Source organism: Schistocerca serialis, chromosome 4, assembly GCF_023864345.2.
Source record: "Schistocerca serialis cubense isolate TAMUIC-IGC-003099 chromosome 4, iqSchSeri2.2, whole genome shotgun sequence".
NCBI classification, from domain to species: domain Eukaryota; kingdom Metazoa; phylum Arthropoda; class Insecta; order Orthoptera; family Acrididae; genus Schistocerca; species Schistocerca serialis.
This window is the reverse complement of record NC_064641.1, coordinates 388,831,441-388,975,619: the sequence shown is the minus strand read 5'-3', so window position 1 is coordinate 388,975,619 and position 144,179 is coordinate 388,831,441. Positions and strand designations below refer to the sequence as shown.

General features: G+C 42.0%; 1 protein-coding gene and 1 long non-coding RNA gene across 2 annotated transcripts in view; one reads left to right on the top strand and one right to left on the bottom strand.

Moving 5' to 3' along the window:
- Positions 1-8,837, bottom strand: part of LOC126474898 (uncharacterized) — an 11,794-nt gene extending 2,957 nt beyond the window's left edge. The window contains exon 1 of the long non-coding RNA XR_007586595.1: positions 8,601-8,837. This is a non-coding gene — a long non-coding RNA (uncharacterized LOC126474898). The remainder of the gene's footprint in view (positions 1-8,600) is intronic.
- A 44,693-nt stretch (positions 8,838-53,530) lies between these two features.
- Positions 53,531-124,832, top strand: LOC126474918 (protein MAK16 homolog). Its single transcript, XM_050102422.1, has 9 exons — positions 53,531-53,688; positions 53,791-53,837; positions 60,469-60,612; positions 60,687-60,869; positions 88,903-89,032; positions 112,302-112,400; positions 116,373-116,492; positions 124,456-124,524; positions 124,613-124,832. Exons 1-9 carry the CDS (start codon positions 53,674-53,676, stop codon positions 124,754-124,756), a joined length of 951 nt encoding a protein of 316 aa, XP_049958379.1. The 5' UTR covers positions 53,531-53,673; the 3' UTR covers positions 124,757-124,832.
- The last annotated feature ends 19,347 nt before the right edge of the window (positions 124,833-144,179 follow it).

Genomic DNA, 144,179 nt, shown 5'->3' with positions numbered 1-144,179 from the left:
ATTGTTGTTCACTTTGAAAAAAAGTCATACTTTCTGGGACGACACTTGAGTCCTGCTTCTGACAACACTCGAAAAGGAGCGCACAAACTGACAATGCGTTCCTCTGGTGTATGACCTGAGACAACAATATCATCAAGATAGTTTGAGCAAAATGGCACTTTTGCAGTCAGCTGTTCCAAGTAACATTGAAAAATGCCAGGTGCAGAAGCACTGCCGAAGGGTAAATGCAAATACTTGAACAATCCTAAATGTGTTTTTACAACAAACACTTTCTGTGATTCTTCATCCAATGGAATTTGCAAATAGATATCATGCAAATCTATCTTAGAGCAGTAACATCCTGCACCAAGCCTGTCCATGAGTTCCTTAGGGTGAGGTAATGAATAAGTGCCAACTACTGTCTGTGGGTTTTAGAATTGAGGTCAGCACAAATGCAAATGTGACCAGAATGCTTAGGCTGAATGGGAGCTATTAATCATTACCTTCTTGTCTCATAAAGCAATTTGAACAGGGTGGGCCCGAAAAAACAGGTTGTGCATTGTCTTTCAATGTAACATGTGTTACAAGTTATTAGCTTTTCCCATTCCTTTGGTAAATAGTTCAGGGAATTCTGTAAGCAAGCTATCTACATTGGCTTTTGGATCAAAAGCCCAGAAGGAAAGTACATTGTCCTGGATGCTAAGGCCAAAGAAATCAAAGGCATCTGAACCGAAAGTGTTCTCACTGTTTTTTGACTTTGACACAGTAAAATTCACTGTCCTGATGTGAGATTTGTAAGTGGCAGGCAAACTACACTGTCCAAGCACTGGAATTTCCTGTCCATTGTAAGCAGTGAGGTGTTTGCTAGATTTGTGTTTACATTTTGCAGTGTGCAGTTGCAGGTGTAACAGTTATAAAGCTAAGCACTGACAAAGTTATTTGTGCCCTGTTATCCAGTTATTAAATTTAATAGTTTTCAGCGGTGTTTCGTGCTGTTTGTGGTGAAATAACGATTCAATAAACTTTCGGGAATGTTCGCTCACTGTCACAGATTTTTTTGTGTGTTGAAGTCCTTTAGTAAATTTCGTGGTTTAGTTTTCAGCTGACATTTCTTACTGTTTATAGTGAAATGTTTCAGTAAAACTTTCATTCAGTGTTTTAACTTCATTGAGTGTTCCAGTGGCTACTTGAATTTTTGGTTTTAGCTAATAATTTTGTGATGTTTTGTTGGTATTGATATTAACTTTGGTGAAGTAGTATTAAAACAAGTAGTTGCTTTCTTAGTAGACAGAATTTTGAGACCGCTATTGTTAGTTCTATTAATAGTTCTACTGGTGTAACTGAACTCAGGTAACATAGACTTATAGTTTTTTTTTTCAGTAACTGTGAAATTTTGCCATGAGTGAGAAGTGTGGGCTCTGTCATAGGTTTGTGAGTAGTGTAATCCAGTGTGGGATTTGTTCACAGTATTTTCATTGGGGGGAATGCAGTGAGGAAGCCAGTGGGCATTCTGGTGAGATCCTCTCCTGGGAATGCAGAATCTGTAGTAGAAATAAGTTGATAGAGGAGCAGGAGCATAAGATATGTGCCCTTCAGGTGCAGTTACAATGAGCAAAGGAGGAACTAAATAGGTTGAGGAGGATGAAGGGTGGTGGGAAATGGGAACTGGCAGTTGGTAAGAAGGCAGCTAGGAGGAGGCGGTATTCAGACAGTTATACTTTCCGTACGTGCAATAGATTAGACCAACTGTCAGAGCTGAGTGGAGAGGAGCCTCTTGTAGCTGTGGATGTAGGGAACATGCAGCAGTCCTCGGCAGTTAGGAGGCCTAGCTCAGTTGCAAAGTCTAACAGAAAGAAGAAGGTTCTGCTGCTAGGTAGTTTGCATGGTACAGATGTGGGCCAGCAGTTGCAGGAAGTTTTGGGGAGTGAGTACCAGGTCACCAGCATTGTGAAGCCTAGTGCAGGGTTGGCTCAGGCAACTGACAGCGTAGGGGAGTTATGTAGGAATTTTACAGAGGAGGATAAAATAGATAGTGGGTGGAGCAGTGAACAGTGTTGATAGGAATGAGGAATATGATGTAGATGGTGACCTGGTAAAGATAGCTACTCAAACTGGTGGCACTAATGTGCATTCGTGCAACTGTATCAGCATCATGATCAGCCTCATCTTAATACAGCTGTTGGGCATGTTAACATGGGGCTGGAGAAGGCACTGGTGGCAGAGGGCATGGGTTACATTTCAGTAGTGCCAGTTGAGTTTATCAGTAGATCAAGTTTCACTAGGCATGGCCTGCACCTCAATAGTTATCAGAAGGGGAGGCTGGCAAAGCTTATAGGTGACCGTGTAGTGGGTGATGGGTGATGGTGGGATCACTCATGGAAAAATTCCTGTGGTAGTTGGTGTTCGAGCAGCAGCTTTTTTAGATTGAAGTCAGCTGATAGGTATACCTGCTTCAAGGAAGTGCCTCTAACTAACGGCTCATCTTCAGAGGACGTCATCTTTCCAAGCAGAGAAGGAATTGGCATTTTTCATGAAAATATAAGAGGTATTAGAGTTAAAGTTAGTGAACTGCTTATAGATGCTGACCCCCGAAATTATTAGTATATCGAAGCAACACTTAAATAATTTGACAATTCAGAGGCTTCCTTTACCAGGATTCAGATTAGCTGGCTGTTTCTTCAAGGAGTTCCTTGCAGGGTGGGGGAGTGGGGAGTGGTTATGCAAAAAAAAAAAAGAGGTATTCCATTTAAGTCTACAGACGTATTATGGCACTGCACTGAACATGAATGTTGTGCAGGGGCAGTTGAATTTAGTGAAACTAAACCTCTTATTGTTGTTGTTTATAGGTCCCCTAACTCTGATTTCAGAGCATTTTTACTCAAGCTAGAGAAGGTTCTTGATTCACTTTGTAGGAAGTACCAGAAACTAGTTATATGTGGTGACTTCAGTATGAATTTTATATATTACGGCACAAGAGAAAGGATGTTGGTAGTCCTCCTAAATTCATATGATCTGATGCAGATTGTGTTTTTTCCAACTAGGGTGCAGGGGAACAACAGCACATCCATAGACAATAATTTTATTCATTCTTCATTCTGTTAGTAAAATGGTGAATGGCCCTTCAGACCATGACGCACAAATATTAACACTAAAAGGCTTTTGTACTCAAACAAGTGTCACATGTAATTACAAACTATGTAGGAAAGTTAATCCAGCAGAAATAGAGAGTTTTTTAATCCTTGTCAAGGAACAAGAGTGACAGGATATTTATAGTGCCGATAAAATAGATGATAAATATAATGCTTTCCTTAACACATTTCTCATGCTCTTTGAGAGTTGCTTTCCATTAGAACATTCTAAATTGGGTACTAGCAGTAAAAGGTAGCTCGAGTGGCTGACTAGTGGGATAAGGATATCATGTAGAACAAAGCGGGAATTACATCGAAATGTTAGAAGTAGTCACAATCAAGCTACAGTAGCCCATTACAAACAGTATTGTAAGGTGCTTAAAATGTTATTAGGAAGGCAAAGAGTATGTGGTATGCAAATTGAGTAGCTAATTCCCAGGGTAAAATTAAAACCATATGGTCAGTTGCGAAGGAAGTGTCTGATCAGCAGCACAAGGTCGACGATATAAAGTCAGTTCGTAGTAAAAATATTTCTGTTACTGATAAATCAGATATATGTACAGTATTTAACAATCATTTTATGAGGATTGCTGTTGAATTAAATAAAAATTTAGTTTCTACAGAGGGTGACTGAGTCAATAATTAAATCACTGAAGACTAAGGATTCTCATGGATCTGATGGTGTCCCTAGCCGAATATTAAAGTACTGTGCTGCACATGTTAGCCCTGTATGTAGCCATATTTGTAATTTTTCTTCAGGAATGGTCAGTTTCCTGAACGATTAAAGTACTCAGTAGTACAGCCGTTTTATAAAAAGGGAGAGAAATATAATGTAGACAATTTTATACCTATTTCTATGCCACCAGTGTTTGCTAAAGTTATTGGAAAGGCTGTGTACGGAAGGATAATTGATCATATTATACCACATAATTTGTTATCAAATGTACAGTTCAGCTTTAGAAGTCACTTAACAACTGAAAATGCTGTATTCTCTTTCCTCTGTGAGGTACTGGATGGATTAAACAAAAGTTTTTGAACGCTAGACATATTTTTTGATTTAACTAAGGTGTTTGATTGTGTTACTCACAAAACATTGCTCCAGTAGTTGGACCATTACGGAATATGGGGAGTAGCTCACAATTGGTTCACCTCTTACTTTAGCAACATACTGAAAAAGGTCATTATTCATAATGTTAAGAATGGCTGTGATGTGGAGCCTGAGTGGGGTACTGTCAAGTGGGGGGGGGGGGGGGGGGGGGGGGGTGCCCCAGGGATCAGTGTTGGGGCCACTCCTGTGTATTATGGGTAACTCTAAAATATTTCTGATTGCTGATGACACTAGCTTGGTAGTAAAGGATGTGTGTGCAACACTGGCTCAGTTTCAAATAGTGCAGCTCATGACCTAAGTTCATGGCTCGTAGAAAATAAACTAAAGCTAAATCAGAATAAGACTCAGTTTTTACAGCTTCTAACACACAATTCAACAAAACCTGACATTTTAATTTCACAGAATGGGCATATGATTAGTGAAACTGAACAGTTCAAATTTCTAGGTGTTCAGATAGATAGTAAACTGTCATGGAAAGCCCATGTTCAGGACCTTGTCCAAAGACTTAATGCTGCCGTTTTTACTATTTGAACGGCATCTGAAGTGAGTGATCGTTCAACATGAAAATTAGTCTACTTTGCTTATTTTCATTCGCTTGTGCCATATGATATTATTTTTTGTGGTGATACTTCCCATTCTAAAAGGATATTTTTGGCTCAGAAATGGGCGGTTCAGGCAATAAGTGGTGTAAGTTAACGAACCTCTTGTCGACCCCTGTTCATAGGGTTGCCATAATCCAAGGAAGAATATCAAGGACAAAATTCGGTGATTATAATGGTGTGGTTGAAACACGGACCGATATGTTGTGCAAGTGACCATTGGTTTGCATTTCAGCTGAATCTTCATCATTACTTTACAGTGATAATTATGAAGACGTGGTTGAAACCTGGATCACACAATGTCCTTTCACCTTTCTGCACATCAGCCAAATCTTCAAATCTTCATAATTACCATAATTCAAACAGTAATTCTGTCAGCAAAGAAGTTGTGATTAACAAGGAAAATTAATCCAAGCATTAATGGTATCTATAAAGGAGTGGTCAATGATGAAGAAAATTGACATTAAATAAGTTTTTAATTAAAGCACTGAACACAAATTATTAACATGTACACAATCATGCTGCTACAATTGATATATATCTTTCACTTTATACTTTAAACCAGTCATATTTCTCTGAGCCCTGGACAGAAGAAAGAAACCGTTTCTGAATCAGTCTATGAAAATCTGTGCAGTTTGTGTTTTTCATGTTATATAGGATTTGGAGCATTGTACTGACTGATGTTAAAGCTAGCCTGTTTCTTTCTTCTGTCCACTGTACATTCACTACGGAAAACACTCTCTCCACATTGGCATTATGCCCTGGAATGGAGAAATAGTACTGCACAATAGCAAGCAGTTCTGAATACTGCTCTTTAGAAACACATTCCTCAAAAAATTTAACCCACTTTTTGGGTCGACAGAAGCGTCCGATCACAAGCGTCGGCTTTGACCCGTGACATAAGGGTGTTGTGGTGTGTGATGTCATAACAGCGCGGAGTTTGGTTTGTGACTGTGGCATCTTTGTAGATGTTGTCGTGTTGTGGTTTGTTGTGCCCTATGGTGGTACGTTCAGGGTTTTCGTTTGTGTGGTGTAATGGGCTGTTTGCTCTTGCTCATTATCCAGAATTGTTAGAGTGTCAGCTGTGTTTGTAGTGGAATTCGTTTCAGTGAGTTAATGATTTTGTGTGAAGGTTAATTTAGTGTTGTTCACTGTACGTCATGTGATAATTTTAGTAAAATTAATCGGTTGTTGTTTTTGTTCAGGAATGGATATGACAGATAAAATTAATAGTGCACATCTGAGGGATATGATGGGGAACACTCCTTTGGAACTGATCAAGTTTTTGCAGCTTTTCGGTTTAATTATCGAGGTTGTGAAATGCTCTATTTGTGGTGAAGAAATGAAATTGGCTAAAGTTCCGGCGTCTCGGACCAGGGATGGTTATATGTGGCGCTGTCAAAAAGACGACATTTGGCGTTCCATACGGCACAGTTCCTGGTTTGAGAAGTCTAGGTTGGGCATGCGCGAGATTGTACTGGTGACTTATTATGTTTGTTATAGATCCCCACACAGTTTTTGCACGCATGAGACTGGTGTGAGTGAGAGGAGTGTGCTCGATTGGTTTTCTTTTTGCCGTGAAGTGTGTTCCGAGTTCATTAAATACAGGGGTAAGCTGGGGGGGGGGGGCCTGTTGTTCCGGGGTGTGGGTGTTCTGAATGTGTTTTTTGGGTTCTGGAAGGGAGGTCTAAGGCGGAATTAGTGGGGTTAATTGAGGAGTACATAGAATCGGGGCCCACAGTAGTTTCAGATGCATTTTCTTCGCATAGAAATTTGGGTGTGAGGGGATTCCATCATTTAGTCGCTAACCATAGCTTACAAGAGTTCAAAAATTATGAGACGGGGGCTTGGACAAATACAATAGAGGGGATGTGGGGGGTGGGGGCTGTTAAGTCAGTTCTTGGGAGGGGGAAGAGGCTTTCTTCCAACCTTCAGTCTCATTTAGATGAGTACTGTTGGTGGAAGAGTGTCCCTGAGGGCTATTGTATTTTTCGGGTTTTCTTAAGAGCTGTTAGTAAAACATGTTGGCCGAAAGTAGTTGGTTAGGGTCGTTTGGGTATGTGGGTGGGTGGCTGCGGCTCAGGGTATGGTGGGTGGTTTTTTCCGTGTTAGAGTGTTGTGGGGGGGGGGGGGGGTGGGGTGAGAGTGTTGGTTTGTGTTTTCGTTGTGGAGGATCTGTTTTGTTAAGTTTTTGTTGAGTTGTAGTGTGTGATTGAGATTTTTTATGTTTCATTTGGTTTTTGTTTGTGGGTATTTTATTTTGGGGTGAGGGGGGAGGTTGGTAGGTTGGGGGGAGGCTGAGGTGTGGGTGGGTCAGGTCTTTCTTTTGGTTGAGTATTTTTTCGTTGGTTTGTGTGTGTGTGTGAGATTGTGGTGGCCAACCTAGTTTGTAGCACCGGGACTTTTTTGTTGTAAGTTTTTATTGTTTTCTTTTCAGTGTGTGTGTTGTGGTCTAGGGAAGTGTTTTATTGAAATGTGTGACTGTGAATGTTGGTATTGGTATCGGGAGATGTTTTTGAGCTATATAGGCCACAGGAAGTGTTTGATCCTAATTTATGAGATCGGGAGCTGCTGTTGAGCTATATAGGTCAAGGGAAGTGTTCGATCCCAATTTATGGGATCGGGAGCTGCTGTAGAGCTATATAGGTCTAGGGAAGTGTCCGATTCCAGATATTGTGTTTAGTGGTATTTGGGGAGTTTTGTGATGTCGTTTTTTTTTGTCGTTTTGTGTGTGGTTTTGTATGGGGGTGGGTGTCTAAATTTGTTTATATTTAGTTTGTCCCCACCCAAGCCCCCCCCCTTTCCGCGCTTGTGTCATTAGGCTTTTTGTGGAAAGTGTGTGTTTGTTTGTTTTCCGACGTATTTTCGTCCTCATAATGTGTACGTAACGACTTTATATGTCCCATATTGGAATCGTGGTTTATGGTCGTTTCCGCCATATTTGTGACGTCATGGGTCAAAGCAATAAATTACTTTGAACACCTTGTGTAATTTCAAAGTATTGGATCAGAACAGGGAACATTCTTGTGATTACTAGCATCTGTACTGATCCCAACATAGTTAACTTTTGACAGACTATTTTTAACATTGTCTTTCATGATATATGATATAACATTATTAACAACTGCTTCAGTTTTAGTTTTTGCACTTGAAAACTGAACTGCTACCTTTGAATCACTAAAAATTTCACTAATGATTTTTAATGTACAATACGAAGAATTGTATGAATGATGATGTTTCACAGCATGAAACGCGAATGTTGCTTCTGCTGCAGCAACCTTTTTGGTTTCTGTCTGATTAACATTAAAAAAACTGGTCAGATGTTTGGAAGTTGAAGCAGAATTCACAGCTCTTGTGTGTTTCTTGTTTGTTATATGGCCATTGATGGCTCGTTTCCCTATATTGGCGATTAAAATGTAGCAACTGTAATGAAATAATTTAGGATTAGTTGCCATTTAACCAAAAGCACGCGAATTAATATTTTAGTTTATGTAAGGTATTGCGTAAAAGTGCACAATCTATTGTGCTATGTTTCGATGTGTCACAACTACTAAATTTTTACGCCTCAGGTGTTTGACAGCTCACCCTGAAAACTAAATTTGATGGCACGGTGAAAATATTTTTTTTCAATAACTGAAAACTATCGCCAGAAAATAAAATTGCGGGAGACTTGGTTTTTAAACACTTACAGTTCTGTAATCTGATCAATTATAATACTCATTTGTATGCTTTCTACAAATGATAGGCATTGATTACTGTTACATACCTACAATGCATTGTACTTACCCACACACTTTGCAAATAGCCTCATGTTCGTTTCTTCCACGTTTAATACTTGGAAACGCATCAATATATTTCTCTCGAAAATGTGCTTTTCGTTTTGACATAAGGCGCGTTTATACTGCGTTCGCAACATCGTTCGTGCACTACCAATGTCCGCAGCACAAAATCAATAATCAATGTTCCACATTGATTTCATATTCGACGCCGTGAGCCATCTGTTGGCCGAATTTCGTACTGCACTCTGCGATTTCAGTGACAAGTCGCCGTTAGAAGTCGCAAGTGCAGTTAACAGTGCCATCTATTGGCCAAAGTTCGTACTACTCTCCTTCCCTGATTTGCTATCGAGTCCAACTGCGATTTCTGTGAAAAGTAGCAAATAATAAGCGCAGTTAACAGGGCCATCACTTGGCCAAAGTTCGTACTACGCTCATCTCTGCGATACGCTATTTGGTCCAGCTGCGATTTGCGTGACACGTCACAACTAAAAAGCGCGGTTAACAGTGTCATTTGTTGGCCAAAGTTTGTTCTACGCTCTTGCTCTGCGATTTGCTATGGAGTCCTACTGCGATTTCTGTGACAAATCGCAACTAGGAGTCGCAAGTAGCAACTGAAAAGCGCAGGTAACATACTTTTCCTAGTGCCATCTGTTGACCGACGTTCGTACTTCGTTACGAGATCCTTCTCCCTCACGAGATCGATGTCCTGTGTTGAATGTGTGTGCATATTATATGACGACATGCACATTCGGCACCATTTACGGTGTGACTCTGAATGTATTATATTAATAAATGTAACATTGCCGTTTTCTCCTGGAAATATCATTTAGAGACAAGTAACCAAAAAAATGTGTTTGATTCTGTTTCTAATATGACAGTTTTGGTTAATACTCCACATTCCTACAGGACTTTGCAATGTTGACACAGCAGAACTCAGACATCTGTAGAAGTGTAATCAAATGAAAACAGTAGTATTGAGTCATATGAATGCCTCACTCTTGTTCCGACGCAGTTCAAATCTCCGGAGAAAAGTTTTACACCTGGTGTTCTGCATTGCAACTGCACACACAAGAACTTTTTGTCGACACTACAACCACCTACACAAGTAAGCTTTTCCTGTGTTACTTTCAAGTCCTGTACTTAAATTATTCCTGATTTAACTGGAAGATATGTATTTCCCACTTTCATATCAACAGCCTCAAAATGCATGTTCTAGATCCCGGGCTATGTTACAGGTCAGTGTCACATCAAGATTGTGTGGTCGGGGGAGGGGGGGGGGGGCGGTTTCACTCACTCTCCAACGAGTGATTATCAATAAATAAGTGGCAGAAAATTTACGGGTATAGGACGGCTTAACATATGGAAAATGAGATTTTCATTATTCACTCACTGTATTTAACATTTATAATTCCTTTAAAATCACATAACAACTTCAATTAAACACAGTTTAATGCCTAATTCTGCACACTGATTTCATAATTATGGCACTTTTAAACTGCAAATCCTTAAGAGCTATCTTGAATCTTCAAGATTCTCTCTCAAGAGCTTTGTGGATAGATTCGTACAGCAATCAGTAATCTGAGTCGAAACTGCGTCTGCAAAATCACAAGGATTATTTAACATTTTTGCTGTCACTAATTACAAGCAATGTAATTGACAGAGTAGTATTGCTAATATTTGCTGTAATGAAAGCCACTCAATGGGGTATATTTCACATTTGCAAGAACGATCTCACTAATTAAGTTCATCCAAACACTTAGAAACTAACCTCTCGTCTGACGAAGACAGTCTAAAGACGAAGTGGAAATTTCTCCAGATCTGTTGACAATGATATTTTGAATTATCACTTTACTGAGTGACTGAAATATAGTTCGGGTACCTGTGAACATAACAGTATGTTAGAATTCATTTTCTAAACACTAACTATTATGGTACTGTATGGCTACTTACATATTAATTACACTATCAACATTTTCATAGTTGTTTCTTTAATACAAAAATAAAGCTAACGGAAGAACAAATGTAAAACATACTAATGACAGTTTTGTTGAGATGCAGTTTTCTGTGTGGACAAATGTAACTTTTTCATACGGTGGTAAGTCACAGAAATCGCAGGAGTCACAGAATTCGCAGAAATAGCAGTGATAGAGTGCGGAGGGATACACGACCTGGATTCCTGAACTGCGACAAATCACAGTTACGAATAACAGATACTGAAAATTAGCATTCACAGAAATCACCGATATCGGAAAATCTTAGCCCATCAATGCGTTCCTCCACTTCCACTGCTGCGTCGGTAGAGATCAAAGAAACATTGTTCGTGGCCTACTACCATTAAATTCCGCTAAGCAGCGCTAGTGTTCGTTTGCTCTGAGTGAGTGTTTTCAGTTTTGGTCTTTGTTTCCCTGGAGTGTAGTGGTGCGTTTATCTTACGTCCCTTCATTTTTAGGTGAAATGGAGTGGTCACGAGACAAAATTTTCCAATTCATATCGCTCTACGAGGCAGAGGAGTGCCTGTGGAATGTACGTTGCGCAGGTTACAAAAATACTAAAATCAAACATGATTCATTACAAAAAGTCGCTGCGGTGCTTGGCACCAGCAGCAGTGGCGTGGAAAAAAAATTAAATCTCTGTTGTCTCAGTACTGACGACAGAAAAGAAAAATAGAGGAAAACTAAAAAATCTGGATGTGATACTGACACACTTGACGAAACGAAGTGGTTTGGATTTAAATATCTATGTTTTCTGGATGATATCCAGGAACCAAAGGAGACCCGGGACACAAATGAAGAGGTAAACAAGGTTGTCAGGTTCAGCTAAACTGGTGGCTGTCCGACCTTTGCTTAACATGATTCAGAAGAATAAAGACCTTCAGTTCAGCAACAATAACGTCATTGTGAGCGCGTATCTGATGACGCCCGGCATGCATGGACTGATCGGAGTTAACAAAATTTGCTTCCGGCTTCTACAGAAGGATCCTTAATCCTGGGAAAACTTCCGTAGTTATTGGAGAGAAAACAGTACTCATTCACCCAAGCCAGGAGGCACGGAACTACTAATTAACTCAAAAAACAAGGAATAATAATAGTAAACAGAATGTATATAAAAGCTAGAAAACACAGCGCCTCTAGAGGTTGGGCGCAGAACTACACAGATGTCGTGTACAGTAATTACGACCTCGCAGCACTGCACTGACACACGCGCATCACACACACACACACACACACACACACACACACACACACACACCGGCGAGCTTGAATTAGCGCGCGGCAGCGTTGCTACATCAGCCCCCCGGGCGGAAACGGAGCGTCGGCGTCGAGATACCGCGTCGGAAAGTGCACCCGATGTCGAGAACAGGTCGTCCGCATCGGAGGAGGAGGAGGGACAACGTCAGGAGGTAGATGTTGTGCTGCGTTGGGCGGCGGATGTTGAAGAGCCGGCGCCGGAGATGTGGCGTCAGTGTCTGGAACAGCGGTAGGTGGATGCCTACGAAGAGGTGCCGCTAGTGGGGTGTCAGGAAAAACATACGCAGGTTTAACCCGATTCAACGCAACAGTTGTGGTTTTGCCATTCACTAGGACAGGGCTTCACAACATACATGCTCGCGGAGCAAGCTGTGAGCAGCAAGGCATGAGCACGAAGCAGCACAAGCAAGCTACCCCCACTACCGGACCAGAGCGGAGAGTGGGGAGAGTCACGTGGGGCACACAACAGCTGCCGCCAGTCAACGTAAAACCGTGGATACCTGCAGGGATATCACTCACGAATTATTACTGTGACAAATGAAACAAATGAAGGAGAATGTAAAAGTGCTTAGTATATGCCTCTACATTCGTATTAATTTGTGAACTGTTACACAATAAAAGGTGTCACTGAAGTGTGGGATTCTCGGTTATCTTGTACTTTTTGCCCTTTACAGTTGCGTCTGTGTTCAGAGTAATTGTTCTTGTGCATTGTAGGTGCAGCGTGCAGTTTAAATTTCGATCAGACAATGCGTTTCTCAGGCACATCTTGTTACATTTCATTGCAGAGAACTGTTGTTCACAAACATACGTGGAACCGAACATTGATATTATTGTAGCCGCCAGTTTGTGCAAACAAGGAAATCTATCCTGAGCGAAGTGTCTGTACAATTCCAAAATGTTTTTCTTGTTCTGAAATTTGTCTCTGTATTCTCTGTGACACTGCAGGTCAATAATTTCTAGTTGTGGCTCAGGACGAATCTCTTCAATATTCGCTGAATATGGAGAGGAGAACAGATCAAAACCACTGTCTAGTGCTGTCAGATCTTGAAAGCGTTGATCAAATTCTTCCTTAAGGGCAACTAAACTATGTGAATAACGTTCACAGTCTTTGTGAACATCTTGCATGGATGATAATTTACGAAAGTGAGCTAGATTTTCTGTTTCCAGCTGACTCACCCAAAGTGTCAATTTCATTTTAAAAGCTCGTATTCGATCTATGAAATGAGTAATTAGCAGATCTTTACCTTGTAGTGAAATGTTCAAAGCATTCAGATGGCTAGTTAAATCCGCTAAGAACGTGAGATCACATATCCATGAAGGCTCTTTCAATTCAGGAACACACATGTTATTTATTTCCATGAACATATTTACCTCATCTAATAGGCAAAAAAGTCGATTTAATAATTCGCCACGACTAAGCCAGCAGACCTTGCTGTAATAAGGCAGGCTACCATACTGGCTTTCTACATCCTCAAGAAAGCTTTTAAATTGCCTGCTTCCTCATATAATTGGTTGTATGAACAACAACATTCACCACATTTTTAGAGTGATACTCTTTGCACATTCATTTTCCTGGTGGATCACACAGTGAACGCCCCTTATTTCATTCGGCACGGTCAGTTTTTGCATTTTCTCCTTCAACAGCGCAACGAAACCTGATTTTTTTCCCTGTCATCGCTGGCGCACCGTCTGTAGACACTGAAACTACAGAATTCCAAGACAATCCTATATTTTCAACACTTATCGAGGAGCTCCTCCCTCACCTGAAGATCTCTATTAACACCTCTAATAAATATGGCAAGCTGCGCTGTTCCAGTAATATCAACACTTTCGTCCAGAGCTAGAGAATACGCCATAAAATCTTTACAGATATTTGCAAGCTGGCTCTGGACGTCGTCTGCCATGTCCTGTATGCGACGCATAATGGTCATGTTAGATAATGGCACAATCCGAAACTGTTCAACTTGAGATGGACAAAATATTCCGCGGCAACTACCAAATATTCTTTTATTAAATTGCCATCAGTGAAGGGGCGCAGGGATTTTGCTAAAAGCAAAGCAATTTTGTAACTCACTCTGAGAGCTGCCTCAGTTGATTTTTCTTCATCGTCCAGATTTTCTTTGGATAGCTTCCTTTTAGGTTTAATAACTTCCTGTGCACGATCTGGTCCATCACATTTTCCACTTTCGTAGTTGTTCGCGTGGTATGACATAAAATGTCGCTGCAAATTAAATTTCCTAAAAGAATTCAGCGTTTTGTGACATACTAAACATTTTGCAACACCATCTTCTTCTGTAAACAGATACAATTCCTCCCAGTGGGGGTTGAACTGCGAAAGCATGGTTGGGGTTACACAACGGCGACTTGACATGATTCTTAACCAGCAAAGTGACTGTTAGAGCTGATCGTAGTACTTTAAACGTTACAAAGTCAGCGCGAATTCAATAGGCACGCTGCAGCCCTATTCAAACGTGCGCGCGCATTTCCCCATCCTCCCCTCCCTCCCTACTCTGCAACCTTGCACCTGCTCGCGAGCACGTGCCTGAGCAGACGCGAGTACTCGCGCTTAAATCCGGCCAGTTGTTGAGCCCTGCACTAGGATATCCATCATGTGGGCACTGTGCCGTAGCACTTCATATGGACCAGAATAAGGAGCTTGTGGAGGCGGTTTAACGCCCTCAGTGTGGAGCATGACATGACGACATTGTTCCAGGTCCTGGTGCCCGAAAGTGGACGGCTTGCGATAACGTGACGACATTGTCCAGGTCCTAGTGCCCGAAAGTGGATGGCTTGCCATGACGTGTGGCTTTCGGAGGGCGAATCTTTGATACATGGTTCCTCAAGCATCGCAAGAAATCTGGCTGGCCAGTTGCAACTGTCTCTATGGCATCAGCGTCTACAAAGTCACCAGGAAGGCGCAGTGTTTCTCCATAAACCAGTTCTGCCGCTGACGACCCCAGGTCTGGTTTGAAAGTCGTCCGTAAGCCTAACAAGACCACTGCTAGTGTGGTTGTCCAGGTTTCTTCGTGGTACATCAGCACGGCCTTCAAACAACGGTGCCAGCATTTGATCATTCTGTTGCTTGCTGGGTGATAGCTTGTGGTTTTATGGTGGGTGTAACCACAGAACTTGGCCAGCTCTGAGAACAGGTCTGATTCAAATTGCCATCCGCGGTCAGTGGTAATATGTAGTGGGCACCCAAATCTTGCCAACCAAGTCAATGCAAAAGGAAGGTAATGTGTCTGCTGTGACATTATCCACCGGCACTGCCTCCGGCCATCGTGTAAAACGGTTGATCATTGTAAACAGATATCTTTGTCTGTTCGAAGGTGGAAGTGGTCCGACTACATCCAAATGAACGTGGGCAAAGCGGACGGTGGTATCAGGAAAATCGCCGATCGGTGCATGCACATGGCGGTTAATCTTGCAGCGTTGGCACTGAAGAGAAGATCGGACCCGCTCGCGGCAGTCTTTTTGTATGTCCGGCCACACGAAACGTTGCGATACTAGGCGGAATGTCGGGCGTACCCCTGGATGGCACAATCCATGTACTGTATCAAAGGCTTGTCTTCTAAAAGCCGGCGTCAGAAAGGGATGAGGTCGGCCGCGAGAAACGTCGCAGTATAGCTGTGTATCTTGCCCCGGAACATCAACGAGTTTCAGTTGCAATGTGGAAGCCGTATCTTTAACATAGGCAAGGAGTTCTTCGTCGTCTCTCTGTGCCTGTGCCAGTGCAGGAAAGTCTATGGTACTGGAAACACTGCTGATCCGTGATATGCAATCCACAACAATGTTGTCGATCCCAGAAATATGTCTAATGTCGGTAGTAAACTGGGCCACGAACTCACGGTGATGGAAGTGACGGGGGAAGCAGTTGACACTATTCTGACGGAAGGCGAACGTGAGTGGCTTGTGGTCTGTATATATCGTGAAAGTTCGCGCTTCCACTTGGGAGCTGAAATACTTCACTGCTTGGTATACCGCCAGGAGCTCACGGTCATATGTGCTCCATTTTCTCTGTGCAGGCGAAAGCTTGTGGGAATAATACGCCAGTGGCTGCCATGCGTTGTCCGACCATTGTTGTAGCGCAGCTCCGATCGCCGTCTGGCTCGCGTCTACAACAATTGCTAATGGCGCATCAAGCCATGGCTGTGCGAGAAGCGCCGCGTCGGCTATGCTCTTCTTTGTTGCCTCGAATGCAGAACACATGTCCTTTGTCCACTGTATCAGAGACTTGCTATTTACTTTAGGGCCTGATAATGCCGCCATCAAAGGTTCCTGCAGCTCCGCAGCGTGGGGAAGGTGTCGTCGATAAAAATTGAGCATCCCCAAAAAACGACATAATTCTTTGATTGTAGTTGGTTGGGGTAGCTGCAAGATAGCGTCCACCTTCTCGGACAGAGGAAGAGAGCCTTCAGCAGAAATCTTATGGCCAAGAAATGTCACCTCTGACCGCCAAAAACACAGTTGTCCACGTTCAAGATGACACTGTAACGCTCCAATCGCTCGAAAATCTCACGCAGATGTTGTCAGTGTTGTTCATGGTTAGCAGAGAACACTAACACAACGTCCAGGTAGGCGAAACAAAACGGCAGCCCCTGGAGAACCGAGTCTATAAACCTTTGCCAGGTCTGAGCGGCATTGCGTAAACCGAAAGTCATAAATTTGCTTTCAAATAAACCGAAAGGCGTTATTATTGCAGTCTTTGGAATGTCGTTATTGGCCACCGGAATCTGTGTATACGCCTTAGCACAGTCCAGAACTGTGAACACAATGGCACCATGTAAAGCGTGATTATAATCCCTCAGTAACGGAACGGGTTATCTGTCTGGCACTGTTCGCGCGTTAAGCACACGGTAGTCACCGCATGGGCGCCAAGCTCCACCCTTCTTCGGAATAAGATGTAATGCAGAGGACCACGGGCTCTTAGATGGCCGCATTATGCCCTCGCGAATCATGGCATCAAATTCTGCCTTCGCTATCGACAATCGGTCCGGAGCGAGACGCGTAGGTCGGCATGCTACTGGAGGACCATCAGTTGTTTGAATGTGATGCATCGTGTCATGTGGTATGAACCTGGGAGCACTGGGCAGCCTGGTCAAGTTCCGATAGTTAAGCAGTAATTCAGTGTACTCAGCCTCCGTAGCATGGACCAACTTGGCACCGTGCATTGCGGTGTTGCGACGGAAACCCGTGACTGCTAAGCCAGTGACGCTGTCCACCAAGCGTGCGTTCGCGACGTCCGGCAGCAGGTGGCAGTGCGCCAGGAGGTCAGCCCCGACGATCGCCTCCGTGACGTCAGCCACTGTAAAATTCCACTAGTACGGGCGACGTTGGCCGAGATTAAGCTCCGTCCTCTGTGTGCCATTTGTTGCGATGGAAGAATTGTTGGCAGCCGACAGACGGAAGGCAGTTGGCGGCCGGCAACGATGTACGGCTGTTCGTGGTATGATACTCAGGTCCGATCCAGTGACAATTAAAAACTTTACGCCGGAACTCCTATCGGTAACGAACAGGCGCTTGGAGGATAACTGGCAGTCAGTTGCCCCTATTGTCGACCGCCAGTGGTGTTTGGTTGCGAGCATGGCGATGTGCACTTCCTTGCCTGATCGCCGAATCGTCGGTGGTACCAGCACAACAGTACCTCGCCTTGCGGAGTGGTGGTGCTGCCGGAAGATCTGCTTCTCGAACGCCGCCGTCTGTATCGGCTTCCTCTCTTGTTGTCGTCATCACGTGCCAGCTGCACACTGACCTGGGTGCACAAAAGCTCAACCTTGGCCGCGAGTGAATCACGGTCGGCCTGTGCTACAGATGCGGTACTCTTTGTACTGTTGTCCAACTTTACTGCGTAGATGTCTCAGGTATTGAGAAGACTTCCTGTCGCCAATTACTTCCTGTGTCAGAACCTGACGTATCCGGTCTTCTTGTGACGCGGCCACCCATCGAATCAACTCTGATTTTAGCCTGGCATAAGCTCGAGTCTCAGGCGGTGCTGTGATTATGTCCTGCATCTCGGCTGCGTAACGTTGGTCGAGCTGGCTCACAATCAGCGCAAATTTAGTTGCTTCGGCCGTGATTCCAGCGCAGCAAAAACTTGCCTCTGCCTGCGCGAACCAGAATACCGGGTTGTCGGGCCAGAACGGCGGCAAACGGACTGCAATCCTGGAGACGGTCTGCTGTTTGGTCATTATGTGCTCGTTACTTACGTAGCTCACGCCTGCTTCTTCTTAATCACGTCGGTTTCTGCTTGGATCACGTCGGAGTCACCACTTGTCGTGTTCAGCTAAACTGGTGGCTGTCCGACCTGTGCTTAACGTGAGTTAGAAGAATAAAGACCTTCAGTTCAGCAACAATAACTTTATTGCGAGCACGTATCTGACGACGCCCGGCATGCATGGGCTGATCGGAGTTACAAAATTTGTTTCCTGCCTCTACAGAGGGATCCTTAATCCTGGGAAAACTTCCGTAGTTATTGGAGAGAAAACAGTACTCGTCCACACAAGCCGGGAGGCACGGAACTACTAATTAACTCAAAAAACAAGGAATAATAATGATAAACAGAACGTATATAAAAGCTAGAAAACACAGCGCCTCTAGAGGTTGGGCGCGGAACTACACAGATGTCGTGTACAGTAATTACGACCGCACAGCACTGCACTGACACACGCGCACACACCACACACACACACACACACACACACACACGCACCGGCGAGCTTGAATTAGCGCGCGGCAGCGTCGCTACAAGGTTATACTTGCGTATGATTAATTTTATTCACGTGTACATCAATTTTAACTGTAATTATTTTGCCATGGAACAGCTCCTTGTCGGCTCATAAAGTATCTGGCAAATTCGTCGCGAATTTCCTTGAATGTTTGAGATGTTCTCCATGGTGTATTTCAAAGTGCAGTAATAGAGGATGCATTAGCATCTCGTCTCCATGCCCCTGGAATGACTTCACCTGTTTGTGGACAAAAAGAATCGAAGCTTACTGGTGGGTTGTAATAACTTCTTGACTCCGAATTTCTTCTTAAATAATTGTGCAGACATACTGCTGTCATTGTGATGGTTTGTGCCTTTTGTGGTTGTAATAGCATCAGTTTGCCGAAGACACGAAACACTGAAGCCATAATACCAAATGTGTTTTCCACACACATCCTTTCCCTTGACAATCTGTAGCTATAGACTCTCTTTTTCCAGCCTCTGTTGTGCCTACTGGGATACGACTTCATGGTGTTTTCCTGTAATGGGAAAGCTCATCTGCCGTGAAAACGTATGGTAGTGGCTTTGTACCTCCAGGTAAACACTCGTGACGTGGCAAGTTCAGTTTGTTTTTGTGAGTTAGCTCACTTATGGAGGCATTCTTGAAAACACCTCCATCAGAAATCCTCCCTTGGCAGCCAACGTCAGCATATAAAAAGTTGTAGTTGGCGTCAACTACAGCAAGCAACACAATGATAAGCGATCCTTTATAGTTACAAAACTCGCTCCCACTAGCAACAGGGCACTGTAGAACAATGTGCTTCCCATCAATTGCTCCCACGCAATTGATGGGAACGCCATTCTTCTTCAGTAGCTGGCATCTGAAACAAGTAAATTTGGCTTCAGGTTTCGCAAGAGGTACCTCAACATGCAGCATCTGAAACAGAGGAACCTGCAGAGAAAGATGAAGAGGACAGCACACCACCTCCATAAAAACGGGCCAAGGGGGGAGGGGGGGGGGAGGGAAGAAGCGACCCCATACTTAATGCAGCAGAAATGTTGCATAATATTATGCAGCAGCAACATCAACGCCGACAACAACAGGACTCGGCAACAGATTTCGGAAAACTTGTTGTCACTAAGTTGAAAGAGCTTCCGTCCTATGAAAGGACGGTGGCTACAAAACGAATAAGTGATGTGCTGAACGAGAAAGAACTGAATGCGCTGAGGAAGCAGCAGCATACAGTAATAAGCATAGACACTGTAGGATCATCAGTGTTAACCTCAACTGCAGATTCCCCTGTCACATTGATTGGCTTCATATCTGATTTGGATTCTGAAGAAATTATATTCATGGAATGATGCAAATATGTAAATGCTAATATAAAAATAAATATCTAAACAATTAAATACGTCGCAACCTGACAAGAACAGTGACACAACTCAAAAATGCAATATTTGAGAAAATACTTTTAAAGAATTATACGAAACTTATAGTGAAGTATAACAACCTTATTTTACATTTCAAGTGAGTGTTTAACGGCATTATATTCTGTTATATTATACACAAAAGTAATACTGTAATTGTATCCATATTTTTCAGTGACATAAACTCAAAACTGCCATTTTCGAGTTGTGTCACTTTTCTTGCTGGGGTATGTGTTTCAGTGCTGCTAACGTAGCTTAATTACCTTTACATAATCCTTCAATTCTTCAACCAAAGCTTCACTAACTTCCGGAGCTATATGAGATATGGCTGGTTTTAAAATGTGGAATAAATATGAAAGGCTGTGATAGGAGTCTCTTGATGCCAGAAAACGAAGAGTAACAGCAAGTCTTTGCTTCACAGGGATTGCTTTTCTGAAATTTGTGTCTTTCTTTGAAACAACTCGTCCTGTAATATTCAACATCATTTCAAAATCTGACGGCGACATCCTAGTGAAGTTACGAAAGCCAGAACCGTCTTTCAAATTCAGCTCACAAAGCATGTCATTCCCGCCACGTCTTCTGTAGTATGTTTTTGGTCCACCAACGACGACTAAGTCGTTTTTCTTCGTCTGTTCATTTCGTTAAGTATTATTAATGCAGCACCAAATGCCATTAATTCTTCCTCTTCACTTGACATTGATTACTTTGTGTATTCACATCAGGAGATACGTTATCAGTTCGTCTTTACACGACCAAAGTACATCAGATACCGACAGCAGAGATGTTGTAAACCAACAGCGGAAAACTGAAACAATCACAAAGAATCGATTATTGCACTGCTTCCACAGTCTGTTCTGAAAATAGCCGAGCGATTCTAAAGTGACACGGAATATCAGCACAGGTTTCAACGGCTATCGTCACGTTTTCAGGAGTTATGAAACACTTGATCGGTGCCAAGTGGCAAAACTTGCGTAAAAATTTTTTTTTCCTTGCTATCCACTTTTTTCACGGACATTTTCCTCTTCGTCCAGGACACCCGTCTTTGAGCATGAAATCGCGGACTGTCCGCCAAATCCACGACGTATGGTAACCCTACCTGTTCACAAGTCTGGGTATTTTGACATTGGCCACTCAATATATATATATTCCTTACTGTCATTTCTTGTTAACAATATTCCCAAGAATAAGCAGATTTCACTCAGTTAATACCTGGCAGAAATCAAACCTGCATTTGGATCAGACTTCCTTAAATCTTGTGCAGAAAGGTGTGCGGTATCCATTTTCAATAAACTACCACTCGAATTCAAAAATTTTAGCAGTAATCCAGGCCCTTTCAAATTGAAACTGAAGAATTTCCTCATGGGTTCAAGTGGTGCAAATGGCTATGAGCACTATGGGACTTAACCTCTGAGGTCATCAGTCCCGTAGAACTTAGAACTACTTAAACCTAACTAACCTAAGGACATCACACACATCCATGCCCGAAGCAGGATTCGAACCTGCGACCGTAGTGATCGCGCTGTTCCAGACTGTAGCGCCTAGAACCGCTCGACCACCCCAGCCGGCCTTTCCTCATGGGTCACTTCTATTCTGTCGAGGAGTTCCTTCAAAACACAAGCTTATTCTTGTTCTATTGTTGATTGCGTTTACTTAACCTTATTGCTTGACTTTTTTCGGGTTCATAAAGACTTTATTTTTATCTGTTATTACTATCATGTGGTAATTTCATGTACTGACATGTTTCATGACCTTGGAGATTCGTTCCTCAATTTGGTCCTATGGAACTATGTAATGCCTCTAGCATTTCGGGGTAAATTCTAGAGACACTCGTATTTCACCGTCTCTAACACACGATATTTTAAGGATGAGTGTGTGAGAGTTGTAATGTGTCTACTGCGCCACGGTTTATGTGTGTGCAGGATGGGTGTGTGTTACGAGAAGACTTAAGTTGTGGCGGTCTATCGACGCTGACAAGTGGTGGCCACGCATGCCTTGGAAGCAGTACAAGGAGTAATCAAGGGTTACTCTTTGGCAGCGAAATATAGTGACTGTTGGGAACAAATGAAATATGTTTTATCTAGAGACTCATATACTCTGTCGTTTGACTTGCTAGGAGCAAGGACTGTTTTGACAAGTTTTATTAAAACCAAAAGAGACTGTAATGGTAATGTTAAGTACTAATGTTTTCCAGATGGGGTTGATTTGTGAGACTTGAAAGTGCATGTGAAACTTGTGTTGTTGTTTTATTGTGAAGAAGAAAATATGGCGAAATTGGTAATAAAATATTCTGAGAGTAAGAAATCATTTCAAAAGTAGAGAAGTAGTTCAGTATCATTTCCGTAACCAGTACGAAATCTTTGGAGAAGGAGCATTTTGAAGATCACATTACGTAAATCACCCATGAGAGACGTGTGAGTCTTGCACTCCAGTACCACACAGTCTCCGGTCATCCGGAAAATGTTAGAACTTGATGTGTAAATAAATAAATAAATTTAGAAAGACTTGGTGAGCCTAACTGTTCATAAATGGCACGATTAAGTAAAGTGACTGATGCACCTGTGTCTAACTGAAGGTTCACACGATGGCCAGCAATGCATAATTGGACAAATAGTTTGTTAGAATGTTGTTGCACAGCACTAGGACCACCTTAATCTTATGTTTGTAAGAACTTGTTGTATGTTTGGAAAACAGAATGTTCACTGCATGTACACGAGCCTGTTTTTTTCTGGGATTGGGCAAAATTGGTGTGTTTGTGCCATTGCAAACAAACTGTTTGGACATGGCCTTTTTTTCCACACATATAACATGTTGTGTTACGTGATGGGCAATCTTACCTTTTATCATGAGCAAAACATCTAGGGCAAGACTTCACTAAGGTCACAGGTCTGTTTACATTTTACAAGGCTGTCCACACGGCTGTGTTCGTTCTCACTGTTGTGGCTACCGGGGGCGGTTCCGAGCAAGGGGCGACTTGACCCAACAAATTGGAGCCCGATCAAATTTATTAGCCTCTATGGTACCTGAATCATATTTCTCTAAGATTCGCAACATTTGAGGAAGTGAAGGATCAGAGTATTTTAGGATCTGTTTCCCATTGGGGACACTGATTTTATAGCACCTCGAATTATGAGATCACTGTAAAAGTTGCCACAACTACACTTAAATTTACACTTCCTAGTCAGGCATGTTAATTCTGTATACCACTGACAGTGTGTCTGTTCCAGCTTTTTCTGCAAATGAAAAAAACTGGTATCTGGCTGCAGCTACTTGAACTTGCTGGTCATAGTACTTGGTTAATGCAGCAATGACTTCGTCATAACTGAGTTCGTCAGGAGATGCAATTGGGAATAGTTTTTGTACTAACCTCACACTGGTAACCCCACAATTGAAAGGAAGTATTGAAGCCTCACAGTACCTTTAATGTAATGAACTGCACAATGAACTTGGGACAGTATCAGATATTCATGCCATTCCTGTTCCGTGTCATTAAATTGCTGGAATGTAGGAATGATGATTGGTGGCACTTGTTGGGTGTGTGGTTCAGTCTGTGGGGCAGCCACCGTTGTTTGTGCAGCCAGAAGTTGTACTGTCATCAGCAAGGCAACAATTTATTGGTTCTGCAACTGAAAAGCTTGTGTTGGATCCATGACATTGGCTGTCTGTGGCTGAGGCGCAGGGGCATGGTAGCCATGGTTTACACAAATATGTTATAGCAAGAAGCAAGCAAAGTCTCTGAAAAGAGGAATTTGATTAGTTCTGCGGTCCCCATCCTGGAATACATGCAAGAACACAATAACAAATTTGCAATTAGGTACACCTGCAATCTGAAGCACAAGAGATGCAAGCAAATTTCTTCTTCACTTAAGGATTCTCATCACCTCTGTTGTATTCTCTTTAGCCACTTTCATGTCATCTCATTGTCTCTGTTGAGATGTACCATGGGAAGCAAGGAGAAGACATTGGTTGGTGGCCAGAATCCTCGATCTATAACACAAACTGCACGCAATTAATAACTGGGCTCTTTATTCATAAACAAAGAGCTACTTAACTTTAAGTTTCCATGTGCTGTGTTATAAGCTCTCTTCTGTATAGTCCTCATACCCTCAACGCTGTGAAGTAGAAGTCTGCTATGTGCACTATAAGGTTGCTATGTGCTGGCTGTCTCTGTGCTAGAGGCTAAATCTGCGGCTCTGTCTTGGTGACACGCTGGAACTCCACAGCGTACAGACTTGAACTAAGGAGCATAGCAGGATTAAAGTAACTGGCTAAACTGACTGGCTAAACTGGCCCTCTGGTCCGCAGCAGTGATCCTAAATACTGGTGGTTGAGAGGGCGTTGGCGGCGTGTTTCCAGTGAATCTTGTCATTGGCCTCTATTGATTCTCTCATAATCTCTATGCCACATGGTGTGCTGGCACCAGTGTATGCCAGCAGTGTCAATTAATACACTGCATTTTTGTGTCCTTGACTTAGTTGTAACATTCAATGAATGAAATCTTGCTATGTGTGAAGTTCATAAAATACTGCTACAAACTGTTAGTTCTTTCACAATGAAACAAATGTTAAATTTAGATAAAGAAAGATTAGGCCTTCGGGGAGAACTGTTAGAGACCCTGAAAGATGAAGAAGACAGTGCTGATGAGCAGGAAAAAGGAAACTGCAAGATGAGATGGAGGAGGGAGTGCTCAGACAAGCCATAATATGGAGCAGGGATGCACTGCCAACTTTATTGACTGTTTCTCATAAGTGGTATTTCTTAAGAATAGAATGTACTTTTTCTTGGCTCCTACTTGCCAGAACTTGTTCAAAATTACAGAGTGTACTCTTTGGCGTATTGTGCCTATATTAAAATAGGGATTTTATTATTTTGAAAATATTAAAGAAGTTAGAGTCTTACATACATAGAAAAATGTAGATTTACGTTGTTTAATATACTGAAAGTGAGGTTATAAGACACCACTTGTGACGAAAAACATCAAAGAATAGTATTGGAATTGGGGTACTAACAATAATAAATTTTATTCATAGCCAAAGGAAACTTCAGATGTTCTTGATCAATTTTATGTGCTAAATTGCTGAAAAGTGGAACAACATTTCTTCTCTAGTGAAAATATATAGGCACTGCATACAAACACATCAAACAATATTTATAAGGGAATAAGTAGAGTCTATTTACCATACCCTGTACATTTGTTCTTGCATAACTAATAACATCATAAATAACTGCATTTTTCTCCATTGTTAGAACTGGCATTTTCACTTGAAAATGTTATTTAATCAAAAATCCTTAATCAACCTTTGTTATTATTTATACACAGTGTATGTAACAGCTCTGTTCTGTTATTATAAAACTGAAACAATTTTACAAAAAATATTTGTTGCACAGATTTTGTGTCACGTTTTCATTTACATGGTGGTGTGCATTTTCGTGGGTCCTTACCAAATTTTCCGTGATACCAGCAGCTGTTTGATGCTATAGGCGAATGGTCACAACTTCTTGACAAACGTTGATGCTGTCATTGTTTGGTGATTGCTGTTTGCAATGTGGGAACTTGTGTAGTTCGTTCTGCTGACTGAGACTGCAACAATGCTAAATCACAGCTGATGTGTTATCCTGTTGCAACATCAGTGTTGCAACTCACTTTGAGGGATACTTCTGTGCTATCTTATCTGTTGTTTGTGCTAATGCATTCAGATCTCCTGGACACTCTATTAATACACTCTGTGCATCGGCAGGTAACTTCAACAACCAGATACTATGTAACACATCATCACTGGCTAGTGTGTGTAGGTGCTGTAGGAGCTACCACAGAATGCAGTCTCCTAGTTCTTCCACCCATTGAAGTTTCTCAAGATGCATTGCTTCAACAGAGACAGACATTTGATCAGAACATTCCTTATAGCAGCATACCGTTCAATTTCTGGTGATGTCATGAGGATATCTTGCACCTCAATAGCCAAGTCTTCCATTAGTGCTGCAACCATGTAATTATACTTCATTTCACTAAAATGAACTGGCTCTCTAGCTACACAGACCATAATAGTGGACTGTGCCGCCAGAAGGGCGGTGATTTTATTGTCTCTTCCAGTCGTCCTACTACTCTGGGATGCCTCATTTGCATACAAAAATAAACCCAATGCGGCTGGTACAGAAGTAACATGCTTATATGGTAGTACTAATCTATCCACATCACTTCAGGGTCACCAAATATTTGGTAGTCTGCTCAAATATAGATTTATTCCATTGGTTGAATAACTAAATACAGATTTCTGCATTATTTTGGTTAGATATAACATTATCCATTGGTTAGCTATACCATTTAGCCCATAAAACGTCATTTTATCTAGGACAATACTGTGAGTCATACAGTCAAATGCCTTACATAGACCACAGAAAATACCATCTGGCACTCTTTTTATTATTTAACGCATGTAAAATTTAATAAGTAAATGACATTCCCAGTACAGCAACTTTTCTTATATCCAAACTATGATATGCTGAGGATATTGTTGTTGAGTAGCTGAAATTCTATTTTATGATCAGGGGCAGTAAATGAAGCAAGAAAATAAGCCTGTTTGTGCAGGCTATATATGAAGTTAGTATCTGTTCCCGAAAGAACAGATACCATTGATGACCGTGCAGCTTCTCTAGAATGAGATGATAATGAAATCGACACCCTAGCTGCAAACAGGCATTGATATACATGTATATCAATCCCTGTTCGCAGCTAGGGTGTCGATTTAATTATCATATCGAAGTATTCTTTACAAAACAAAAGAATGAAATTAAAGGTTTGATTAGGAATTTTATTGCAACAACTGGGAGAGAAACTGGTCTGATGTCCTTAGCTTAGTTAGGTTTAAGTAGTTCTAAGTTCTAGGGGACTGATGACCTCAGAAGTTAAGTCCCGTAGTGCTCAGAGCCATTTGAACCATTTGAAACTGGCCTGAAGATTAAAATTCTAAGGAGTGATAATGGACTAAAGTTTATGAACTCTGGCTTAGGTACATTTTTGAGTGAAAATAGCATAACCGATCAAAGAAGCATTGTGTAAACACCACAGCAAAATGGAACAGATGAAAGGCAAGTGCACATCTCGGTTGAAGCTGCTCATTCAATGATTTCAGGAATGGACAAACATTTCTGGGCTGAAGCAGTTAACACAGCGGCTTATGTACTAAATCGTACTGGTCCAAATCCTGTAGAAGTTAAACCTCGTTTTGCAGCTTTTTACGGCAGAGAATTATCCGTAGCAGATTTGAAAATATTTGGAACTCATGTGTCTGTCCTTTTACCCAAAGAAACGAGACTGAAACTAGACCCTAAAAACAAGATCGGTTTATTTATGGTTTATGGTAATGATGTGAAGGGGAACAGAATATTTATACCTTCCATGAAGAACATTGAGGTGCATTGAGATGTATTTTTTTTGCCACCAGCAGTATCTGAAAGGAAGAAGAAAACTGATGTTCACATTAGAGAATAAAATACCATTTGTTGTGACCAAGAGAACATATATTAAGCTTCAGATTCAGAGGAACAGAAAGAAGTAACAAGGACTGAGATTGTGGAAGAAAATAAAAGTCAGCCTAGAGAAGAACAAGAAATTGATGAAGACAATTAAAACAGAGACATTTCTTTTGAAGATACAGAGGAAGATGTAGTTTTTGATGACAACAAGACATAGAATATTAGATTCTGGAGGAAAATTCAATACCCGAATTAGTTGGATGATTATGAGTTAACAGCGGTGAATGAGAAGACCCCAGCACCTACACTGAAGCAACGTTTTGTAGTTAAGCTAAAAATTAGAAAGATGCATAGCGAGGAGCTGCAAGCCCTGGAAGAACACAACACACGGGATTATGCACGCAACTCAAATGCTAATGTTATTGACACAAAGTCCAGTTTTAGGTGAAAAAGAGATGAAAAAAGTAATGCTGGTTCTTATAAAGCTCATCTTGTTAAAAAGATTTCCAACAAAGCTTGTCTTATTCAGAGATATAGACTCCAGTAGCAAAACTAATTTCCGTGAGAGTTTTTTTTTTTTTTGTAATGATAATAACTTTCCCATCCACCGACTGGTTGTTAGTAGTGCATTTCTCTATGGAGAGAAAGTTGGAGACGTTTATGTTAAATTACTTACTGGATGTTGCAGTAAAATGAATGGTTAAGTTTGCAAACTTAGAAAGGCTCTATATGGTTTAAAGGGCTCACCCAAAAATTGGATTGTTAAATTTCACACATTAATAACTGGCTTAGGATTTGTAAGAAGTGATTTTGAATGTTGCTCGTATGTAAAGAGAGAAAATAGCTGTAAAGCATACATACATGTTTACATAGATGATCTGCTGATAGCTTCAATTTCCCTGAGTGAAATTGATAATTTGAAGCTGTTATTAAGTGGTAACTTTAAAATAAAAGATTTGGGTATGGTTAGGAACTATTTGGGTATGAATACTGATGAAAATTTAAGGGAGGGTACTATTACTGTTTGCCAAAGTACCCATCTTGAAAAAAATGTTGAAAGTTTTTGGAATATTTGAATGTGTGGCGTCTCTGGCGCAGAGCGCTATACCTTTGGGAACCTTTTTATTTGGAATAGCTAGTCTGGCTTGAACTTTCTGCTCATGTAATGTGTAACAGCCATAATTGTCATATGTGCAAGTGTTCAATAACTGTATATTTCATATCGAAGTGAATTATCTCTCGACTAATCTCCCATGATAACCACAGTGGTGACCCCAACACCGTTGACGTCTCATCGACTGTTATTTGTGCTAGTTTTCGTCATTCACTCACATTGTATGCCAGACTGCATTGTTTACGCCACAATGCATCTACCTGTGGCTTTTGGTGCAAGTGAAACGGGCCCCATTAACTCTGCCGATTGTGACCATAAGTAGACAAGTGTACCTCCTTCGAACTTGGTTAAAACTGAAGAGTTATTTCTGCCCAGCCATGCCGGTGGCCACCCAACATCCACAACTTGGGGAATGTTCCAGTTAAAGACACTGCAGTCTTTTTCCTTCATGTACATCATTACCTCCGGGATGGCTTGTAGCGCCAGCAAATTTTCAGGACTGTGAGTCGAACATTACAGTGCATGGTGTAGCACATTCTCTTTAACATAGTGTCACAGCACCCTCCCCCCCCTCACTTTTGTAATTTTGTAATGGCTCCGGCCATTCCAGCCGTGCCAGTTCCTGGGTCTGCTGCCCCATGGCTCCACCACAACCCGCCCCCCCCCTCCCCCGGCCACTGTTGCAATGGCACAGGCCATTACACCACCTGCACCATGTTCTTCATCAGGTTTGCCAGCTGGACAAACCTTGCTGGCTTATATGCCTGCCGCTGCCTCCACTCCCTCCGTATCGTGTGCTGTATGCGGCCACCAACCCACCCATACCTTGGGCGATGCACCGTTCACTGCTACCGCACTTTCGGCGTCGGAGACATCCTGCTCTGCCCACACTGAAATCCAGCTGCTGGTGCAGACTCAACATGTGTTACCAGGCAGGATCCCTAAGCTACCTACATTGCGAAAAGACAACCCAAAATCTTGGTTTGCCATAGTGGACCACCTCCTGGACATCCACGGCATTTCCGACGATGGCGCCCGTTTTGTCTGCCTGGTGAGCGATCTCCACACACATACGGATCCCATTAGCGACTTGCTCCTCTCACCACTCGCCTCGCACAAATAATTGACAGCCAAATCACTGCTCATTGAGCTGTCCGCCACATTATACACAAGGAGCATCTTGATGATCCACCCCTTTGCAACTTTGGCGGCATATACTTGCCTTAATCGACAATGATGCTTTGCCTGACGCCGCAGTTTGGACGCTGTGTATGGTCAAAATGCCTTCAGATCTGCAGCTTCATCTCCTGTCTTACGCCACTGACCCACTCGAGGTGTGATTACGTATTGCGGATCAGGCTTACGCCACCATTCATCACTGACATCATCTGTCATGAACGACATCTCCACCTCCGCCTCCCACGCCCAGCTGGCAGAGGCCGGGGCGCTCGCCTCAGCTGCCTGTCAGTAGCTGCCACCTAGCAGCCTACAGGATGTCTGCCAGCGGGCTCCCGACACCCACCGACCTCATCCGAGCAGCGGCTCGATTGGCTACTGGCCCCACCGCAGTCATCCACTACTCCTGCCCATACCACGCCGGCCCATCACCCGGCCTACCCACTGTGCTGGTTCCACACTACTTACGGTGACACCGCCCACAACTGCCGCATGCCATACGCCTACCCAAATGAGACTGGCGGGTATGTTTTGGTGCCCAGTCCCACCTTCATGGCGCCTATCTGCCGACACTGCACCACCTGCTTCAGCGACACGATGCTTCTATGCCATAGATATCTCGACTGGCATCTGCTTTCTCATTGACACTGACGCCGATGTTAGTATCATCCTGGCCAAGCACGCTGTCGACGTGGTATCCCCCACTACCCTCTCCTTGATCGCTGCCAACCAGTCTCCCGTCGCAGTCCACGGCTCCGTCAAGACGTCACTTCACCTCTCACCAGTTCACACCTTCCCTTGAACCTTCCATGCTGCCGACGTGGATGAACCTGTGATTGGGTTGGATTTTCCACATCATAATGATATTTCACCAGAATTGCAGGCCGCTGTGCTCCACCAAGCGTCTGGCTCTACAGTTCCATGCACACCCTTGTTCGGCACCACTCCACTCTCTGCCTCCTTGGCTGCGCTTTTCCACATGTGCTTCCTTGGTCGAGTGCATAACCTCATGGCTCTCTGATCTGTGAAACATGTCCTCTCAGACCGATGAACCCCGCACTCTGAATGATGACTTACACACATGCATTGCCCCTACCTCCGCAGAATTGTCACATGCACAGTGTACCGTACATCGCCTATCTGCAGCCCACAGCCAGGCAGCCCAGCACTCGTCCCTGCAGTCTTCTCACCATCTTACTTCAGTGTTGAGCGTCCCACCGCCTGCTTTGTTTTTTTACATTACTGTGGACAAAAGATGCAGCTGCATGCACCTCTCCAGATTATTCACTCCTCTTCATTTTTGCTTCGCGCTTTCACCAATTACAGCCAGTGTCTTGCCTACGTCGGCCCAGTTCATCAAGGTCAGTGAACCGATGTTACCAGTGGATACCTTCTTGACCCCTCATGCCAACTCCCCTACGATATTATTGGCCATCAGTAATGGCATTTGCCATAAGATTCCCATCACCTGTTCATTATAAGGCCAGACGCCTTAACGCTTCCAAACTTCTGCGCATCAAGGAGATCGTTCAGGATCTGTTGGCTTCGGGCGTCCTCCGCCTCTTCAATAGCAACTAGTCTTTCCCTACTTACTTTGTTCCCAAAAAGGATGGCACGTTACGCATCTGCGATGACTACAGGTTCTTTAACGGCCGCACCATTATCAATAACTACCCCATACCACATATCCAAGATTTCACGCAGTTGCTTCATGGTTCTACCTACTTCTCCTTATTAGATTGTTCCAAAGCGTATCATCAGATTCCTATGCATCCACTGGATATTCCAAAGACAGCCATCATCACAACCTTCAGCCTATTTGAATACTGTTACATGCCTTATGAATTGAAAAATGCTGCACAGACAAGGCAATGGTTCATTGATTCCATTTTGCTTTCCCTGCCTTTTGCTTATGCTTATTTAGGCGATATCCTTATCTTCCCTTCCTCCACTGAGTTGCATCAAGTTCACCTCACTACAGTCTGTTTGGCCCTAACTTCCTCTCCCCCAGGATTATGCTTAGCTCCGTCATTTTCTGGGTATTGCAAACTTTTACTGTCACCGTTTTCCTTAAGCTGCCTCCGTCCAAATGGCCCTCACCGATGCTATCTCCAGCAAGAACACCACTGAAAAACGGACGTTGGATTGGACCTAACCAATACTCAGTGCTTTTGGTGACCTTATAACTGCCCTAGCAAAAGCCGTCACACTCACCCATCCTGACCCTGAGGTCATGTCTCGATCACGACTGATGCCAGTGATTCAGCTGTGGGCGCCGTTTTACAGCAGCACACTGCCGACTCCATCCAGCCCCTCTGCTTCTTTTCCAAGAAACTGACTAAGAGCCAGTGCATTTGACCATGAGCTGCTCACAGTGTATGGGGCGATTAAACATTTTCGTAGTAACCTCGAGGAGCAACCCTTCACGATCTATGCCAATCACAAGCCACTCATGGACGCTATTCATAATCTGGCTAAAGACCTTTCGCCAACGTGTTTCCGCCATATGGCCTACATCTGTCTACACTCTTCCGATGCATGCTATATCCACAGTGTGGAGAACGTTGTGGCAGACTACCTTTCCCGCTTCTGCGTGCTAACTGCACCACTGAATCTGAAGTAGCTCGCCTGACTACAAGTCAATGATGATGATATACAGCAACTAAATTCAGACACTGGTTCATCGCTGTCTGTCCAGCCCCTGAAACCACCCAGTTCCGCAGTCCCTGTCCTTTGTGACACCTCTATGGGTGCACTTTGCCCCTGGTCCCTGCTGCTCTTCTCCATAGGGTGTTTACCACGTTGCATGGCTAAGCTCACCCTGGGACATGAGCTACAAAGTGACTGGTTATGGAGTGCTTTGTCTGGCTTGGTGTCAACCACGACTGTCACACTTGGAGCTGTGTGTGCATTCTGTGCCAGGGCAGCAGTGTCGACAGGCACCTCCTCTGGGCAAGTTTGAAGTCTCTAAGGGGCGTTTCCGGCACATCCATATCAACGTCGTTGGTCACCTTCCTCCATCCAAGGGCTACAGATATACCTTGTCTATCATCGACTGTGTGAACGACTGCGTCGAGGCGCTCCCCCTTACTGACATCACGGCCTAGACCATCGTCCATTCCTTTGTCTTGGTGTGGGTTGCTTCCTTTGGCTGTCCCCTATCTCTAACTACCAACCAGAACGCCAATTTGAGTTTGCACTCTTTGCATGACTGTGCAAACTCTGTGGTGTCGCCAACTTAAATACCACAGCTTACCACCTGCAGGTGAATGGACTCATCAAGTGGTGGCACCACATGTCCAAGGCCACTCTAATGTGCCATGGAGGCCTGGTTGGAGACCCTCCTGTGGGTCCTGCTGGGTATTCGCTCGGCTCATAAGGAAGTTGTTAATGCCTTCATAGTATGAGGGCTTTCACGACCGGATGACATATCTTCTGGTAAACCTTCCGGGATGTAAGGTCGTGGTCCATGAAACTCTTCAGCTCCTAACGTTTCGTCCAGAGCTGCGCTGGACATCTTCAGAGGGGTGTTTCTCCTCCAGTGAGTCTTGCCGACTGACGGGTCGGACGTCTGAGAGCGGCTTATGTATCGTAGAAAGTGGACGTGACCAGAGTTACACGTGACATGCAGAGATAACCTTTGTCAGAGATAAAACTTAACTATCGATCGTAATCTCGTCACGGAAAGAAGAAGTAAGCAGAATTCTGCACCCAAACAACAAAAAGCTTAAGGACAAGTCCGAAAAACGATGGAAGAATACAGTCTCTCTCCCTTTTATAAAGAAAGTAACGGATCAGATTGGAAAGATTTTAAGTAAACATGATATTAGACCTGTTTTTAGACCAACGAAGAAAATTTGTCATGTTCTTCGGTCTGTAAAAGATAAACGCGCTCCTCTATCAGCCAGTGGCGTATATAAAATCCCGTGTACATGTGGTAAAGTTTATGTTGGAACAACAAAAAGAAGCGTAAATACATGGTTAAAAGAACACAGAAGTCTTTGCCGATTAGGAAAAACAGATAAATCGGCTGTAGCAGAACACGCTTTTCAGCCAGGAAATCATCAAGTGAAGTTTTCTGAAACAAATATTTTATCTACGACGACGAACTATTACCCACGGCTTTGTAGAGAAGCAATTGAAATATATAAACATAGGGATAATTTTAATCGGAAAGAAGAGACCATGAAACTTAGTGATATTTGGACAGTAGCACTACAGAATTGCTAGACAGTTTTATCCGTGACGAGATTACGATCGATAGTTAAGTTTTATCTCTGACAAAGGTTATCTCTGCATGTCACGTGTAACTCTGGTCACGCCCACTTTCTACGATACATAAGCCGCTCTCAGACGTCCGACCCGTCAGTCGGCAAGACTCACCGGAGGAGAAACACCCCTCTGAAGATGTCCAGCGCAGCTCTGGACGAAACGTTAGGAGCGGAAGAGTTTCATGGACCACGACCTTACATCCCGGAAGGTTTACCAGAAGATATGTTAATGCCTTGTTCACCGAGGTTCTGTATGGCGAGCCACTTCTCCCCTCCAAGTTAGTCCAGGATTCACCTCCCCCCACATCTGAGGATCTCCCTGCCCTGGTCGGGTGTGTCCGCATGCACGTTGTGCACCTCCACACCGCCCTGCCCAGCCCCTCCACTGCCCCCCCCCCCCAGTCTGTTCGTCCATGAGGACCTAGCTATTGCTATGTGCGACTTTGTTATGCTGTGGGATGACATTGTGCGGATAGCCCTTCATCCACCCTATTTGGGCCCTTGCTGTTTGCTACATTGTGGTACGAATGCATTTGTAATCCACCTCCAAGGACGGCCCCAGACAGTCTCAGTTAATAGACTTAAATCGGCGTGGTCCCTCAAGAACAACATTCCTCCCAACATAGCCACCCTGCCTTTGGCCGACTCGTCACCACCCTCTGTCACCTCTCACAAGCAGTCATTGGAATCCCCAGGCTGCAGCACCACCGACACTGCTGCTTCACTTCCCGTGCCAGCAGCCGCCACCTACGCCCACTGTGTTGGCACTGAGATTACGACTTCATCCCGTGAACCTTCCCTCCACTGTGCTCTGCACTACCTTGGTGGGTGGGGGGTGGAGCTCTGTGGCGTCTCTGACACAGAGTGCCCTATCTTTGGGAGCCTTTTTCTTTGGACTAGGTAGTCTGTCATCAACTTTCTGCTCGTGATAAGTATAGCAGCCATAATTGTCGTATGTACAAGTGTTCAATAAATGTATGTTTCACATAGAAGTGAGTTATGTCTCGACTAATCTCCTGTGATAACCATAAATGTAATTCTGTTTCGACTCTCATGGAGGAAAATTTTGATCACAGTATGTAACAAGAGAAAAACCTGAAAATGAAGACATTCACAAAAGGCATAGAAGATTAATAGGGTCAGTGATGTATGCTATGTTATGTTCCAGACCAGATATTTGCACAGCTATAAGTATTCTACACAGGTGCCAATCATTTGCAAGTCTGGTTTTATGGAATGCTATACAATGTGTCTTGTGTTACATTTAGCACTCCGTCTTCAGACCACGAGTGGCCTACCGGGACCATCCGACCGCCGTGTCATCCTTGGTGGAGAATATGGATAGGAGGGGCATGGGGTCAGCACACTGCTCTCCCGGTCGTACGATGGTATCCTTGACTGAAGCTGCTACTATTCGGTCGAGTAGCTCCTCAATTGGCATCACGAGGCTGAGTGCACCACGAAAAATGGCAATAGCGCGTGGTCACGCATCCAAGTGCCGACCATGCTCGACAGCGTGCAACTTTGGTCATCTCACAGGAACCGGTGTAGCCACTGTGACAAGGCCGTTGCCTTTGTGTTACATTAAGGGAATCCTAAAACTGAGTCTGTTATCTGCTAGGGATGAAAAGTGTACTGATTCTGCGTTTATGTGGACTCTGACTGGGCTGGTGACAGAGTAGACAGAAAGTCCAGAAGTGGGTATCTTTTCAAAGTTTTGGGTTTTAGTGTTTCATGGGCATCTAAGAAGCAGCCTACAGTGTCTCTGTCATCAACAAAACCTGAATTTGTAGTCTTAAGCATGGCAATTAGTGAACCCTGTTGGCTCAGTAATTTGTATCACAGTCTTTCTGGCAGTCGAAGAGCTGTTGTCCTTTATGAAGACAATATGCCAGTAATAAGCCTTTGCAAGTACCTACAGTTCCATCATAAATTAAAGCATATAGCTGTGAAGATCTTATTTGTGAGAGTGAAAGTTTTCACTAAGAAAGTTCTGTTAAAGCACATTAGCAAAAATGACCGACAAGCTGATGTTCTAGCTAAGCCACTAGGTAAAATAAAATTTGAAAAATTTAGTCTTGTTAGAACTTACTTAGAGCTTGTTTGTTTTTGTGACACTGGCAAATAACATTGAGAGATGGTGTTAATAATACAATATTAATTTTATCTTAAAGAAGTGTGGGAGTGACAAGTCGATAGTCGACAAGACACTGAGAGATTCTCTTTACGAGCGGGGTTCTTTGGAGGACACGACGAGTGTTCGTTTTCCCGCGTTAACGTATGTATCAAGATTGTTTGTGCGGTACAATAAAGGTGGTCGTTCACAGTATAAATTCCACACAAGTGTTTTCTTTTATGTAGTGAAATTACCCCTACATAAGTGGTGACCCCGTAACTAAGCAGTGTGACAGTAGGCAAGTTTCTTGAGATATTTTCCGGAGACGTCTCGTATCGACATGTCATCTGCACAGAACCTCTTCCGCGACATCGACGGCGTCATCCAAAACATCAAAAAGGAGCTCGACACGATGCAGCAAAACCCTCAGTTCACAGTGCCACGGACGCCTACATCTCAAACCGACTTCGCCCACGACGTTACGTTTCCAACCGCGCCGCGTGTGCCGGCGGGTCCCGCGCCGCCGCCACAGGACATTGCCTCGCACAACCAGCGCGCAGGACGCGCCGATATCAGACCCAAAGTGCTCCCGTTTTCATCACCCGCGTCGGTACCGCTCCCACGAGTTTCGCACTTTCCGTTCGCCAGTGATCGTGGGCCACCCGCGTCGCGGTTACAAATTCGACCCCCACCTTTCGTTCCCGAGCGTCCGGAAATTTGGTTCGCTATTATGGAGAACATTTTCGTGCAGCAACAAATAGTCAACGATTTTGAACAGTTCACGCTAGTGATATGCAACCTGGACCAACGTGCGTCGTCAGTGGTATCGGATATAATTATGCAACCCCCACCACAACAAGCCTACGCCACTCTCAAGACGGCTTTAATTTCGCGTTGTACAAAACCTGTGGATCAGCGGATATCACAGCTCCTGTACCACGAGAAACGCGGTGACAGGTCACCTTCAGACTTTTACCGGCATTTACGTGCTATGGTGGACCCTTCCGTGTTCTCAGACACATTACTTTTGCACATATGGCAACAGCAGTTACCTCCGCAGGTGGGCTTAACCTTAATTGCTTACGAGGGCCGGCCATTAAGCGAGTTGCTGCAAGTAGCCGATAGAGCGCACTCCCTGTTCGACTCGCGCGCCACAGTGGCCGCCGCCGCAACCACCTCGGCCAACGGCACCAGCCGAGCACGGCCGGAGCCAGTCGACGCGGCCCCTCCAGCTTGTGCTGCCACGACCGCACGACGAGCGCCAGACGCGACCGAAGATTTCCCATCTCTCCGCGCTGCCATCGATCAGCTGACCGCCCAGCTGCAGCGGCTAGAGCCACGCGACGTTGCGGCGGCTGACACACACACCCGTCGTCGCCAGCCGACGCGACCACCGCGTCACGCAAACAACGGCACCGGTTATTGCTGGTTCCACCAGCGCTTCGGCGCGCAAGCTACGAAGTGTAAGACGCCGTGCTCACACCCAAACGCATCCCACGGCCTGCTTTAGGCGCAGCCGACCGTGACAACAAGCAACTGCGCCTAAACTCACAGCCGCATGTAAGGGGAACACCCCCATTTCAGCACGAGCCTACGTTATGTGGATCGACTTCTCCCACAGCTGTAAGGTACGCTGCTTCACAAAGACTTTTCGTTCCTGATCGCTCTACAGGATGGATGTTCTTAGTCGACACCGGCTCAGATGTCAGCACTCTGCCTGTAAATTTCTTCCCTTCAAACAAACGCACTGAAGAGACCACTTTGAAAGCAGTCAACGACTCAGTCATCCACACATATGGACAGAAAACACTGCCAGTGGACATTGGGCTACCAGAAGAATGCAACTGGACCTTCGTTATGGCCGATATCTACCAACCTATACTAGGTGCTGATTTCCTGGCAAAACATGCATTGTCCGTGGATTTACACAAGTCACAACTCGTCCATTCTGTCAATGGATTTTTTATTCTGGGAATACAAGGACGTCCGACTTCTCATGCATGCCAAAGGGTAGATAACCTCAGTGCACCCACCTGGGAGGACACCATAGCAACGAAGGAAGCTGACCGGCACATGGCTCAAACGACATCAAAACAGTTAACGACACAACAACAGGCTCCTGCTGTTTCAACCACAAAGGCGACACCCAAACCACAACAGGGAACAAGAAAGAGCAGGGCGAAGCATGAGACGGTGCACCACATCCGTACAACTCCAGGCCCACCAGTCTCCTCACGTGTTCGCAGGCTTGCACCTGATCGCTTGCGGGAAACCAGGGCCATTTTCAACGAGATGCTACAGGAAGGAACTATACAGCCATCCAACAGTCCGTGGTCCTCTCCTCTGCATCTCGCCCGTAAAAAGAATGGGTCATGGCGCCCGTGCAGTGATTATCGAGCTTTGAACGCCCGAACTGTTCCAGACAGATACCCTGTGCCACATATACAGGATTTCACCCATTCACTGGCCGGGGCATCCATATTCAGTGTTTTGGATTGCCGTAAGGCTTATAATCAGATCCCAATGGCAGAGCAGGACATACCAAAGACTGCAGTGACAACCCCATTCGGGCTGTTTGAATTTTTGGTGATGCCATTTGGGCTGAAAAATGCGGCCCAGACATGGCAACGGTTCCTAGACAGCGTACTAAGAGGACTACCATATTGTTTCGCCTATTTAGACGACATTCTGGTGTTTTCGGAGAATGTTTCTGACCATCAGAAACACGTAAGCGAGGTGCAAAGCAGGCTTAGTGCTCATGGAATTACACTTAACAAGGACAAGTGCGTGTTTGGGGAACCCGTTGTAACCTTCCTGGGTTATAAAGTGTCAGCTCAGGGCATTTTCCCACTTCCAGAGAAGCTGGAGTTGTTGCGTACCCTACCACGGCCTCAAACCTACCACGATCTCCGACGGTTCCTAGGGATGATAAATTTCTATCGTCGCCACCTCCCCGGAACAGCAGCAATCCAGATGCCACTGAACAATGCCTTGGCCGGACACAACAAAATTGGCAAGCGCCCACTCCCATGGACACCCGAGATGGACTCGGCTTTCAAGGCACTGCAAAACAGCCTTCACAACACAGTGGGGCTTGCACACCCTGCACCAGGAGCTCAGCTAGCCATAGTAGTGGACGCAAGCCAAGTCGCGATCGGGGCAGCACTGCACCAGAGAGTGAAGGGTCATTGGCAGCCACTAAGTTTCTTCTCACAAAAACTACAGATGAGTCAAACTCGTTGGAGTGCACATGACAGGGAACTCCTCGCAATGTATGAAAGTGTCAGGCACTTCCGCCCCTTAGTTGAGGGCAGGCAATTCACCATATACACCGACCACAAATCTCTCGTGGCAGCTTTCTACAAAGTCAGCGATTCATGTTCCCCCCCGCCAGGCCCGCCATATAGAGTTTATATGCCAGTTTTCGACAGACGTGCGTCACATCCATGGTGCCGAAAACATTGTGGCAGACTATTTCTCACGTATTAATGGGATAAGTCCAATGTTAGATTATTCCGAATTGGCAAGGGCTCAGGCTTCAAATGCGCAGCTGCAATCCTTGTTGGCGGACCCGTCCACTGGCCTACATTTACAACTTGTTGGACGTCCCCTGCAGCCCATGTAAGGTATGGTGCGACACCTCCACGGTTAGACGACGCCCATACATCACCCCCCAGTTCCGACGAAAGGTATTCGACAGCATTCACAACCTGGCACATCCGGGAACCAATGCCTCAGTGAAATTAGTGACGGACCATTTTGTGTGGCCTTCAATCAAGAAAGATACACGGGAGTGGGCCCGCAGCTGCTATCAGTGTCAAAGTAGCAAAGTGGGACGCCATGTTCACGCTCCAGTAGGACAATGCCCAAACCCAACAGCACATTTTGGGCATGTACACATTGACTTGGTTGGACCCCTCCCCCCTTCAGAAGGTTACAGCTACTTGTTTACGGCAGTAGATCGTTGCACGCGGTGGGCAGAGGCTACACCAATCAGGGACATTTCTGCAGAGACTACTGCACGCGCATTCTTGGAAACTTGGATGGCTGGTTTTGGGTGCCCATTTTTCGTTACCACCGACCAAGGACGCCAATTCGAGTCAACACTGTTCCAACAACTGTCAAAACTCTGAGGCTTCCAACGAAACCGTACTACTAGCTACCACCCGGCCAACAACGATTTGGTGGAAAGGTGGCACGGGACCTTAAAGGCTGCCCTGATGTGCCACGAGGACTCATGGACTCAAGCGTTGCCATTGGTTTTGTTGGGGTTACAGACTGCATTAAAAACAGACATCAATTGTTCCTCGGCAGAGTTGGTATACGGAGAACCACTCCGAGTTCCAGCAGAATTCCTTGCACCAGTTCCTCTCCCAGATGACACACAACTACCCCACCTCTTGCAACAAATGAGGAAGCAGGCAGAGACACTATGTGCAGCCCCGACGTCTCAGCACGGCACGCATCCAGTGTTCATACACAAGTCCCTCGATACTTGTTCCCACATCATCCTCCGCACAGACCTGGTACGTCATTCTTTACAGCCACCGTACACTGGACCATACCAAGTGCTAGGTCGGGACTCACACACAATGGATATCCTCCTCCAGGGAAAGTCGACCAAAGTTTCCATTGAGCGAGTAAAACCCGCTTGGACAATGCCAGCACCGACGACAGTCTCACAGACGACTTCAGACACAACTTGCAACGAATCCACACCTTCCGCAGAACCAGACAGCTGTGTCCCACATAAGCCCCACACCAGGGGGCCTAATGCAGCAACAGAATCAGCAAGCAGCACCCACACCCGCACTATCCGCACTCGGGCAGGCCGAGAGGTGAAGTTTAAGTACCTCACCATACCGGGTGCTCCGCACTTCAGGGAGGGGGGGGGCTGTGTGAGACTGACAAGTCGATAGTCGACAAGACACTGAGAGATTCTCTTTACGAGCGGGGTTCTTTGGAGGACACGACGACTGTTCGTTTTCCCGCGTTAACGTATGTATCAAGATTGTTTGTGCGGTACAATAAAGGTGGTCGTTCACAGTATAAATTCCACACAAGTGTTTTATTTTATGTAGTGAAATTACCCCTACAGAAGTAACACTGTTTTTCTTTGATTTGTGTTGTCCTCCATTCGTTAGATGCTTTGGCTTTTGCTTTTTATTGTGTGTGTCGTTGCCTGCCATTAGTTGTAAGCTGTTACACGTTATAATAAACTCCGCACAAACAGGCTTATTTTCGTGTTTCATTTATTGCGCTTGATCATATTAACCTTAAACAAACCAATTTTTCATGTAGTGTGATTGGAGCTCATAACACTGTTCGTTTCAGTAATTCTGGTTGTAATTTGACGGACCAAATTTTAAAAAATTGGTGCTTCAATACTGTAAAATATTTATAAAATGCAGATTCCTCTTCCTTGTGCTTCTAGCGGTACCATTCTCGCTTCCCGTGCACAGGGCCCCGGGTTCGATTCCCGGCGGGGTCAGGGATTTTTCCTGCCTCGAGATGACTGGGTGTTGTTGTGTTGTCTGCATCATCATCATTCATTCCCATTCCTGTCAGAGGAAAACAATGGCAAACCACCTCCACTAGGATCTTGCCTAGTACGGTGGTGCGGGTCTCCCGCATCGTCCCCTACACTCCTCGGAGTATGGTACCTCATCATCATCATCTTGTAAAATGAGTGAAATTCCCCTTCTATACCACGTAATGACAGCATTTTTCGAGCCCACAGTTTTTTTTATTTTTTTTGCATTCGCAATTCTTATTTCCTCTTCTAAAATACGAACTACCTCTACAAGCAGCAAACCGTATTAGTCCAATAAATGTCATTTACGCACAAATATGCACTCCTGCATCCGCATATATAAGCTACCACACTGTATACGCATATGCGCATTTTCTGTTTAAAAACAGTTGATCATCTCAACATACAAGGGCAGTGTAAGTTCTCAGAAAAATAAAAAGCAAAGTTCTTTGTATATGGACGAAACGAAAATGTACAGTGAGTGTTAGTTACATTAATATGGGATATATAGGTGCTACGGACTCATAAAGACAGCTTAGCGAAGAACATAATTCCCGCGACAAAACAGTTTTTAACAGCCGTGCAAGTTGACGTGTCAGTGTGAATATACCTTGATGGCTTGACGTGACAGTGATGTGATGTGATGGTGCTACGATGGCCAGTGTGAATTTGCCTTTAATCGTCTGAAGTCGGAGTTGTCGAATGTTATCATGCTTAGTGCTTATTCATTGAGAATCTTACTGTTGTACTGTTGTTGTATACAGCTGCATCCTAATAATTAGAAATATGTCCTCTATACAGGTACACAGTAGCGAAAGGCGGAAAGGGCAGGGCAAGTTCTCAGACAAATAAAAAGCATATTGCTTTGTATACAGACGAAATGAAAATGTCCAATGTGCTATAGTTATGTTAATATGGGATATGAGGGTGCTGTGGTCTTTCAAAGACATTGTGGGGACATATAACATTGGCTCTGCCCTCCAATAATATCGCTGCCCTACCACAGCTAGAATAACTGTATCTTTGCCAGATCAGTTCTCTGTAGTGGGCGCTCTATGCTAAACGCATTTAAAAAAAATAAAAGTATCTGTAGTAAGTGATGGAAGTGCGAGTGATTATTTATCGTTGTAATTGCCACTACCTACATCTTAGCACAGAAAAACATCAAGGGATGATGTGATCAAGTCCCACTTCTGGCTTCATGCTAGATTAAGTGTCCAAAAAGATTCTGATGTATTTTTAAAGTTTGGCAGTTTTTCTTTGTGGTTCCTGTTCGCAATGCATATCTAATGAACTTGCGTTTCCTCTTATAATTATTAAATGAACAAAAGAAAAGGGGCATTTGTTGGTAAACTCAGCCAAAGAAATTTTACAGACCTTGTGCAGTATCAAGAATATGTTTTGTGAGGAATTTTATAGCTTTGTTCTTCAAGATAACAATTCATCTTTTTTCTCAGCGGTACAATCTATTAACAAAATACGCTTTCAAAGGAAATACTACTGGAGAGGGCTGAAAATTACTTCACTGTAGTTGCATCATATTTGTAACAATTAAATACCGTTGCTTAGTACTACAGTAGATTTTCAATGTATTGTCTTCTGCTCATACTGAGATTAAAGCCTGCTTATTGCACCATTGTGTAAAACATAAAAAGTTCATTGATTCTGAAATAAATTGTCAGACTTCCTCAAAATATCACAACGAACAGGGGAGCAAGTAGTGTGTCAGAATCTCTTTGGAACTAGGTGACGGATGAAAAAGAGAGTCTTTGTTGTTGTTTTGCAACCTAGTAATTTTATAATTATGTGGATTCACTTCTTGGAGATATCGAGATATCGGAAGTGATTGAAATGAAAAAAATATAGTTACAGAAACTTTTAATAGGTTACAGAGTGTAGTACCCACAAGTAGTGACTCCAACTACGGTAGAAGATAAATCAATTAAGAGTGAAATCAGTTCGCCTAACGAGGCAGAACGCATATCAAGTGCGAGGAAAGAACATCAGACTGTTGCACAACCAAGATTAACGTCCGAACTAGTCATGGACATTCCGCCAAGTGGCTGCATTGCATCTTCTGCGTCATGTAGTAAACTCATTGGTCCGACGTGTATGCCGCAGGAGTCAGATACTTGGTTCTGAATTTTTGAGCTCTCTTTCGAAACCTACAAAATCGTGGACAATACCATGCAATTCCTCATCACCGTGGGAACATTGGACTCGCAAACGTTATTGTTACTAGTGCACATGGTGCACAATACGTCCCCAGAAGCAAAATATACACACATCAAAACCAATGTACCCCAATGAGTGCGCAAACTGATGCACATTCGCATTCAGCAAGTACATCAAAGAGTAACATTGGGAGGCAAGGTTCCTTCGGTCTTTTAGCAACGCCTATGATCTCTGGTTTCCGCAACTAAGGTTTTTGACGCTACACTTAGAAAAGTTTGGATTGGTCAGTTACCTTCTGCATTTCTGGCGCCTCCTCTTCGTTCGACTCACAACTGCTAATCACAAACAAACTTTATCATGCGCTGATGCTCCCAGACACAAGAGGAATTCTACAAATTGGACGACATAGTTTACTGAGTATATACACAGACGTTGAGGACTATGATCAACAATTCCCACTAGAGGAACAGGTGGGTGTGCTGTGATGGAACTTTGATACTCTCCAGCAGCATGTCTGTACAGTTCCAAACCCTTTGACTGGTTCCCAACCTGAAAGACGGTAGAGAACTTGAGTTGACAGTAGCCAAAAGGGGAAACTGTGCTGGTAAAATGTATGCTTTGGGCAGCTGGCATGCAAATGTAATCAGTCATGTGCTTATTTAAATGAGTAAAGCGACCAGACTTAGACATGGCCTGTCACTCCAATGGACAGTGCCTGATATGTGATAATAGCGCTCCATTATGCCAAAACCATGTGGTTCCTAGGATTAGCAGTGTATCTGTGTTGAGGTGGACAAGTAAGCACTTTCGACTTCACAGTATCCTCACATTACATGGACTTTATGTCAAAGACAGATACTACCGTCTCATGCATTTAGTTGACACAGGCTTGGATGTCAGCTTCCTTCTGGCAATGGCAATTAATCATTTTGCCATACAACCATGGCTAACGGCAGCAAATAAATCAAGGATTTCTATATATGACAATGAAGAGGCAGCTGCAAGTCTATGTTTTTCACGAAAATTAAGATGGACTTTCCTGTTGCTGACGTCTTGAAGCTGATTAACTAATACTGCCATCATATCACAGTATTTATATGAGATGCTACATTGCAGATGAACAGTGAAGTGGTACATTGGCATTTGAGGACGCTGCGAAATTCTACAGCGTCAACAACTACCAAAACACAAGTTCATGTAATTGCAACAGGGTTTATCAGACTTTCTGACAGCCCTTGGGCAACATCCCAACGTCCAGTAAGGAATAAAGGGGGTCGTGGTGTCCATGTGGAGATTGCCATGCCCTGAATGCAAGTACCACAACAGACCGTCAGCGAGAGTGCACCGCTAGTTCCTGCTACTAATAAGGCGAGTACACCATTCGCTTATTACATATTTTACGAGCTACAAACAGGAGCGACTTATTTTCAGTTATCTGGGTAGTTACTAGTTTATTTTTGTAATTTATTGTGTATGTGACTGCACACTAGGCACAACCATTTATTTCAATAACAGTGTAGTGTACAGTACCGCCGTTGCTATCGACCCTCGTATCGTACAGGCTTTTGATTGTTTGGTTGGAACAGCTCAGTGTCGGTTAGACCGTCGGTGAGAGAGTACTTCGATTTCCCGCTGCTAATAAGGAATGTACACCATTGGTTTGTTGCATATTTTTATGAGCTTCAATCAGGAGTGACAGCAGTAATGGATAGGAACTGTGATTGTTCTGTACAGATGCTAGCTGAGTTGGCGACCCTTCACTCACAGCTCCAGGCTGCTTTGGCTTCCATCACACAGCTTGAGGCTGCTGCCAAGGGGCGTCACTGTGGGGGATCAAGCGCAGGGATGTGAGGGACATCGAGTATGTCCCACGTGTCCTCCAATCAGTCCACTGCTGTGGCCACCCCAGGTACTGCCTGAACTGAGGTTGACACCTCACCTGTGTTCGAGTGGGAGATCATTCCAAAGTCTGGCAGGCAGCAAAAAACAATCTGAGGGGCTGATCGTAGGGCCTCCTCAGTTCATTTGACAAACAGGTTTCGGGCGTTATCTGTGGCTGATGATGTCTCTGAGTCAGATGCAGTCGTCCCTGTCCCAGAGGAAGCTTCTCAGCCCACAAGTTCTGGGCATTCACAGAGGGTGGGTCTGCTGGTAATTGGTAGCTCCAATGTTAGGCGCGTAATGGGGCTCCTTAGGAACATGGCTGCCAAGGAGGGGAAGGAAGCCAGTGTGCACTTCGTGTGCATTCCTGGAGGAGTCATTCCGGATGTGGAAAGAGTGCTTCCGGATGCCATGAACAGTACAGCGTGCAGCCAACTGTAGGTGGTGGCTCATGTTGGTACCAATGACGTGTGTTGCTTTGGATCAGAACAGATTCTGTCTGGTTTTGGGCGGCTAGCGGGAATGGTAAAGACTGTCAGTCTTGCTTCCGAGATCAAGGTGGAGCTCACCATCTGCAGCATCGTCGATAGAACCGACTGTGGCCCTTTGGTGCAGAGTTGAGTGGAGGGTCTGAATCAGAGGCTCAGACGGTTCTGTGACCTTGTAGGCCGCAGATTCCTTGACTTGCGCCATCGGCTGGTGGGTTTCTGGGTTCCGCTTAATAGGTCAGGAGTCCACTACACACAGGGGGTGGTTACATGGGCAGCGGGAGCTGTGTGAAAGGGACTGGGCGGTTTATTATGTTAGAGGGTCTCAAGGAACCACAGAAGGAACGTCCGTCTAAAAGTGGGCAGGTAAAACACAGTTAGGTAGTTGTAGAAGCAAATTGGTATTGTAGTTGTAAATTGATGTAGCTGTGTTGGGAAAGAATCAGAGCTCCAAGCCTTAATAGAAAGCACTGAAGCTCAAATAGTTGTAGGTACAGAGAGCTGGCTAAAGCCAGAAATAAGTTCAGCCGAATTTTTTTCAAACGATCTAACAGTGTTCGGAAAGGATAGATTAAATACAGTTGGTGGTGGAGTATTTATTGCTGTCAGAGGTAGTTTGCCTTGAAGAGAAATTGAAGTAGATAGTTGGTGTGAAATAGTATAGGTAGAGGCTATACCTGACAATCGGACTAAACTATTAATTGGATCGTTTTACCGACCATCTCCCCCCCTTCCCTCCCGACTCGGAGGATATAGTTGCTGAACAGTTCAAAGACAACTTGAGTCTCATTTCAAATAAGGACCCACTCATACAATTATAGTCGGTGGTGAACTCAAGCTACCCTCGATATGCTGGAAAAATTATACTTTTGAAGCTGGCAGCAGGCATAAAACGTCGTCCGAAATTGTACTGAATGCTTTCTCAGAAAATTATTTTGAACAATTAGTTCATGGTTACAAAAGCATACTTGACCTTTTAGCAACAAATAATCCTGGATAAATCGTGGGTATTGTGGCGAACACAGAGATTAGCGACCACAAGGCAGCTGCTACTAGGCTGAATACCATACCACCCACAACCATCAAAAAGAAATGCAAAGTATATCTATTTGAAAAAGCTGATAAAAATGCTCTTAACGCCTTTTTAAGAGACAGTCGTCACTCCATCCGATCTCATCATATAAGTGTAGAAAAGTTGTGGAATGTTTTCAAAGAGATAGTATCGACAGCAGTTGAGAGATATATAACATATAAATTAATAAGTGATGGTACTGATCCCCCATGGTACATAAAACGGGTACATCGTTGTTGCAGAAACAGCGAAACAATCGTGCCAAATTTAAAAGAATGCAAAATCCCCAAGATTGGCAAAGTTTTACAGAAGTTAGAAATATGGCGCGCACTTCAATGCGAGATGCTTTTAATAATTCCACAACGAAACTCTGTCTCGGAATATGGCAGAAAACCCAAAGAGATTCTGGTTATATATAAAGCACATTAGTGGCAAGACGCAATCAATACCTTCACTGTCCGATAACAACGGTGAAGTCATTGATGACAGTGCCGCTAAAACAGAGTTATTAAACACGGTTTTCCGAAACTCCTTCACCAAAGAATACGAAGTAAATATTCCTGAATTCCAATCAAGAACAACTGCCAAGATGAGAAACATAGAAGTAGATACCTTCGATGTAACGAAGCAGCTTAAATCACTTAATAAAGGCAAGGCCTCCAGTCGAGATTGTATACCAGTCAGGTTTCTCTCAGAGTATGCTGATAAAATAGCTCCATATTTAGCAATTATATTCAGCCACTTGGTCACAGAAAGATCTGTACCTAAAGACTGGAAAATTGAAAATTGCTCAAGTCACACCAATACCCAAAAAGGGAAGTAGGAGTAATCCGTTGAATTACAGGCCTATAACACTAATGTCGATTTGCAGTAGGGTTTTGGAACATTTACTGCATTCGAACATTATGATGTACCTCGAAGAAAACGATTTACTGACACATAATTGGCACGGTTTCAGAAAATATTGTTCTTGTGAAACACAACTGGCCCTTTATACTCATGAAGTAATAAGTGATATCGACAGGGGATGTCTAATGAATTCCATATTTTTAGATTTCCAGAAGGCTTTCGACACTGTTGCTCACAAGCGTCTTCTAACCAAACTGCATGCGTAGGGAGTATCACCTCAGTTGTGCGACTGGATTCGTGATTTCCTGTCAGAAAGGTCACAGTTCGCAGTAATAGACGAAAAGTCCTCGAGTAAAACAGAAGTAATATCTGTCGTTCACCAAGGAAATGATATAGACCCTCTATTGTTCCTGACCTATATTAACGACATAGGAGACAGTCTGCGTAGCCATCTTAGATTGTTTACAGATGATGCTGTCATTTACAATCTTGTAAAGTCATCAGATGATCAAAACGATTTGCAAAATGATTTTGATAAGATATCTGTATGGTGCGAAAAGTGGCAATTGACCCTGAATAAGGAAAAGTGTGAAGCTATTCACATGAGTACTAAAAGAAATCAGCTAAATTTCGATTATGCTATAAGTCACACAAAACTGAAGGTTGTAAATTCAACTAAATACTCAGGGATTACAATTAAAAATAACCTAAATTGGAACGATCACATAGATAATATTGTGGATAGAGCAAACCGAAGACTGCGATTCATTGGCGGAACACTTAGAAGGTGCAACAGGTCTACTAAAGAGACTGCTTTCACCACGCTTGTCCGCCCTATTCTGGAATATTGCTGTGTGGTGTGGGATCTGCATCGGGTGGGACTGACAGATGTCATCGAAAAAGTACAAAGAAGGGCAGCTCGTTTTGTATTGTCGTGAAATAGAGGAGATAGTGTCATAGACATGATACATGAATTAGAGTGGCAATCATAAAAACAAAGGAGTTTTTCGTTGCAACGGGATCTTCTCATGAAATTTCAATCACCATTTTCCTCCTCCAATTGCGGAAACATTCTGTTGGCACCCACCTACACAGGGAGAAATGTTCATCACGATAAAATAAGAGAAATGAGGGCTTGCAAAGAAAAATTTAAAAACTCGTATTTCCCACGTGCCTTTCGAGAGTGGAACAGTAGAGAGACAGCTTGAAGGTGGTCCACTGAACCCTCTGCCAGACACTTTATTGTGAATATCAGAGTAATCACGTAGATGTAGATGTAGATCGTTATACAATTCCGCACTTGCACGATTTTACCACCACAGCGGCAGGTTACAAGTTGTTCAGTGTTATTGATTTTTAGAAGTCATATCATCAGATTCTGGTAGCACCATAAGATTTGAAAAAGACTGCAGTTATCACACGTTTCAGCCTATTTGGATATGTGTAAATGCCATTTGGCCTTAAGAATGCCACACAGACCTGGAAAAGGTTTGTCGATAAGGTCCTACTTGGCCCAATATTCTGTTTTGCATATCTGGTCGATGTGTTGATATTTTATACTTTTGCTTCCGGGCACTAAAACACCTACAGACGATTTTTGGAAGACTTACTGAATATGGATTGCAGATGAACAAAGGAAATATGTCCTTCACAAAGAAGCAGTGAATATTTTAGGACATTGGATAACCCTGGAAGAAATTAAATCATTTCAGTCTAAAGTAGACTCATTACAGACAGTACTGCTTCTGGAAAGATAAAAAATTATGCTGGTTCCTGGGTATGGTCAATTTTAACAGATGTCATCTATCACAGGCATCTGAGGTACAGGTACTGCTTGCAGCAGTGCTTTTGGGCATCAATTTGTTGGGACAGCGAGCTATTGTATGGACTCTGGAAACGTTAGCTGCATTTGAAAAAGTGAAATAATCATTGTGAGAAGCAGTACTTCTAGCTCATCCCACAGCTTTGGCACCACTAGTAATGGTCGTCGACACCAATCAGACTGCTACAGGGACGGTGCTACAGCAGAAGTTAAACAGATTATGGCAGCTGTTAGATTTTCTTCTCTCGGAAGTTGTCTGAGGCCCAGACGAGATGGCGTGTCTTCGACTGGGAACTTATTGTAGTCTATGTAGCAATCACGCATTTCTGAACACAAATTGAAGTGCGACACTTTACTGCTATCATAGATCATAAGCCTGTTTCCTTGCAGTTCAATAGCCCAAGCAATTCCTTCTCTCCTCGACAGTTTCGCCACCTAGAGTTTGTGGCACAATTGACAACAACCGATATCCATCACCTGAGAGGAACAGACAACATTGTCATGGACTATTTCTCTAGAATCAATACATTCTCAGCAAATGTGGATCTAAAACTGCTCTCTGTGGCACAGGAAATAGTTGGAGGAATGCAGAATTTCCATTCAATACAAATTATGGGGATGCCCCTAGAACAACTACCGTTGGGCTATTTCCTCATTTGGTGTGATGTGTCTCAGAGCCGATCCTGCATCTTCATGCCTCCAAGTTGTAGAGCGTAAGTGTTTGATGCAATTCATTGACTTGCACATGCAGGGGGCAATGCAATCATTTTCATAGTGATGGGCAGATATGTGTGGCTGGGTATACAACGAAATAGCCATCTAAATAGGATGTCGTGCTTGTAAGCCACTTGGTTCAGTTTTGGAGCAAACAGGTCGTTTTCGTATGAGCACATAGAACTCATAGGTCCACTACCACTGGTGCAAGGACTTAGCTATGTTTCATGGCTATCGACAGGTCTACCCGATGGGTCAAGGTTGCTCCTATTCTGGACATCAAGGCAAGAACATTCTTCACTGCATGGCTGTTCAAAGTTTGGGTACCCGGCAGATGAGATGACAGACCAGGGCCATCATTTTGAATCAGCCCTTTTCAACGAGCTGGCCGCACTATGCAGATTTGTTTATCATCATTCCAGTTACTGTGCAGCCATCAGTGGCATGGTGGAACGCTGGCATAGGACACATAAGTCAACATTAATCTGCCACAAGTCTTCCTGGTTGACCCTTTACCACTGGAGTTACTGGGATTACACACAGCATTCAAATCTGACTATGGTGCATCAAAAGCATTCAAATGTGACCATGGTGCACCAAGTGTGGAAATGGTGTGTGGTGAAACCGCAAGACTGTCTTTGGAAGTTTTTCTCCATGCAACATGGATACCATACATAGGACCCTGGCTCCTTGGTGTTACAGATGAGAAACTGCATTCTGAGCTTTTTGGCCTTTGATGCCGTCCCCCCATGGGCAACCGCCAATATTTGTGCATAAAGACCTGGTTCACTGCGTCCATTTCATACTCTACTTGGTTTGCGTAAGAGGGCCCTATTCAGTTTTAGAAAGATATGCGCACACAAGGATACTCTAGATAAATACCAAACCAAACAATATGTTTACTGAAAGGGATAAATGGTATCTCTGTCGCTGTCAGAAGAGACAGTACACCTAAAACCACTTTGACAGCCAACAACTACCACCAGACCGTGTCTCGATATATCAACCTCTACTACATCAGTAAGATGTTAACATGTAGGTCTGATCTTTTATATTTAACTTCTCTAACCCTCTCGTTATGTGGTGCTCAGATAGGCACAGGATGTCTGTCTTTTCAGAGCTATCTAAATTTTCCAAATAGATAAGAAGTTAACTTACATTGTTACTAAATCATTTAATATTCTGTTGAAATAAGTTAACATTACCTTGCAGAGCATTCTGAATCAATTTGTGACCTCTTGTATTGTTTTACTTCCTTTACAGCAATGTGCCAGATTCCTGACCCCTTGAAGAAAGTTACGCCTATAATAGGATGGAATATTTGCAAATTGCTACGAAAAAAAAGATGAAACGTGGAATTCATTACTATACCTTTAGTGAGTGCAGTGAAGATAGGTTAACTTCCAGTGTTAACAGACGACGACATTGTCAACCTTTCTTTTCGAGAAACCTCGACAGTGACATAATGTGAGGTGAGGTGACATGTCGTTATGTAATATGACACGAAGGTCCATTGATGGCCACTTTGAATGCTCCCATTTGTAACTCATAGTGGAATGTTTTGGCGTGACGTGATGGTAAGTGTGAAATGTCCCTTACTCACCCACTACCCGCTGGAATCGGTCAACTTATTTAGAAAATTTGACTTAAAACACACTGAGTTAGTATCCTATGCCTTCAATTCGCTTTGCTCCTTGTTTTCTTCTATTATGTCGTTCACTTTTTCCCTGATAACGGATCAATGCCAATCACACTGGCCGTCGCGTCACTTCAGAACGTTTCACAATGTATTTCAAATGGCGACATACACGCAGGTAGAGACTCGTCGAAGTTGAATAAGGTCGTGACAAAGTCTGTCTACTCACCGTCACGTCAAAGCTTCTCGGGAATAACGTTTTGATGGTGTCGTCGTTTGTTAAGATCAAAAGTTGATCGATTTCTGCCGCGCTCGTTCGTGGAATAGTAATGGATCTCATGCTTTTGTTTCTTTTTAATATTCATTTTATTATGGTGCTTATTTTCGCAGCAAATTGCAAATGTTCCATGACACCTTGGACAGTTTTTCGAATGAATTTTTGTTCCAAAAGCGTGATTACATATCTGAATGCGAGAAATAATTATGGTTTATAATAGGAGAACAGAGCTGACATCTACACTATGTGTAAATAAGAACATAAGTTGACGACGCAATATTCACTAAATAACGTTTTAAGTGAAAAGTCAGCTGTAATGAAGGAGGAAAATACAGTTGTTACTGATTATTAATTGAGTAAGAATAAAAAGCATAATGGATAAGGTAAGCAGGCTTCATTTATTTTCTTATAAACGTCATTTGATGTGTTTGTATGTATTTATATACATACAAACATTCGTTAGCATATAAATGTTGATAATTTGAAATGTTTCACTTCTCAACACTTTGCCATACAAAATTGATCAAGAACACATGTTGTGGTGTCTGCTTTAATAATAAACTTTATCGTCGTTAGTTTTTCAATTTCGATGCTACACTCCGACTTTTTGTTTCATAGATGTTAACTCATAATCTAATCTCACTTTCACCCTTTGGTACTGGCGTAAGCGAATGGACGTGCCATGAAGGTGACTGACGTGACGGTGAGATGATGTAACATCAGTGTGAAACGGCCTTAATAGTCAAAACATGTATATTGCGCACAAATTTTATCCTGCATGTCGATTAACTGGATGAACGCATTTCAGTTCCTCGGTTTATACGGGAATGGTTTTCTGAACTTCCTCATCGTTAGTTCTGTCGGTAATTTTTTAGGGGTTGGATGAGATTTTCACGTGCAAGTTTTCAATGCACGTGGGAACGTGTATTTCTCTCATGAAATGTGGTTTCGTTCAACTTGGTGATCTTTGACGTAGTGTTGACATGTTGTTAGTAACCATGTGGGTTGTGTGAGCGTGTGTTTAGTAGGTTAATCGTGTGCTTTGAATTGTGTAACTTCAGATTTCATTGATAAACTGCGCTTACAGGTGGAGTCGTATTTTACGTGATGCAGCACGACGACGTAAGTGTTTAAGAATGCGTACTGTCATCTGTTTAATAATAAATATTTATTACTTCAGTTGGGTTCAATTAAGGTTTGGTTGTCGGTTTTTCACTGTTCCAGGTTGTGTGGAGTGTTATAAATAAATCTTTCTGCTCATTCAAAGTTAAGTAAGTACATTACCGTACGCACTCAGACCTTACTGTTATGTTCATATAATTTTTTAGTCCAAACGAATAGACTATTTTAAAGTGAAAGATGTAAACATGAAGTTCGTAGAGCCAGTTTCATATCATATGATACAGGTCATTTATGAGTCTGTCACATGTTTTCACTATTTCAAAGTTGCTAATAAAATTATAGATGAAGGTACATTTGTAGCTTAAATATTTATTTTTTCTGTTTATTTGTATAAATGAGGACATTTGTGAAAATTTCATAACGGAAAGGAAAATAAAAATTTGTAAATAAGAGAGTTAGTAATATGAAATTATTTTTAGTCGTAACATTGTTCACAATACTGGCCTGTAAGAAATGATTAACAGACAGACTTTTGAGCTTTATTTTCGTTTATAATTTGGGGAACTGAAGGATGTAAGAAACTTTTACAAACTTAAGAATTTGTTTGAAAATACCAATAGTTATAGGATGTTAACCATCTTGAGAAATAATAACGTGGAAACTCGACAAACTGCCAGCAATGATGCTAAAGTCGTAGGTTCTTAAAATATCGAAATATTTCTTAATAAGAATTAAAGTATCGGAATTTTTTGATTCTTTGTAAATTTTTCTCCGAACCATTCTAAATATTTCAAAAATTGCGTGGTAAATTATTTGGTCATTGTACTTGCAGAAGCTACAGTTAGCATGGCCAATATTTAGCATTATGGAAGCGTTCTATTCCCCTGCCTGCTTTGACCCAAGATGTCATCAATATTGTGGAAACGGATACTTACAGCATGTACGAAATGACTATGATTTAACTACATACATATGTCAAAAAACACGAACAAATATAAAAATGACAACATCTCACTCCATAAATAAAATGAAACTAACAGGACAACAGTGGAAAATTGGGGGTTTAGGACGGGGACAAGCTATATTGACAGCAATGAAAAACACTGCATTATAACCCAACAAATAATTTAAAAAAATGTAATTACAGCAATCTGCTACCCCAACACAACCACAAGAATTGAACATTTCCATTCACGTGTATAGATCTACCGCAGCTACTGATGCCAAAAAATCAATCACGCAACACCACAACTGTGAAAAGTGTAACGAAAACCCAAACAACTCAAAAACCGAAATACCCCACATTCACTACATCAGTTAAAATACAACTGACCTACCATAACCATTCAACACACAAAACATCACAATTACTATAGAATAAAACAAAACAAAAATTACTTACCAATAAAAGCTTTCAGCAATGCCACCCACGTCAACCGCCACTTGCACGTGCTACGCCACACACACACACACACACACACACACACACACACACACACATACACACACCACCAAATGTACATGTTTATGGTTCGAGCTGCTGGAATTCTCGTCAACCACATGTTGTTGTCACATATGTGATACCTAACATTCAGCAATAAGACCAAACATGTGCAGAAACTGTATGACAGACATCATATCGTCAACCATCTCAGAGTGTAATGATACACTTGTGAACTTCACTGTCATATCCATACCCGACAGAAAAAAAATTAAAGAATTAAATGGCTACCCGCACAACAAACTAATCAGATCTGGTTTTAAATGAAATTAATAACCCACTGAAAACACTTCCACAAGCCACATTACCGCACCAACTACCTAATTGCAAAACCATATCAGCATGATAACCAAAACTCAATTGAACCCAGTATCACACGTTAAACTCGGCACATCCATCAATCACCAGAAGGCACCATCAAATACAACACATCTGCAAACATAACCAACTCGAAAGCGCTGCGCCACAGTGACGTTGCGCGCACCACCACTGATATGTCATAGGTCAAAGCAGACCAGTGGAATCGGGTGCTTCTGTTCACTCCAATCTTTTTCTGTACAAAATGTGAGAAAGGCTTGAGTTGGCTTAACTGCACTCGAGGTCAAAAACAATTGAGTAAATCTAAACAATACACTGCTAAAAAGAGTTCATGTGTCTTTTATCATCTGCTTCTCATTGAACTTGGGTAGCCAGGTGGAATTTACATGTGAATAAGAATGATCCAACAAGAGCAGCACTTGAGAAATGGAAACTACACTGATTAGCAGATGATGACTATTTGGAAGCATTTATCGGACTATGAGGTGCATAAGTGGACTGCTACACGTTGTAGCTTGTGAGACACTAGTTGTTTTTTCCCCACCCGTCGCTGATTATCTCTCTCACACACACACACAAACGTGAAAAGAAGTTGCTCAGAATGAAGCCTTCTAAGGTGTACTGCTTTTCATGCTCAGTAACAGGCTGCACTGCATGGAGAATAGTTGCTATATATGTGCCACTCCAAGATGCAACCCATCAGTGACTTGACTGAATTTCTACTAGTTTGCTTCAAAGAGGAACACTATTGTCTCTTCTGTAAACAGAATTCCCCTAATGTACGTTTATTGCGAATTAAGCGTTTTATGGTTTGTAGTAATTTTGTTGTGGTCTGTGCAAATCCAGTAGCATCTTTTATAGCATCAACAGCTTTGTTCTCGAAGTTAAATTTTGTTGCAAGATGTTTACAGAGACTTCCTCCCCCATCACAGCATTTTTACCATGTCCAGTTGCTGAAAATATCTGTTTCCTTGGCTTATTTTCTGAACGGTATTTTCCTAGATCATGAAACCAGTTTTTAAAATGTGATGCTGCACCATCTATGCTACTTCTTCAGTCTTGTTGACAGTGTAGTTTGCATGTATTCTGTCATGGGGTCAAGAGGAATATTCGGTATGAGTCGTCAGCTTTAACCGCTGCCACGATGTTAATGGCTGCTGTGACGTCATCTTTTGGTGTTTATATTCACAGATTTGTTGTTTGTTGGTGAATCCAACAAATGTGGAAGTTAAAAATTCTGGTTGTGCGACAGACTGTTGTGTAGCTTAGTCCAAGGTTTATGTTAGGTTGGAAGGTGGCAATTTGATTGTGAGTTATCTGTAGAACATTTGGGTTGGTGGTTGTTTATGGTATTTGTTGCACTTTTCTTACACTGCTGGTCAAAGCTGAGGACTTGTAATGAATATTACACTTTATACATGTCAGTCAGGTAAGAGGTTATCACTAATAGAAACACAGTGTGAGGTTCGAAGGAAAAGAGCAACTCGTGAACATTTACACTTCTGATGATTGCAAGTGGTAACTTCGAACTTCATTTTGCTAAGCAACAGAATACTTCTCAGCGAACTCAAAAAGAAGCCTGTGGCTGATTTTACTTCTGCTATGGCTTGTCTCAGAATGCTGTGGATATGAAGGGAAACTAATCCTGTCATGACTCAATGGTTAACTTCTGTTTAACTCAAATTCGTGGTTCCATTGTCTGCATTGCCAACTCTCCTCTTTCTGACAGTGCATAGGTTGTGTTGTCGTCAGTATCCTGAAGGTGTAATGCTCCAGTGGTGATCTCTTCAGCATCAAGACACATTGCACACTCGTGCAACCAACATTTTTCTTGTGACTTTAGATGTATACACAAAAGCATCAGGTATGGCTCTATGTACTTCTTCCCTGTGATATGACTTTTGAAGAAACAAGGTATGTTTCAAATAGTGCAGCACATGTGTATGCATATTTCCTTGGCTGAAGTGTAGATCAGGGCCGGGGATAGTCACGACTGTGCTTAACTACTGCTCATAGGTTGACAGTGTGTCAGTTTTGCGTAGCCACTAAGGTAAGACTGACATAACAAGTGAGAGGTGAGAACAGAGGCAATTTATTTCTAGAGTGGAAACTGAAACCATTGTCTTGTTTGCTGTTTTGTGTATTCAAGAGCTTTTAGAGGAGTACTTTGTGATTATGGCAGTGAGCGCTATGAAGTGAAGTGGATTGATTTCAGTGATTTAGTTCTGCACGGTGACATTGCCTGTTGGTCCATGTCTCATGGATTAGTTTCAGAGACATGAAAATGTATCAGATGTGGTGGTGAAATGACTTTTAAAGAATCAAAGGTTTGTGTGTATGGAATCATGTGGAACTGCAGCATATGCTGCTACTGTGAGTAATAGGATCAATATTTGTTAATGATAGAATCGCAGGTTCAATATATTAACAAACAATGAGCCACCTACCTTCTCCCATGATTTAATTAAAAAACACTGATCCATGTATGTTTTCCCTCGATTTAATTTAAAAACATTTATTCACGTACTGTGCTCTTGCAGATCAGTTGTGTGGCAACACAGGAGCAGAGAAATATTTGACTGCTTCTTCGAACATATCATGGGTTGCGACACTGTCCTTGGTTTGCAGGTACTAGCACAGTTCAAAAAGCTATGATTCAAACAAGGAACAATAAATTTCTGATCACTATTTACAGCAGTGTTTCATCCTTACGTGTTACTCCAAAACATGTCGTCTGCTTGCTCTCTCGTTGGCTGTGTAACACAAACAGCTGACACCTACATTTGTTCCCATCATACATTATGGCAAGTGCCGACAATGTTCCTTCACAAAACACACAAATATGCCACTAGCCTTATTCCAGACATAATGTTTCAGAGCAACATGAAATGTATCATCCTGAAATGGATTTTCATAGCAGGAATGTCTGGGTGTGTCTAAATAACTTTTTCCTTCTGCTATTTCACCTACTTTTGAAGTTAAGTGTTGTGAGGAAATGGGTATTTATTTCTGTAACTGCTGCTTGAATAGCTGTCTAATACCAGTATCAGTAATTGTACAAGGGTAAGTCAATTATTATCCGTAATTTGGTTATATTTTTGTTTATTTTGGCAGTACTGTCATTTTATATTGATGACACATGCTTTGTTTATTTGTTGTTTTATCTTTGCAATTTTCAAGCTGCTAAGCTAGTTTTGTGCTCTGCCATGCTGTTAATCATGGCTGCTCTGCTATCTATTTGCACCAAAGAAGAGCAGTGTTCAATGATACGTTTTTTGTGGTTGGAAGGTGTATCAGGGGCCGAAATTCATCAAAGACTTTCGGTACAGTACGGCAACAGTGTTTTGCCGCAACGGAGTGTCTACAAATGGATTGAAAAATTCCGAAATGGTCGCACAAGTGTTACGCACAATGAAGGAGCCGGACGACCGTTTACCGCCACAAATGAAGAAACTATTGAGCGTTCACATTAAAAGATTGTCTTGGACAGACGATTAACTATTGATGAAGTGGCACATCGTCTGCAAATTAGTCACTTTTCTACCTGTGAAATCATCCACAAAAGATAGGGATTTCATAAAGTTTGTGTGCAAGATGGGTCCCAAAACAACTCACACAGTTGCATAAACAAACATTCTTGGGCATCTGCAAAAAGAATTTGGATCACTATGGTAATGATGGGAGCAACTTCTTGGACAGGATCATTACTGATGACAAAACATGGATCCATCATTATGAGCCGGAGAGTAAACGGCAGACTATGGGATGGAAACATCCAAATTCGTCGTGCAAGAAAAAGTTCAAGACCCAACCGTCTGCAGGAAAACGGATGCTTACCGTATTTTGGGACGCACAAAGTCCAGTACTGGAACATTATGGGGAAAGGCTCACAACAATAAACAGTGGATGTTATAGTGAGATGTTTGCTGCCAGGCTAAAGCCTGCAATTCGAAGCAAACACCGAAGATTGCTGTCAAAAGGTGTTGTGTTGTTGCACGACAGTACCCTTCCGCATACTGCTGCCCACACTGCTGAAACACTCCAGAAACTCAAATTTGAAGTACTGGATCATCCTCCATATAGTCCTGATCTTGCCCCTTCTGTACTTTGACAACTGGCAGCTGGTGAAATTGGAAACACACAGTAAACAACCCCCATTGTCCTGTGAAGTTGGCCAGGCAACCATGCATACCACTAAGCCAACATATGACAACACCTGCAGTGATTTGAGTGCAGTGACATCATACCACTCCCCGTCTTTAGCCTTATTGAGCTTAGTATATACAGGTCAAATACCCTGCTTGCAATGTTTTTCAGGCTCTTGGCATCACTCCTCTTCTGCATCAGTTTCTACTCAATGCGCAAGTTGGCAGTTCTGCCCAGATTCTCAAGTGGTCCATATTAGACAAGATTACCCATATGCAGACACCACGTCTGGAGTATGCCAAAAAACAGGTCATTTGGCATTACACTGTGGCAGACCCAAATAAGGTGAATGTTGAAGGCTGCATGTGGCAAGTTTTGCATTGAGGAATAGGGCCAGGCAATGGAAAATTTTGTATGAGAAATTATGCACTTGAGAGGAGTAAGGAGTTTCTGAGACCCTGTAAGATGGTGCAGGCATTGTAAGTAAAAGTTACGTATAAACAGAAAATTCTTCACACATTACACATTGGCATGGAAAAACTATATTCAGTGTTCTAGAAAGTGAAGCTTTACATGAAAATGAATAACAAGAATTTCTATACTGTAGCAAAGAAATAGGAAAATCTTATGACATCCTAGAGATATGACACAGCTTAAGATATTTAATTTGCCTTTTGAAAGGAAAGGATACTACTAGCAAAATGTATCTGCAGTCCACACTTTTTATATCTGCATCAGTTATCTATCCTACTTCTTCATCCGTGATGTTACACATAGTTTCCATTCTGTTATAAATGATTTACAATTTGTTGCAGTACCAAGACTCAGAGATTCTGCAGAAATGAGTATAATGTCTCAGGGTTGTGCAGTAGATCAGCCTGTCCTCTTGCCAACAGTCAGTATGCAACTGTCAGAGAAGAAAAAGGAATTGTCTATTTGTACATGAAAACAGCTGAAAGGTTTGTATTCTTTTTTAAAAATGGACTGTTAATGTGTTTATTCATGTATTGGAGCATGTATTGTTTTCTTATAGGTCAGCATTTCCAAAAAAGACATGGGAGAAAGTGAAACTTTCAAGAAATTATGAGAAAGCAATCCATCAGATAAAAGAGAACTTGTTATACTGGCCAGGGTTCATTAGGACGAAATGTAAGCAGAGATTCACCAAAATAACACAGTATCTCATTCGTATGAGGAAACTGACTTTACGGAGACAGTAAGTATTTTTAGCCATAAAATTTTTCATTGTCATTGTTAATCCTATGAAATACAAGAAGATACACTGATGAGCCAAAACATTTTGACCACCTGCTTAGCAGGGTGTTGGAACTCAATAAGGTAGCATATCTGCATGGCATAGATTTGGTCAGGTTGGTGTCTGGAGTTATGTAGCATCAGATATGTACATTTACGGGCCATGCAATTACATTAAACTCTTGATTATCCTCAGGTGAATTATCTGATTTGCAGATTATTTGTGGCCCGTTTCTCCCACTTCTTTTCCCCCGCTGAAAATTTTTCTTTAACTTGTGAATGGTTTTGGTTGAGCAGTAGTAATCTTGTGTTACAATACTAGTGCAGTAAACAATGTGCTGCACGAACATTTCAAGTGCTGGACTGTATTTTGTTTCAAAGTAGTGTAAGATGATGTTAAATTGGCTTGTGGTGTACCAAATTTTCGCATATACTGTGCTGATTAAAGTATAAGGGGCGTTCAAAAAGAAACAAGCCAGAGGCATAATTACAGATATATTGACCCTGGCTGTTGAGACACTTGTCCCACAGTGCCGCAAGGCGGTGAATAGCTTTCTCATAAAATTCCCAGGGCTACCATGTTAACCATTTGTGCATGTACCGCTGGATGTCGTCATCCAAGGTGAATTGTTTGCCCCTCAGAGCAAGAAATGGTGTAATCACAGGGAGAGAGAGGTCTGGACTGTATGGAGAGTGATCAAGAACCTCCCATTTGAAATTTTTGCAGGAGTGCCGTGACTGTGTTGGCCGTATGAGGCTTTGCATTGTCATGGAACAGAATGACCCCACGGGTGAGATTGCCTGGTAATTTTGATTTGATTGCTTGGTGAAGGGTGGTCAAGGTTTGCGAGTAACGCTGGGCATTCACTGTTGACCCGTGCTGCAGGAAGTGAATCAGTGGGGTCCATCTTGGTTAAAGAACAACATCAGTGTAACCTTTACTGCACTCGTGTGGATGGCCTTACCATTTTTTTTTTTTTTTTTTTTGGTGATGTGACCCTGGGTGCTTCCACTGGAGACTTTGTTGTTTTGATTCTGGTTCGAAGTGATGACACCATGTCTTGGCTCAAGCCACCACTCGTGCCAGGAACGCATTCCCTTCCCGAGCATAGCGTGGGTCATTCGACGTGCCTCCTGGTGTGGTTGAAGACTGTGGAGCATCCATTGGGCGCACACTTTGCACATGTGCAGTCCTTCCTTCATGATGGTGTGAACACTTCTGATGCTCAATCTGACCACGGTGGCTATGGCTTTCACCGTCACTTGGCGGTCCTGGGTAATGAGTGCATCCACCAGCTGGATGATGTCATCAGTAATGCAGTGTGGTGCTCCGGACCATGCATCATCAGCTAATGACACCTGTCCTTCCCTGAAGTGCTTGTGCCATGCCTTGACCCTTGCAAGGGACATTCAGTGTATGCTGTACACTTGTGACATCCGTTGATGAATGTCCGTTCCTCCTCGTCCTTCCGCTGTCAGAAAACGAACACCACCACTTTGCTCTTCTGTTGATACCTCCATGTCACTGTTTGCATTGCAACTAGTGTTGGATGATTGATGCATGCTGCTGCTAGCTCTGTATGGTCACGTGACATGCACGTGTGCCTTCTAGCGACGGGCTGTGGACTTCCATGCTCTGGTCGGAACCACACCTCGTTACACATGCTATGGTACTACCATCTTGTCACCGGTCTGCGTATTCCAGACTCCGGCTCGTTTCTTTTTCAATGCCCCTTATAGATTATTGTGGATAATCTAGAGTTTACTGTACCCTAAATTGTGGGCCAGTGTTTGGTGGACTATCAGATTCAAATTAGAGATGGGCAAACTCGTTCATCCTTGGGAACTAGTTCACTGCTGATCGTTCGTTTTTGGGATCCATTCATTTTTACTCGTTCACCGTTCATTTGTGCTTGGTATATGGATCTTATGAAAAACTGAAAACTAGTAGTGTAGGTGACTGAAGGATGAAGGGCACCAAGAGGTGGCACGTGCCTACCCCCTGGAGTTTATTCATTACAGAATTCTTATACACTTTTAGAAGTAATTTCTGTGATTCTGCAGAACCTCTCGTGTAGCCAACCGTAGCCTTGTGTGGCTGATTGCAGGGAAGTAATATAGGGTGGCGCACCGAAAACCGGCCCCGAGTACAGACTGTTTGCCAATTACGGACAATGTGTTTCCCGTTACGAGCAGATACAACAAACAGACAAACATGTAATAATTAAACAGTGAAGAAATAACTAGCTAATGCAAGCAACAATTGCGAAACAATCGATGACGATGTGTAGAGAGCTGGAGAAGAGAACATGAAAGACTCACGCGACGCGCATGGGCTATAGCTCATGTAGTCTTGTAAACCTGTTGATGGCTGTTTCCCAACATAATAGACCACAAGTGTCTTGTATAAAATTCTTTGTTTCGACTTCCACTACATAGCTATGCTACGCTGTAAACAATAATCGTTTATATCCTATATATACTTCACGTTGTCTCTGAGTTCGTAGGGGAAGTAGAGACTTAATGGAAGCATAAAATAAAATGTGGTTTTCTCATACTTGCATCACACGCTTAGTAAAAATTAGGTTTTTACGTTGCATTATTAAAGTTAATGCAGCAATAATAATAATAATTCCCGTGGAGGCCTGGGAAAAGAATAGGCCTCCGGTATGTTCTGCCAGTCGTAAAAGGCGACGAAAAGAACAAACCACTAATAGGGCTAACCCCCCTTTTAGTGCGATTAGTTGGTTCAGGACAGAATTAAAGAAGCCCCGGACAAGCGCCGTCATGGTCGGGGACGACGCTTGAACCCTATGCCCGCCCACAATGGTAACGACACTGCTAGCCAGCTGGAAAATGATTTAAATCCAAATAGAGGCGTTTTGCAGGATATGCTTCCTGCAACCATCCTAGAAGGAAAACAAAGACAGAGGATGAGATGGTCAGATTAAGTTAATCGACACCTCATGTTCTGTTATTACCAATCAACAAACCTAGGAACCAACACAACTGGATACAGATCACAAGTATACACAACATTTATTACCAGATACCCAGAATTAAAATTTTTAACAGAACAACGACTAGCTGATCAGATCCGTGTAATAATCAAAAATAACAGGATACCCCAGTCAGAATTAGAAAACATCAAACAACAAGTACAACAAATACGGGAACAAAATAATGTGCAATCAGAAGAAGAAGAAAATACAGTAATGGACTCAAACATCCCAGAGCAGACAAACAAAGAACAACACGCATCAATTAAGCAATCAGAGGAAAACGAAATCTTAAGACAGCCACCAGAACAAGCACAAATAGAACACGAAGTGACACACATGTTAGATATAGAAAAAAAATTTCAGCAAAGATATATAGAATACAAAGACACAAATACAGACATTAGACCATTCTTGCATAGACCACCAAATAACCCACAAGTCGAAACAACAATAAAAACTATCAACACAATCATACACAACAAAATAAATGAAAACACAACTATGGAAGAGTTACAACTACTGGTTTATATAGGAGCACTCACTACACTAAATATACACTCTAGGCAGAGATCAGAACCAACCAATACACAGAAGAAACCCACAAAACCAGCATGGCAACACAGGCTACAGATCAGAATAGAAAAACTGAGAAAAGACATCAGACAGTTGACACAATTTATAAGAAATGAAATGTCAGAAAAAAAAACGAAAAAGGTTAGGTAAAATCTTACAATAAGAGGAGATAGAGCAATTAGATGAAAAGAAGCAGAAATTACAAGCATTGGCCAAACGACTTAGAAGATACAAAAAAGTGAAAATAGAAGGAAACAAAACCAAACATTCAACACAAACCAAAAGAAATTTTACCAGACAATAGATAACACACACATTAAAATAGACAATCCACCAAACATAACAGACATGGAACACTCCTGGAGCAACATATGGTCAAACCCGGTACAACATAACAGGCATGCACAATGGATACAAGCAGAAACAGATACATACAAGATGATACCACAAATGCCTGAAGTGATAATTTTGCAACATGAAGTCACCCAAGCAATTAATTCTACTCACAGTTGGAAAGCCCCTGGAAAAAGATACAATAGCAAATTTCTGGCTAAAGAAGTTCACCTCAACACATTCACGTCTAACTAAATTATTTAACAGTTACATTGCAGACCCATACACATTCCCTGATACACTTACACATGGAATAACTTGTCTGAAACCTAAAGATCAAGCAGACACAGCAAACCCAGCTAAATATCGCCCCATAACATGCCTACCAACAATATACAAAATATTAACTTAAGTCATTGCACAGAAATTAATGGTACATACAACACAGAACAAAATTATAAATGAAGAACAAAAAGGCTGTTGCAAAGGAGCACGAGGATGTAAAGAGCAACTGATAGTAGATGCAGAGGTGACATATCAAGCTAAAACTAAACAAAGGTTGCTACACTACGCATACATTGATTACCAAAAAGCTTTTGATAGTGTACTCCACTCATGGTTACTACAGATATTGGAAATATACAAAGTATGGATCTGTCAAAGGCTTTTGACACTGTTGACCACAAAATATTACCGGAAAAATTAGAACACTACGGTATCAGAGGAATTGCAAACAACTGGATTGCTACATTCCTAACCAATCGGATGCAGAGAGTCAGCATGAAATATACTAATAGACAAAGTAACTCAAGAACCGAAATACTATCAAGTAATAAAACTGTAAAGCAAGGTGTTCCACAGGGCTCAGTATTGGGACCCCTACTTTTCCTCTTGTATATTAATGACTTGAGCCTGAATGTTGATGCACACAAAACAATAATATTTGCTGATGACACAACTGTACTCCTCAAAGGGGAGAATACAGAGGCTGTTCAAAAAGCTGTGAACTTGGCTACTGATCAACTCGGCAACTGGGCAAAAATCAACAGATTAACTATCAACACCAAAAAGACAGCTTCCATGAACTTCCACACAACACAAAATGCGAATTCCTCTCAGCCATCTGTCACTATAAATAACCAGTCAATAGATACCGACACTGTTTTCAAATTCCTAGGTCTGTGGGTTCAAGATAACCTGAAATGGAATACACATACAGGAAAGGTAAATGCCAGGATTTGTACTGGCTGTTATGCATTGAGTGTACTGAAAACATGTGCTAGCCTGAAAACATTAACCAGTGCATACTAAGCTTATATACAAGCCCACCTAAAATATGGTGTAATATTCTGGGGAAATGCTCCAACTGCTCTGAGCACATTCAGAATCCAGAAGAGAGCAATGACGATTATTACTGGGAGCAAACCCAGAGACTCCTGCAAATGCGTCTTCAGAAAGTTGGAAATCCTTACACTGCCTTGCCTCTACATTCTTGAGACTCTAAAATTCTTCAGGAAACACATAGTGCCAACTGACCCCAGAGTTGTAAAAAATAGTGAAATACATGAACACAACACCAGGAAAAACGCAAACCTGCATGTTATACGTACAAACACTCAACTGTGTAAAAAGGGAGTTTTCCACATGGGCCTCCAACTGTTCAACAATCTTCCCACTAGTATTAAGTCCATCGAAGACAACATAAAATTTAGCAAAGCCGTGAAGTCATATTTGTTGTGTCACTGTTTTTACTCTGTAAATGAATACTTAGAACAATAATCTTGCTGTTTGTATTAAATTGAAAACATTGTGCTATATAATGGATTAGGATACTTTAGGCTTACGTTAATACATGTTAACAATGTTAAATGATTATTTTCCGACATCTGCAACACACTGTGTACCATCAGATCACATGGAATAAATAAATGTAGATCCTAAATTGATACAGTTCCTAAACATAGTAATAAAAAATTGGAAAACCACACTTAATATCCAAACAAATACAAATTTTATCTCATCACAGCCAATACAGATTAAGCGTGGAATATACCAACGAGACTCATTAAGTCCTTTCTGGTTCTGCCTTGCTCTGAACCCACTATCCAACATGCTAAATAATACAAATTGTGGATGCAATATTACTGGAACATACCCACACAAAATCACACATCTGCTATACATGGATGATCTAAAACTACTGGCAGCAACAAATCAACAACTCAAAACAATTACTAAAGATAACAGAAGTATTCAGCAATGATATAAATATGGCTTTTGGACCAGACAAATGCAAGAAAAATAGCATAGTCAAGGGAACACACACTAAACAAGAAGATTACATATTGAATAACCACAGCGACTGCATAGAAGCGATGGAAAAAACTGATGCCTATAAATATCTAGGATACAGACAAAAAATAGGAATAGATAATACAAATATTAAAGAAGAACTAAAAGAAAAATATAGACAAAGACTAACAAAAATACTGAAAACAGAATTGACAGCAAAAGCTATAAATACTTATGCTATACCAATATTGACCTACTCATTTGGAGTAGTGAAATGGAGTAACACAGACCTAGAAGTGCTCAACACACTTACACTATCACAATGCCACAAATATAGAATACATCACATACATTCAGCAACAGAAAGATTCGCATTAAGCAGAAAGGAGGGAGGAAGGGGATTTATCGACATAAAAAACCTACATTATGGACAGGTAGACAATTTAAGAAAATTCTTTCTAGAATGAGCAGAAACTAGCAAAATACACAAAGCAATCACTCATATAAATACATCGGCTACACCGCTGCAATTTCATAACCACTTCTACAACCCTTTAGATCACGTAACATCAACAGATACGAAGAAAGTAAATTGGAAAAAGAAAACACTACATGGCAAGCACCCGTATCATTCCCCCCAGAGGGTCCCCAACTCTTTTGTGGATACGTGCGTAGCGAGCATGGGACCCCGAGCTAATGTGGCCTTCCTTCCTTTCTGGGCTGCATACCTTCCCTTTCCGCATCCTTCCCCAACCCCCCTCTTCGCCCCCCTCCCCTCACCTCTGCCTCTTTCTTTCCCTTTCTCCCCCTCTGGGAGTATGTTTTGTGCCTACGTCCGGAGACGGACGCTCAAAACTGTCACAAATTCTTTGCTTTCTCCGCTTGCAAGTCTTCGTCCTTCCTTTGTCCTTCTCTTTTCCTTACTCCTTCTCTTTGCCCTTTTCTCCGCTGCGGCGTTTGAGACATCTCTGCTCTCCTTCCCCTTTCTCTTTTTTCCTCCCTGTGCGTGTCTGAAGGCCGACCCACGCATTTCCATGCGTAGCCGGTGACGAGGTAATGCATAATTCCCCGCCCCGGGTAGACAGGTAGGACACGTACGTACCCCCTGGTAACGGCCAGGCCCAGGGAGGGGTGATTACCCGAGCTGATACCTTCCGAAAGTGCCGATTGGTCCCTCCGTCCGTTTCTCGGGAGGTGTGACCTGAGGTGTGAACAATCACCTAAGCCGGGAGTGCCCTCAGAGAGGGCCCCCACAAGGAAGGAGCGCGCCATCGGAGACGCCGGTAACCATGGGGGATACTTTCGCAATGGTTTCCTCATCTTCTACTATGTCAGCTCACAAGCGTAAGTTCAATGAGTCTCAGCCACAGACAGTCCTTCCATCGTTGCCACAGTTCCTTGTTGTTTCTCGGTCTGACAAAGGTCACGACTTCTCCATGGTCAACCCTTTCATTATTCAGAAAGGTGTTGATGCAATTGCAGGTCCTGTAAAGTCTTGTTCCAGATTACGAAATGGCACCTTGTTGTTAGAAACAGTCAGTGCCCTCCAGGCACAAAAATTGCTGCGTACTTCACTGCTACATACCTTCCCTGTCCGGGTGGAACCGCACCTTACTTTAAATTCGTCACGTGGGGTCGTTTATACACGCTCCCTCGACGGATTGTCTGACGAGGAAATTCAACACTACCTGTCTGACTAGGGCGTAACGGCAGTTCATAGAGTCATGGAAAGGGTTGACACGAACATCATTCCAACCCGTACTGTCTTCTTGACATTTGATAAAGTTAAACTCCCATCGAAAATCAAAGCAGGCTATGAGATAATTTCTGTTTGCCCTTACACCCCAAACCCTATGCGTTGCTATCTGTGTCAGCGGTTCAATCACACCAGCCAGTCATGTTCCAATCTGGCCAAATGTGTTACGTGTGGCAAGGATGCCCATGAGGGTGCTTGTCCACCTCCATCCCCTTGTTGCATCAACTGTATGGGTGACCACGCTGCTTCGTCTCGAGATTGCCCCATTTTTAAAGACGAAAAGCTCATTCAGGAAATCAGAGTGAAGCCCACCGTGCCACAGACAGGAAAATACAGCACTGTCCTTGCCTCTCCTCGGCCAACAAATGAGGCGGCCACGCAGACTTGTGGCCTTACCTTTAGTGCCACGGTCGTCAGATCGGCCAGCGCAAAGATCGCCCGTTCAACCTCCCCACTTTCGCCTGCCCACTCTATGGCTCACCCTTCATCGGGTTCTGCTAAATCTCGAGCCCAAAAGTCAGACACCAAGACTTCGAAAAAAGTGCATACTAGTGAAGATTTTTTACGTACCCCACCTTCACAACCATCGGTTCCTCCTTCATCTAAACATCATGTTTCCAAGAAGGCTAGTAAGAAACCCAGTTCCTGTCCTTCTCCGCCAAGGCGTGTCTCATCTACAGCACCACCTGGCGGTAATCGCCCTCGGCCGTCTTCTGTGTCACCGAGGCGCACTGCTGGCGGCCGATCGCTGGTGGCAGGAGCTGCTCCTGAACAACCTATGGATCAGGATCTTCTGCCTTCGGCTGAATGCCATTCCATGCTGTCGGTCGCAAGCTCTGAGCAGTCGCTGAGTTGACAGCAACCTTGGTCACATTCCTCCATTTTCTGTTCACCCTATGTCCATTATCCACTGGAATATCCGCGGCCTTAGAGCCAATCGGGATGAATTGTCGATCCTCTTACGATCCTACTCGCCTGTGATCTTCTGTCTTCAGGAAACAAAGCTGCGTCCCCATGACCGCTTTGTTCTCCTCTATTTTCAGTCCGTCTGATTTTATCTCCCCTCTGTTGAAGGCACTCCAGCACATGGAGGACTCATGATTCTTCTCCATGATACTCTCCATTATCACCCAATCCCCTTAAACACTTCCTTCCAAGCTGTCGCTGTCCGTCTTTCCCTTTCTGGATATACCTTTTCTCTTTGTACTCTATACATTCCATCGTCCACACCAATGGCACGAGCTGATCTCCTTCATCTTCTTGGTCAGCTTCCACCCCCTATTTGCTGGTTGGGGACTTCAATGCCCACCACCCGCTTTGGGGATCTCCACATCCTTGTCCGCGTGGCTCACTATTGCTAGACGTCTTCCACCAAGCGGATTTAGTTTGCTTCAACACTGGGGACCCTACATTTTTGTCTGCCTCCACAACAAAATTCTCTCATTTGGACCTTTCGGTCGGTACTGTTCCGCTAGCTCAGCGCTTCGAATGGTTCGCCCTTGATGATACACACTCGAGTGACCACTTTCCATGTGTCCTTAGACTGCAGCCTCAACAGCCATATATGCGCCTACAATGCTGGAAGTTTGGCCAAGCCGATTGGTCACTTTTTTCGTCTCTAGCGACATTCGATGACCGTCACTTTCCTAGCGTCGACGATGAGGTCACACATATTACAGACGTTATTCTTACAGCTGCGGAACGTTCAATATCACGCACCTCCGCATTGCCCCGGCGCCCCCCAGTTCCTTGGTGGAACGCGGCATGCCGTGACGCAATATGTGAGGGGCAACGTGCTCTTCGCGTTTTCCGCCACCATCCTACTTTGGACAACTGTATCCGCTATAAGCAGTTCCGAGCGCGATGCCGTCGCGTCATCTGCGATAGCAAGAGGAAATCTGGGAACTCTTTACTAGCTCATTTAACACCTTCACTCCCTCCTCGGAAGTTTGGAGTCGGATTCGACGGTTCTGAGGCGCGCCTAGTTTCTCCCCGGTCTCTGGGCTCACTGTTGCGCATGATATATTAGTGGACCCCGTCACAATTTCTAACTCATTGGGTCAACACTTTGCTGAGATTTCGAGCTCTTCAAATTACCTGCCAGCGTTTCTCCCGAAGAAACGTGCAGCGGAAGTGTGACCTCTTGCTTTCTCCTCTGAAAATCGTGAAAGCTACAATACTGTTTTCTCGATGTGGGAACTCCAACATGCACTCTCTTCTTCTCGCTCCTCCGCCCCAGGACCGGATGGTATCCACATCCAAATGTTGCTGCATTTATCATACCATAGTCTGCTTTACCTCCTTCGCCTTTATAATCGAATTTGGACCGACAGTACTTTTCCCAGACGATGGCGTGAAGCTACCGTCGTTCCTGTTCCAAAACCTGGAAAGGACAAACATCTCCCCTCTAGCTATCGCCCCATTTCTCTCACTAGTAGTGTATGCAAGGTTTTGGAGTGTATGGTGAATTGCCGTTTAGCTTGGTGGCTTGAGTCCCGCAGTCTTTTAACACCTGCCCAATGCGGTTTCCGAAAGCATCGTTCTGCAGTTGACCATCTTGTTGCTCTCTCCACTTATATCGTGAACAATTTTCTCCGGAAATGCCAAACAGTAGCAATATTTTTTGATCTGGAGAGAGCATACGATACCTGTTGGAGGACAGGCATCCTCTGCACACTGTTCTCTTGGGGCTTTTGAGGCCGGCTGCCCCTTTTTCTTTACGAATTTATGGCAGAGCGCACATTTAGAGTGCGGGTGAACACTACTCTCTCCCGTACTTTCTCCCAAGAAAACGGGGTACCCCAGGGCTCCGTGCTGAGTGTTGTACTGTTTGCCATTGCCATAAATCCGATTATGGATTGTCTCCTTCCTGATGTCTCGGACTCCCTCTTTGTGGACAATTTTGCGATCTACTACAGCTCTCAACGGACCAGCCTTCTTGAACGATGTCTTCAAGGATGTCTTGATCGCCTCCACTCTTGGGAGCATCGAAACTGGCTTCTGTTTTTCTCCCAGTAAGACCGTTTATGTTAATTTTTGGCGATGTAAGGAGTTTCTTACATCCTCCTTACATCTAGGACCTGTCAACCTTTGGTTTTCGGACGTCGCTAAATTCTTGGGTCTTATGTTTGACAGAAAACTGTGCTGGGCTCTCACGTTTCCTATCTTTCGGCTCGCTGTCTGCGATCCCTCAACACCCTCCGTGTCCTGAATGGTACCTCCTGGGGAGCGGACCGAGTGGTCCTTCTCCGCCTCTATCGCGCCTTAGTGCGCTCGAAATTGGACTATGGAAGCATAGTTTACTCCTCTGCTCGGCCGTCTATTCTTCGGCGTCTCGACTCTATCCACCACCGTGGATTACGTTTAGTGTCTGGAGCTTTTTACACCAGCCCTGTGGAAAGCCTTTATGCTGAGACTGATGAACCTCCGCTGTCCAATCGGAGAGCTGTCCTTCTGAGTCATTATGCTAGCCATCTGTCTTCCATGCTTGCTAATCCGGCCCATGATATTTTTTTTGATGCCTCCTTGGATGTAGGGTATGCAGGCTGCCCTTCCTCCCTATAACCACCGGGAGTCCACTTCCGTCAACTGCTCCATTCTCTTTCCTTCCACTTTCCTAAAACCTTCTTGACAACTTGGGGTACAGCACCGCCTTGGCTCCGTCCCCGGATCTGCCTGCTCCGTGACCTTTGTCAATTTCCCAAGGATGGTACCCCTTCACTTGCTTATCATCGGGCATTTGATGCTCTGTGTGCACAAATGAAGGAAGCCACATTTATTTACACTGATGGCTCGAAAACATTGTTAGGTGTAGGGAGTGCCTATATTGTTGGCGACACCCCCATTCGATTTCGGCTTCCCGACCAGTGTTCGGTTTATACTGTGGAGCTTTACGCTGTTCTCCAGGCTGTCCAATACATCCGCTGCCATCAGCAGATACAGTATGTTATCTGTTCAGATTCTCTCAGCTCTCTCCTCAGTCTCCAAGCTCTCTACCTTGCCCACCCTCTGGTCCACCGGATTCAGGACTGCCTGCGCTTGCTCCATTTGGGGGGCGTCTCTGTGGCGTTCCTCTGGCTCCCAGGACACGTTGGTATCTGTGGCAATGAGGCGGCCGATATAACAGCCAAGGCTGCGGTCTCTCTTCTTCGGCCAGCTATTCGATCGATTCCCTTCGCCGATCTACGGAGCGTTTTATGTCGTCATGTTGTTCTTTTATGGCACGCACATTGGTTGACACTTCCCCATAATAAATTGCGGGACGTGAAAGCTCTTCCCTGTGCTTGGACCTCTTTCTCCCGAACGCGTTGTCGGGAGGAGGTAATTTTAACTAGACTCCGGATAGGGCACTGTCTTTTTAGCCATCGACATCTTTTAAGCGGCGATCCTCCCCCACTCTGTCCCCACTGCTCTCAGCTGTGGACGGTAAGACGCCTTTTAATTGAGTGCCCCTATTTTACTCCGTTACGCGCCCGTCTACAGCTGTCACCTGATATATCTTCCATTTTAGCAGATGACACGCACTCGGCCGATCGCGTTCTCGAGTTTATTAGTGCTAGTGAGATGACGTCAGTCATTTGAAGCTCTTTTTGGGGACAACCAACCCCTTTCTGTAGTGCATTTTTAAGCTTTTCTTCTCCTTTTAGTTTCTCCGATTTTTTGAGTTTCGTTCCCATTGCTGCTGCTTTCCATTTTCGTTTATTCCCTTTTCCTAAGTCACAGACTGGGCGCTAATGACCATAGCAGTTTTGCGCCCTAAAAAAAAAAAAAAAAGTATCATCTAACACAGCTACACATCGATCAAGACGCATCCAACACATGGCTAAGAAAAGGCAATATATACAGTGAGAGAGAAGGATTCATGATTGCAATACAGGATCAAACAGTAAACACCAGATATTACAGCAAGCATATTATTAAAGATCGCAATACCACAACAGATAAATGCAGACTTTGCAAACAACAAATAGAAACAGTAGATCACATCACAAGCGGATGTACAATACTAACAAATACAGAATACCCCAGAAGACATGACAATGTAGCAAAAATAATATATCAACAGCTTGCCTTACAACATAAACTTGTAAAACAACACGTTCCCACATACAAGTATGCACCACAAAATGTACTGGAGAATGATGAATACAAATTACACTGGAATGGAACCATTATAACAGATAAAACAACACCACATAACAAACCTGACATCATACTCACCAATAAAAAGAAGAAATTAACACAACTTATCGAAATATCCATACCCAATACAACAAATATACAAAAGAAAACAGGAGAAAAAATTGAAAAATACATCCAACTGGCTGAGGAAGTCAAGGGCATGTGGCATCAGGATAAAGTTGACATTATACCAACTATACTATCAACTACAGGAGTCATACCACACAATATCCACCTGTACGTCAATGCAATACAGCTACATCCAAACTTATACATACAACTACAGAAATCCGTAATTATTGATACATGTTCAGTTACCCGAAAGTTCCTAAATGCAATAAACATATACCGTACAGTTAAAAGGAAGTCACGCTTGATCAAGGTCCGTGTCACTTTCCATTTTTGACCAGACATAACGTCTGAGAAAAGAAAGAATAATAATAATAATAATTAAGTTCGCGGTAATAAAGTTTTTGGTTTGAAAGCTCCTTATGAACAAATATTTTTGAGATAATAAGTAAATACGATTTTATGGCAATCTGTGTCTTTTCAAATGGAGAGGCACTGCTTTTCCTAATGAGCCAAAATGACTTTTTTTTTTCCAAATACACCAAACTAGCAGGTAATGCAAATTGGAAACAACCAAACTTAAAAATAATTAGAGCCTTCCTGAATGTAATGTTTTGTATATGAAAGATACACAAAAATCGTTTTATATGAGTTTTCGTACACTAAAAATTAAGCAAATTATTGAAAGTTAGCTGCTAAATCAAGTCGATGAAACCAAAAAAATGTGAATATCAAAAAATCTTTTCTTGTTATAAGTATGTCTTCTGCTGTTCATAGATATAATGAAGTGAGCTGATATGCCCTTTTGTTACCTGAAAAGACGTATCTATTACATACAACGTAATTTTTATGTAATTTATGTAACTATAAAATACTTTTTGATTACCGGTCGTGGATGCTGAATAGCCAGAACCAAGTGCAAGAACAGTTTGGAACACATGTAAAACAGGCGAGCGCAGTGAACGAAACGAGTGAATTAACTAGGAGCAGTTGGCAGTGGAAATGAGACAGGTGGTCATGCGAAGAACGACGAGTGCGGCCGAGGGAGACAGAGACTGAGATGAGCACGCGATCGAGGCTGGAACGAGAACTGCCAAAGTGACCGCCGCGACCGAAGTGAACTATGAACAGATAGTTCCTTGGAATTCGTTCCTCGGTCCTTTCGTTCATCTTGGTGAACCGTTCCTTTGCACCCGTTCGTTCGCAAACTACCCATCTCTAATTCAAATTAGTAAATTTGGTGGCCAAGTCATCACTGTGAATTAACTACATTGCTCCTGCAACCACTGTAGCATGAAGGGACTCGTGATATGCAGCGATGTTCACATAGGGTCCTGGATGATGGTGTATTTGGGCATTTCCACCAACACTGTGTTCGAGAAGTATGGTTCAACCAACCAAGTGATACATTTCCATTAAGGGTGGCTAAATCTCTGTGATCACATGCCCTCTGCAATTTGGTTAACATGTGAAGACGTAGGTGACGTGTGCTGTGAAGCTCAATGTTCAACAATACAGTGAATAGTACTCTCAGAAACACTTGCACGTGCACCATTTTTGTACTCTGTCAGATCTGCCACAAATTGCAACCTATTGTAAATGACAGAGAAAGTAAGCCTCCAACAATCTCTGTGTTCAGTGATGGGATTTGGACATTCTACACCTTGTCACCTTATCATTCTTTCACTATCCTTCAACTTTAGTTGTCCCTGACAGTAGCACGTGACAGCCAACCAGATTTGCCATTTCAGAGATGCTCATGCTCTGGAATCAGGCCATAACAGCATGCCCTTCGTCATAGCTGCTCAGTGTATTTTCCTGTTGGTGTCTTTTATCATCACTGGAATAATCTACCCATTTGTCTGTGCTCTGCTTATATACTTCCCGTGTCATGTGCCTACGTCACCACCATGTGGCATTCGATCTCGCAGTGGGCAATGGTCATAATGTTCTGGCTCATCAGTGTATGTAACATTGTGGTGTCTGACACTCATATTGTGCTCTTGCAACTGCACTGGAATCACTTAATGATTTTTCAAAAATTTGTGTTGTGTGGGAACCACAATGTATTTATTTATTTTGATAGCAAATTAATTTCATATCTTTTTGAACTAAATATTACTTTTTATCAGTGCTGGTGGAAAGAAATAATGTTACCTTGATGATTTAAAGGCTTCACATTTTTAACAGTGAAACCTTAAAATATCTTCTGTCATATGAGGCGATACAGTGTTTAAAGCACTGGACTCACTCTTGTTTGAGTGGAATTCATCCAGATTTAGGTGGTCCATGGTTCATCTAAATTGCTTAAAACAGATGCTAGGATCTTTGAATTCCTTCCCTGTCCTTGTTCACAGACAAGTATAAGTATAAGAAAGGTTGCTGTAATCTAGAGCCCGAAGACTAGTGTGATGCGTCTATCTACATTAACTATCTTGTGCAAGCCTCTTCATATCTCTGCAACTATTGCAACCTAAACTCATTTGAACCTGCTTACTGTAGTTGAGCCTTAGTCAGCCTCTAAAAATTTTTATCCCCATCCCCAGTTTCCTCCATTAACAAATTGATGATACCATGATGCCTCGGATGCGGTCCTATCAACTTTTCACTTCTTTTAGTCAAGTTGTACCCTGAATTTCATTTCTCCCCAGTTCAGTTCCACTTCATTGGCTATCTGACCTACCCATCTCATCTTCAGCATTAATACTTAGCTTCCACTGTCTTTTTGTGTGAACTGTTTGTATTTTTCATGTCTGTTCAATGCTACAACCAGGGTAGATACCTACAGAAGACATCTCCTAATATGTAAATTTATATTCACTGTTAACAGACTTTTTTTATAAATGATTTTGTTGCTATTGCTAGTCTGGGTTTTATATCCTCCATGCTTCAGTTACTGTCACTTATTTTGCTGCCCAAATAACAAAACTCAATTACTTCTAATACTTCACATTTCCTAATTAATTTTTCTCTACATCGCCTTGTTAAATTTGACTGCACCCCACTACTCTTGTTTACTTTTGTTGTTGTTCATCTTACAATCTTTTTTCCAATACACTATCCATTCTGTTCAGCTAGTGTTCCAAGCCCTTTGCTGTCTCTGATGGGATTGGCAAACCTCAAAGTTGTATTCTTTCCCTATGAATTTTAATTCTATTTCAAGATTTTTCCTTGGTTTCTGTGATATCTTGCTTGTGCAGATTGAATAACATTGGCGTAAGCTACAACACATTGTAGATAACCATGCACTCGCTGTGCTTTATACGAGGGTGAGTCAACTGAAAACATTAATTTTTTAAAAAAAATGTTAGTTATTGTGCAGAAGTGGTACAAGGCTGTATCACTTTTCAACTAATCTCCCCCACACTCAATGCAAGTCCTCCAGAACTTACAAAGTGCATAAATTCCTTTAGAAAAAAATTCTGTTGGTGGACTGCGCAACCACTCGCGCACTGCGTGGCATACCTCTTCATCAGAATGGAACTTCTTTCCTCCCATTGCGTCTTTGAGTGATCCAGACATATGGAAATCATTTGGGGCAAGGTTTGGTGAGTATGGTGGATGAGGAAGACACTCAAAATACAGGTCTGTGATTGTTGCAACTGTTGTATGGGCAGTGTGGGGCCTTGCATTGTCATGTTGCAAAAGGACACCTGCTGACAGCAATCCACCTTGTTTTGATTTGATAGCAGGCTGTAGATGATTTTTTAGGAGATCTGTGTATGATGCACTGGTGGCAGTGGTCCCTCTAGGCATGTAATGCTCCAAAATGACGCCTTTTTCATTCCAAAAGAGAGTCAGCGTAACCTTCCCTGCTGATGGTTCTGTTTGATACTTCCTTGGGTTTGGTGATTGAGAATGGCACCATTCCTTGCTTACGCTCTTCATTTCCGGTTGGTGGAAGTGAACCCAGGTTTCATACCCAGTAACGATTCTTGCAAGGAAGCCATCACCTTCTCGTTCAAAGTGCTGAAGAAGTTCTTCACAAGCATCAACATGTCGTTCTCTCATTTCAGGAGTTAGCTGTTGTGGCACCCACCTTGCACACACTTTGTGAAACTGGAGCACATCACGCACAATGTGGAGTGCTGACCCATGACTAACCTGTAGACATGCTGCAATGTAATTCAGTGTCACTCGACAGTTTTCCTTCACTATGGCTTCAACAGCTGCAATGTTCTGTGGAGTCACAACTCATTGTGCCTGACCTGGACGAGGAGCATCTTCCACTGAAGTCATACCATTTGCAAACTTCCTACTCCATTCATAAACTTGCTGCTGTGACAAACATGCATCACTGTACTGAACCTTCATTCGTCAATGAATTTCAATAGGTTTCACACCATCACTACGCAAAAACCAAATAACAGAATGCTGTTCTTCCCTGGTGCAAGTTGCAAGTGGGGCGGTCATCTTTATACTGATACTGTGACGGTATGTCTGCATCTGCACTATGCTGCCACCTACAGGCCATTCTGCACACAGCTTGTAGCACGCTTACCAACTTACAGGATAACGGCGTAAAATTTTGATTTGTTATTACAAATTTAAGGTTTTCATTTGACTCACCCTCGTATGAGCTCCCTTCATTATTTCAAAGAGTATATTCCTGTCAGTATTATTGAAAGCTGAAACTTCCTGGTAGATGAAAACTGTTTACCAGACTGGGCCTTGAGCTGGGAACTTCGCCTATCACAGGCAAGTGCACTACTGACTTAGCTATCCAGGCGCAACTCACAACTTGTCCTCACAGCTCTACTTCTGCCAATACCTTTTCTTGTACCTCCCACACTTCAAAAAGTTCTCCTGCACAACAATTGGTAATGGAACTCCTGGCTGAAAGAATATTGCAGAGAATTAGCTTAGCTACAGTGTAGGGTATTCTTTCTAGATTGTATTTTCATTCAGCAGTGCAGTGTGCACCGATATGAAACTTCCAGGCAGATCCTATAAAGTTTGGGAGGTAGGAGGAAAGTTTCTGGCAAAAGTGAAGCATCGAGGGTGGGTCATGAGTCGTGCTTGGTTAGGTCAGTCGGTAAAGCATTTTCTCACAAAAAGCAAGGTTTCCAGGCTTGAGTCCTGGTATGGCACACACTTTTAATCTGTCGGGAAGTTTTGTATCAGCAGCACACTGCGCTGCAGAGTGAAAATTCGAACTTGTCAAAAGCTTTCTCTGTATCTACAAATACTATTAGTCTGGGTTTACCTTTAATAAATCTACTTTCAAAGATAAGTTGTAGGGGCAGTATTACCTCACATGTTCCTACATTTCACTGGGACCTTTTTTAAAGGGTGGGGCCTCTGCATGCCCACACCAACGCGGTGACTATTACAAAAGCTCTACTGTCACTTCCGTATTTGTTAGTTACTAATCGATGACTTCATGGGATGTAGGGCTGCGATGTTATCTGTACATCTGGGTATGGCTACCCACAATACGGTCGCATTGAGGAGACAGATAGTGGACAAAAAGTGAATGAAGAGTAGCAGTTTCAGGGGCATAGAGGAAAAAAGTGCCAAGGCAAGCGCCAAGGGGAAAAATGTCTGTGATAGTCTGGTGGGGTAGTAAGAGCAGTAGTGGTTTTCTTGCTATCTGTGACAGATCATGCAAGGGTGTGATTGTTGTTAGTTTTGGGTATTGTGCAATGCTAGGTACTGTTGTCATAGCTTAGGTCATCATCGAGAGTGCCAGCCCTATCAAGAAAAGGAGCGGTACTGCTGGGCTGGGCACCTGTGAGTCTCCTGAGCCAGATGCAGCGTCTATACCTATAACAAGCCAAGGTCGTTAAGTTTGGTCAATTGGTCATAAATCGATTGCACTGTGTAAGGGTTTCAGTTGGTTTGTTTGCATTTTAGTGTGCAGTACTGTTTCCCTCTATTGCCAGTTGATCAGCAAGTTTACAGCTGGCAATTCAGATTTGCTTTGTTGTGCTGCAGGTGTTCACCAGTATTTTCTCTGTCTGTGTATTGGTGCTACCCATAGGTGATTAATTATCCCTGATTAGTAGTGTTTTTAGACGGTTATGTTCCCCCCTATGGCTGTGATCGTAGTTTCCCATGTTAATGATGAAAGGGTTGTTCGAATGTCTCATTTTACTGTAAAGTTGTGTGGCTAGTTTTCTTAATACCTGTGTTAAGAGTCTCAAGGCGGTATTATCTGTGAAGGTCTGCAGTGTGTGTGTATTGTGAAGTGTTGCTTATGATAAGTAGCACTTTGTTCTGCATGATCTGCAGGCAGTGCAGACATGTTTGAGCCACACATTCCAAGACTGGAGCCGCATCCATAATCAGTGGTCTAATTAGTGTTGTGTGCACAGACTACGACACCCTCCTATATCTGTTAAGCTTGGGGTAAAGCTGTTTGAGCCTCAGTTGGTCACGTGTTCAGTGTGGTGCCACCATGTAAGTTTCTTGACCAGCCTGACACTGTAGTATCTGACTTCCTTACAGAAACATATTTGACGTGTGTGTAGCCTTATTGGTCTGCAGTTTTGGTGTTTGTGTAAATGTTTCGGTTTGTGTGTGAACAGAACAGCTCACACTTAATCAACGTTTACTTAACACGCGATTGTGATGTCTGTATTTCTGAGTTAATGTTTGATGATTTCCAGTCTTGTGCTAGGATGGCGGTATCATCTGCATAGATGGCTACCTTCATGTTTTGCGTAGCTGGGAAGTCATAGATGTTAAATCAGTGGAGCCCTGGGATACTGCTTTGGGGTTCTCACGCTTGTGTACTGTGTCGTGTTGATTGTTTGCCCTGAACATCAGTATAGAAGCATGAAACCAGCATTGCTGAGTTTGCGAGTGAGACTGTTGTGCCTTAGACGATCAAAGGCCTCTCCGATGTCCAGGAACACAGCACCTGTAGCTTTGTTGGTGTTTTAGCTGTCTATGATGTTCCACTACACGGAGTTGTTGTTTTGTTGTGGCGTGGTGATTCCAGAGCTCCAGCTTCAGTGTGTTGTTGGTGATACAGTGCCTAGTGACGCATTTGAGAATTACCTTCTCAGCAACCTTGCTGAGCGAGCACAGCAGGTTGATGGGTCAGTAATTTTGTGGGAGGGAGTGGTGTTCCCCTGGCTTCCTGAATCTCAGGACCTTGGCTGCCTTCCAATAGGCAGGGAAGGGTTGGTGCTGAAAGATGGAATTTGGTGTGTGTGTGTGTGTGTGTGTGTGTGTGTGTGTGTGTGTGTGTGTGTATTAGGTACTCTGTAGCTTTATCCGTGAACTTCTGGAGGACACAGTTTTGAGTGCCATCGGGACCAGGCGCCTTTCTAGCTGTGGTATGCTCGATGACCCATGTGATTTCATGTGTGCTAGTTCATTTTATTATGTCTCATTTCGGCTGGATAACAAGTCATGCGACCTGGTCCATTTCAAGTGTGAGGGAGGTCGGAAGGAACCAGATTCCGTGTGAATGACACTGCTGGTATCCTGGTTATCTGTTCAGCCTTCTACTCCATGGTCATTGTAGAATTGATGTGTAGTGTTTCTCCTTGGTGAAGTGATGAGCTAGTTTCCATGCACCCTGCTGCGTGGGATCTAACTCTGCGAGTTTGCTGTCCCGCTTTGTGGTTTTAAATGTTTGTATTTTTCCCTGTATGATATCCCAGGTCCTGTTAATGTGCTGTTTGTACAGTGGGTGCCTGATGTGCTGCCAGTATCTCCTGAGATGGTTTCTCGTTTAGGCCAGTCCTTGTATTTCTGGGGGCAGTGCCGCTGAATGCTGTTGTGGTGTAAGTACTGGAATGGAGTCAGATATTGTGCCCTGAACCCATAATGGTGAATGCTTTGACAGCTTCATCAATTTGTGCAGTTAGCATAATCGTGTGAGGCTTTGGGATACAACTATCAAGTGTTTCGTTGAGCAGTACCCAATTTGCACGCTTGTAGTTGAGTATCCTGCGTGGTTCATTGTACTGCAGTCTCTCTTGTGTGTGTAATATTAGAGGGGTGTGGTTTGAGGCCGGAGCATTTACAACTTCAACATTGAGAGTGAATGTGACTCCCTTGAAGAGGGCCATGTCTATCACGTCTGGCCTTTGTTCCCTGCAGTAGCGAATGTGCATCGGCTCGGCCTGTGCTAGTGTAAAGTAGTTTCAGCCTAATGTGTGTTCATACAACTTTTTGCTGTTGGTGTTTTGTATGCATGAATTCCAGTCAGGTTGTTTAGCATTAAGATTGCCAGTGACTGTAATGCGCGCTACTGTGTTGAGTATTGTGCTGATATCACATGTTATGATGTTAACCAGGAGGATTGTATACCAGTATTTGTGTAGTGTTGGCACTGATGAACTTGACTGTAACAGTTGTGGCCTTGAATCTTTCAAGTGCTGGGAGATCAATGTTTGTGTGTTGTATGTCTTCGTGTGTGGTGATTGCTGTTCCACCTGCAGCTGTGCTGTTTGATCGATCGGTATGGTAGATGCAGTCGCCTGAGAAGCATAGTTGTCTGTTTGGCTGGAGTTTAGTTTTGTTCATGAGAATGATCTGGATTCCCTTCTCCATGAATACAGCTAGTTCAGCCCTTTTGTTACTGATCTCACCTGCATTTCAGAACAGGACCTGTGTCAGTGCATTGTTGTTTGTGTGTTGGAGCGAGTGTGGTGTATTATCCATGGAAGAGTGTAGGGAGCATGGTGAGAGCTGTTTTTATGGCAGCCAAACGCTGGCCAGGTGTGGTTGTGAAGAGCTGTGTGATGATGAAGTTTAAGATCCTCAGGAGGGTCTTAAACCACATGTGAGTGGGGAGTAGTGTCTCCACTGGTCATTGTGAGGATGTTTAAGTTGGCTGCTGTGTTGGCTGCAGTATTGGTGGTCGCTGGTTCTTATGTTGGAATTCTGAATGGGCTGTCTTGAGTGTTCGTGTTTTGTATCTCATTTTTGGTCACCTGTGTTGTTGGTATGGTTGGGGGGGGGGGGGGGAGGAGTAATTGGTTTGTGGTTTGGCTGTCTCTTTGACTCTGTGCCTGAGTTTCCCAGTTTTGTTGTTGGTTTCTTTTTTGTGCTGTGGAAGTGTTTGCCCTTTTTGTTTTTCAGGTTCCTTTGCTTCCTTCCTTTCCTTGTGGTGGTGCGTCGTCTTTGGTTTTGTGTGTGTCGCTGTCTGGCGTGGTCGGAGCTTACTTGGTGTGATATGGGGGCAAGAAGTGTTACTACCAGTGTTGGAGTCGTGTTAGTTGTTGTGTGTGTTTGTTGTAGTTCTGTTGCTGTGGAAGTGTTTTGTGTGCTTGTGGAGCTCTGAGCCTCCTCGGCCCATCCCCTGCCACTTACAATGCTGGCAAAGGAGATTGTGCTCCTCACTGTGTGCGGAGGACCTTGGACGTGTTCTAGCAGCTGATTGGTTTTCTTTGGCATTTTTATGCCACAGAGCTTCTTTGTATGCATTGCACACTCTGTGGTTCACATAGGCACTACCACAGTTGGTGCATATTACAGCTGTCCCAGGTTTGTAGAGTTGTGCTTCGTGGTTGCCAGCATACTTGGAGAATCCATGAATTCAGCTCTTGGCTGCATTCACAAACTGCTAGCAAATGTGGCATTGTTGGGGGGCCCACAGTGGTGTGTATATTTCTACCACGATGATCGTATGAAGCAGGAGCTACTTCAGAAAGCCCCAGGAGAGAGCCGTATCGGCTAGCTCCACGAGCTAGTTTGGCTGTGACTTGCATGTGAAGAAATTGGTGCACGATCATGCAATCCCAGCCAGGGGCTTCCTATAGTATGTGTTTAGGGGTTATAATGTTTCACAACATACATTTGTGTCTTTTCATCCAGGGTCCTCTAATCCCTCAGCTTTGAGGAAGCTGAGAAGGTTGGTGTAGTCAGTTTTATTTCCCACATACACTGATGTGTGGTCCCCTAATAATTGTATGTGATATGTTGTAGGGGAATGTTTTTCTACAAATGATGTGTTTAGCTTGCTGAGGCAAGTGCAGCTGCGTATTGTGACTGGTGGGAAGCCTATTGAGATGTTTCTCTGCATAGCTGCTTGTGTAGAGCTATAAAGAAAGATGATGAGACTTACCAAACAAAAGCGCTGGCAGGTTGATAGACACACAAACATACACACAAAATTCTAACTTTCACAACCAACGGTTGCCTCGTCAGGAAAGAGGGAAGGAGAGGGAAAGACGAAAGGATTTGGGTTTTAAGGGAGAGGGTAAGGAGTCATTCCAATCCCGGGAGTGGAAAGACTTACCTTAGGGGGAAAAAAGGACGGGTATACACTCGCGCGCGCGCTCACACACACACACACACACACACACACACACATCCATCCACACATATACAGGCACAAGCAGACATATACAGACATATACATATACTCTTTGCCTCTGTATATGTCTGCTTGTGCCTGTATATGTGTGGATGGGTATGTGTGTGTGTGTGTGTGTGTGTGTGTGTGTGTGTGTGTGTGTGTGTGCGCGCGAGTGTATACCCGTCCTTTTTTCCCCCTAAGGTAAGTCTTTCCGCTCCCAGGATTGGAATGACTCCTTACCCTCTCCCTTAAAACCCAAATCCTTTCGTCTTTCCCTCTCCTTCCCTCTTTCCTGACGAGGCAACCGTTGGTTGCGAAAGCTAGAATTTTGTGTGTATGTTTGTGTTTGTTTGTGTGTGTATCAACGTGCCAGCACTTTCGTTTGGTAAGTCAAATCATCTTTGTTTTTAGATATATTTTTTCCCACGTGGAATGTTTCCATATATATAAACAAAGATGATGTGACTTACCAAACGAAAGTGCTGGCAGGTCGATAGATACACAAACACACACACACAAAATTCAAGCTTTCGCAACAAACGGTTGCTTCATCAGGAAAGAGGGAAGGAGAGGGAAAGACGAAAGGATGTGGGTTTTAAGGTAGAGGGTAAGGAGTCATTCCAATCCCGGGAGCGGAAAGACTTACCTTAGGGGGAAAAAAGGACAGGTATACACTCGCGCGCGCGCTTACCTTCTCCCTTAAAACCCACATCCTTTCGTCTTTCCCTCTCCTACCCTCTTTCCTGATGAAGCAACCGTTTGTTGCGAAAGCTTGAATTTTGTGTGTATGTTTGTGTTTGTTTGTGTGTCTGTCGACCTGCCAGCGCTTTCATTTGGTGGGTCGCATCATCTTTGTTTTTGGATATATATATATATATATATATATATATATATATATATATATATATATATATAAAAAAGAATGAATGGATAAAAATGGGGAAGAAATGGCTTTAAATATTTTTCTTATTTATTCTTTCAGTACGAACTTTATTTACGTGTGATAATAAAAATTCATTTAGACAGAATTAAGCACATTTAAAATTACGTGAACCTTAGCAACCCTCTCATGCTGACAAATTCAAACTAACTGACTAATAATATTTATGACTTTGAAAATTATTTAAATTAAGTTTTTTACGTATTTCGGCCTTTTGGCGCACATTTTCTAAATGCAGTGGTTTTTTTAAATATTTACTGAATTCTTTCCTGGCGTTAGCTATGGAGCACAAGACTGTCTCTGTTAGCATAAAATGGTTAAATATTGCCAAGCCGACGTGGACGTTTAATTATCATTGACAAAACACACTTCACTATACGTTTAAGTTATTTGCTTTAGAAATTGAAAGAACCAACAGATCAACAACTTCAACGTTAATTATCTGCCTATGAATGCACAAATGTAAAACCAGTAATAAATTCAGTCAGCCTCAGGATCGCTATAAAAGAAAAATATTTCGTAATTCACTGCTAATTTTACCTGCTCCTGATTTACGGGTTTGGTTAATTTTATAGCGGAACAATTTTTTAAATGTGCCGCCGCTGCAAATCGTTCGGTCGCGGCACAGCCCAGCAACACCAATGATAATCGCTAAAAGTGCTGAAAATTCTTTAAAGAAATATTATAGATGACATGGGCAAGCTAATTTACATTAGTAATACACAATTTTGATAAATTATAATGTATCTAGACCATAACAATAATTAAAATTACACACCTTTATAATTTCTCCTCTAATGGCGGCTAAAGATAGATACAGATAAAGATAGATACAGAGAAAAGAAGTCTACTCATTCATATCATTCATATAATGCTACGTCACAGGTTCCTGTCTCTCTCTCTCTCTCTCTCTCTCTCTCTCTCTCTCAGCTCTCGAGGGAGACGGCAAAGAATGCACATGATGTAGTGCTTTCTATACTACTGCTGATTTTGAATATCTCTTTGTAATATTACAACATTATTTTCCTCTGTGGCTATATTTTACGTTTTTTCATCGCAGATATTAACATACTTCGTAATTACATTATGAGTATAGAAATATTACAATCATAAATACATCGAGAATATTATTACAGAAAATATTACAATCATAAATACATCGAGAATATTATTACAGAAAATATTACAATAATAACCAACGTCCTTTATACAAAATTAAATAATATTTTTTGTTAAACAATTAGTCATACGAATTGCTTCATAGCGGCGTACATAGTACAATTAAATGTCATTTCATTTTATTAATAGTGTGTGTGCTGCCAGGGAACGTTGCAGTGTGATACCTGGTTGCATGTGTGGTGTTGGTGTTTTTGTTTGTGATTTGTTGCCCCTGCCTGTTAGTCGATGATGAATGTGCTCTTTCTCTCGCTGAGCCCTTGCTGTCTGATGGGCGGCAGTGAGGTCTTGCTCAAGTTGGGCAGTGAGCTGGGTGGGAATGTCGATGGGAAGAGTTGGCACCTCCACGTCTTGGGCTGCAGCCTTGCTGAGGGTAATTGTGTGTGTGTGTGTGGGGGGGGGGGGGGGGGGGGAGATATGCAGGGAAGATCAGCCATCTCCCCTGCAAAAGTATATTTTTTATTAAGGCATGGTTGTGGGTGCACAACAATTTTTGTGGGTTCGTGACAATTTTGATTTTCTTCCAAAAATAACAATTTTGCTTTTTCATGAGAATATGATACATTTTGTGTGCCTACAGAAGGGGGGGGAGGACTGTCCCTATGACCTATCTTGCGTGATGTGCAATGCGCGGCACAAGAGAATGCAGGAGGAAGAGAGCAGCCTACAGTGTGCAAGGTCTTCCAACATGAACATGGCACATAGAATTTGAAAGGAGAAAGAAGTGAGAAAAATGAGAACAGTAAAGCATCACCAGGTCATTCTTTCTTGGAAACAATGGGCAAGAGAAGAGGCCATAATATAGATCGCTACATTCTAGTAAGATGCAATACACAGGATTGTGTATGGTTATTATCAATACAAGGAGTAATCCATGTTAAAAAGGTGTGTTTTTTTTCTCTTTTTTTTTAAGCGTTAAGTGAAGCGCAGTTATTTAATGGGAGTGTCCGCCCCGATAGCAGAGTGGTCAGCGTGACGGATTGCCGTCCTGTGGACCCGGGTTTGATTCCCGGCTAGGTCAGAGATTTTCTCCACTCAGGGACCGGGTGTTGTGTTGTCTTCATCATCATCATTTCATCCCCATCCAGCGTGCAGGTCGCCCAATGTGGCGTCGAATGTAATAAGACCTGCACCAAGGTGGTCAGACCTGCGCCGCAAGAGACCACCCGGTCAATGATGCCAAATGCTCATTTCCATTTAATGGGAGTAAGTCAGCTCCTCTAAACTGTTTTTTCGGTATGATTTCTGGCACAAAACATTTTTATGGTGGATGGTTATCATTGAGGGAAGTGATATAGTGTCCTAGATTTGCCAGTATGTGCATGCTGTAGAGGCATTTCATTGTTACAATATTGTTTGGTGTGATGGGACATGGGTTAATGCATATCTCACAAGGCAGTAAGCTGGGTGGACTGCACAGCTGAAGGAACAACTAAAGTCCGATAGGAAAGGAAAGGGGGCAGGATAATTGTCCTTCACATTGGCTTGCCTCTTAGCTTTGCTCCAGATCCTTTATTGCTGTTTTGTTCCTGAAAGTGAGGTGGCTACCATGAGAACTCAAGAGTTTTTATGCAAAGGTTATCCATTTCAATACAAAATATTCCCTGAATTAAGAGTAATGCTTGAGGCACCATACTACTTCATTGTGTTAGAGCTCTGAAAATGCAGTAGCGGAAATAAGATATTTTGCTTTGGAGGCAGAGAAATATTCTAGTGGAGAAAACTGAAATTGTCATGAATAAAAGGCTGAGTTAATGAGAGTTTGTAAAACTGTACAGGTAAAGAAACTAATTCTACCAGGTCAATGAATCTGGTGTAGCTTTCTCGATACTACACTTGTTTCAATCCTTTTGAACTTAATGAGCCTATGAAAAGCTATGTGCCAAGGAACAATAAAAAGTTCATTCTCAGTGAGTTGCAAATGACGATGAAATGTTATTGCAGGAGCTACGCCCCCAGGACTGAGCTTGTGTTGTGAGGCTACACCAGGAGTGTATTCAAGGAAACAGGTCTGGGAAGTGTTGTTGGAGGAACAAATCAAAGATATGGAGATTTCTATCAGCTCCAACACCAATTCTAGGTCAAAGAAAGAGGAAATGATGAGTCTTCCCTTCCAAACTGATTACTCCATAATTGTTTGTATTTATAAAATATTCATTGACATAAGTACGCAGTTAGGTATTATTGTTTTTATTACTTAACAAGGCTTCTGCGATTGCTGTTTAATGACCATATGCTTGCTGAAAGTGGGCTTGGCACACTCAGTTTGGTCTGGCAACAGCACTCCCTTGCACTGTAATCAGAATTGTGAAAAGTCTCATGTTATTTTAACTGCGCAGTAGCAAACACATTTCTGAAGTGAAATTAACTAGTATGCATCTGTAACTTCATACTTTTTTCTTATTATTACAGGAAGAAGTTAATCCCTCTGCAGCGCAAGATTGAACGAAGAGAGCGAAGGAAAGAAGTTAAAGCACTTGTTGCAGCAAGACTTGATACTGCAATAGAGAAAGAACTTATAAATAGACTGAGGCAGGGTGTGGTAAGAATCAGAACTTTTTTATTTATGTTTTTTTTTTTATTCTGTAGTGACAAATAAATCCAATTATTATAAAAGATAACATTCAATTTCATAGTTTTTACTCATAAAACGCACATGGCAGTACTAAACAGAAATTAATTAATGTTAATTTTACTCTGTTTTGGAAAATACAGGCTAATTATAGTTAAAGTTCCTGTTTTAAAACACTGTACTAAACAGGAACAATGCTAAGAATGATGTCAATTTTGAACAGAATATTATTGAAGAAGGGGGGGGGGGGGGGAGTAATGAGGGATGAGGGGGTGGGGAGGAAGGTAATGAAAATTTTAGCACTAAATGGCTCCGTATGTGTCATAACGTAAATGGGTTCAGCTACAACTAATAGATGAATCACAATACAATGGCGGTGGTGTGAGATGCACATAGAACCAACTGTGCTGTGCAACATACATGATGGCATCAGTTTGGCGCTGTTAATTAGGTAAGCCCATCCACTATGGCAAGGTTGTACCACATTGAATGAGAAAAATCCTTTTTTAGTTGTACTGAGGCAAATACCACATAAAAAGCGACAATGAAATCAGTTTTTAACTGGCCTGAGTCTAAAAATCACATAAAAAGTGGGAATAATATCAGTTTTAACTGTCATGAAGCTGGCACAAGACATGTTCAATATGCTGTACAGTTTTCTGCCACAAATGGAAATTGAGAAACAGCATGATGCAAAAGAGATCATAATGGCTTTGGGGGTCAAGTTAAGAATGCATTGCTCAGTGTATGCCTTCAATTGAAATGTGTTTGTGATCAGATCGCTGAATACAGCATTTTTAAGTTTACACAGCTGCCAGAAGTCAACAGGTTTAAGATCAGGTGATTTTGATGGCCAGGCTGTAAGGAAATGACAGCTGATAATTGTAGCATTTTCAAAATGCTGTTTGCAGCAGCTGCTTCACTGGCTGTACCAAGTGCAGAGCAGTACCACTTTGGATAAAAATGATCCCACAAAATCAACCACACCGTTGAAGGGTTTGAATGACTTTGGTGCACAAAAGACTCTCATTGCGTTTACCAGAGATGGTGCAGGTAACAGGACCCGTAGGACCCATAGCTCTACGGTAAACAGTGCTATCAGCCCACACCGTAGAGTTATCTTTGTAGAATGAAACAGTACCAGTTGATGTGCAAGCAGAGTTTCCTAGCCCATATTCTGTAATTTTGTATATTGACTTGACCTTCGAGATGGATATGGACTTTGTGTGCCCACGGAAAGTTCCGTGGCTATTCGTTGTGTACTTCCACGTGAGCAAGAAACTCTAGAGCATACTTTTGTCTTACTGGCTGGTCAGCACAAAGCAACTCCTGAACATGGGTAATTTTGTAAGGATAGCAATGCAGGATGTTTCGTAGCATTTTATGTGCTGTGCTCACAGGTGTGTCCAAAGCTCCAGTAATTCCCTATGCACTGCATGTTTGCACACCACCACTAAACCCCTCCTAAAGTGCTGTGGCCATATCTTATACTGACAGTGGATCAGTTGTTTTCCTCCCTCTGCAACATTGTACTTGAAAAGAACCTGTCACTTTGAATTTCATAATCATTCTCCCAAAAACCATGGCAGACATCTGACCAGCACCTTTTTTCATACCATTGAGTGTCCAGAACTTTTACAGGGCTACTGGTGCACAATCACCTTTCTTGTAAAAGAGCTTACCAAGCAGCACCTGATCTTGTATTGAGACTGTTATGACAAGCATCTCAGATGCAAACTGAGGAACATTCGTGTACCCTGCCTCTTATATTTTGTGTATTCTGCCACTTACAGCACCATCTAGTGGTAATATTTTCATAAAATTTTTGTGTTTCTGTAATGTTTCTTCCCTCCTCAATTACACTGTGTTCAAATTTACTGTCATTCTGAGCAGCAGATCTCGTTTTACAGTATTTTGAAATTGCAACTGAATTATATATGCCCATTGTAATTGTTTCCACTTCTTTACTACATTAACGTGTTGATATTGTATTTGGGAAAGAGGTGTTTTTGCTGTTTATTTTGTTATACTGCCCTTTCCAATTTTGTTGGCAATAATGTACTAATAGTAAGTGATTCAGATTGCTGAATGATTAGTATATACTCCAGTGTGTAACCAAAATGGGTGGCCTCAGATGAGGTGAAAAAATGAAAGCAATATAAAGGGTGGTGCAAAGAACACATAAATTTGACTTGTATATTATTAGTGGTGGGAATGGAATGTCGCAGTGAGGGATGTGTTGTTTTGGAGTGTCTTGTTTCAGTAGCAATGGCACAGTGGACCATGCATCGTAGCATTTTCACTGTTGAACATTTCTTCAAAGGTAATGACCCTGTCATCACATTTGAATGGCTTTTCCGTATGTGCTTCAGTGCTCCGCGAAATAGTTAGGTACCTGATCGCAACATGATATTGCGGTGGGGTCTCTCTTTTTTACATGACTGGATCAGTTGCCTGATTGTCCTCGCATGGTGCAAATGCAGGGAAATGTTGATAGAGTAAGAGCATCTGTTCTTCAAAGTCCTCATTGCTCCACTAGGCAGCATATTCCAACTCTGGACTTGTTTTGTCGCTCGCTGCAGTGTCCTGAAGGATGAGTTACATTTTCATTCTTACAGTATTTTGATCATGCAGAAGATTCACAATTGTGATTTTTATGAATAGAGACAGTTTTGTGAGAGAATGCTTGATGATGATGATGATGATGATGATGATGATGATGATGATGATGATTAGTGAGGAAGCATTCTTTCACTTAGACGGTTATGTAAAGAAACAAAACTGTCACTATTGGGCAGCAGACAACCCACAAGAAATGTGTGAAAAACCACTGCACGGTGCAAAATTGAGTGTGGTGTGGAGTGTCCAAAGTAGGAATCGTTGGGCCTTATTAATTTTTTTTTTTTTAAAGAAGGTGGTGGTAGTGTAACAGTGAGTCCTGCATGTTATTTTGCAATGCTGTGCAATTTCATACGGCCACAACTGGACACTATAGGGATGGACATGGCAGACATTTAGTTCCAACAAGATGCATCCACGGCCCACATGGTTAATGGTTCCATGGCAGTTGTTTGAGAAATGGTTCCCCAACATGTGATCTCACATTTCAGCGATGTCCACTTGCCAGCATGCTTGCCAGATTTGTCGGTTTGTGACTTCTTTTTACAGGGTTACCTAAAAAGTAAAGAGTACTGCAATAAACTTCGTACACTCAAAAAGACCAGGAAGCTGCATTATGTCAAGAAATTGCTGCTGTTTCATGTGACGTCTTTACGAAAGTGATGACGAACTTCAAACAAAGACTTTTAATGTGTATTCATGAAGAAGGCTGCTAACTGCCTGACGTTATCTTTAAAAAATCGAATACATGACAGCTCATAAATTGGATACATTACCAATTGTAGTTATGTGACTACATTTTGCACGTGAACAAATCAGAGCCAGTTATACTAGTTTGAAATCCATGCATTCTTTTTGAAATCCATGCATTCTTTTTGAGCCTCCATGTGCTTCCTTGACAAGAGGTATTATAATAACTCTGTGTTATTTAAAGGGGTTTTTCATGTGAAGACATTTCAGCTCTCAAGCTAACAAACACCAAGTGTGATAGTCTGGGTTGCGGTGCTTTGATGACATTGTAACAGCAGGCATGTTCTATTGCCCAAGGTACTTGCCTTCATTCAGGTAACTCAAAATGCAGTATTTTACCAATACAATGCCCAGACAATTGAACACACGAGCATGTTTCAAACTACATTGGGCATATCGCGTCTTGTCTAACTGTATATTTGCTTGACATTATTAGATGTTTTTTGTCACAGTCCTCCAATTGTTGTTAATGCTTCGTTACTTCGAAAAAAAAAGTTATGTTAATGGAAATTCCACACGAACATTTCCAGGCCTTCTTTTTATTCCATACTGCAAGGATTAGAGGCTCTCATTGTTGTGTTATGTCAGGTGGAACATTCACTATTCCTGATTTGTAGCAGCTCTGTTGTAGTAGTAAATCCTATCAACAAAGTCTTCACTTTTGGAAATGATGAACTTGCAAGGTGTAAAATTAGGGATGATGAGCAGGTGCTCAAGAACTTTTAAGCCTGTTGAACTTAACTAGTTGTATTAAAAAAAAAAAAAGATAAACTAGAGCATTGCTATGCTGTAGGAACTAGAACAGATGGTTTTAAATAGGGGACCTATGGTTTGACGTAGAATCTGAACCATGTGTTGCTTCTAGCAACTCCTCATATCATTGAGACGTGAAGGCTAGGTTAAAACGAAGATTAGAAAATCTGTTGTTCAACTGAGATTCAATCCTGTAACCTCATTGGTTCCCAGGCATTTGCTTTACTGCTAGCCCACCAGGCCCAACATGTATGGAGATAATTCATCTATAGGTTTTGATGAGAGATATAGCGAGGATGTGACACATCTCGCTGTATCTCTGTTTGCATTGACTTACGAGCTTAAATTTTGGCTTAGAAGCTTAAATTTTTTACATTGCCAAAGAACAGTAGACCTTGCTATTTGACATAAATTTCAACTTGATATCCCTACCTGTTCCTGAGAAAAAGAAGTCTTAACAGCTGGACAGACACACAATGAAGTGATTCAGTAAGGGTTCCATTATAACTGATGGAGATATGGAACCAAAAAAAATGAAGTTTTTTCTTGACAAAGATTTTTGCTCAACAGCATCTGTAGAATGTCATTTCCAACACACTTGATTGAAAAATCACTGTCATGTGCCTGCAGCAGTAATATTCTGTTACAAGGGAACTGTGTCCCATCACCATCCATTTTGTCCAGGTTTTTGGTATAAGTAGGAGTTCGCACAGCTGCTGGGGAAAAAAAAGTCAGCTGAGGTACGAGCAGTTTGTTAGCAATTTCTTGGCAGCAGGTAGCACAGTGAAAAGACTTCACAATGGCAATCCAAGGGTCTTGGGGTCAAGCCACTGTACTGGTACAATCCTCACTCCCCTTACCTACACTGCAAATAAACAGAAATAATGCTCAATATGTTGTATATACGAGGATTGAAACTTAAATAGTGGCGACTATTTATTCACAACCGGTACAAAAGAGTTACATTCTTTTACTGTCCTTCAGAGTAGTCACCATCATTGTGTAGAACCCGTTGCCAGCAATGTGGAAGGCGTAGTATATCTTTAGCCGAGCCTGTTGTGTTGATGGTGCGATTGGAGCAGTCTACTGCCTGCTGACTCTCTGGAACAGTTCTGAAGCGAATGCCACATAGTGGTTCCTTCATCTTTGGAATCAAGCCAAAGTCACAAGGACTTAATTCTGGGGAGTATGGTGGATGGTACAGTACTTCCCAGTCCCATCGGCCGAACAGAGCAGCCACAGCTTGCGCTGTATGCACCCGTGCATTGTCGTGCAAAACGATGGGTGGGTTGCGCAGAAAGTGTTGCCACTTCTTTCGCAAAGCAGGTTGCAGGTGATGCTCCAAAAATGAATGGTAATAAGACTTAAGTCCTTGTGACTTTGATTTGATTCTGAAGATGAAGGAAAAACTTCATGGCATTCACTTCAGAACTGTTCCAGAGATTCAACAGGCAGTGGACCTCTCCATTCGCACTGTCAACAGAACAGACTCTGCTAACGGTATACTAAGCCTTCCCCATTCATGGCAATGGGTTCTACACAATGCTGGTGACTACTTTGAAGGACAGTAACAGGTGCAAACATGTAACTCTTTTGTATCAGTTATGAATAAATAGTTGCCACTATTTAAGTTCCAACCCTCGTATTAATATCTTCATAAAAGGCACAGAAAGGAAAGGCAAAAGAAAATTGGACTTGCAAGTAATTTCCAACAAAGGATAGTATTTACGAGGTGTGGCTAGAAAAAAACCGGACTAGTACTGGTGAAACAATAAAACGAATGCAATAAGGCTGAAAGTCGCGTGGCCTGTCACGTGACTCTCGCTCCGCCTACTGCTCGAGTTTCATCTGCCTCCTGCACTCAGTCTGCCCGTAGCGTCTGTTTTAAGTAGTTGACGTTTTGTCTGTGTGTCGGAAAATGTTGAGTGTACAGAAAGAACAGCGTGTTAACATCAAATTTTGTTTCAAACTAGGAAAATCTGCAAGTGAAACGTTTGTAATGTTACAACAAGTGTACGGCGATGATTGTTTATCGCGAACACAAGCGTTTGAGTGGTTTAAACAATTTAAAGATGGCCGCGAAGACACCAGTGGTGACACTCGCACAAGCAGACCATTGTCAGCAAAAACCGATGCAAACATTGAAAAAATCGGTAAACTTGTTAGACAAGATCGCCGTTTAACAATCGGAGCAGTGTCTGAGTTAACAGGAGTTGACAAGGAAAGAGTTAGGCAGATTCTTCATGAAAGTTTCAACATGAACAAAGTGTGTTCAAAAATGGTTCCAAAGTGTCTCACAATTGAACAGAAGGAACGCCGAAGAATGATTTGTTCTGACATCCTGGAAAACATTGAAAGTGATCCCACCTTCTTACAAAATGTTATTACTTGCGATGAATCATGGTTTTTTACTTACGATCCCGAAACTAAACGCCAATCGATGCATTGGAAAACTCCTGGTTCTCCACGACAAAAAAAGCACGAATGTCAAAATCGAAATTCAAGGCAATGATGATTGTTTTTTTTTTTTACATCAAAGGGATTGTGCACATTGATTGGGTACCAGAGGGACAAACAGTGAATCAGCATTACTACATTAGTGTCCTGGCTACCCTACGTGAGCGAGTACGGAGAAAACGTAACGATTTGTGGAGGAAAAAAGTCATGGATCCTTCACCACTGCATTGTCAGTGAAGACGTTTTTGGCAAAACACAACACTCCCATCTTAGATCATCCACCCTACTCACCTGATTTGGCCCCCTGTGACTTTTTTCTTTTCCCTAAAATCAAGTCAGCTTTGAAAGGAACTAGATTTAAGACTGTTGAAGCAGTAAAAGAAAAAGCGACGGAAGTAATGTATGGACTTACCGAAAATGATCTGCAGCATTGCTATGAACAGTGGAAAATTCGTATGGAGCGGTGTAGAGACCGAGGAGGAGAGTACATTGAAGGAGATAACATGAAATTGTAAATAATTGTAAATAAATGTTTTTTCCAGCATCAGTTCGGTTTTTTTCTAGCCGCACCTCGTACAATGTCCATGAGGACTCTGCAAATAAATTTCCAGGTATGGATAGTAATTAAAGCATATGTGATTTTGTATTCTGTTAGTTTCAATCTGACTTTCGAGCAACCCTCGGCTGCTGCACATGAACAATAGATTTCCCTGTTTTTATGATGAATATCACTTCAATACATGTAAATCATCATCTGTAATACAATGAAAAAATCTAATTTTATGTATGAAGGTCTCATGTATGCTTTACACTCCCTGCCTGGAAATTTATTTGCAATTCCAAATTTTTCTTTTCCTTCGCTTTTCATACTGTCAACGAAAGTATCAATGATTACAATATAAGTAACATAATAATTTAAAATTAAAAAATAAGAGGTTCTGCTAAGGGACTTCACTCCACAACCCTTGGATTACCAATCTGAAGTCTTTTCGCTGTGCCAACCACTGACTGGAATCTGCTCTAACATAAATGACTCATGCGTTGTCTGATCCCTGTCAAAAATACTATTTTATCTAAATGATATCAATATAATGGAAGGAAACATTCCACGTGGGAAAAATTATATATAAAAACAAAGATGAGGTGACTTACCGAACAAAAGCGCTGGCAGGTCGATAGACACACAAACAAACACAAACATACACATATCTTTGTTTTTATATATAATTTTATCTAAATGCTTGGATATCAGGAGCTCCCACTTCTGTCACCTTCACTTCTGGCCAAGCCATGTATATACCGTAAGTTTGGATGAAATCAGTGACGATGACTAGGTGCGATTCCATTGTTAGCCAAATACATTACTAACAAAAATTTTTGGCGTGTCATTACTTCATAAGACACATTGTGCTACTTGCTTGTCAGAAAGTAGGGCTCAAACAAAAACAAATAATCTTTTCCTTAGTGTCGTCTTGCAGAATGACGTCAGTTACAAATGCAGGCTGGTCCATAGATTGATTCTTCTATGCAATGGTATTATCATAGCAGTCGTTGTGCACTAGTTTCCGTACTGCAGGAACTTTTCAGTGATTCATGGCATGAGCAGAGAGATTAAAGGTATTGATTTGATTGATTTGATTTCAACAGGGGAGCTAAAACAGCTTAGATCTAACCTGCCACTGCCCACACCGAAACTAGGTTTATTGTGCGGTATCGCTCCCTGTATATCTAGTGAAGCCAACCAGTGCCCTTGAATAGTGCAAGGAGTCCCTCTACCAGTTTTTTGTTAGACACAATTTTTTCAGGTCTAGTTGTCCCGAAGATTCTGTATCTTTTACTCTCCAATGCCATGCATTCAAAATTAGGTGTGATGCAGTTTCTTCACCCTCATCACAGACCCTACATTTAGGGTCCTCTTCCATTATACCCATTTTTTGTAGGTGTCTTTCGAAGTTCCCATGGCCGGTCATCAGTCCAGTCATGAGTTTGCTCTCTTTCCTGTTCAATCCCAGGATTACAGAGCTTCTTTTAAAACATGACTTGGGCATCATTACCTTACCATGTTTTTGTTTATGGACCTTGGTCCAATATCCTATGTACTGTTTCTTAAGCCAGTTCCGTAGTTCTAATTCGATCATAGCTTTGGTGATTGTCAAGACAGGTTCCGGTCCAATAAATGGAGTTGTTGCCCCCATCCTAGCCAATCTATCGGCTTGTTCATTGCCACAGATACCTGAGTGGCCAGGGACCCACACTAGGTACACCCTATTGCTTCTCCCTAGCTCCACCAGAACCCTGTGGCAATCTGCAACAATCTTAGATCTTGTTGCAGGAGCTGCCAATGATTTCAGGTCTGCCTGGCTGTCTGAATAGATGTAGATGCTACGATCATTGTAGCACCCACTCATATTCTCCTCCACACATGCCCTGATCGCAGTAATTTCGGCTTGGAATACAGAGGCCATTTTCCCTAGAGAGATGCTGCTCTCCAGTCTTGGCTGAACCCTGTGCAACCCTGCCCCAACGCCTTGATCTGTTTTCAGTGAACCAGATGATGTCCCCCGTACAGTGTCGAACTGTTTTCTCCCACTGCTCCCTACTTCCAATTATTATGTTGTATGGCTTGTCGAAGCAGTTAGGAGTTGTTATATAGTCAGCGGGCATTTCCCCAGCCATACTTATATTTACCTCATTCACTATGTTAGTGTGTGATTCTGGATATCCAAATGAGACCCAGTTTTGGCCAGTTTTAAGTCTGTATGCCCCAGCTGCTGCCTCCATCTTAACCCAAAGGTGAAGTGGAGGCATGTCCAGCATGGCTTCCATTCCAGCGGTTGGTGTGCTGCTAATTTCGCCCGTTATGGCTAAGCAGGCCAATCTCTGCACCTTAGCAAGCTCTTTAGCAGCAACCCACTGTTGTACCTTCCTCCACCACACTACAGCCCCATAGGAAATCCTGGGTCTAACCACTGTGGTGTATACCCAGTGCATACCCCTGGGGCTTTGGGCCCTGTTTTTGCCACAAGCCCTCCTAGTACTTTTTGCCTTGGAGCAGGTGCTCTTAATATGAGGGGTCCAAGTTAGCTTCTCATCCAAGGTTACCCCTAGATATTTCACTGTCCTCTTCACAGGTCGAGTTTCATCGAAGAGCTTTAGATTCCAACTTGCATACTGAATATGTCTCTTTGTAAATGGCACCATGACAGTCTTCTTAGGATTAACTCTCAGATCCTGTTTAATGCACCATTTTTGCACAATGTCCAACCCTCCTTGTGCCATATTCCTGACTGTGTCAGTGAATTTGCCAAGGTCATCTGCTTATCCTTGGCAGAAGCATTGTCTGGAATTTAGTTTCTCAATGAGTTCGTTCACCACACTAGAGGAGACGAAACTCCTCCATGTGGGCAACCTCTAGTTGTCTTCCATAAAAACACGGGAGAACTGCCGGATATCAGTAACGTCCTGCCACGATATTTCGGCGCAGAGTCGTCTGGCCATCTTCAGGTGAGTGCCACTGTAGTAGTACTGGCGAGTATGCGCTGAGCTCCGCTATTTAAAGCCTTCTGAGGTGACATTGCGCATGCGCTGCTCAGCGTGCGCGTTCATAACGGCTCCGTGCACTGCGCCTCGCGCTCTCCACTGTGAAAGCCAGGCGTGCCGGTATCAGGTCAATTTCCATCTTTATGCAGATAACTACGTCGGCTACGAAGTTTCTGTATAACAGGATTCCAAGCAGAGTTTAGCTGATAACCGCTATCTCGATTGATGAGGTCTCGTTGTCAGACAATCTTATTTCCACAGATTCATTGATAATCGAGCTCCAAAAGTTTGATGTGTGGGCCAAAGGTTTTGTGTCATTGTAATTCATGGAATGGTCTGTGGAATTATCAATGAATCTGTGGAAATAAGATTGTCTGACAACGAGACTCTCATCAATCGAGATAGTGGTTATCAGCTAAGCTCTGCTTGGAATCCTGTTATAGAGAAACTTCGTAGCCGACGTAGTTATCTGCATAAAGATGGAAATCGACCTGATACTGACACGCCAGGCTTTCACAGTGGAGGGCGCGAGGCGCAGCGCACGGAGCCGTTATGATTATGAACACGCACGCTGAGTAGCGCATGCGCAATGTCACCTCAGAAGGCTTTAAATAGCGGAGCTCAGATCGTACTCGCCAGTACTACTACAGTGGCACTCACCTGAAGATGGCCAGAAGACTCTGTGCCGAAATATCGTGGCAGGACGTTACTGATATCCGGCAGTTCTCCTGTGTTTTTATGGAACAATCAGTATGCCGGGAAAGCTTTAAACATCACCTCTAGTTGTCTTAATTACCATGTTTTCATTCATCATGGTAGCCTCTACCTTCCTTCCACTTAGCATGGCTCTGGTCTACCTACATATAGTGGTCCCCAGATCATGCACCTCTGCTGCCCTTGCCATGGAATCGAAGGTCGTGCTACTAAAGGCCCCCTCGATATCCAGGAAGATGCAGAGGGCTATTTCTTGGAAGTGAAGTGCTTTTTCCACCTTCCCGACAAGTTGGTGGAGAGCTGTTTCACACGATTTACCAAGGCAAACCTACGTTTCTAGCATTTGTAGACTTAGAGAAAGCTTTTGACAATGTTGACTGGAATACTCTCTTTCAAATTCTAAAGGTGGCAGGGGTAAAATACAGGGAGCGAAAGGCTATTTACAATTTGTACAGAAACCAGATGGCAGTTATAAGAGTCGAGGGACATGAAAGGGAAGCAGTGGTTGGGAAGGGAGTAAGACAGGGTTGTAGCCTCTCCCCGATGTTGTTCAATCTGTATATTGAGCAAGCAGTAAAGGAAACAAAAGAAAAATTCGGAGTAGGTATTAAAATTCATGGAGAAGAAATAAAAACTTTGAGGTTCGCCGATGACATTGTAATTCTGTCAGAGACAGCAAAGGACTTGGAAGAGCAGTTGAATGGAATGGACAGTGTCTTGAAAGGAGGATATAAGATGAACATCAACAAAAGCAAAACAAGGATAATGGAATGTAGTCTAATTAAGTCAGGTGATGCTGAGGGAATTAGATTAGGAAATGAGGCACTTAAAGTAGTAAAGGAGTTTTGCTATTTGGGGAGCAAAATAACTGATGATGGTCGAAGTAGAGAGGATATAAAATGTAGGCTGGCAATGGCAAGGAAAGCGTTTCTGAAGAAGAGAAATTTGTTAACATCCAGTATTGATTTAAGTGTCAGGAAGTCATTTCTGAAAGTATTCGTATGGAGTGTAGCCATGTATGGAAGTGAAACATGGACGATAAATAGTTTGGACAAGAAGAGAATAGAAGCTTTCGAAATGTGGTGCTACAGAAGAATGCTGAAGATTAGATGGGTAGATCACATAACTAATAAGGAAGTATTGAATAGGACTGGGGAGAAGAGAAGTTTGTGGCACAACTTGACCAGAAGAAGGGATCGGTTGGTAGGACATGTTCTGAGGCATCAAGGGATCACCAATTTAGTATTGGAGGGCAGCGTGGAGGGTAAAAATCGTAGAGGGAGACCAAGAGATGAATACACTAAACAGATTCAGAAGGATGTAGGTTGCAGTAGGTACTGGGAGATGAAAAAGCTTGCACAGGATAGAGTAGCATGGAGAGCTGCATCAAACCAGTCTCAGGACTGAAGACCACAACAACAACAACCTTGTTGGTATGCGTGTTAGTTCAGGTGTAGAGGGACCCTGCATAGCCTCCTCTCCCCAACATATACATTAACCAGTTTTTCCAGTGTTTTGAGAATGAAGGAGTACATACTGATTGGTCTCATATCCTTGGCCTTGGTATGATCAATTCTCCCTGGCTTTGGAATGAAGGCAACCTTCACTGCCATCGAAGCATTGGGAATGATTCCTACTGCTAGGCTAACCCTGAATAGCCTATGTTGGACTCTTATAAGCTTTCCTCCTGCCTATTACAGGAGACCTGGCAAAATTACATCTGGGCCAGGAACTTGAATGGCTGGAATGTTCCCACTGCCCACTGGATTTTGTTGAAGTTCACACACTCCTTGGCCGATTCCCAGTCCTCTCTTCGAGTGTCTGAGAACCATTGTCTCTCTGGGGTCACATACTGGTCTGTGTTAGCCGGCAGAGCATATTGAGGAAAGTGAGTTTTGAGGAGAAATTCCAGCATCTCATGTGCTGTCTTTGTATATTCCCCATCCTCCTTCCTCATCGTACCTCCTGGATTAGTTGGTACTCTAGTGAGAATCTTGTGAAGTCTGGATTGTGCAGCCATGCCTTCCACTTCCTCACAGAATGCCTTCCTGGATGCCTCATTTGCTTGTCTTATTGCAAGGTTGTAACTGACAAGGGCCTCACGATATTTAGCCCATTGTCCTTTGCGTCTCGCAATATTAAACAGTCTCCGTACCTGTTTTCTTTGCATTTCCAATTTGTTATTCCACCAAGGAACATTACTATTTGTGCACTTCCTGGTGATTGTGCAGTTGTCTTGATATGAGGTCACTATGGCACGCGTAACAGCCTCTGCTACTTCCTCAAATTCTAATGGCTTCCTTATCGTGATTTTAATTTCCGATAAGCCTAAGTCAAGGTCCCTCCTATATGTCTCCCAGTCTGTTTTCCTGGGATTTCTGTAAGTCATGGTCTGTCTGATTCCCATTTCAACCTTGAATTTAATGTACATGTGGTCCGATGAGGATGGCTCCAACACCACATGCCATTGTTTGACATAGCTACCCATCGTCAGGGAACCAAATGTTATGTCAATTACTTCTTCCCTTCTGCTATTTCTGAATGTAGGTTCATTGCCTCTATTCAGGACGTCTAAGTTGTTAGCTAAGAGGAATTCAAGAAGGTACTCACCTCTACTGTTGGTGTCCTTGCTGCCCCACACTAGGTTGTGGGCATTGGCGTCGCACCCCACCAGCAGTTGGTCACCTTGCCGATGGCAAGTCTCTACCAGTCTCCTCACCTCCAAGGGAGGGGGAGAACTGTCTTCGTAAGGAAGGTATGCTGAGGCCAAGACAATTTCCCTCGTGATACCTTCCTCACATTGCTGCATTTTGATAGTCACTAAGTCCCTAGAGCAGAAATCCATCATTGGCAGGAAAGAAATGCTGTTTCTAACATCGATGCATGTTCTGGAGTTTCTTAGATTTCTAGCATAGATCAGTTTACCTCCAGTGCCTCCGAGGCCCGATACACCCCCTTTGTATAAATAGGGTTCTTGTATCCGGGCCACGTCCACTTCCTGTCGCCCCAGGCAGCAGTTCAGGGCGGCAGAGGCCTCTTTACTGTGCTGCAGATTAATCTGCAGCACCTCCAGGCTCTGTCTTACTGCCATCTTTGAGGTCTTTGAGAACCCTGATGGTGACCTGCGAGAACCCTAAAAACAGTTTCAGGTCCTGCTCCCACATCACCTTCAGGGGCTTCTCACATAACTCCACCACCAGGGTTTGTCCTTCTGGAGCAACCTTCTGGTTAATCACTCTCCAGTCTTCTGTCGGGACTTTTGGGTTCTGGGCCCCTATTTTCCCGAACAGAGTCTTTGGAGAGACTTCCTTAAGGATCTTGGGTACCCATAATGATATCTTTGCGGTCTTAAGAAGCTCCTCTGCCGTCTTGACCAGCAGCTTCGCATCTTCTCATGGGGATATCATGGGCGCCTTGTCCTTGAGTCATTCTACTGTGTGCACCCCCTCACAGACAAAAATGAGTGCACCATGGTCTAGATAGACCCTCCTGAAGTTGGGACCTGGGCCAGCGTCCCCCCCCCCCCCCCCCCCCAATCTTTTCAAAGAGGGCCATCTGTACTAGTTCCTCCTGCTGCGAGGTAATGGCCACCAGTGGATAACCTTCCTGGATAACTGCCATCCTAAAAACTGAGACTGCAGTACTATAGGTCTATTTCCCTATTTCTTGCCTCAGTTTTTTCTGGACTCACTTATCCAGGGAGGAGGGAGTCTTTGATTCTTCCCTTATCCGCTTACTAACTGTCTCTGACATTGTGGGGGTCTGCGTGTCCCCTTCAACCTGAGACAGTTTTTCCCTGGGGGTCTTGGGTTCTAGTCCCTTTACTTCTCTCCATTTGTGTTTAGGAAGCCATTCTTTTCCTTCCTTTTCCCTCTGTTCCCTGAGTAGCTTCCTCCTTTGGGCCCCAGACAAGCCTTTGATCTTAATCTGGTCTAGCTTCTCGGTTACAGTTCCCACTTCTGTCTCAAGTCTAGACCCTGATTCAGTAGTGGAAGTGCCTTCCATTGGTTCAGTCCCCGAAGTTTGGGTTTCTGAGGTCTCAATTTGCCCCTCAGTTTCTTTTTCTGTAATCGTGTCCATGTTGGTCCCACGAGATTTGTGGATCTAGAAGGTTCACGCCACAAATATCCCATGCGGTGTAAGGCTAATTACTCAGGGAGGTCGCCCGGTATCCCTGAGGCTCTGTTTGCGACACATCTTCCCATGTGCCACGCACCCCTCAGCACGGATCGCATCACACCTTGGGTTGGGTCAGGGAATAGGGTAGGACTAGGAGTGGATAGGGAAGAGGGGACGTTATGGGACCCTCTTACTCTGATCCATCGGCTGAGGCCTTTCCGGCAGTAGGTCCTCTACCTTCGGCATAGCTCTCAGCTCCCCGCGGATACGCAAGCCTCTCCACCCACACGGACAGTGCTTCGTCAAGGTAGTGTCCCCCAGAGAGGGATTAAAGGTATTACTCTAAATTTCTCTGAAGCATTTGAATATTGTAGATTGATGTGTGGGTGACTAATTTTTTCAAAGCAAAATCGTATTGAATAACTGTTCACACTCATCTTTCTTATACTGTGACATTTCATGATGCTAACTGATCTAAAAGTGTGGCAAAACTAAAGATATTTTGGGTAGAAGTGGTAAAGTAGCATTTTATTTACTTTTTTTTAGTTTGTAACGGAGTTCCTATTTTCTTTAACTATCAGGGAATTGTATATAAAAACTATATGTAATTGTTTTGGAGTTCCTTATGGAAGATCCTAGAAATGAAAAAAGTCTACAAGGTAATTGCTACTCTTATATTCATACACCGATGTCTTACAGCATTTTGAGGAAAAAGGTATTCATTGCACAGAAGCAGGTAATAAACACACATGATGACCATGCTTGAACCTCTAGTAAACAGTTCTTCTAACAGTAGGACTTGTTGACAACAGCTTTATAGTACATTTGATCCTGTATGGAGTTTGTCAGTGTGACACAGAAAGGTGTAATATAATGTAACTGAATAGACAAGAAAAAATCCATTCACCAAGCGGCACCAGGAGAACATGCACAAAAGTTAACAAAATGTGCAAGCTTTTGGAGCCAGTTGTTCCTTTTTCTAGTGGCAGGGTTGAAGGGCGGAGAAGAGGGATGAAGCGAAAGGACCGGCATGAGGTTTAGGAACTGAGGAGAATTATGGAAAAGTCGTCCAGTACCCCACCCATAGGAGACTTACTGAGCGCTGGGCGGGGGGGGGGGGGGGGCAGGTATAAGAGGAGGAGAAACCAATTGTTGGGGACTGTACTGGATGAGTCTTGAAAACCTGAGAGCTTAAAGGTTGAAGTGGGGGTAATAAGCAAGACAGAGGTTACTTGGTAGATATTGTGCAAGAGAAGAGCAGAAAGGTAAGTATGTAATACATAGTAGAGGTGGGGATGGGGAAAAATAGACAAATTAGAAAATAAAAGATATGGAAAACTAAAAGGGAGTGAAGAAAAGAATAGTTACTGAGAAGAAATGTTGACATAGAAGAAATTAACATAAATGAAGGCCACTTTAGTGGCGAGAACCAAGGGCATGTAACACCAATTCTCATGTGCGTAGTTTGAGAAACTGGTGTCGGAGCTGTCACGTTGTAGAGCCGGCCCTGCAACAAGATATTGTGTGTTGCCAGTATACACCCTCTGTCTATGCTCATTCATCCAAACTGATAACAACTTGGTGGTAGTCATACCAATGTGCACTGAAGAGCCAAAGAAACTGGTGCACCTGCTTAATATTGTGTAGGTTCCAAGCAGGCTTGCAGAAGTGCTGGAACACGAAGTGGCATGGACTCAACTAATGTCTAAAGTAGTGCTGGAGGGAACTGACACCATTAATCCTGCTGGGCTGTCCATAAATCCCTAAGAGTACGAGGGGTGGAGATCTCTTCTGAACAGCACTTTATAAGGCATACTAGATATGTTCAATAATGTTCATGTCTGGGGAGTTCGGTGGCCAGTGGAAGTGTTTAAACTCAGCTAGAGCCACTCTGTAGCAATTCTGGACTTGTGGGGTGTTGTATTGTCTTGCTGTAATTGCCCAAGTCTGTCAAAATGCACAACAGACATGAACAGATGCAGGTGGTCAGACAGGATGCTTACGTGTGTATCATCTGTTAGTCGTATTTAGACATATCAGGGGTCCCACATCAGTCGAACTGCACACACCCCATACCATTACAGAGCCTCCACCAGCTCGAACAGTCCCCTGTTGTCTCCATACCTGTACATATCCATCCGCTCGTTACAACTTAAATTGAGGCTAGTCCGACCAGGTAACATGTTTCCAGTCATCAACAGTCCAATGTTTGTGTTGACAGGCCCAGTCGAAGCATAAAGCTTTGTGTCGTACAGTCATCAGTGGTACGAGTCGGTCTTCAGCTCCGAAAGCCCATATCGATGATATTTTGTTAAGTGGTTCGCACACTGTCACTTGTTGATGACCCAGCATAGAAATCTGTAGCAATTTGCGGAAGAGTTGCACTTCCGTCATGTTGAACGTTTCTCTTCAGTTGTCATTGGTCTCATTCTTGCAGGATCTTTTTCCGACTGCAGCGATGTCAGATATTCAATGTTTTACCAGATTCCTGATACTCACAGTACACTCATCAAATGGTTATATAGGAAAGTCCACACTTGATCGCTACCTCAGAGATGCTGTGTCCCACTGCTCGTGCACTGACTGTAACACCACGTTCAAACTCGCTCAGATCTTCATAACTTGCCATTGTAGCAGCAGTCGCCAATCTATCAACTGCGCCAGACACTTGTCTTACATAGCCGTTGCTGTCAGCATCGCTGTATTCTGCCTTTTTACATATCTCTGTATTTGAATACTTCACATGCTGTACTAGTTTCTTTGGCGCTTCAGTGTAGAAGGCCAAACAGTGTTTACATAATAGCTGGTATAGGAAATGCGTCTTTTTACAAATGGCTCTCAGTTCCACAGTATATGTTTTGCCAGTTACAGGGCCGGTATATGTGTTGGTAGGAGGCTTAAAGAGGGCAAGTCTTACCTTAGGGACAGTAACAGGTGTAGGAGCCATATGGGAGGGAAATGGATGCAGGAGGAGCATAAGGTTTGATAAGGATATTGTGGAAATCGGGGGATGTGATGAAAAGCTGTTCTAGATGTGATGGGCAGAATATCGGGCAGAATGGACTTCATTTAAAGACATGATTTTAGGAAGTCATAGCTTTGTCAAAGTAGGTGATTAATACATTGAAGACCAGGATAGTACTGAGTGACAAGAGGTATACTCCTAAGTTATTTTTTGGAGGTATCAGCGGTACCAGGATTGAATGTGATGGCCTTGGAAATCTGCTTTTGTACATCTACATCTACATTTATACTCGGCAAGCCACTCAACGGTGTGTGGCGGAGGGCACTTTACGTGCCACTGTCATTACCTCCCTTTCCTGTTCCAGTCATGTATGGTTCGCGGGAAGAACGACTGTCTGAAAGCCTCCGTGCGCGCTCTAATCTCTCTAATTTTACATTCGTGATCTCCTCGGGAGGTATAAGTAGGGGGAAGCAATATATTCGATACCTCATCCAGAAACGCACCCTCTTGAAACCTGGCGAGCAAGCTACACTGCGATGCAGAGCGCCTCTCTTGCAGAGTCTGCCACTTGAGTTTGATAAACATCTCCGTAACGCTATCACGGTTACCAAATAACCCTGTGACGAAACGTGCCGCTCTTCTTTGGATCTTCTCTATCTCCTCCGTCAACCCGATCTGGTACGGATCCCACACTGATGAGCAATACTCAAGTATAGGTCGTACGAGTGCTTTGTAAGCCACCTCCTTTGTTGATGGACTACATTCTCTAAGGACTCTCCCAATGAATCTCAACCTGGTACCCACCTTACCAACAATTAATTTTATATGATCATTCCACTTCAAATCGTTCTGCACGCATACTCCCAGATATTTTACAGAAGTAACTGCTACCAGTGTTTGTTCCGCTATCATATAATCACGCAATAAAGGATCCTTCTTTCTATGTATTCGCAATACATTACATTTGTCTATGTTAAGGGTCAGTTGCCACTCCCTGCACCAAGTGCCTATCCGCTGCAGATCTTCCTGCATTTCGCTACAATTTTCTAATGCTGCAACTTCTCTGTACACTACAGCATCATCCGCGAAAAGCCGCATGGAACTTCCGACACTATCTACTAGGTCATTTGTATATATTGTGAAAAGCAATGGTCCCATAACACTCCCCTGTGGCACGCCAGAGGTTACTTTAACATCTGTAGACGTCTCTCCATTGATAACAACATGCTGTGTTCTGTTTGCTAAAAACTCTTCAATCCAGCCACACAGCTGGTCTGATATTCCGTAGGCTCTTACTTTATCAGGCGACAATGCGGAACTGTATCGAACGCCTTCCGGAAGTCAAGAAAAATAGCATCTACCTGGGAGGGTGTATCTAATATTTTCTGGGTCTCATGAACAAATAAAGCGAGTTGGGTCTCACACGATCGCTGTTTCCGGAATCCATGTTGATTCTTGCATGGTAGATTCTGGGTTTCCAAAAACGACATGATACTCGAGCAAAAAACATGTTCTAAAATTCTACAACAGATCGACGTCAGAGATATAGGTCTATAGTTTTGCGCATCTGCTCGACGACCCTTCTTGAAGACTGGGACTACCTGTGCTCTTTTCCAATCATTTGGAACCTTCCGTTCCTCTAGAGACTTGCGGTACACGGCTGTTAGAAGGGGGGCAAGTTCTTTCGCGTACTGTGTGTAGAATCGAATTGGTATCCCGTCAGGTCCAGCGGACTTTCCTCTGTTGAGTGATCCCAGTTGCTTTTCTATTCCTTGGACACTTATTTCGATGTCAGCCATTTTTTCGTTTGTGCGAGGATTTAGAGAAGGAAGTGCAGTGCGGTCTTCCTCTGTGAAACAGCTTTGGAAAAAGGTGTTTAGTATTTCAGCTTTACGCGTGTCATCCTCTGTTTCAATGCCTTCATCATCCCGGAGTGTCTGGATATGCTGTTTCGAGCCACTTACTTGTCATCCTCTGTTTCAATGCCTTCATCATCCCGGAGTGTCTGGATATGCTGTTTCGAGTCACTTACTGATTTAACATAAGACCAGAACTTCTTAGGATTTTCTGTCAAGTCAGTTCATAGAATTTTACTTTCGAATTCACTGAACGCTTCACGCATAGCCCTCCTTACGCTAACTTTGACATCGTTTAGCTTCTGTTTGTCTGAGAGGTTTTGGCTGCGTTTAAACTTGGAGTGAAGCTCTCTTTGCTTTCGCAGTAGTTTCCTAACTTTGTTGTTGTACCACGGTGGGTTTTTCCCGTCCCTCACAGTTTTACTCGGCACGTACCTGTCTAAAACGCATTTTACGATTGCCTTGAACTTTTTCCATAAACACTCAACATTGTCAGTGTCGAAACAGAAATTTTCGTTTTGATCTGTTAGGTAGTCTGAAATCTGCCTTCTTGCTAAACAGATAAACCTTCCTCCTTTTTTTTTTTTTTTTTTTATATTCCTATTAACTTCCATATTCAGGGATGCTGCAACGGCCTTATGATCACTAATTCCCTGTTCTGCACATACAGAGTTGAAAAGTTCGGGTCTGTTTGTTATCAGTAGGTCCAAGATGTTATCTCCACGAGTCGGTTCTCTGTTTAATTGCTCGAGGTAATTTTCGGATAGTGCACTCAGTATAATGTCACTCGATGCTCTGTCCCTACCACCCGTCCTAAACATCTGAGTGTCCCAGTCTATATCTGGTAAATTGAAATCTCCACCTAAGACTATAACATGCTGAGAAAATTTATGTGAAATGTATTCCAAATTTTCTCTCAGTTGTTCTGCCACTAATGCTGCTGAGTCGGGAGGTCGGTAAAAGGAGCCAATTATTAACCTAGCTCGGTTGTTGAGTGTAACCTCCACCCATAATAATTCACAGGAACTATCCACTTCTACTTCACTACAGGATAAACTACTACTAACAGCGACGAACACTCCACCACCGGTTGCATGCAATCTATCCTTTCTAAACACCGTCTGTACCTTTGTAAAAATTTCGGCAGAATTTATCTCTGGCTTCAGCCAGCTTTCTGTACCTATAACGATTTCAGCTTCGGTGCTTTCTATCAGCGATTGAAGTTCCGGCACTTTACCGACTGCTGCTTGGTCCCCGCATGTCCTGACTTTGCCCCGCACCCGTTGAGGCTGTTGCCCTTTCTGTACTTGCCCAAGGCCATCTAACCTAAAAAACCGCCCAGCCCACGCCACACAACCCCTGCTACCCGTGTAGCCGCTTGTTGCGTGTAGTGGACTCCTGACCTATCCAGCGGAACCCGAAACCCCACCACCCTATGGCGCAAGTTGAGGAATCTGCAGCCCACACAGTCGCAGAACCGTCTCAGCCTCTGATTCAGACCCTCCACTCGGCTCTGTACGAAAGGTCCGCAGTCAGTCCTGTCGACGATGCTGCAGATGGTGAGCTCTACTTTCATCCCGCTAGCGAGACTGGCAGTCTTCACCAAATCAGATAGCCGCCGGAAGCCAGAGAGGATTTCCTCCGATCCATAGCGACACACATCATTGGTGCCGACATGAACGACCACCTGCAGATGGGTGCACCCTGTACCCTTCATGGCACCCGGAAGGACCCTTTCCACATCTGGAATGACTCCCCCCGGTATGCACACGGAGTGCACATTGGTTTTCTTCCCCTCTCTTGCTGCCATATCCCTAAGGGGCCCCATTACGCGCCTGACGTTGGAGCTCCCAACTACCAGTAAGCCCACCCTCTGTGACCGCCTGGATCTTGCAGACTGAGGGGCAACCTCTGGAACAGGACAAGCAGCCATGTCAGGCCGAAGGTCAGTATCAGCCTGAGACAGAACCTGAAACCGGTTCGTCAGACAAACTGGAGAGGCCTTCCGTTCAGCCCTCCGGAATGTCTTTCGCCCCCTGCCACATCTTGAGATGACCTCCCACTTTACCACAGGTGAGGGATCAGCCTCAATGCGGGCAGTATCCCGGGCAACCACAGTCGTAGTTCGATCGGGGGATACGTGGGACGAGCTGGCCGTCCGCGACAAACCCCCATCTGGACCCCCACAGTGATGCCCATTGGCAACAGCCTCAAGCTGTGTGACCGAAGCCAACACTGCCTGAAGCTGGGAGCGAAGGGATGCCAACTCAGCCTGCATCCGAACACAGCAGTTGCAATCCCTATCCATGCTAAAAACTGTTGTGCGAAGAACGTCTGAACTAATCTACAGAGAGCACAAACAAATCGACACAAAATTTAAATGGTTATTAAAATACAAGATTGCCTAGTAAATGCAGTAATGCTGCTACTTGCGCACTGCTGACACACTGCTCGGCGGCGGAAGGAGACTACGCGATTTTACACTATTCAGGTACTAAAACGCGATGCTACAACTATCAAATACTATAATACGCTCGAAATTTATGAATTAAACAATGCAAGTACCAAAAACACGCAAAGAAATTAAGAATTAAACTATGTAACAAATGCGTGAGCTAGGAGTATACGACTTGCTGCTGCAGCTGCTTATCCAACGGCGGCAGGGAGCACACTGGGCTGACGGGATAATTACATCCAAGGAAGACTATGGGGAGAATTATGTTTTGTCAGTAGTCTCTGTTGTGCTTATTACCCTATCTTCTACTCTTTAAGCTCTGAGGTTTTCATATCTTGCCTAGTGCAGCCTCTAACAACCAGTCTTTCCTTCTCATCTCATCCGGTAAGTCTCCCTTGACCCGGTGTTCTGGGCAACTTTCCCATAGTTTTCCCCGTTTCCTAAACCTCACCAGCCTTTTCCTTCATCCCTCTTCCTTACACTTCAACCTTTCCACAAAAAGGGAACCACTGGCTCTGAAATCTTGCCCATTTAAATAACTCTGATGCGTTTGCTCCTGCTGCTACATGAGTAATTTTTGTTTGTCTATAGAGTTGCGTTATATTTTCAGAAATTGATTATTTTCATTGACAGATAGGAATAAGGTATTCACCCACAAAAATGTTGACCATGTACCCATTGATATAAAGAACTTAATAAATAGTAAAACTAACTTCAAACACAAACTGAAGTCATATCTGCTTGAAAATTCCTTTTACTTCATGTATTAATTTCTGAATGTTCAGATATGTAGTAGAATGAATGTGTGCTCTGAGAAAGTGTGCTATATTGGAAAACTGACTTGTTCCATGTCATAGTGATAGGTAACAATTATGATCCATAAAGCATGAAAATAACTAAGTAGTACCTGTGTCTAACTTCTCATATGTGGAGGATCTGTCTGATTTCTTTTTCAGATGTAGTATGTATCTGCTTTGCATATAAGATACTAAGACCTTTTTATCCTTGCAGCATGGTGATATATACAATTTCCCCCAGACTGCATTTGATAAGGCATTAGAGAGAGAAGAAGTTGAGGAAGAGCGAGATGAAGAGGAAGAAGAAATTGAGGTAAGTCAAGAGCTTTTTGAAGTATTTCTGTTAACAGGTCTGTTAAAAAATGGAAACAATATTTAATCAGCTTGTTTATGTTTCATCTTGATCCAATTCAGAGGACTTCTGCCCTCTATTTATGTACCTGTGAGTGCGGTGTTTCCAATCATCTGTGCAGCTCTGGAAAGGTTCTCTTGGAATGTCCTTCAGGACATGTGTTGAATTCTTATTACTGTTATGGATAGTGTCCAGATTAAAATCTCTTAGAACTGTTTTTAACTCTGGAATCAAGAAAGTCACACGGAGCAACGAGTGAGCAGAGTGTTGGTTGTGAGAGAATAATCGTACAATTCTTGCTTATTGACAAAGCTAAGTGGGAAGCTATGGTGAAGAAACGATGAGTTGTCTTTTCACAGCTGTGGTCTCTTCGTGTGAGTTTGATCACATAAGTTTTGCAAAACACTTGCATCATGACAATTATTGGCCATTTGACCTTGAGGGGAAAAAATTCTAAATGCGTAATGGATTGAAGCAAAAACTCAAAAACAAACATAAGTCACTAGGAACTGTTTGGTTCTTTAGAGTACAGAGATCCTTTGTCAGTCCATGATATAATGACTGGACATTTGTCTCAGTGTTGTGGCCAGACGCAACAGTCTTCTGTTCTCTGATGATGATGCTGTGCATTTCTGTTTTGTCATCTTCATTTGATTGAACTAGTTTGTCGCAAACATTCCTGTTGCTCCGTGGTCATTGTGCAAGGAGCAAGCTTTGCTGCCACTCAATACATTTTCAAACATCTTATAACATGGATCAGTTGTCATTTCAGTCAATTTTTCTAATGGACAAGAATTACTATACTTCAGATCCTTGACTTTGTCAGGGTGAGCTCTACTAACTGAGGTCAAAATATTCCTTGTCAAGGATCATTTTCAAATGATGGATAGACAGTTTTGAATTGGGAGAACTGTTTGTATCCCTGCATTTGATCTGCTTGCCTGACAGCTCCTTTCAAAACTTTAGTTGTTTCTGTATTTGTTTTCCCCATTTGTGCATAAAATATTATAGTGCAATATTCCTTCCATAAATCTTTCCTCCCTTTGAAATTTGGTCTTTTGATCACATAAATAATAAAAAATAATTTCAGTTTTGCATCTCTCCTAATTTACTAATGAAGAAATTTTATAAGGCTGATTTCTTTAGTCACATTGGTGCCATAAGGAAACAGTCTCACTTTGCTGTGTGTTTTGTGATATTTCTCATTTACTTTTAGAATAATTATTAAAACTAAACAGAGATGATTATAGCTCATTTAAAAAGGTTGCGAATTTTGACAGTTTGGTATGGATTGAATGGAGGGAAGTGTAGTTGTGAGCATGTGCTGCGAGCACCAGAGGGTGGCGATAATGCCAAATGTACCTTAACTCACAGCCATTAGCTAGCCACCAGGCAAAAATTCTTTTGTGGTAAAGGAATGACAGTTCTGAACAGAGCAGTTACATCATTGAATCTTTTATACATACAGTTACAGCATAAAGGGAGCAAACCTCTTCCTTGGACATAGAACTGGAGCCAATTGAAATGATCCTCTCTTAAATGTGTTCTTCCAGCAGCCCTCACGAATCCATGCCTCATAAACTGTCTTTGTGGTATGGCTGACAATTTGAGACCAGTCCTGTGGAGTAACCGTTGCAATGGCTTCTTATGTTAGCATTTCAACCTCACCGAGCATGAACTTCTTGTTATTTTTTGCCACATTACCTTTCACGTGGGACCATAGATTTTCAGTTGGATTTAAATGCGTGTGACGTAAAGCAAGCCAGATTACACTATTCCCTTTAGCATTTTGCCAGTTCACCAACCTGGTTACATGGTGTTTTTGGCTTGTACAGTGCTGCGAACTCCATTAACTCTGCATTATTCAATCCAGGTTCATCTTATCCAGTGGAACAATCCTTTGTGCCCGGAGCAAAATATCTGCTTTCCTCCACTGCATTGTTGGAGCTTTATCCATCATAACAGAGTAGTATGACACATTGTCCTTTTCTGTTGTCAGATTCAGAGGAATATTTTGCAGCAGAACATTAGCAAACCTCTCCATGAAAACTTCGCCATTCATTTCCTGATGATAGTTGTCTTAATTCCTGGAACGGAAGAGCAATAAACAGTTTGGAATGAAGCTGCAAGCAGAGCCAGTGTGAACGATGATGACCCTGCAAAGCCTAAACACAGCTTTCATTGTTCCTTGTGCTGTGTGGTCCATTCCCCCTTTGTCAATGTGTACACGAAATGCTCCTGATGGTGCATAGATATTGGCATCTCCAGGCCACCATGTAACTTCTCTTGCATTGAATGTCACAGACAGAAACTTTTTGAGCTGAATCCAAGCTCATGAAGACAATTTCAAAGTGATGAGCTATTGCCATTGAATAGCTCTGCTTCTTTGAGGCTGTAAAGAAGTTTATGTAGAGTAGAGTACTCCTTGTGTTGATAATAGACACACACATATTTGCACATTGCATCCTGTTTGAATGCATCCGTCTTGGGTACACATATGTCGTAACTACTTTTGTTGCTCAGAGTTTCTTATAGAGAATGAACTGGTGTTGCTTCATCATACACGCCTTCCGTTCTTTCTCCTTCCCAGTTCTCAAATCCATAGATTGGTGAATGTTAAATGCCACTGCTGGTCTTTCCACCACTCATGTAACATCTAAAATCAGTCAGTCACTATTGCGTTCAAGTCCAGAATAACTTTGCACAGACCACGCAAATTCATGGCCGTGACCATGGATTGGAATTCCCCTTCTAACACTTGATATCTTCACAACTGGTGAAAATGCCCTTGGACACCTTCTTTTATTGTGAATCTCATGTTCAGATGTGCTGCACTGTTGTTTTTAATGCAACGCCAATAAAAAAACTCTTGTTCACAACACCTTAAGACTGCAGAACACTTCAGCACCAAAAAATACCGCTTTACAACTAGAGGTGATGAACATAGATGCATGTAACGTGTGACACCACACGATATTGTTTATCCATGGTGTGGAAACGGACATGCTATACCGACAGAACTCCTGGTGGCATGGTAGGAAAAGCTGGCTCGCCATTCTCTCATGTGGACCAAAAGTCAAAAGTTGCAACTAATTTTAAATGCATTGTAGGCATACGTGTTTCATTCCTGTCAGTGCCGAAATCATAGAAATTTCTTGATAACACAGGTTACATGGACTTTGCTTCATGAAAGTTCAAGAGACTTTCAGTGGAATTGTGATAGTTTGTAACCATAAATAAATTGTAATAATGTTTCATCCTTAACACTAAAAGATTAATTCAGAGTAGAAACATCTGATGCTGATAAATCTTCGCTTCCTTAGAAGAGAATACAAGAGAATTGCTGAAATCAAAACAGGGGGAATCTGTTGGTTTAATCTGGTGCAACTCTGAAGAAAAAAAAATATATAATATAATTTAGATGTGTGGAAATCTATTTGTAAGTAGCAAGTGGTATATAGTCATGGTGTTTGATGAGGTGTTTCAGGCTTTCTTTGTGAAATTGATGATTTACAAGTTTTTTAGTTTTTAGTAGAGTATCTTTGTAGAATATTTAAAGAAAAGTCCCTAATTGTCTCTGTCAGTGGTTTAATGCAGATTTTGTTGCTTGCTGTTTGGACTCCAGCCAAACTGAACTATTCAGTTTGGGTAGAGTAAAAACAATGAGCAATGAAATCTGCATATGATAACTGCAAAAACAAGGGAAGATATCGAAATATTGTGCAAAAATAAAGTTAAGACTTGGCTGCAAACCCAAAAACTAGTAAACTATACCATACATGTTTCTTTTCTAGATCAGTAAACAGTTACTATTGTCATAGTCGAATTTGGTTTAATCCACACTCAGAGATTTATGGTCAAAATTAAATTGTATACACACATATTAAATTAGATGGATACTTACCAGTGAGATCAATTGTTTCCTGTTCTTAGGCTGAAGTAGAGTACGAAAATGAATTGGATAAAGAATTGGAAAATGATCAAGAATATGTCATGGCTGGGAGCAGTGATGAGTATGAAAGTGAAGGCAATGACGACATGAATGATGAAGTGGTAAGTACAGTAAGCATTCTGTTTCATAAGTAGCTACTTTCTCAAAAATTGAGCATTAGAAGACTACATATATTACATTTTATATGTATGCTGTATGTTCATGTTTGTTTTTGGCATGTATACAGTGTAATCTATGGCATATTCACCATTGTTAACAATGCATTTGTACGCTTTTATGATAAATTTAATGATAGTCACAATCTTCTTTGTTCCTTCACCTGCTGAAAGGCATTGCATTTTTCCCTTCAAGCAATTACTTCCCAAGTTAAATATGGGAATGGAAAGTTATTTGTGGAATATTAAGACAGTAATAGAAAAACTAGTGGTAATAACTTACATAATAGTTCACCGCATATCAACACGCACATTAACGAAACGGAGAACTTCATTAACTTTTGGTCAGACCTTCTACAGATCTGTAGTGTGTGGACATGCCACCCTCCCCCCTCTTGCCTACCTGCTGTCAGAATGAGCTCACCACTGCTACGTTTCTATTCCCTGCACCTCCTGCCTCTTCAAATAAGCCGTTTACCATCATTCCCCAGCATCTCCTCCTCCTCCTCTCTCTCCTCACCCTGGTTGCGCTGCAATGCAGGCACAATTCAGCTGTGCAGGTGCGTATGTGTGTTTATATTGCGTGTGTATCCTATAGCTCTGAAGAAGGATTTATCTGAAAGTTAGCTGTGTCCTCAGTCTTGATTATGTTTCCATAATTGACTTAGTACGTCTCACTATTCAGTGAATTGTTTTTTTACTCTTTCCATTACTTACTTTCTAACTTTATAGGGACAGTATTAACAAACTAGTCAAAACCTTACATGGAAAATAAAACAAGTGAATGACCACTCTCTGTACAGAGGTGGAAATGGGCAGTGGACAGCACATAAAACATGAACATTATTGTTAATCAGCTATCGAAATTACATTCATCACAGCAAATAGATACAGATAAAGAATGTATAAAAATGCAAGTTTGATAGCCAAGCGACAATAACCTCCTCCTACTTACGTATGTCTCTGCAACCCTACAGTTCGTCTGTATTGTCAGTCACCGTCTGATTCTCCTTCTTCTTTTTAAAGTGTGGTCTGTTCCGAAATACTTGCATGTGTTTCTGAATATTTTATTTTATCTGCTTGTTCTCTTAAAGTATGTGGACATCGTATATTGTCCAGAGACTCTCCTAATAATTTTAGACCAATGATGGTCATGATGGTTGTTTTTATAATTAATTATTGAAGGATGTATAAAATTGTTTGGTAAACAATGGATTGAATAAAAATATGAATTAGGATTGTGAATGAAACAAGAAGTTTACTGTAGACAGTCACTGTTTGTTTATTTCCGCAACACAATTTCGGAACAATGCTTTGTGGAGCAGTTTGACTAAAGATGAACATAAATGTAAATGTGAAAGTAAAGTAACAAATATAGAATACAGTCAATGGTCACAGGCTCCTTCCTCTGTCATGATAAATCACATATAAACCATCGCTGCAAACATTGGTTGATCACAAATTGCGTTTAGAACTAAGAAGTGCAAAGAATGCATAGCAAAATGAAAACACAATTTTGGAGCAAGATTGTGGATATTTTTGTCTGTGTAGATGAGTAGGTCTGTCAGTGTAAATGTCCCCCGTGTTACATAAATTCTTTTCTGCCAATATACTGTATGCACATCTACAAGGGCTGTTGAAAAAGTATCTGACATTTTCACACAGATGAGTGTGTGTTAAAACTACTTTAAAGATGGTCACTCATCAGTGAAGAGTGGAGCACATTCAGGTAGGCCCTCAGCATCCACAGATGAGGTTGTCACTAATCACGTAAGGATCCTTGTGATGAAGGATAGATGACTCACGATCAGAGAACTTGCACACAAGGTTAAAATTAGTATTGGGTCCATTCATTCCATTTCATAGGAACATTTTTACCTCAGGAGGATCCCAGCAAAATCTGTGCCACAGTTGCTAACAACTGAGCTGAAGCAGCATTGTTTGGAGATTGCATGGGACAGGCTGGATACTGTGAACCGTAATGCCAACATTCTTAACACAGTGATTACTGTGATGAGTCTTGGGTCGATAGGTATGACCCAGAAGCAAAGTTCCAGTCTTTGCAATGGAAGCATCCATCGTATCTGAGATGAGAAAGGTGAGGCAGGTCTGCAGCAGTGTGAAAGTCATGCTGACCATCTTCTTTCACCCCAGTGGCATAGTCCATCATGAGTATGCCTACAGAGCACTCTTGGCAATAAGAAGTAATACCAAGATGGGCTGCACTACTTTTGTGAAACAGTGAGATGCAAATGGCTGGACTTTGGGGTAGCAGGCATTTGGCATCTTCACGAAGATGTCCATAAACAGAGTGTGTAGTGATTGCACTTACCTTTCATTGCACACCAACTGGAGCTCTAAAATGTTCCATTCAGTGAGTTGGAATTCAATGCCCTATCCCTTTGCCCTGTTACAGCCCCGGGGTCAGACCACATTGACAACCAAATCAGTGGATTGTCAGCGTCATCTGCTTACCATCTCCAATCGTATGTGGAGCGAGGGTGAATTCACATCCCAGTGGTGAGAAAGCATCATTGTCCTGGTACTGAAACGGGGTATGCGTCCCCTAGAGATAGACAGGTATCGTCCAATTACTCTCACCAATATTCTCTTATAGTTGCTCGAATGCATGGCGAGCCACTGGCTGTGTTGGCTCCTCGAGTCTCTGGGCCTTCTGGCTCATTCCCAGACTGATTTTTGCCCAGGTTTTCTGCTTCTGTTAATTTTGTTTGGATTAAGTCTGCCATCTGAACAGCTTCTGACTGACGGCAACACCTTATTGCTCTAGTCTTCAACCTACAACAGGCTTATGAGGCAACATGGTAACACCACATTCTCACTACCTTGCATTAGTGGTGTCACTGGGGCCCACTTCCACTTTTTGTCTAGAACTTCTTGTCACACTTTACTTTCTTGGGTTCAAATTGATGCTTCCCACAGTAGCCCGCTCCCCCAACTGAAGAAAATGGGGTCTTGCAGGCCACTGTGTCAAGTGTCCCTCACTTTCGAGAGACCATCAATGATCTGTGACAGCAGCAGTGGGGTCTTCAGTATCACAGTAGTACAGCCGTGTTGTTCTTGCTTCATGTTCCTCTCCTTTATTTTTGTTCACTGTGAGATATTGAGGACAGTTGGGGGAAAAATTGATGGCACAGATTCAACTTGAAAGTTATGCCATTGTTTTTCATCCAGATTTTGCATCGAAGCATTTGGTACATTTCAAAATATCTTCGTTTGGAAAATGTAGTTCGCAGACCTGAAAACCATTTAAAACATAATGGTTAGTTAAATGCTCATTCCAATGCATTACCTCTGCAGCTCATAGTCTTATGGTAGCGTTCTCGCTTCACGCGCAGGGGTCCCTGGTTCGATTCCAGGCAGGGTCAGGGATTTTCGCTGCCTTGAGATGACTGGGTGTTGTTCCGTCTTCATCATCATCATTCATCCCCATTACGGTCGGAGAAAGGCAATGGCAAACCACCTCCACTAGGACGTTGCCTAGTCAGCGGTGCGGGTCTCCTGCATCGTCCCCTACGCTCCGTGGAGTATAGGACCCCATCATCATCATCACGAAGATGGTGTACTTGCTCATCATTCTCCATTAATTCAGAGTTTTTTAGTCAAACACAACGTGGCTGTGGTTTGTCAGTCTTCCTGTTTCCCTGGCCTAGCACCAAGTGACTTCTGGCTTTTCCCTAAACTGAAAAATACTCTGAAAGAAACAAGATTTCAGAATGGTGAAGACATGCAGATTTTGATGGAGCAGCTGCCCGCTATACCAAAAGAGGCTTTCAAAAGATGCTTCCAGCAGTGGCAGCAGTGTTGGGAGAGGTGTGTAGGAGCTGAATAGGACTACTTTGAAGGTGACTAGTGTCAGACAGTTGTATCTAAATAAAGATTGATTTTATAAATAAGTTAGATACTTTTTGAGCAGCACTCACATGTGACCAAGTGATGTGTTGAAAGTCAATTAGCGTGGACTCACACTCTTTACTTTGGTGGCGGTATGCTTGGAGCGTTCCAAGGGTGTTTAGTTTTTTGCTTTTAGACAGAATATATATGTAGGATGTTGGTACTTAATGTTATTAGCATGGTGTTTAGTTTCAAGCAAGTGGTTGGCTCCTGCTGATGCATAATTTTTTTGTTTGAGGACATTGGCAATCTGACGTGAAGTACTACACAGAAATGGAATTGTACTGAAGATATTACTTTCCATTTGTTTTTTGTGCTGCGATTGTTTTACCATTACTGTGGAACTGTTATAGCGATTTTCAATGGCCGTTTGTTTTATTATTTCCTTCTACAAAGAAATTATACATAAATAAAAAATATCCTATCCTAAGACGATAATATCTAATGAGTCCCAATCGTCTTGTGGTGTTGCAGTTCTGGGTAAAACAAAGCTGTAAAGGTGTCTTGCATAAGGTGAAATTCCTTGTCCTATAATGAGTCACAGTGTAAATCTGCCAACTCGTACAATATCTGGGTATAACACTTTGTAGACATATGAAAAGGAATGATCACTTAGGCTCTGTCATGGGTAAAGCGGGTAGTAGATGTAATTTTATTGGTAGAATACTGGGAAAATGAAATCAGTCTACAAAGGATGGTGCTTACAGATCACTCGTGTAACACATTCTGGAATGTTGCTCAAGAGTGTGGAACCTGCACTGAATAGCGCTAACAGGGATATTGAACATATACAGAGAAGGGCGGCCTGACTGGTCACAGGCTTGTTTGACCTGCAGGAGAGTGTCACAGTGATATTGAAGGAACTGAACTGGCAGACTCTTGAAGATGTATATAAACTATACCGAGAAACCCTACACTTACATAGTTTTAAGAAACGGCTTTAAATGATGATTTTAGGAATGTACAATAACCCCCACTTATTGCACCCATGGAGATTGTGAGGATGAGATTAGACTAATCACAGCACGCACAGAAGTATTTAAATAATCATTCGACCTGTGCTCCATATGTGACTTGAATGGGAAAATACTCCAATAACTGATACAATGGGACATATCCTGTGCTGTGGACTTCAGTGGTTTGTAGAGAATAGATGTAGATTTATTTAACTTCAGACGTGGTAGTTGAACTACTCTGTTGACCATATAGCGGAATTCTGCCATTTTGGGGGTTGTGGGGTGATGAGAGGTGTTGTGGATGGTAGTGTGGTCCTCCGCTCGTGGTCGTGCAGTAGCGTTCTCGCTTCCCACGCCCGGGTTCCCGGGTTCGATTCCCGGCGGGGTCAGGGATTTTCTCTGCCTCGTGATGACTGGGTGTTGTGTGATGTCCTTAGGTTAGTTAGGTTTAAGTAGTTCTAAGCTCTAGGGGACTGATGGCCATAGATGTTAAGTCCCATAGTGCTCAGAGCCATTTAAACCATTTTTGATGGTAGTGTGAGTTGTGGTAGGTAGTGTTTGCTGTGGTAGGCTTTTCAATAAATTTCAAATTGCTGTCTATTATTCATTACTCTAACATTCAGGTCTATAAAGTTTATACTGTCATTTACTTGGTGCTCAACTGCAAACTTTAGCTGTTAGTAACGTTTTTGAGGATGATAGTGGTCGGAATTCAGAATGCTGTCTTCTAAGTTGTTTGTAAATATTTCAGCTACTAATTTAGACACGTTTGATCCCATTGCCAGGGCATTGGTTTGTTTGTAGAGTGTATTGTTGAATTTGAAATAATTTGTGTGTGTGTGTGTGTGTGTGTGTGTGTGTGTGTGTGTGTGTGTGTGTGTGTGTGTGTGTGAGATATATATATATATATATATATATATATATATATATATATATATATATATATGAATATAATAGAGGGAAACATTCCACGTGGGAAAAATATATCTAAAAAGAAAGATGATGAAACTTACCAAACAAAAGCGCTGGCAGGTCGATAGACACACAAACAAACACAAACATACACACAAAATTCTAGCTTTCGCAACCAATGGTTGCCTCGTCAGGAAAGAGGGAAGGAGAAGGAAAGACAAAAGGATATGGGTTTTAAGGGAGAGGGTAAGGAGTCATTCCAATCCCGGGAGCGGAAAGACTTACCTTAGGGGGAAAAAAGGACAGGTATACACTCGCACACACACACATATCCATCCACACAAATGTCTGCTTGTGTCTGTGTATGTGTGGATGGATATGTGTGTGTGTGCGAGTGTATACCTGTCCTTTTTTCCCCCTAAGGTAAGTCTTTCCGCTCCCGGGATTGGAATGACTCCTTACCCTCTCCCTTAAAACCCATATCCTTTTGTCTTTCCTTCTCCTTCCCTCTTTCCTGACGAGGCAACCATTGGTTGCGAAAGCTAGAATTTTGTGTGTATGTTTGTGTTTGTTTGTGTGTCTATCGACCTGCCAGCGCTTTTGTTTGGTAAGTTTCATCATCTTTCTTTTTATCAGGGTGGAATTACACATCATTAGACTGAGGGGTGTTAACTCTGTACTTGTCCTTCTTGACTATATTTTTACAGTAACTTTTTGTAGGGATAATATCATTCTCCATTCATGTTTCTACTTGTATTGAGAGAGATAGGTAGGATGGATTTCAGTTCATTTGCCATCTGGCAGGATCACTCATTTTCAGTCATTAAAAGAGAATTCATATTTAGTGAACCAATTTAGTGCCACATTTAATTTAATAATGTTGCAAAAAGTACTAGTCACAGTCTGATCCTAAAGCTTTTCTCCTGTTCAATAAAAGATTTTAGAATGTTTTGCGATGGTGAATACAAAAGATCCTCCATGTGAAGTTTTGAGGATTAGAAACACATCTCAATTGTGTTAATGTGTGGTAGGCACTAAGGTGGCTTCAAGCAAGAAATTTCATCTGAATACAAGCAATTTGGATGTGGAAAACAATTTGAATAGGTACAAGTTTTTTAGTTTTGCAGAAGTTGAATCCAGTTTTGAAATATTAAGTGTTGACTATGACTCTTGCTTGCATGATTAAATTACAGAGTGTGCACAGGGAAGTAAAGAAGACAAACCACGAAATAAGACTTTTATTTGTGAAAATATAATTAATGAAGGGTTTTGTAAAAAGGGATTGTATGACAGATGCATTTGCAAACATTTCCATCAGACTGTAAAGAAGGTTTTAATTCTGTATGTCTGTTATTCACAAGCTTTAATGACAAAAAACATTTGTATTTGATAAGCTTATTATTGTTATTGATCATAGTGTGTTGTTTCCAAATATGGAAAGATTATATATGTACACATTCAGTGTCTCAGTATGAACTGAAGCTGAAATTTAACTGCTTTCTTCTAAGAACCCGCATGGATGTTTTTTCACTGACAATATGACTTTCAGTAACGTATATTTCACTTATTTTGTAGATTGAGGTAATAGTTACTATTCTGTAGGTTGACGTAATATCTGCACTTGGAAGAGACAGGTTCCTGCAGTTATTAATAATTCAGATTTTATACCATTTCCTATGGCATCCTGCAGTTTAATTTGTTTGTGTGCTACCTTTCTCCAGACAGCTTTAGAAATTTGTAGCAATAAATTATTTAAATGATTTACTTTCAGTGTAAACCATTAGATCAGGCATTGCAATGATTTTACAGTTGATGCACATTTGAGAGACACAGAATAGAAATACAGTATACTTCTGATCACTTGTGCAGAATATGCACGGTATTTTTGGTAAGGCAGTTGTCTGGATTGACCTTTTGTGATCTCGTACACTAATGCATTTGTGTAAATATTGAGTGTGTGTAAGGGCAAGCACAGGGATAAACAGACAGTAGTGCCAGAGTTACAGCAGCACGATAAAAGCATGTAATTGTAGTTTGTACAATAATATTTAATGTGTAATTGCCAGTAGTGCTACAAAAATTGGATTTGTTTATTTATCCTGTTTATTTCTTCTTCTTCTTCTTCTTAGGATTCAGACTCTGGACATGTTGAAGTGGTAGAAAGCGACATTGATATATCTGATACATCAGATATTGAGGCAAGTATTGACCAGAAACTTAGTTTCTGTAGTGCAGTTTTCAAAATTTGTTTAGCCAATTTTTTATTAATGATGATCTTCTTTGCAGGATTTGGCAGCTAAACACAAAAAAAGTGGTGAGCCATCAACTGCCAGTAAAAAATCGTCCAAACGCCGTGTTAAAAAGTCTAGAAAGCCTCATGTTGAAATTGAATATGAGCATGAAATGGCTACACCCCTTAGGACAAGCTGATGTGTAATGTCCACACACTTACTATTTAAATGATCTGTAATTTTTGGATTGTAAATAAACATTTAATTTTTCACAATTTTCATCATTATTGAATCTTGTTTAAATGACACAAGTAGCCAAGTGAATGCCTCCAATGCTGTGAGCTGATTAAAGCTTGGACAGTATCACCATGCTGAATTGAATGAAGCTTGATGGGGTGGCATATCATCTGGCAAGACTTTGGAGCAATATTTCTCTTTAAATTAAAAAGCATGAAGGACATAAAATGATGTTGCCTTGTGTTTGGGTGAGATGGCTGGCACTTCCAAATAGTGCGAGTTAAGGAGTCACTATTAAAAACACTAAGAAAATGGTACAGGAAGAAGAAAGCATCTCAAGAGTAAAAGAAAAGGTGTATGTATATAAGGTGCCAAGATGATTGTGAAGTCCGAATGCATTAGTACAATGAGGGTCAGCATAGTTAAGTCTAAGACAGCGCTAAGGGGATTCGAGGCCATGAATGTTAAACGAGTGAAGGATGTGATTCAGTTAAAACGGACACATAGATTGATTGACCTTGACTTTTTTTTTAAAATAATTATTATGGCTCCACTTGTATGGAACTTGCATTCATTTTCAAGTAACAGATTTGTAGAAAATATAACATTCAGTTATGTGAAGCCAACACTATTCATGCCATTTAAACTGTATCTATACAATGTGGTGTGCTGAAATACATCCAGGTTGTAAACATCAATGACTTGTTTGTAGGTTATGCATAACATTAAAGCATCAGTTGCCTCACTCCTTGATGCCATAGTGTATATGTGCAATTTAAATACAGTGAAACCTCTTTATAACATTCCTCCATATAATGTTTTCCTCTATATTACGTCCGTTTTTTTCGGTCTCGACTAAAAGCCCATATAAACAATGTTAAACTTTCCTCTTTACTGAGTTTCCTCTATATTACAATTTCCTCCATGTAACGCTAATATTTTTGGAACCCTGGTCAATTATTTACCTCTTTATAACGTTTAAGTGACTGGATGTAGACACATAGTTTTCCGCTCTGTGGATTCACAATTTGCTCTGGCTCAGAAAGCTCGCGCTCAGCATGTTTCATATGTCAGTGGCAGAACCTGGTCACATGACATGTGACGCACATTCTGCTTGCTATCTTTTTGGTGCCATTTCAGTTGATGCTTGTATTCGTAGCGTGTTGTGTGAGCTGAGCAGCAAACAGTTTGTGTGTCTAGTGAGAGTGTGTCTTCGATATAACTTATTTTTTAAGCTTTCATCAGTGGACATGAGTGAAAAGTGGAAGAACATTTCTCTGGAAGAGAAGTTTTCTGTTGTTAAAAAAGTGGAGGTATCTCCTGGTGTGTGTCACGTGGAGCTAGTGAAGCAATTTGAACTGGCCCCCTCAACACTCAACACTTCTTCTTCTTCTTCTTCTTCTTCTTCTTCTTCTGCTTTTACGGCCTCATTGAACCACTTCAGTCAATCATTTCTGGTCCTCTTCTTTGGTATTTTCCCCTTCTGAGTGGCCCAGTATCTCTTCATTCGTTCCGATGCTTTTCGTCGTTCCTTATCTGTAAATACCCTTTTCATTGTATGTCGTTTGTCAATTTTTGGTTTAAATCTTATTTCTGTGTCCCTCAACTTCTTTAAATTTGGCGTTTTGTTCTGCAAATCATCCAGAGTTATTTCCAGTTCTTCCATATCCTCTCTTATTTCCTTAAGCCATCCTCCTTGTTGTTTCAAATTCCAGAGTTTCTCAATAATTTTCCTTGATAATCTGGTTTCTGGTGTCCTCAGAATGTGACCACAAAAAGAGATCCTTTTCTTTCGTATAGTATCAGTGATGGGCTCCAGTTCTCTGTATACCACTTCATTTGGAACTATCCGCCATTGCCCAGCTTTTTGATATTTCTTATTTATGCATGTTCTAGCAATTCTTCTCTCTACTTTTAAAATTTTGTCAATTCTGTTTTTCTGGGTGACTTTAAAAAGAGTTTCACTTCCGTATGTAACCTCTGGTTGAACCACCGTCTTGTAATGTTTTAATTTTGTTTTAATTGATAGACATTTTTTATTGTATGTAGACCATGTTAGTTTTTGAGCTTTTATCATTTTATTAGTTCTTGCTCGCCATGCAGGTTTCTGGTCCAATTTATGTGTTATAATTTCACCCAGGTATTTAAATTGTTTCACTATTTTAATTTCCCTATTGTTCACTGTGATGTGATCTATTACAAGTGGATCCGTTACCATTATTTCAGTCTTTTCAAATGATATCTGGAGTCCTAATTTTTGTGCTATATTTTGTAAGCTTGTTATTTGTTTCGTGGCTTCCTGAATATTATTAGCTAGTAATGCTAGGTCATCAGCAAATCCCAAGCAATTTAGGTTTGTTTTATCTTTCTTAGTTCCAATTTTAATATTCATAGGATTTTCCTTGTATCATTCTCTCATTACATATTCAAGAGCACAATTGAATAGCAATGGTGATAAACAATCTCCCTGTCTCAACCCTGTTTTAATCGTAAATGGTTCAGATATTTCTCCCCTAAATTTTACTTTGGATTTGGTGTTTGTTAAGGTTAACTGTATCATTTTTATTAATTTAGGATGAAGTCCAAAATTCCTTAATATTTTCATCATTGAAGATCTATGGATGCAATCATACGCCTTTTTGAAATCTACAAAGGTTATGACTAGTTGTTTTTGCCTTCTTTTGTAGACATCCATAACTAACTTCAAGGTGATTATCTGTTCTGGGCAGCTTCTACAGGATCTAAATCCTCCTTGATATTCTCCCAGTTCCAGTTCTAATTGATCTTTACAGCGGTTGTATAGTATTCTTGACATGATCTTATATGTGCAGTCCAAAAGGGAAATTCCTCTATAGTTGTCTGGATTTGATTTTTCTCCTTTCTTATGTAATGGATGTATTATAGCAGTAGTCCAATTTTCTGGTAATTTCTCTTCATTCCAGATTTTTACTATGCATTGGTGTAATGCTATCTTTACTGGTTCTGCTGCATATTTCCAAAGTTCAGCAAACGTTTGATCTTCTCCACTTGCTTTGTAGTTTTTGAGTTCTTTCAAAGCTCTGTAGACCTCATTAATTGTAGGTGGATTTATATTTTCTGCTGGTGTTTTAATTGGGGTTTTTGTGTTTATCTGAAGATCTTCACAATTTAGTAACTTGTTAAATGTTTCTGCTAGAATTTCTGTATTTTTACTATTGCTATGGGCTAGGTTATTATCTTTATCTTTTGACATTAATGTTGGAGGATCATATCTTTGTAATTGTCTGCCAAATATTTTGTAATAGTCTCTTGAGTTTGTTTTTTCACTATTTGTTTCTATCATTAGAAGTATATCTTCTTGGTACTGACGTTTAACTCTCCTTATTGTTTTTTGTGTTGTCTTCCTTTGTTTTGTGAGTTCCAAATATGATTTTTCTGTTTTTTCATTTTGATGCCTTAACCAGGCTTGGTGTCGATCCAACACTGCTGCATCACATTCATCGTTCCACCACTGGTGTTTTTTCCTTGGATTTATAGAGGCAACTTGTTCAGCTATTTGTTTCAATTTGGGAATTATTTCTTCCAGATCATATGTTATTTTTATATCCCTGGTTTGTGCTTCATAATCCTCATTTTGTATCAGTTTATGAGGGTCATAGGTTTTCTTCTTCTTCTGGTGGGATTTTTTCTTTGCTAATGGGGTTAATTTAATTTTAATTTTTATCATGTAATGATCTGATCCGGTATCTGTCCCTCTCAGTACTTTCACATTGTAAATTTCCTTGTGGTAATTCTTATCCATGCAGACATGGTCCAGTTGCCATTCTCCTTTTTTCCAGTCTGGATGTTTCGTTTTTAGTTTACTTGGTCTTCTCTTAAAATACATCGACTTTGAGATCATGTCATGGTTTCTGCAAAATTCCACTAGTCTTATGCCATTTTTGTTTGTTCTTCTTTGTGCTGTCCATTTCCCTATTATGTCTCTATATCTCTTTTCCCTTCCTAACTGGGCATTGAAGTCTCCAATTAAAATTTTGATGTGATTTTTATTAATGTTATTCGTCGTTTGATCTAAGAGCTCCCAAAATTTTTCTACCTCTTCTCTGTGTTCTTTTTTGTTATTTTTATCATTTGTCAACACTACTATGAAAAACAGATCGTCGATCATGGAAGGGTTTGAGAACTGTGGAAATTCTAAACGTATGCATGTGAAACCATCGTCTTATGACAAAATGGGGGAAGTTTTATTAACTTGGTTTCAGCAAGCACACGCTGCAAACATTCCTATAAACTGAACTATTCTCAAGGAGAAGGTGCTTCAAATATCACTTCAGGTAGGAATGGAAAATTTTAAGGCGTTCAGTGGATGGATTGATAAATTTTGACAGCATCATGGCGTTGTATACAAAGTGGAATGTGGAGAAAGTAAAAGTGTGGATGAACCAACTGTAACTCAGTGGATGCAGACTCTCCCTAATCTGATACATGGCAACAAACTGCGTGACATTTATCACACTGATGAGACAGCATGTTTTTCAGTTTAATGCTGGATAAGACATTTACTTTTCATGGGGAAAATTGCCGTGGTGGTAAGAAGAGCAAGGAATATCTTAACGTTTTGTTGTGTACAAACGCCGATGGCAGTGAAAAATGTACAAACAATGCAAAGGCATGGATGACAAGTGATATATTTTTACATGTTCTCAGAGAATTTGAAATCAAAATGGGGAGTGCTGCAAGGAAAGTGCTGCTGTTTGTGGGTAGATGTGCGGCACATCCACCAAACGTATCCTTTCTGAGAAATGTGAAAGTAATTTTCCTGCCACCCAACTGCATCAGCCAACTGCAACCTTTGGACTTGGGGATAATACACGCCCTTAAGGTTAAATATAGGGCAGCCCTTGTAAAAAAGGACTTGAATTTGATGGACCAAAGAATACCAGGAAGCCAGCAGAGCTCACAACTGAAGCTGAATATTTTACAGGCAATGAATTTAACTATGTACTCGTGGAGGGAAGTCAGTGCTGAACCTATTAAAAACTGTTTCACAAAAGTGGATTCTGTGAGAATGAGATGGCAGCTCCTGTGGAAGATGTTGCAAGTGATTTGCAAGAGTTTCAGGAATTAATAGGCAGTAATTCTGTCACTTTTGAGGACTTTGTGGCTGTGGATGACAACACAGGAGTACAAAGTATTGAGGAGCTGACTGCAGAGAGAAGCTTGGAGAATAATAGTGGTAGTGAAAGTGACAGTGACAAGGAAGGTGACCCTGTGCCCTCATATACTAAGGCGGCTGAAGCCTTTGAAACATTCAGGAGATATATGATGGGCCATAGACTCGAGGACAAAATGAGCAAGAAATGATTGCCATAGAGTCAAGGAGAAATAGAAAACAAACATGCTTGCTTGAATTTTTTAAAAATTATAGGTATGTGATTTTCAGATTACATAGGTTCCTAGAGTTTTGTGCAAATTTAAGTTCCATTTTATAATTTAATTATTAAAGTAATTTTTTTGTAACTAATTCTTTTTTAATCTGTACCACTTACTGTGTTTTTATGTAATATGTGCAGTATATCATAAAATTTGGCTCGTATTCTATAATTGGGTCAACTGAAGAATGGGATACCACCTGTCAGCTTTGGACAGTGATGTCATATCTTAAGAATCTGTTATAACATTTTACAGTACAAACTGATCGATTTACTTTCACCCATCCACCTACCGGGCCCCATGTTTTAATTACAAAAACTTATCATTTGATACATTGAACATTTGCAATGAATATCTTACTACGGTATTGTGAAAATTTAAAATATCATCTATGGCACCATTTGTCAAAGCTGATTAGTGGTATCCCTATCTTCAGTAATGCCCTATAAATATTATTTGGAAGCCTTCCTCTTCATAGTGTTTCTCTCTATACAGTGTTCAGAATTTGTGGTCCCTTGAAAAATGTTATATAGAGGTTTCACTGTAGTATGACTAGTTGTCAATATATTTTTGACATGTAAAATCAAGGTTGGAATATCAGCAGTTATGAAAAAATGTATCCTTTTTGTAATTTTTGTTATTTGTTATCTGTTTGCCGTACGAAAGTAAGCATCACTGATAGTTTTTAAAAAAGGTAAAAAAATCATTGAACTGCTAAGATGTGCCTACCTTGTTGGATTACACTGAGTTACCTTATAACAGGAGCACTCATCATGAGAAAATGCTGTCAATAAAAGATATGGTGGAGGGCAGTAGCATTCTAGAGATGAATAAAAGTGTTACAATGGGTAAGGTGTTCTTCATTCCAGGGGAAGGCCAGACACCGGTGAAACTCTAAAGGAGCAAACATTTCTGTCGTTCCAATTTGCGTGGTATTGTTTGATGAGGGGGGGGGGGGGGACTCCTTTGTATTAACTGCATACCATATGCTTATTCTTCTAATGTGAAGACTTTTGTAGGAGTGAGTTCTTGTTGTTACGTAACAGTTCGACATACTTGCACTGCTGAGCTGTTGGATAACAGCTGACGTGCATGTTAACTAATTTTGCATAGTTTCTCCCCATGTCATATTATGGAATTATCTACTAGGGTAATGCAGGTAAAGTCAAAAAATATTCATTGTACAAAGATAAACAAGAATAATGTTGTCTAAAGCAGGTAATGAACTTCATAGATTTCTTTGACCGCCTCTTACTTCATTCTTTTTGTGGTGTCACCGCCAGACACCACACTTGCTAGGTGGTAGCTTTTAAATCGGTCGCGGTCCGGTAGTATACGACGGACCCGCATGTCGCCACTGTCAGTAATTGCAGACCGAGCACCGCCACACGGCAGGTCTAGAGAGACTTACTAGCACTCGCCCCAGTTGTACGGACGACTTAGCTAGCGATGCAACACTGACGAAGCCTCGTTTATTTGCAGAGAAGATAGTTAGAATAGCCTTCAGCTAAGTCAATGGCTACGACCTAGCAAGGCGCCATAGCAATTGATAGTTATCGTATGAAGCATGTCTCATCAAGAACGATGTATACAAATGATGGATTAAAGTTAAGTATTCCAGAAGCTACGTACTTTTCTTTATAGCATTCATTATGTATCCTGTTTCAGACCTCACGCCATCCTGCGTGAGCTTATAGCGTGCATTTCGGCCTTCTCTAGCAACATATCACTTTTACCTAATGTTATATTTATTCTTCTTTGATGTTTTGGGTTTACAATAGTCAATAGTGATGTTTTCATTTACTTAAAGATTCCCTCATGTAGTAGTGTTTATAAAGTCATTCTGTGTTGTGGTGTAAAAGGTCAGCTATCCATAGACACAAGGCTGACATCAACATTAATTATACAGTTGAGGATGGCAACAGGCAGTTCATTGATATTGCTCAGATCTCTTGCATAAATATCACCACACTGTTAATAAGTCCAGGATGAAGCATACTGTGAAACATGATGTGCTGATAGGAAGAGAGGTGTACACACAAGAATACAACCAGTGTCACCCTGTCACAGTGTTGTATGATGGACAGCATGGTTTGTATCTGAACACAGTTTGTATGAGTCTGCTTGAGTGGTTAATTGTCAGAAGCTTCCCAATAAGACCGAAACAATATACATTGAATCTCATTTGTTTACCAGTGTTCTCGTTAATCCTTTCAAGGGTAAGTTCTTCCAAAACAGAGCTGAAATGTAAATATAATTACAGATGAAATGGGTACTAGGAAAGCAAAGCACTGTAACTTAGACAAAATATATAATGTCATTAGATAGTTGAAAAAAACTACTCACAAGACAGAAGGACACACATATAAACATGTATTGTAATTTTTCCAGAAGATTGAAGGGGAAGGAAGAGGGATGAAGGAAAAGGACTAATGAGGTTTAAGAAATGGCGAGAATTTGGAAAAGTTGACCAGAACCCTGCTTCAGGGGAGACTTTGCAAACTGGATGAGAAGGAAAGATTGATTGTTGGAAATTGCACCTGAGGAGACTTGAAAACCTTAGAGCTTAAACATGGAAGATAGGATAATAAAGAAGATTAATGACTAAATATCATACACCGGCTAATAACAGCAGAAAGTTAATTGCATTGTATGCGGTGGTGGTGGTGGTGGTGGTGGTGGTGGTGGTGGTGGGGGTGGTGGTGGTGGGGGTGGTGGTGGTGGGGGTGGTGGTGGTGGGGGTGGTGGTGGTGGGGGTGGTGGTGGTGGGGGTGGTGGTGGTGGGGGAGGGCGGTGGCACGGAAAAACAGATAGCTCAGAAAATAAGATATAGAAAACTAAATGGGAGTGAAGTAATGAGTAATTACTGAGAAGAAATACTGAAATGTAAGAAATTAATGTTAATTAGGGTTAGGCGGGGGGAAAGAACCACATGTTGTAATGCCAGTTTCCACCTGTGAAGTTCAAATAAACTGTTGTCCAAGGGAAGAATCCAGACAACACATATGGCGAAAGAGGTACAATGGTCACAACTGCCATGTTGTAGGGTGTGCTCTGCAACAGGATATTGTGTGTTGGAACTATGCACCTTCTGCTTATACCCATTCATCCTACCTGATAATTTGGTGGTAGTCATGTCAATGTAAAAGGCCAGTGTTTAATAGCTGGTACACGAAATGTCGTTTCGCAGGTGCCTCTCCGTTTGGTAGTGTATGTTTTACCAGTTATAGGGTTGGTACATGTGTTGACAGAAGGGTGCATAGGCCAGGTCTGACATGGGTATGGTAACAGTTGTAGGAGCCACAGGGTAAGGAAATGGCTGCAGAAGGAGCATAAGGTTTGAGAAGGATATTGCGGGGATTGGGAAGGTGATGGAAAGCTATTCTAGGTGTGGTGGACGAAATGACAGGCGGAATGAACCTCATTTCAGGGCATTATTTTAGGAAGTCATAGCCTCATTGAAGTACCTGATTAACGCATTAATGACTGGGATAATAGTGAGTGACGAGGTGTACTACGAAGTTGTTTTATTAGATGGATCAGCAGTACCAGGATTGGATGTGATTGACCAGGTAATCTGCTTTTTTACTAGGATAGTGAGGTAATTACATCCAGTGAACGGTGGTGTACTGCTGCAAAACATCTGCATCTGAAAAAAAATACATTTGCCTTGAATGCAAAGGCTGTGTGGGGGGAACGTTTGACGTAGAAAGAATGGCAGCTGTCAAAATGTAAGTACTGTCATTTGTCAATAGTTTGAATGTGAAGTGTACAGCTGACTCTCAGCGAGGTCAGGTCAGCTCAAGGAAAGCTGTATGGCATTCAGAATAGGATGCTGTTAATGCCAGTTTCCTTGTTGACCTCGTCGTCATTTATCAGATGGCGTTCCATGCCTGTTGCAGTTTGTCACTCAATACAGGGACGTTTAATGCTGTTTGTGGAAGAAGCTGGAGTTGTTGCTTGATGATGACCCATATGTGAATTGGAGACAGATCTTGTGATCGAGCAGGCCAAAGCAACATGTCAACCATCTGTAGAGGACATTACGTTATAACAGTGGTATGTGCTCAAGTAGTATCCTGTTGGAAAACACCGCCTGGAATGCTGCTCATGAATGGCAGCTTATCAGGTCAAATCGCCAGATTTATGTACAGATTTGCAGTCAATATGCATGGGATAACCACAAGAGTGCTTTTGCTGTCATGCAAAATCACAGCCTAGACGATAACTTCAGGTTTAGGTCTAGTGTGTCTAGCATGCAGACCTCTACTGGTCACCTCCTAATGAACACATGGCAGTCACTGGCACCATGTCAGAACCAGCTTTCTTCAGAAAACACAACAGACATCCACCCTGCCCTCCAATGAGCTCTTGCTTGACACCACTGAAGTCCCAAATGGTGCTGGTTTAGGATCAGTGGAGTGCACACTGCAGGGCGTTTGGCTTAGAGCTGTGCTTGAAGTAACCGATTTGTAACACTTCACTGTCCATTATAATTATCCGGGCTGTTATGCCGTGGTCGGTTGATGAATTCTGTGGTGATTCCCAGTGTTTCGTCTCCGACTGCGGGAGACATCTTGGACCTTCCATCAAGCTACGGACCCCGTTGAAGATGTCTCCCGCAGTCAGAGACGAAACGTTGGGAATCACCACAGAATTCATCAACCGACCACGGCATAACAGCCCGGATAATTATAATGGACATGATATTTCTGGCCGTGAAAGTTTACATTTTAGTAACACTTCACTGTGTCACTGTGGTGCCAATTGCTGCTCAACTTGCTGCTGCAGATGCAATATGATGCACTAGAGCCATGCGCCAAACACAATGGTCTTCTTCTCATGGTAGTGCCCCGTGGCTGTCCAGAACCTGGTCTTCTTGAGACCATACATTCTCGTGACCACTGATGCCAGCAAACCTGTACAGTGGTTACATTCCTGTCGAGTCTTTCTGCAATATCGCTGAAGGAACATCAGTTTTCTTGTAGCCCAATTACAATACCTCGCCCACATTCATTGAGGTACTGATAATGGCCGAGCGGTCTAAGGCGCTGCAGTCATGGACTGTGCGGCAGGTTCGATTCTCCCTCAGGTGTGTGTGTGTGTGTGTGTGTGTGTGTGTGTGTGTGTGTGTGTGTGTGTGTGTTTGTCCTTAGGATAATTTAGGTTAAGTAGTGTGTAAGCTTAGGGACTGATGACCTCAGCAGTTAAGTCCCATAGGATTTCACACACATTTGAACATTTTTGTGCTGATAATGGCGTCTGTATCGCTTCAAAGGCATTCTTGACTAACATCAACTCACCAGACCCAATCTCAAAGGTACTAATGTTCATGATTGCTGCAGTGTGTCTTTAAAGCAAACGTGATTTGCAACCTCGTAGTGGCGCTACTAGTGCCACTCTTATGCAGTTGGCGTGAAATTTTAATAGATATTATCTTTCAAATGTAGAAACATGCCTACCATCTTTTATTTATGTCGCAATACTGTCTTGGTACTGCAATTTTTCTCCATCAGTGTATTTTATGTTAGTTTGCATACAGTACAGGGCTGAAATATTTCACTGAATCAAGGCGTTATATATTGTTAATGATATGTCTAAAGGGTTTTGTTTTATAGTAAATTTGGAAATAAGTTGATATATACAATTGTTTACATACTTCAAATGTTGCTGTACGTTATTTATGCTGGTAGCTTTAAATCTTCTGCACAACCTACAGCTTGTCATCTGAAAACAACAGAATGTATTTTTTATTTCTGTTTATTGTTCGTTTCCAACTACATATATTTCATTAAATTTTGGGCATATAACTCACTCTGAGTGGCCGGACAATTTGTGGCCAGTATATCAGTTTAAGAAATTTTATTTATGCGGCTGCATGCCTGAAGTTTAATGGACTATTCATTAAGCCGTGAAAAGCTGAAAATGCATAATTACATATATGTTTAATCGGCAGAGGACAAGTGGTCGGCTGTGGGCTTGAAGGAACAATCCCAGCATTTGTTGAAGTGATTTAGGAATGAGCATGATGTGGCCTCCATCCACCAAAATCTGTGGTTACTTTTTTAACATGTAAAAAGAACTGGGAGAGGGGTGTTGCTGGGGAACAAGACCTGCCTCCCTCATATGGGGCTGGCAGCCTATACCTGTGTTCTCTGCTTATGAGAAATCTGCATAGGGATTGCTGACCCCTCCTGGTGGTGTGAGCATACTTGACTCCCATGATTGACCAGGTTTGGTCTCTTCACTCATTTCAAAATAAGAAATGGAAACAACAAGCGGTGCACAACCCAAAGCAAAGTAGGGTACACTAAGCGTTTGGTTACATCTACTGCAGAATTACTTGCCAAGATTGGCAGCGTCGTAAACGATAGTCAGAGCTGTACCAGTATATTACACAACTATAGTTCAAATACACCCATTTGAAATGGCCATGTTAAATTGTCCACACAATACCTCATTCGGTTTATAGCTGGTGTACAGTACCCTAGCAACATTATATTGCATACATGATACACATACATGCAGATGACTTCAGGACCATGCTGCCACACTGTTGCATCTCCATGTTTCCGTTTCAGCCTGTCTGAAAAACTGAGCCAGCATCCTGTCATGACTCAGATATTAAGCTCAGGAAGATGGTGAGACGTTAGTGTTGGGCACTATTGATCTTCAGTGTATGATTTTGCTGCAAAAATAATTATATTGTGAGCTATTGTGATGAGAGATAAAGGTTTTAGTTGCCACTTTCTTTTCTTAACCCCCTAGTCTGAGCTATGGAAGTATCTATAATTGTGGAATATATATTATTTAAGAGGTACTTTTTTTCACTGCCTTTGTAAATAAGTGTTTTATTTTCTTTCATCTTGAGCAGCAGTTAGTTATCAGGAGCTCAAATGAAAAACCAGTTTTAAGCAATAAAGTTGTGACGAAGCAAGCTTGTTTTGCCATCCGCCTACTTAAATTAGTTTTTCATTTTTGAAATAATTACCATTAACATGTGAGAGTATAATCTGTGTTTTCATAATAGAGAATAGTTGGTCCTCATAAAAGAAGATCTAATTTTGTGCTTAGTTTTGTGTATCTAATTGATTTTCTAATTTATTTTGACTATTCCTAGTTAGCATCTTTCATTATAAGGTGAAATCGGTAATTGTTTCATAACTTAAATTCTATTGTTGACGTATAAACAAATATAAATTCTGTACTAATTATTAACATTTGGAGGAACAACTAATAGTATTCTTAAAGTATCTATTTGGCTCTCTTCGAAAACGTGTTAGCAAAACCAGCCCTTAATTAATTCCAAAGTAATTAAGTTTTGTCTAAAGTATTGTTTACGTAACTATATATGTTAATTTCATCATTTAAACAAATAATTCGACTTAACCCTCGTAGTAGGTGAAACTGTTAAAAAGAACCAATTTTTCAATGTATTCACTTAATTTACAAGTTTTACTTGTAATTTCTGTAAATTTAACTTCGAACAATGTGTAGTTTTGGCACCTATTATTGTGACGGTATATAAGCGCCAAGTTTTTGGTCAAGAGACAGTCAGTCCACAGCCGAGTTTAAGACGAGGAACCTGTGTTGCTTAGAACGACAACAATGCATCAACTTAACAGTGAAATAAGTGTTACACCAATAGGCCATGTGTTAAAACAGTGACAGTGTCTGCTTCATATGTATCTTTCTATTCTTCAAGAACTGTGAACTTTGTGGTTATGTTTTTTACTGCTCCTAGATGTTCAACAGTAGACTATTGTAGCAGTAAGTGGATGTTTGCTTGCAACCCATTAATGAGGCTTATCGAAAGTTAAACGATAGTGCACTGGACATAAATAACTGTGTATTATTTGTGGGGGTTGTGAAAAGTGAAAATAAAAGACTGTGAAACGCAACTGTGCATCTGTCAGCTACATAATCTACAGTGGACAGTACTGCATGTCCACCCCCTGTTTTTTCAGCCAGTGCGTCGATACCGAGGAAAACAAAGGAAGAAAGAAAGTAGGTGAACCGCTACAGCTTACCTGGTTTATATTACTGTATAGTACCTTTACTACTACTTATCGTTGTCTGTGAAACATTAATGAAATCGGTGTGTGTTTTTTTCTTTTCTGTGTCAATGTTGCTTATCTTGGATTATAATGATTTTGTATTTACAGATGCAATGTAATGTGTTACGTAGAATCAGTATTATTGTTTATGGTCTAATGTTGTTCTCATGTAACTTTGTTGTAATTTGAGGAGCTTCTCGTGATTAAAAAAGAAAAAAATATTTATGGAGAGTGCTAGAAAGGGACAGTTGAGGAACAATAGTGATTTATGATGAGTACAATTGAAGACTAAGAGTGAGACAGACTGTCATCATTTCAGACTGCGAACTGCGTGTGGTCAGATTCCGTACGCTCAAAACTGTATCTGGAATTTATGTGACGGTCAAGTTCCTAAACAGTTTAATTCTTGCTTTGTGGCAAATAAACTGGTGGACTGCAGGTCAGGGTGAATAGTTGGCCAGCCATCCACTGTTGTTTTCTGGAAATAATCTTGTATCCTGAATATAAAATTTACTCAATCTGCCTGCCCCACACTTCTGAAACAGGGAAAGGTGATCATGGAGTATTTTGACAGGTCAGCGTGCAATGTGACAACAGAGTATCAACGCCAGAGAACCTACTGCTGTGGTCTCAGGTAGGAAGCTGCAGCACGCACATCTCTGTAATCAGATTGCTGATTGTCAACTGACGTTATATTGCTGTGAGTTGTCAGTATGAATTCCCATCAGTAAACATTATTAAAATGGATTAGTAAGTTCAAGTCAGTTTTCAGTTTACCGTTTAACAATTCTTTTCCAGTGGCATCTCAGATTAAATTTACGTTCTGTGCCGTAGATGGCTATTTCAAATGCCAGAACTTTATGTAGCTATCTCGTAATGAAGTATGTTGATATAACTGTTTATGCTGAGGCCTTTATAATCAGTTAATGGTGACCTGAAATCAAAACTCCATACAGACACATTACCTAAAGCCAGGTTAACACTCATTCTTTAATGCTGACATTAACTTTAATCCAATCAGGAGTTATTTGTTTACTCTGTTGATTGCATTGATTAATAATTAAAGTTTCCCACCAAGGACATTTTGAATTCCATCAGATCTAAATTGCTGACATTAATAAGCCAATACACACAAATTAACTAGCTTGGTGACAGGACTTTTCTGTATAAAGAACTTGCACTGCCGACTCACATTTCCAGATTATTTCTTTTACAGTAGCTCTTGCTAAATAGAATTTTTATCTGTATATGTGTCTCACTTCCATGTATTTATTTTGTGCCCAATTATCGATAAATGTAGAAAGTGTGTTCAGGAAGAAGTTTGGCAGCAGTTCTTGTCTAGGCAACAGCACTTCAGAGCACGGTGTTGGTATGTTAGTTGTAACAAGCTCCTAAAAAGTAGAAGCAACTTACATTTTTATTTATTGTGTGCATTTTAGTCTATAATCTTAAATTTCTTGTGTATTTGTGTGTGTAGTTGCCACAGTTCCATATTTCATTTACAGTCTAGTCCATAGTTCCTCCAACCTTAGTATTTGTAGGGACTTTGATTTCTGCATTCAGATGTGGTAGATTTGGTGACCCTTTGCTCACTGTTCTAGGTTATGCTGGTTTCGGTCAAGCAACTTGAGGCCATTACCAATGGCAATCAATGTGGGGGGGGGGGGGGGGCTGACATGATGGTGCAGGGTACATCCCTCGTGTTGCCCGATCAGTCCACTTATGTGACTGCCCCGGTTACTGCCCGAATTGAGGATGACCCCTCACATCAAGTGGGAGGTTGTCTCAAAGTGTAGCAGGCAGCAAAAGACTTTTTGCAGGGCCAATCGAAGGACCTACGCGGTTCACCTGATGAACAGATTTCAGGCCATATCTGTAGCTGACAAAGACTTCGAGCCAGATGCAGTTACTCGTCCTTTTCCAGAAGCACCCTCTCGGCCCGCAAGATCTGTGCAATCACAGAGTAAGATTACTGCTAGTTGGGAGCACCAGTGTCATATGTGAAATAGGACTCTTAGAAATATGGCTGCCAAGGAGGGGAAGAAATCCAGTGTGCACTCTGTATGCATACAGGGAGGAGTCATTCCTGATGTGGAATGATTGCTTCTGCATGCCATGAAGAGCTCAGAGTGCAGCCAACTGCAGTTGGTGGTTCACATCAGTACTAATGACAGGTGTCACTTTGAACCAGGAGGGATTATCTCTGGTTTTGGGCAGCTAGCTGAGATGGTAAACGACTGTCAGTCTTGCTTGCAAAATGAAGGCAGAGCTCACTGTCTGCAGCATCATTGACAGGGCCAATTGCAGACCTTTGATGCAGAGCTAAGTGGAGGGCTTGAATCATAGGCTCAGATGCTCAACGACTGCGTGGGTTGCAGATTTCTCGACTTGCGCTATAGGGTGGTGGGATTTCAGTTTCCGGTTAATAGGTCAGGTGTCCACACCACCCAAAAGGCAGCTACGTGGGTAATGGGGCTGTGTGGAATTGACTGGGCAATTTTTTTTTAGATCAGAGGATCTTGGGAAAGCAGAGAGGTTCAGTCTCACAGAGTGAAGGATGATCACAGGGACCGGATAGACATAACAACAATCAATATTGTAGCTGTAATTTGTTTTAGCTGTGTGGGGAAAGAACCAGAGCACCAAGCACCAATAAAAAGCAGTAAAGCTCCAGCCATTATGAGTACCAAGAGCTGATTAGAACAAGAGATAAGTTCAGCTCCAATTTTTACAAAGAACCGAACGATGTTCAGAAATGATAGATTAAATACAGTTGGTGATGGCTTTTTTGTTGCAAGTAGTTTATCTTGCAGCAAAATTGAGTAGACAGTTCCTGTGATTTAGGACGGGTAGAGTCAGTGTGTGTCAACCAGAATAAATTAATAATTGGTTCCTCTTACCGACCCTTGGATCCCTGGACTCGGATGATACAGTGCTAAACAGTTCAAAGGATACTTGTGCCCCATTTCAAATAGGCACCCCACTTATACAATTATAGCCTACCCTCGATATATAGGCGAAAATATATGTTCAAAGCTGGTCGTAGGTATAAAAGATTGTCAGAAATTGTACTAAATGCTTTCTTCAAAAATTATTTTGAGCAATTATTTCAGAAACCCACTTGAAGTGTAAATGGTTGTGAAAACATACTTCACCTCATAACGACAATAATCCTGTGCAAATAGGGAGCATCATGACAGATACAGGGATTAGTGAATGTAAGATTTTTGCAGTGAGACTGACCACCGCAACATCCGAATCCACCAAAGGTAAATGCAAAATACATCTGTTTAAGAAAGCAGATAAAAATTCGTGTGATGCTTTACTAAGACAGTCCCCACTCTTTCCTAACTATCTGTTTAAGTGCAGATGAGATGTGGCTTAAACTCAGAGAAATAGTATCTCAGGAAATTGAGAGATTTGTGCCAAATAATAAAAGATTGTGCTGATCCCTCATGGTTTACAAAACAGGTCACACCACTGTTGCAGAAGCAACAAAAAAAGGATGCCATATTTAAAAGGAGACAAAATCTCCAAAATTCGTAATGTTTTACTGGAACTTGAAACTTAGCTTGGACTTCAGTGTGAGATGCTTTTAATCACTTGCACAATGAAACTTTGTCTTGAAATCTGACAGAAAATACAAAGAAATACTGTCATATGTAAAGTACACCACTGACAAGACACTGACAACCGATGACAGTGATATGAAAGCGGAGTTGTTAAATGCAGTTTTCCAAAATTCCTTCACCTAAAGAAGCAAACATTTCAGAATTCAAAATGAGAACAACTTAGAAGTAGATATAGTCGGTATAAAAAAGCACCGTAGAGAATTTAATGAAGGCAAGTCTTCCGGTCCTTTCAGAGACTGCCAATACTGTACCCTCATACTTAGCAATAATATATATCTCCTCGCTTTGCGGAAGATCTGTATCGAAAGACTGGAAAGTTGTACAGGTCACACTAATACACTAGAAAGATAGGAGTAATCTGCTGAATTACAGACCCATAGCACTGATGTCAGTTGCAGTAGGATTTTAGAACATATACTATTTTCAAACATCATGAATTACCTCAAAGGCAATGGTTTATGGTCACATAGTTAGCACAGATTCAGACAATATTGTTTTTCTGAAACACAACAAGCTTGTTATTCACATGAAGTAATGAGTTCTGTTGACAGGAGATCTCAAATTGGTTCTAGATTTCCAGAAGGCTCTTGACACCGTTCCTCATAAGAGACTTCAAATCAAATTGCTTGCATGTGGAGTATTGTTTCAGTTGTGTGACTGGATTCGTTATTAGAAAAGTTACAGCATGTAGCAATTGACAGAAAACGACCAAGTAAAACGGAAATGATATCCTACATTCCCCAAGGAAGTGTTATAGGCACGCTGCTGTTTGTAATGTGTCAGTTGCGGTCAGAAACAGTCTGAAAAGTTGGTTACGGCCTTGCAGTGTAGGTTGTGTGGAGAAATGATTGTAAGAAAAAAAATTGGTATGTTCTGCTGTTTCTGAGTTAATTGGCATTGAAGTTAGCCAATCTGTCTGCAATTAGTGTCAGTTCTTATAATGTAGATGATAATGCATGATGAGATTGCTGAGCCTTTGGCTGAGGTTTGATCTTACTACTGTCTCAAGTCCAACTTTTGTATCTCTCTCTCTTGTTTGGTTTTTTGAATCCAAATGGAGAACACATTTGGTGAGGCTGTCTCCAGTGGGCCCCCTGAATTTTCACACCCAGTGGCCTGGTTGGCTAATTGTAATGCTAATTATCTTTGAAATGGTGCAACATTTCACATTTTTTCTTAACAATTATTTCTCAGCCCAGACTGTGCTCCAACACTTTTACAAACTTTTCAAATTGTGTCTAACCACACTGTATAAACAATGTAGGTGACAAGCCGAGCAGCCCTGTAGATTTTTTGCATATGATACTGTCATTTACCATCTAGTAAAGTGATCAGAAGATCAAAACGAATAGCAAAATGATGAACACAATATCCGTATAGTGTAATAAGTGGCAATTGCCTCTGAATAACGAAATGTATGAAGTCATCCACTTGAGTATGAATAGAAATGCGTTAAATTTCAGTTACACCATGAATCATACAAATTTAAAGGCTGGTAGTTCGAATACATAATTAAGAATTACAATGACGAACAAATTAAATTGGAATGACCATATAGATAATGTTGCAGGGAAGCCAGACTAAAGACTCTGTTTTAGTGACTGAACACTTAGAAGATGAACAAGCCTACTAAGAGACTGCCTACACTATGCTTGTTCGTCCTCTGCTAGAGTGTTGCTTTGTGGTGTGGGATCCTTACTAAATAGGATTGGCGGATGACATCAAAGAAGTCCAAAGGAGGTCAGCTTGTTTCGTATTACTTTAAAATATGGGAGAGAGTACACGGATATGATAAGTGAGTTCGGGTTGGCAATCATTAAAACAAAGACCTCTTTTTTTGTGGTGGTGAGATCTTTTCATGAAATTGCAGTCACCAACTTTCTCCTCTGAATTTGAGAATATTTTATTGTTGCTAGCCTACATAGGAAGAAATGATCATCATAATAAAATAAGAGAAATCATAGCTTGTATAGAAAGATTTAAGTGTTCATTTTTCTCGTGTTCTATTAGAGTGTGGAACGGTAGAGTAGTAGTCCAAAGGTGGTTCAGAGAACCCCCCAAGAGGCATGTAAGTGTAAACCACAGAGTAGTCTTGTTGATGTGATGGAGATGTAGGTTATAGTAGTTATTCGGAGATGGAGAGCCTTACACAGGGGAGAGTAACATGGAGAGCTGCATTAAACTGGTCTTCGGACTGAAGAAGAAGACGATGATGACAACAACAACAACAACAACAACAAAAACAACATCCATAGTTAAAAATACTAACTGGCTTTTGTCTCGT

What these genes read in the sequence shown, in the direction of transcription:
- LOC126474918 (XM_050102422.1), top strand. An exon ending in TACATGAAAACAGCTGAAAG is followed by an intron (nt 60,613 to 60,686) that starts GTTTGTATTCTT and finishes GTTTTCTTATAG; the next exon opens with GTCAGCATTTCCAAAAAAGA. An exon ending in AAGAGGAAGAAGAAATTGAG is followed by an intron (nt 112,401 to 116,372) that starts GTAAGTCAAGAG and finishes TCCTGTTCTTAG; the next exon opens with GCTGAAGTAGAGTACGAAAA.